At 40.7% G+C, this 143,370-nt stretch overlaps 5 protein-coding genes and 1 long non-coding RNA gene across 14 annotated transcripts; 3 read left to right on the top strand and 3 right to left on the bottom strand.

Moving 5' to 3' along the window:
• Nucleotides 1-242: 242 nt before the first annotated feature.
• Nucleotides 243-2,520, bottom strand: LOC106036536 (uncharacterized). The gene is made up of 3 exons (XR_001207377.3): nucleotides 2,408-2,520; nucleotides 1,401-1,459; nucleotides 243-1,135 (listed from the first exon to the last, which is right to left on the bottom strand). It is a non-coding gene; the product is annotated as an uncharacterized lncRNA (long non-coding RNA).
• A 9,424-nt stretch (nucleotides 2,521-11,944) lies between these two features.
• SNRNP48 (small nuclear ribonucleoprotein U11/U12 subunit 48) lies at nucleotides 11,945-18,507 on the top strand. Of its 2 annotated transcripts, none has more exons than XM_066992571.1 (9): nucleotides 11,945-12,106; nucleotides 12,254-12,367; nucleotides 12,707-12,767; nucleotides 13,601-13,675; nucleotides 15,186-15,374; nucleotides 16,300-16,421; nucleotides 16,792-16,907; nucleotides 17,925-18,086; nucleotides 18,215-18,507. In XM_066992571.1, exons 1-9 carry the CDS (start codon nucleotides 12,071-12,073, stop codon nucleotides 18,252-18,254), a joined length of 915 nt encoding a protein of 304 aa, XP_066848672.1. In that variant the 5' UTR covers nucleotides 11,945-12,070; the 3' UTR covers nucleotides 18,255-18,507. The 2 variants fall into 2 exon arrangements, with proteins under 2 accessions (XP_066848672.1, XP_047932374.1); XM_048076417.2 differs by having other exon boundaries at nucleotides 11,948-12,106; nucleotides 17,922-18,086.
• On the bottom strand, nucleotides 17,865-28,965 carry ROPN1L (rhophilin associated tail protein 1 like). 5 transcript variants are annotated; one of them, XM_048076419.2, is made up of 8 exons: nucleotides 28,866-28,965; nucleotides 28,592-28,642; nucleotides 27,535-27,692; nucleotides 24,707-24,830; nucleotides 24,358-24,519; nucleotides 21,851-22,026; nucleotides 19,297-19,383; nucleotides 17,865-17,983 (listed from the first exon to the last, which is right to left on the bottom strand). In XM_048076419.2, the coding sequence occupies exons 3-7, from the start codon at nucleotides 27,663-27,665 to the stop codon at nucleotides 19,320-19,322; spliced, it is 657 nt and encodes a 218-aa protein (XP_047932376.1). In that variant the 5' UTR covers nucleotides 27,666-27,692; nucleotides 28,592-28,642; nucleotides 28,866-28,965; the 3' UTR covers nucleotides 17,865-17,983; nucleotides 19,297-19,319. The 5 variants fall into 5 exon arrangements, with proteins under 5 accessions (XP_047932376.1, XP_066848674.1, XP_013037502.2 ...); XM_066992573.1 differs by having other exon boundaries at nucleotides 28,592-28,641; nucleotides 28,823-28,917; XM_013182048.3 differs by lacking the exon at nucleotides 28,866-28,965 and having other exon boundaries at nucleotides 17,865-19,197; nucleotides 28,592-28,848.
• Nucleotides 28,966-34,939: 5,974 nt separating this feature from the next.
• MARCHF6 (membrane associated ring-CH-type finger 6) lies at nucleotides 34,940-83,871 on the bottom strand. 3 transcript variants are annotated; one of them, XM_048076398.2, is made up of 26 exons: nucleotides 83,751-83,871; nucleotides 79,852-79,948; nucleotides 78,927-79,000; nucleotides 70,254-70,397; nucleotides 68,674-68,746; nucleotides 66,380-66,548; nucleotides 64,873-65,065; nucleotides 64,501-64,562; nucleotides 61,947-61,979; nucleotides 60,348-60,399; nucleotides 57,314-57,372; nucleotides 55,209-55,289; nucleotides 54,710-54,778; nucleotides 54,515-54,589; nucleotides 53,565-53,699; nucleotides 52,955-53,074; nucleotides 50,651-50,751; nucleotides 50,036-50,173; nucleotides 48,138-48,339; nucleotides 46,326-46,395; nucleotides 44,954-45,135; nucleotides 43,674-43,808; nucleotides 42,709-42,798; nucleotides 41,138-41,270; nucleotides 39,959-40,094; nucleotides 34,940-37,207 (listed from the first exon to the last, which is right to left on the bottom strand). In XM_048076398.2, the coding sequence occupies exons 1-26, from the start codon at nucleotides 83,767-83,769 to the stop codon at nucleotides 37,117-37,119; spliced, it is 2,733 nt and encodes a 910-aa protein (XP_047932355.1). In that variant the 5' UTR covers nucleotides 83,770-83,871; the 3' UTR covers nucleotides 34,940-37,116. The 3 variants fall into 3 exon arrangements, with proteins under 3 accessions (XP_047932355.1, XP_047932354.1, XP_066848675.1); XM_048076397.2 differs by having other exon boundaries at nucleotides 79,852-79,951; nucleotides 83,751-83,799; XM_066992574.1 differs by lacking the exon at nucleotides 83,751-83,871 and adding an exon at nucleotides 80,629-80,793.
• Nucleotides 83,872-98,188: 14,317 nt separating this feature from the next.
• Nucleotides 98,189-107,290, top strand: LOC106036526 (carboxymethylenebutenolidase homolog). Its single transcript, XM_013181972.3, has 6 exons — nucleotides 98,189-98,412; nucleotides 101,941-102,154; nucleotides 102,794-102,901; nucleotides 104,779-104,921; nucleotides 105,334-105,425; nucleotides 106,903-107,290. The coding sequence occupies exons 2-6, from the start codon at nucleotides 101,949-101,951 to the stop codon at nucleotides 107,080-107,082; spliced, it is 729 nt and encodes a 242-aa protein (XP_013037426.1). The 5' UTR covers nucleotides 98,189-98,412; nucleotides 101,941-101,948; the 3' UTR covers nucleotides 107,083-107,290.
• Nucleotides 107,291-121,902: 14,612 nt separating this feature from the next.
• Nucleotides 121,903-128,254, top strand: LOC106036539 (carboxymethylenebutenolidase homolog). 2 transcript variants are annotated; one of them, XM_013181978.3, is made up of 6 exons: nucleotides 121,903-122,056; nucleotides 124,560-124,787; nucleotides 125,555-125,662; nucleotides 126,787-126,929; nucleotides 127,614-127,705; nucleotides 128,000-128,254. In XM_013181978.3, exons 2-6 carry the CDS (start codon nucleotides 124,573-124,575, stop codon nucleotides 128,177-128,179), a joined length of 738 nt encoding a protein of 245 aa, XP_013037432.1. In that variant the 5' UTR covers nucleotides 121,903-122,056; nucleotides 124,560-124,572; the 3' UTR covers nucleotides 128,180-128,254. The 2 variants fall into 2 exon arrangements, with proteins under 2 accessions (XP_013037432.1, XP_066848676.1); XM_066992575.1 differs by lacking the exon at nucleotides 121,903-122,056 and adding an exon at nucleotides 123,391-123,539.
• Nucleotides 128,255-143,370: the final 15,116 nt, after the last annotated feature.

Consider the following 143,370-nt stretch of genomic DNA (forward strand, 5'->3'; position numbering starts at 1 on the left):
TTTCTGGCTCCCTTCTCTGTTTGTCACGTGAGATTAATTGCAATCAGATTTGCCTTCCTGCTAGCAAGATTAGAAGGGTAAAACCAAGCAAGTCTGTGAGGGACTCAGGTGGCACACTTTTAGGAAACTGGCTGGTTGGTTTTGTGGAAGTCCCTCTTCAGCAATGTGCAGTTGGGCAGGATCTGATCTCCCTGGACACCATTAGTCAAGATCCTTCTCCATTGGGGAAGCCAAGAGCACAACCTCATTACCTAGCCTGTGCTGCTGCGCCTTTGCGTTTTTCTTACATGGTATTTTTTGGAGGCACAACGAAACCTTTGTAACACTGGAACACATGAAAGACCACTGCCATCAATGCCTTTGTGGAGGAGCAGCACGGATATCTTCCTTACTGTCTGCAAAGCCTAAAGCATGAAATAGAGAAAGGAGAACAGACAGTGGCTTGCCATAGCTGGCTTTTTCTATCTAAAGGCTATTAATGTATTTAAAATGTATTTAAGCTGTAAACAAACAAGTAAACAAGCATGCCCAGGTGATTCTAGTCATTGCTTTCTTTTCCATATGACTCTTGCTGCTCTCAAGTTTCTGCAGGGAGATCGGAGATCTTTGGTGACTATACCTTTTTTCTCTATCTCGGGGTTTTTCTCTTGCAGCTAAGGATTCTCTGACCCCCTTAACATGTTCACTTATTTCACAGCAGTCTGTCATAGGTCTGTTCAGTTTATGACCCACTGCAATCCCCAGAACCTCTTCTCCAACACTTCCTAGCTATTTGGTCCCAATTTGTACTCAGGAAATTAATTATTCTTGCTCAAGTGTAGCGCTTTGCACTTCTCTTTGCAGATTTTCATCTTATTTTTTTGCAGTCTGTTTCTCCAATTTGTCAACTTTAAATTCAAATCCTGCCTCTGGCACATTTGAGGTAGGGAAGCAGAGCAGCGATGTGCAGTGCTGGTCACATTGACCCTACATCATTAGGAAACTGGAAAAAGAGACAACGAGAAGAATTTGAGACTTTTCATGTTGTGTCGTCTCTTCTACATCTGCAGTGGAAGGGAATCTTCATTCAACATCTGGAAGAGGAGCCTCCTGCACCATCAGGCGTAGCTGAGTCCTGTTCTTGCCCCAGTGCTCTCTGGAGGGAGACCAACACAGAGCTCAGAAACACAGAACTGTGCAGGCTGTACCCAGAAACACTCGAATCCAGCAAAGCACTCGAGCATGCAGTGCCAGCACGTGCCTATTCCCATTGATGGGAAGTTACTGAAACTATAAATCAAGGCCTGCTCGAAGCTAAGCATGCATTTGTGTGCTTTGTTGGGTCAGGGCCTCAATCAGTCTTTAGATGAGGTGTGAATACGGGAATAAAAGTAAGATTAACTGCAACTGCTTTTTCCTACCTCCTGGTAAGACTGGAAGGATAAAGCCATGCACATCGTGCCTTCATACCTATATTGGGCTGACAGGAGAAAGAGAAGCATGGGATGAAAATTCATTATTGGCACTTAAACAGCAATACACGCTTTTAATAACAGCACTCGCCATAAATACGCAGAATAAGGAGGTTGTACTTTTAACAGTCTTGCTTTCAGTAGAAATGTTGTCTCATTTACAGGCAGATTTGTGTGTTTGATAATGACTCCAGCATTTAGCAAGGGCTATTTTGGCCTGTTTGCTGGGAGCCTCTAACAGCTTAGTGTGGTTGAGCTCATTTCAGAGCTTCCCTTAGCTCTGGGACCATCTGTTAACCAGATCACTTTTTTTTCTTTTTTTTTTTAATTTATTTCCTTGATTGTTTTCACATAGGCCATTTAGTTTGTTTTAAATTAGGGTTGTTTGGGGAAAATTATACTCTAATCTTCAGTTGTTTTTTCCCCCAGTAAGTAGACGGAAAGCACCCCATGATAAAGTGCCCTGTTGAATTAGCCAGGCTGAGTGGAAAAAGGGTGTGTGTGTGTGGGGATTTTCTCTGAAGCTAAAAGGTACTACAGGTAAGCCTATAAAACCTGCAGAACACGGTGATGGTTACCACCAGCCTGCTGCCATCCTAGGTGACGTCCAGTGTTTCTCAAATTAAACAGAACAGCTAGAAATACCAACTCGCTTTTCTTACTCATGCTGTTGACCTTTTAGGTACAATCTTGTATGCATTCATACATACGTATGCGTATGTAAATATGCACTCATGCTGACCTTATAAATATAAATGATACATATAATTCATCAATATACATTATATATCTGTGCACATAATATTAGAAAAACATTTGCCTCATTTCCTTGGGGATTTTCTCTTTAATTTAAAAATCTCCAGCTTCCAGCTCGTACAGGTCACGAGTGAGGCTGGAGAAGTACAGGGGAGACAAAGTGATATTAGAGAACTCCTCGGAGTCTCTTGAAAAAATACCTCCAGACAGATGAACTCGGAGGCCCGTCTTATTTCTGGAAATTGTTGCCGTTGTTGTTGTTGCTTTTTTGATTTTGCACTCTGAGCAAGAGGCAGAGAACGCTGAAGTGAAGGATTGCCTCTGTGGGGAAGGTTTAGAAGTAAGGGTTCAGAAAGAGATGAGCAATGCCAGGCTGGAGGAACCTTGCCTCACTTCCATTGTGATCTTGTCATAACAAACAGAGTCCTCCAAAATCTGCTGGGCTTACAGCACTGACATTTCAAACTGAAGAGAAAATAAAGACGAAGGAATCGCTGACAAGCTCTGGTGTCCTCTGTGCAGTGTGAAATACTGTTGCAACGGGTTAAGCTGTCAACAAGCCCAGAAGTGCTCTTAATTTGAGCTGTTAATTTTCAACAGCTTCAAGAGGAGAGGGACGGAGATGGAGAAGGAGACGGGGATGGGGATGGAGACGGGGAAGGGTAGGGATGAGAATGGCGATAGGGAAGGGGATGATGATGGGTGTGGGGCTGGGGCAGTTTTCCAGGGGCCCTTGTGAAGTCGGGAAAGAAAACCCCCAAATAAAATGGGAAAAGGCAGCATGAAAGACATGCTCAAGGTTTACACTGGGAGGATCTTTACCCATGGTAATGTAAAGATGCCAGACCCCTCCAGGAAAGGGTTTGTGTGTAACTGTTTCATTACTAAATATCTCTGCGTCTGTGCTGCTATGCACAGGGATCCAGGTCTGATTTCTTCTACCGCTGCCTGCAACAGGCAGCAACGGGGAAAAGACGAGCTAGACAAGGCGGTGGGCATTTTGTCTGAGGAAGGGGAGCGCCTCGGTGTGCCGTGTAACAGCCGCGGGTGTTGCGGGGCTTTGCTTTCTTTTTGTTTGTGCGGCTCCACCTGGCGTCAGGCCCCGGCAACGAGCACAGAATCGGAAACACGGAGTGGTTTGGGTCGGGTGACCTTAAACACAATATAAATCCAGCCCCCTGCCATGGGCAGGGACACCTCCCACCAGACCAGGTTGCCCAAAGCCCCATCCAGCCTGGCCTTGAGCACCTCCAGGGATGGGGCATCCACAGCTTCTCTGGGCAGCCTGTGCCAGTGCCTCACCACCCTCTGAGTGAAGAACTTCTTCCTCATACCTAATCTAAATCTCCCCTCTTTTAGTTTAAAGCCATTCCCCCCTTGTCCTGTCACTTCACTCCCTGACAAGGAGTCCCTCCCCAGCTTCCCTGCAGGCCCCCTTTAGGCACTGGCAGGCCGCCGTAAGGTGTCCCGGGAGCCTTCTCTTCTCCAGGCTGAACAACCCCAGCTCCCTCAGCCTGTCTTAGTGGGAGAGGTGCTCCAGCCCTCTGATCGTCCTTGTGGCCCTCCTCTGGACTCGCTCCAACAGGTCCATGTCCTTCTTGTGCTGGGGGCCCCAGAGCTGAGCGCAGGGCTCCAGGTGGGGTCTCACAGGAACAGAGCAGAGGGGACAATCCCCTCCCTCGCCCTGCTGGCCACACTGCTTTTGATGCAGCCCAGGACACGGCTGGCTTTCTGGGCTGTGAGCGCACACTGCTGGCTCACGCTGAGCTATGGACATCTCCAGGGCCGCCCAGGTGGCATCTCCCCACAGCACCCAGCGGCTGCGGGCTCTGCCCAACACTGTGGCCCAGCAGCACCAGGAGCTCTGCCTCTCTTTCCAGAAGTGTTGGTGCTCCAAATACTTTGTCATTTCATGAACTGATACGACGCTGCTGTGGGCAGTGGGTTTTTCTAAGAGAGGACCGGCTGGCACTGACTCCTCTGCCAACTATCACTTACTGCGGTAACCCAATGGTGGCCTTCTTGTGTACCAGTGTGCCCAGGCTGTTCAAACCCAAACTGTACATAGCCTTTTGCCAAGCTATAACACAGATCCCGGGTGTTCAATGCTGGGGTTTATGGTCTGCAACCACAAAACACAGGCTGGCTTGTAGGACCTCAAGTTTTTCAGCAGTACACTGTAGCAGTTGCTTTTTGCTGCACTGAGTGAGGAGCTTTAACAGTGGAGACAACACCATCATATCTCGCACTAGTACCTGCTTTGAATTAGTGTTTCTACCCGCCTCCTCTTCTGGTTTCTTATGCAGCCACCCAGAGCCTAGAAAAGGCAAGGCTGAGTTTAAGCACCCTCACCTCCCTGCCTGCATCTCCCCTCCCACAAGACTCAAGCCCAGCAGCCTCACGAGCAGTTTGGGAGCTCACAGCCATGCATCCAACACCCAGCTTTATTTCATTCTGCTCGGGCATCGCCGTGCTGCGGCACGTACCGGCACAGCCTGCTGCCCACCCGCACGGACACCGAGGTGCCGGCACTGCCACAGGCACGGGGGCTGCAGGGCTGTGCCTGGACTGCAGCTACGGACCAGACCTCAGTGTGTGTGTGGCGAGTACAGCACTTCGCAAACTTGTAATGACCCCCGTGTGTGTGTGTGGAGTAAGGAGAAACTGGTCAGGACACGGAGAGTGACGCTACAACTCAGGCGGGCACCAGTGCCAAGGATTGTTTCAGACCACGGGCAAGCAGGACTTGTGCTTTATGTCCCCGCTGAGAGGACAGTCTCCCAAACGCTGGGGTGCAGCTCTTGTGCCGAGCCTGATGAAATGCCCCCAGGGATGGACCCGGCCAATATTGTGATTTTTAACTGTGAGCCCTTGTGAGAGCCAAAGCCACGCTGGTGGTTATTTGGAAGGGTCTCTGCTCCTTTCCTGTGCTCGCCCCCTCCTTCTCCTCACCCCCACGTGCATGGGAAGTCCACGATGGTGTGATCATCTGAGCGTACGCCAACCTCCTTCAAGGGCATCTGTAATCCACCCAGCTAATCCTCCTGCAAGGGGGGGATGCTGGTAGGAGCTCTTGCAAATCCACACCCAGTGTACAAGGCTTGTTATAAAACCTGCCCGACACTGTGCCTGCTGGCTCCTGATTCCACAAAACTGCTGTGGGTGAGTAAGTTTCTCCTTCCAGAGCATTTCCTTTGAAACATTGCTTCAGCTTAAAATAATGTCGCTTGTTTCGCACACCCTTCTGAAAAGAAATGGCAAAGGAAAACACCTAGGGACAGCTACCATTACTCACCGAGAGAATAATGAGAGGCCTCTGAGAGGCCACGTTTTCAGGGCGACCTCTGCAGCTGCACAAGCCTGCAGTGGCAGCAGAAGCAAGCAGCTCTGCCTGCACGTGCCCGGCCATTGACCACCAGCCCTGCGTGGCCGTGCATTTGCTGGAGGGTGGAAGGGCTCCAGCTGGCCGTGGAGCATGGCTGGGACCCAGCTGGCTCACCTCGCAGCTCCAGGTGCTTCAGAGGACGCAGGTGGCACAAAGGGAGGGATGCTCTCGCCCCCCAAGAAAACACTTTCCTGTGCCCTGCTAATAAAGAGAGGTGCGGGTGGCGAGGGAACCACGGGCTCCAGCTGATCTTTGGCAGGTGATCAGCTGGGCCAGTTCCCTGTGCTCGGGAAATAAAATCCTACTAACGCACGCCAGACATGGGCAGCAGTGACCCAGGGACAAAGGCCTGGCATAAAGCCGTGACAGCAACACTCAGAGCAGCAGCGGTCTGTGGCTGCAGCCTCAGGTACATGCACAGAGGGAGGGAAATGTACCGCACTCTTCACTCGGGTAACACCTTTCGGGCCAAATAACAAATTAACAAATATTTAATCCATTAGCCCTAGCTGCTGTTACTGTGGGAAATGAAGCAAAGAGGCAGTGACATACATTTTCAGAGGTGGCTGTGTGTTATCGGTGCCTCTGCTGTCCCCGCCCAACTGGATGTTCAGCCCCCGCTTTTTGGGGGCGTTGAGGGCTCTCGGCCCACGTTCACCAGCAGGGAGCTGTCTCGAGGGCTGACACCTCTCCTCGGCAGAGACCGAGCTCCTGGTGGGGTGTGCTACAAAGCCTCACCTCCAGCTCCAGCTGTAAAACCACCCCAAGAAGACTGGTGCATGGAAATGGCAAGCAGATGGGCAAATCATTGGGTCTCCATCTCTGTGGGAGCAGACATCAATTAGACCTCATTCGTGTGGTTTTGGAAAGACTGCACGCTCTTTCCTCATGCCCAGCATTGAGGACAAGCAACCCCGTGCCACAAGGGTCTCCACACTGAGAGTGTGTAGGGCATGATGCTTTACCATCATGGGCACTAACCAAATTAATGTGCTGAAAGCAGATGCCAGGCTCCACCACCAGGCCATGAACAATTCAGGAGGAGGAAGCAGGTGAGCAGCCTCGGCACTGAGCAGCCAGCAGGCATTGCCTTGCTGGAGAGCTCCTCGCAAAGCCGGAGCAGACAAAGGGTCAAAGATCGCTGTGCAGCAACCGTGAAGCTGCAAGGTCTTAAGTGGAAAAATCCACACAGGAGAAACACCACCCATATTAAAGCTTCAGCACACAAGAGGACGTTGGATTTACTTCCACCTGGTCTACCATGCGAGAATGCTTTCTGGCAGTATTCCTGCAGCGATACCTCTTGTCGCTGTGTGCAAGCACAGGTTAGCACGTAGGCTCCGCACAAATCTGACATGCGGGGGCAATGCCAAGCTTTCAGATTCTTTATCTTTAAAGATAAGGGTCATGCCAATCTGATGCACTGATCTAAATCTGCTGCCTCCACCAGAGATCACAGGAGACACAAGAAGAGGAATCAATAAGGCATTAGCAGGTGCTAGAGCTGCCACCTGTAAATCAATTTTGGAGTGTCCAGTGTAGTGCAGTTTGTAAAATATAGCTTGGGCTGTAATTGTGAACGGGGTAAGGTAAAAAACAGCAAGCAGTAAGATGCAGGAGCCAAGGACCCATAGTGGGCTCTGGGTGGCACACAGCCAAATGGATAAACCAGCTGGGCTCCCTTGGCAGAGGAAGTAATGAGGCCTGAGAGCAATCTCCGACTTCTCTGCTTACCATTAGCACCTGCACTGCCCCACACCAGGGTTTCGGGTGACCTGGAAGGGCAGCAAAACTGGAACTCAGACAGCAAATGATGAAAATTAAACGCTGGTAATGGATCTGGCATGAGGAATTTTGAGGATTCTGCTTATGCCATGAAGAATATTTCTATAATTTGATTCATGTGTACTGGAGAAGCTCACCTCGTGTCCCTGTAGATAACAAGGTTGATTCAGCTGAACCTGTGCTACGGATTTGGAGCGTGGCATCTTAGCTGAAGTCTAGGAGAGCAGGGAGTAATAGCAGCACTGACAAAAAATTGAAATTCAAGTGCCTGTGTGCTCTCTCTTTACAAAATCTCTGTCTAGTTCAGTAGTTTGCTGAGTGAACCCTGGGCTATCAGCCTGGGCACCACATCTTCTTCCCTGGAGAAAATAAGTTTGACACGTGGGCTCTAGGGGCAAAGCAGAAGAGGCGCTGTCACCGTGTAGGCCAGCTGGCAGAGATGAGCACAGCCAACCGTATCAGCAGGGTGCTGGGAGCCCCTGCCTCCCAATTCAACATCCCCTGTTCCTGCAGTGCAACGGGTGAGTGCCTCGGGTGGTCATGAAGAAGCAGTGGTTTCAGCCTCCTAGGGATGAGGTGGGTTTTGCACTGTGTATACCTTGGCGGAGCCCCCCAGCTTCAGGACAGGTTGGTGGCTGCCAGGAGAAGGCTGCTTACTCCAGGCCCTGTGCTAGCTTGCAACTTTGCCAGATATCTTGGGGTGGAGCCCAGAAGAAATCTATTCCAGTTTCAGGTCAAAAGATGTATTTTCTACCTGCCAAGCCAGCATGGGCTGCCTGGAGCTATAAACCAGGCTGTTTCCATTTTGGCCTTTGAGTAGTCCCAAGAAGCATCTTTTTATCTTTCAGCTTGCTTTCCCCTGTTTCTTGGACCTTTCTTTGTCCAGAAATGTGCATGTACACCATGGTAAGGCCTGAGAAGGGTATTAAAATGCTTATTTAAATTCTCTTCACCAGAAGCATGTTAAAAAGAAGGAATAGTTTGAGATGTCATAGATTTTTGTTGGTGGTGGTGGAGGGGTGGTTTTTTGTTTGTTTGTTTGTTTGTTTGTTTGTTTTTCAGAAGGAGCTTTGAACACAATACATCTCTAAGAATGTATCTAAGCAATAGATGGAACGATAAATATGAAAATTGTCTTCTCTAACATACTAGAGAAAAAAAACGTTTTATTCAAAGAGTCAGTATGCTTCTAAATACACATTTAAATGGCTGCAGAATGCCTGCAAGGTTTTGTTATCAGTGAATGAATAAAAATGTGAGCCATGAGTGAGGAATGCTCCTCCCTGTACGATCTATGTGGGGAAGGGTTTTGTCTCTCAGAATGAGACTCCCACCCCTGGTGCGTGACCATCAGATAGGTTTGGCGTGTACAAGCGGTGAGATTTCAGCATGACTTCAGCCTGGTGCTCTGGGGGAGGTAAAGTGATTTTGTTGGGCCAAGATCACTGAACCCACATTGAGGTTCCTACCCCAGGGTACAGTTCCAGGCTAGAGGTTATCAGGTGTGCGAGCAGCTGGATTTTCTAGCAGTATAAATTCTATCTGGAGGAGGAGGCGAGGTGGTACATTTACAGAGTTCCCCAGGAGTGCTGTACGGTCGTTATGCTGCCGTAATGTATGCGCTATTTCCCTGTTGTGCCTTCTGCATATCCTGCAGTTTAGGATTGTTCTGCTGCACTGTGAGGATATTTGGGGCTGGTTCCTGCAGAGACTTCCTCAGGAGATCAATATTGCCCAGAAAGAGCACCAGATTACCAGCATACTCAGCACTGCAGCACTGCAAGGGGGGCAGGCTGTGTTCACGTACCCCCTTCTGGGAGGCTGTTCTGCGTGGGGAAACGCAGCTCTGCGTTTCCTCTCTCCTCCTCAGAAGGGACCACGGAGGCAGATATGTGTTAAACTCAGTGGTGTGTTATCAGCCATGTCGTTCAACGACAGACTCACAAAGCTGTTGGCCTGCAGCCAGCATGGACCTAGCGTGCAGAGGAGGGTATGCCACAGGCTGGAATCAGCCACAAAAGGTTATGTAGCTGAACATCTGTGGTGATCTCACCTCTCATTTGATGGGAAACCAATGTAAGTGTGTTGTTGCCTGTAAGGGAAAGCAGTGCTGTGAATTTTTGTGAGCTGGGAAAGTGGCTCATGGAAGGACCTTATCCCCTCGTGCCCCTAAGTGACAAACGCAGCAAGAGCCACAGCAGCTTTCACAGCTGCCCTGAGGGCATCCCTGGTATGTACTGTGACTGCAGCCACTTCTCAAGGCACTGCTGAACCTAAAATCTTGTCCTCCGGTTTTTGGGAGCCCTACGCAAGGACCAGCTGGGGCATCCCCTCCCAGAGGGTTGTTGCCACTTCAGTTGGCACAGGGGTGCAAGGTGCTCGGTGCTGCCGCAGAGGATCCCTTTGAGGCTGCATATTGACTTGCTGTGTCATGGAGCTGCTTCACAGTATCCTGATGTACTTTTTAAAGGCCTTGGTTCACCTTTTGTCCTTGATTTTCTTGTAAACCTATTTCAGAGGCTTAATCTTAGCCCAGGCCCCACTGTGGTCTGTGCACTAGCGGCCTCATAACTGGATTTACTGTATTACAGGAATGAAGCTTCACTTGACTTTTTCTCCCAGAGCTCTAGAAAGGAGAACATTCACCCCAGCGGTTTGTTGCTCACCATTTCATCAAATCCATACAGGCCAGCGGAAAAATGATCACAGGAGATGGTATTTTTGGGGGGGGGGGGGGAAGCACTCAAAGATTATTTTGAGTCATACAAAATGTTCTGGTTTAGTAGAGCAAATTATCTATACTGATTTTGATTTTCAAATATCAACTTAGTTTGTAAGTAAAAAAAATAAAAATCATAATTTGTTTAATTCTATCAAATTATTATTATTAAAAAAAACCTGCTTTGATATTTTGTTGAACTTGACTTTTGTAATTTTGAAGACACAGCATTTTCCAGTGGAGATGGTCAGAACAATTTTGCCCAGCTGTTCTCATTACTCTTATGATAAAATGTGCTAATGTTAGCTAGCATACCCTACTACAGCATAGATAAAATTGCAAGGGCAGATGGGAAGTCTTCAGCTATAAGTATTCTTTATCGTGTGAAGTCAAAGATCCTCAGGCAAACATAGCTAGAGCCAGCAAATCTCCCAGAGGGCTAAAATCCCAGCTGAGTCTCAAATTCACTGTGCAGGAGAGAAATGGCTGTAATCTGCTAACGAAAGCAGATGTACAAGAGTCATTCTGGCAGCTACATCTGTCATGCCTCCTCCACCCCACCCCGCCTTGTTAAACTGTCTCGTCTTTCTAGTCATATGTGCTTTTCTCATAGATGACAAAAATAGGCAAGCAAAAAATGTCAGTCACACTAAATTTATTCCTTGGGACAGTTGTTCTTTCCTTGTTTTATGTCCCAGGCTTACTGAGTCCTAATGGTCCCTCAGCATCTAAGGAAAGGCTTTTGTAATGTTGGCCAAACAGTGTTTGGCCTTTGTAGGCTTTTGTAATTTTGGCCAACAGGATTCCTTGGGGCACGTTCCAGCCCTGTGGCTCTCTCCCACAGTGTCCCTTGGGCTGTGCATGTATGGGAATGGTACCAAGAAGAAATGCACATCCTGTCCCTGCACCATACGGCCCTTCTGTATCCCCTCACTTCACACGTGACAGGAGGGTGCTGGAGAAGCTGTGGTCTCGCACTGTGTTCCTAGTATTGGAAGAGGGGTGTTCAAGGAAAGGTTGGACCTGGCACTTAGGGACATGGTTTAGTGGGTGACATTGGTGGTAGGGTGACGGTTGGACCAGATGATCTTGGAGGTCTCTTCCAACCTTAATGACTCTGTGATTCTACGAGGGAAATGGCAATTAGAGGCTTAATAGCACCGAGGAGACTGATGTTCCTCCAACCCCATCACAAACAGGCATGGGCTTTGGGGTTTTGGTTCCATTCTGAAGAGCCCAAGCCAGCATGAGCTATGCTCAGAAATTAAAATTGTACTTTGCTAAAGCTGGTGAGCAATTCTGACTTGACCCTTGTGAAGAGAGAGCACGCTGCCCCAGCTTTTGCTTTGCTCCTTTGTGGCAACAAGTCTGAAAAGGGCCGGAAAGCATTGGTGCCCTCGAGGAAAAAACACTGCTGCCAGGCTTCATCCCCAGCAAGACCAAGCAGCGTGGGCCCGTGGGATGTTCCCCACAGCACGCCTCAGCCCACGGGTGCTTCTGCTGATACTGGGCGGTTCAAGACCAGACCTGTGGGGCTGATTTGCAGCCGCGGGTGCTTTTGTCAGCCTCCAAACCTATCCCAGGGCACTGAAGCCAAACAGCTCTTTCCGTGAATGCTCTTCCCACGGACAGAGAGCTGCCCGATGCCTTTCAGCATGGGGCAGACCACATCGGAGGACATTTAGGGCACCCACCGGCCGCAGCCCCCACACCTGAGGGGCTGCCCTGGGGGCTCTGCGCCATCTCCGTCCTGGCTTTGTCGCCTCCCGCCGCCAGGCGGTGCCCTGTGCCCGGCGGGGGAAGGCTGAGGAGGAGCCGGGGCGGAGCGGCGCCTCCCTCGCCCCCTTCCCTCCCTCCCCTCTGGAGCCGGGCCGAAGCCGCCTCACAAAATGGCGCCGCCCCATCTCGGGGCGCGCCCGGAGTAAAGATGGCGGCGGCGCCGCTTCATTCCTTTCCCTGTGGCCCTCGGGAGCGATGGCGGCTCGCAGCGCCGTGTGGCTGGGCGACCAGGTAACGGCGGTGCTCGCCCATCCCCGGCCCCGTGTGCCCGGCAAGGGGGGGGCGTGCGGTGGCGGTGGGCTGCCCGGGGAGGGAAGAGCCCGGCGGGGTGCGGGAGCTTGGGGTGGCTGTAGGCGCTGACCTGTGGCCGGCCGGCAGGTGGAGCGGGTGGTCTGCCCCTACGACAGCCATCACCGGGTGCCCCGGGCGTCGCTGGAGAGGCATGCGGCGTCCTGCCGCCTCCGCAAGATGGGCTACTCCGACGAGGAGCAGGTGGGCTGCTGGTTACGGGGGGCACCCGCAGTGTGGGAGGGATTGGGGGGGGTAATGGGGGCTTTTGGGGATGGGGGTGGACTGGGGAGAGTGGGGGGTAACGGGGGCTTTTTGGAGTGGGACTGCGGAGAGAGTGCGTAGTGGGGGCTTTTGGGGGTGAAATTTGGTGCTGAAAGAGGCCCGGTGGCCCCCACGCACGGATCCTGCCCCACAAGGTGTAGCTGTGTCTGTGGATCCCCTTGGGGACCCCAAATGAGGGCCACGGGATGGAGGCTCAGCGGGCGGCTTTGGTGAGCTGGGGCTGCTGTGGTGGTGTGATCGAGTTGCCGTGTCCCGCAGGCGGAGATGTACGACTCCAGCTTCTTCTACGAAAACCTGAAGGTGCCCAGTGTTGCGATGGGTAAGTGTGTGGGTGGGCAAGGGAGTGCTTTGCTGCAGGGCTGAGGTTGGAAGGGGCTGCTGGAGGTCATCTGGTCCAGCTCCCTGCTCAAGCAGGGCCACCTAGAGCTGCATGCCCAGCACCACGTCCAAATGGCTTTTGAGCCTCTCCAAGGTGAGAGCCACCACAACCCCTCCGGGCAACCCGTTAACACCATCCTTGCTCCTGCAGGGTGGGAGCATGAGCCTGTGTGGAGCACACAAGGTGTGGCAGAGCCCACGTCTTCACACCAGCTTGCAGCACTGTGTTGCCCGTAAACTGTTCAAGACATCTTAGAAAAACCAAGTGTTTTCATTGCATAGATTTGTCTTGTCACTGTGCTTTACCTTAATTTACGTTATTCGTTTAACCTGTGTCATTGTGTAATTCTGCTCTGTAGGTCACTTGGCCATTTTTATAGTAAAACCCAAATAGAATCCTTTTTCTTTTTCTTCTTTGGTTATTTTCTAGGTTCTTCCTTACATCAAGTGCAGAAAGCGCATTAAAAAGCACTTTAATAAGGCAGAAACACTGGCCCTAGAGTTTGGACATACAGTAATGATACAGGAGAGAGTTCCAATATACATACATGTCTTTCCAGATCCCTGTAACCCAGAAATCCTTTTTTTTTTTTTTTTTCCCCCCCTCCCCATAGTTTGAATATGGAATAGATTAAAATACTTTTAGTGTAGACTCCCTTATGCATCAGTAAAACTGCAGTGTTCTATAAAATACCGTAAGCCTCATAATAGAGGTTGGGGAATAAAGACTGACCCTACCGAGTACTTGATGTAAAAGTTCTTCTCTATCTGCAGATAAAGATCTTCAGTTTCATATTGTTCAGCAAGCTAAAGCTCAAAGTGTGAAAGAAGGCATAGGCTACAGCGAAGGTAAGTAGCATGCAGGTATGGAGCTGATTTCTTCAGCTCTCCTGTGGAATTGCTGTGAAGAATCTTTTTAAATTCATTTTTAATATTCCTTTTTGTCTATATTTTGGGGCATAACTACTTTCTTTATTCAGGTCAACCAGGTAAAAGAATTTGAGTCTGTTGTACTCAAACTTATAGTTCTCTTCAGATGCAAAACTCAAGATTTTCCTAAAGCATTAGTCCTTTCCTTCCCATCCCACTATATACGGTTTGTTTTCTGTCTGTATTTTCTGATACTGTGTTCTGCCCTGTGTGGCCCCAACTCTTCTCAAGCTGCCTCCAGACTTCTTGTTCATGGAATGGATGAAGAGGAAAGAAAAAAGGAGGACTGTGTTTTTAATCTTGTTTAAGGATCAGTTGCTAAACATGAACTGTATGTGCTTGTCCAACACTTAGATCAAAAACTGAGCAATATGCACATTAGTATTATGTTGGATTGTTTCAAAGCTCTAAGTAGCTGTATTATAGGTACACATCTACAAATATAATAATGTCCTTTGCCGATGCTCTCAGCTTATTAGTTTCTTTGTCTTATTTTCAGTGGGTTTTGTGACTAGTCTGTAGAGTAGGTTGACTGTGACCTATGCTTCTCTTGGAGAGTTGAGGCTAAGAGTAGAAAAGTAGGGCCACCTATAGGAACCACTGTAAAGCTGCAGTATGTAGTTTTGAAGTTACTGCAACACCTAAAAGATGCAGCATTTTGTGTCTGTACACTTTTGGTTTGGCTAGCACACGTGCAGAAAGAAAAGTGCACTTGTACTTTTCCTGACCTGACAAATACAGCAGCGCTTGCTCAGGCATAGAATTTTATGTTGTTCTTGTTTCTCTGGCATGGCAAAGCCTTCATGTGATTGGCACTGTGTTTATGGAGTGTGTTGGGTGTATTTTGCTCTGGAGAGAGGTGGTAACTCAATTTGATGCAAGTATATCCAAGTAGAGAAGAAAATAAGCTTTTTGTCACCTGGTGCATCACAAAGATATGTCAGTGAGCCCCTAGATGCCAGTGTTTGCTATGCAGTTTTCACTGCAAGTTTGCATTTCTGTGAAGATCTCATTAAAACTATATGGAGTTATTTTTATTGTGGTGTCTTGGCCTATTCTAAGATTTACTGACTTGAGATTGCTTGTTTAATTGGAAGTCTTTGTCAACAAAGACAAATGGAAAAAAATAACTGTAGCTGTATTAGGACAGGAAGGCTGGTATTGATCATAAGCTGTAGGATTCTTATAAAATCACAATCACATAACTATTAGGGCACTTATGGGCTTCTGTGACCCTGTAAGAACAGTGCATTCAAAAAATAAAATTCCTCTGTTACCCTTTCAATTTAAGAAGGACTTAACTCCTTACAGGTGTATAAGGGGAGGATGAACACAGCGTGCATGTTTATGGCATTATTGCTGACCTTTTCATTTTTTTCCTGTATAATTATGCTGTCTTACTACTAACAGTTCTTTGTTCAACTTCCAGGATCTTATTCATCACTGCCTGTAGAAGTTCCTCAAAATCACAAGCGTTTCACCTGTGACCTGACTCAAGCTGATCGCCTTGCTCTTTATGATTATGTTGTTGAGGAAACAAAGAAGCAGAGGTCTAAGTCGCAAATCACAGAAAATGACAGTGATCTGTTCGTGGATTTAGCAGCAAAGATCACCCAAGGTTTGGAAGATGGTCTACTGTTGTTTTTATTGCTCGGAGCTTTTACGTCTCATAGGTAGTTGACTTTTGGTGAAAGCCAACCTGAATTGTGCTACTTTTATTGAGGAAAAACATACTGTTCTTCAAAGCCACAATGACAACCTGGCATCAGAAAACACTGGTCTGGTAGTCTTTGTACTGACAGCTCTGAGGAAGCCTTGGTGCTCTTTGCTTGGCATAGATATTGTGTATATCTTAATGAATGAATCTTCTGTCACTGCAACTGACTTCAGGTGTCTTAATACTGACAAATTACTTGTGAAGTTTGGAACAGTATTTACTATAAGAGATGACAAGATTAAAGATCATTTAAAATTAAAAAAAAGCCTAACAAGGCAGGTTGGTGCAGTCATTCAGTTGAATTCTTGAGCATTATAGCAATGGATATAGTGGACAAGACCTCCTACCGCTATTGAGACATGCCACCGTGTAACTGTACCAAGTGAAACTTACCTCTGTGTTATCTGTGACCCTGTTCTGCCTAGAAGATAGTGTTTGTCATCTATACAGGTAACTGTTCAACAGAACTTGGCTTTCTCAGTCATTGTTTCTTACAGTAATACCAGCTTTGAAGACATGGCCTGTGTTTTGTAGTGTTTTGACCAATCTGCAACCCTATATGTTGATTTGGGTCACTGTTAGGAGACTGAGATCACGTAATAATATTTGCTTGGTGGCTTTTTAGCCTTGTGTAAGCAGTTAGTAAGAAAGCTGGAAAGGAAGCTTGTGTCAAGCCCATAACTACTACTAAGTATTGGAGAAACTTCAGAAACAATACAACATATTTTGTTTCAGACTCTTATTACTAAAGCCAGCAGACTTGCCTACTTGCAGGTGCTAATGTTGTGCTAATGGCCATTTGTTTTACGTCCATTTTTTTTGCTAGATGACGGTCAGAAAGGTCCAAAGTCCCATCTTGAAATTCTGGCTGAAATGCGAGACTACAAACGGCGACGGCAATCATACAGGGCTAAGAATGTTCACATCACAAAGAAGTCTTACACTGAGGTGAGTGTCTTAAGACAAAGATAGCGGGTTGGGTTTTTTTGTGCACTTTATATTGGTATAAACAATAATACACCCACTGAGACAAGGAAGATGTCTCTTCTTCTTGTGCCCTGCCTTATCAGAGTTGCAAACTATAGAGAAATCTTTTTGTTTTGGTTTGTTGAAGCAAATTAGAAATAACCGGAGCATTTCTGACATTAGTGGATTTTGAATGTGAAAATGCCAACCAGATATGCCAGACTGTCTGTTGCAAAATGGTGTTACTAAATTTTATGCTGAAATGCTTTCTTTTCTTTATAGGTAGTATATCATAGGCAACTACTATGGCATGCTGTTTTTCTGTGGCTTAAAATCTTTCTTTTATCTGCAGGTGATTCGGGATGTGATAGGTGTACATATGGAAGAACTCAGCAGTCAGTGGCAGGAAGAGAATAGGTTGGATAACGCAGAGATGTGTGAAGGAGGAAAGACAAAATCTTCAGGAAGGTATGTCACAGATAACAAATTCCTTGTGAATGCTGAAATGTTCTTTCTGTGTGGACAGAGCAGCCTGACAGGCTGTAACATTATCCTATACTGCGTTCTATATAGCACATACCAACCTCAGCTAAGACACATGCAGTTTATTTTATACCAATTCTGTTAAGCTCTTGCTTGAGCAGCTCTGACTACATCAAGGATGGAGAAAAAAGAATTAGTGCATTTCTTTCAGGGATGAGAAGATGAGCTGAAAGTGATCCAAGTGGATAGATAGTTTCTGATGTAGCTGGGGAACAAGTAGTGCTTCCCTGTGTCCAAACATACATACTAATAATAGCTGGGAACAGAAGGATACTTGAAAATACAAGTGCAGGACTTCTTTCCATTCTGTAGCATATTCTGTCATGTGGTACAGTAAAATGTAATGCCTCAAAGAAAAGGTTTTCCAAACTTACTAAATATTGGGTCCTTCTTAAGTTCTTAACATGGTGCATATTCTACCACGCATTTGTCGATGGAATTATTACCTGGCCTACTTCTGCTGCTTCACTGGGATGAAACAAACTGAACGGTGACACTCTAGGTGTTGTTTTCAGCACTAAAGTAAAGGTGAAGAAAAGAATTAGGTCAGGCTTGCTGGCTTCTCTAGCTGTAGTTAGCAGCTCAAGGCAGGTGAGGTGGTTGAAGACTTGGGGATTTAAAGCAAAACAGAGTGAATCCCTTCTACATTCTCCTGTTTCCTAAGTAGAGATAAGACTAAAACATTAGAGCAGCTTCGAGGAGTAAGGTTTGTAAGAAATGATAGTTGGATTAATTAGTTTGCTGAAATGTGTGCATATAAGAGTATTAACCTGGGGCCTCTTTTAGGAGGTATTGCATTTTTGGGGGAGATGGAAGAGACTTACTAAGCCTCTTACATTGTTACTAAGGCAATATATTACAAAACTGATACTGAAAACAATAGCGATTGCAAAACTTTTTATTGAATAACATTGGTACCAATCAATAACTGTTCTTCAGAAGGGAAGACAGACGGTCAGCTTCAGTGGACTCGCGGCAGTCTGGAGGAAGCTGTAAGGACGCTGAACGCACCAGACACAGGAGAGAGACCAGCAGGAGTCCAAGTAAAAGAAAAAGGAGTCGTGAACGAGGCAAAGACAGAGATTCACGGAGAAAAAGAGAGAGGTGAGCATAAATGGTGTCAGCTGACTCCTGCTTCCAAGTCAGGCAGCTGTAGCCCTTGTGTGTAAGAATTTAGTACAGTGAATAAAGTATCAATCTAACAGCGTGCACGCTTTTTTTTCTCCTTTCAGGGAAGAAGACAAATATCACAGCCATAAAAGAAGGAAGTAGAACCAAGAACATGATGATTTTGTTTGTCAGCTGTTCAAAGAATTACTTGCACAGAACATACTGCTATTGCTGTTGTGCCAGGGCCCGTAATTCTGTGAACATAATACTGATGTTGCTTCACAGCTGTGTTCTGAGACAAAATGAAATAGTGTTCAGGGGTTGTTAGGATGGAAGCAGTATATGCCAGAAAATGTGTAAATGTGTAAGACTAATGTATCTATTAATAAATTATATTGATCTCTTGTCCATTTGAGTTCAGTACAGCCTCTCTCAGATTTTATTCATCTTTGTCAGACTAATTTGCTTTCCTGGCCCACAGCTAGTAGCTAAAAGGTGGATATGGAAAATAGTGGTATGTGTGGTACTGTGCAGAGCCCTGGAAAGCAGGAACAATTACAAATGAAAAAATACAAAGCCAGCCCCCCTCTTATCTCCCACCTGACACTGCCACCTCTGCGAGCAGTGTTTCAGAAAGACAGCATTTCTGCCTCGTTGTGGCATGCATCAGAGGCAAGAGGGCAGACTTATTTCAAAGTTCTCCAACAGGCTAAGTTAAGTTATCTTCAACTGCACCTATTGGCTTTCAGCACTTGCAAAGTAATAGAAGGACATTAACAGGGTACTTCGTGTTCTTTGTGTAGTGCTTGGTAAAACTATTTAATAGAGCTTGTTCATGCAGACAAGGTAGTCAAAAGACAAGCTACGCTTGTGTCAGAGTTAAAAAAAAAAAAAAGTGCTTTACAGAAGCATAATGAGAAATTTACCACTTGTCACTGTCCAGTCTTCTCGACATGTAGTTTTGTCTTTATGAAGTACAGATAGAAAGATTCATAGTAAAATACATTTTACTGAGCATAAACAAATGAGTCGAAGTACCCATCTCAATCTGTCAGCATCTGTCTGAGAGGCAGGAACTCAGTATAACCACATGTCCAATTAACATCTAATAAAGGGTAATTTCAAAAAAAAAAAAAAAAAAAAATCCTGGAGAAAAGAATCTTCTTGTATGCTACTTACTCCTGTTTATTTTTTCCACCCTCACCTGGTCCAGAAGGGTAGGCTTGATCAAAACAGTGTTGAGGGCTGGCTCAGAAAGTTTCTGAGCTGTACCATGCCACCTTGTTGGTCACTGGAAAGGAATAAAGAACAGATGTCTTAGAACAGCACTTTAATATGGTAAATCCTAGCGTGCAAGGCAAGATACAATTGAGGGCTATATTAACTGCAAGCAAAAGTGCTATTATTAAAATATGGTTCTAAGCAAAAATCAATCTGGTATCTAATGACAAAAAAAAAATCAGTTCATGTGTGTGCCTGTGCATTTTTGGATTCTTGTGCATGAAGCTGGTTGCAATCAAGACAAAGACCAATTCCAGATAGACAGGTGACAGATGCTGACTCTTCCCACTAAGCATGCAACACTCAGAAGACAAGCCTGTTACAGCTCTTTTAAAAACTGATTAAAAACTGAGTGCATTTTACGTGGTCTATGTGTGACCATGGATAAATTAATTGGGAGTTCACTCACTGACAGCTGGATCGAAGTCTGCCATTTTCCTACATCCCTAATGCTAATTCCGTGCTAGTTCTAGCAGGAATACATGCAATATCTCGATGGATCCTTGCCACCATCTGCTCAAAAGTTAGAGGTGTGACACTGAGTTTTGCAGCCCAAGGCTTTACATAACCAATCTAAGTGTATTAGCGAGATTTTCACCTGTAGCAGTTGGCATAAATTAGCCATAGCTATCAGAGCTCTTAGTGTAAGGCTGTGGATTTTAACTAACTTTTTGCTGTAGAAGTTGACAAAAATATGTTGAAAACAATAGTGTTGGTGTGCTCAAAAAGAGATACCCAAAGTACGTAAAAAAAACCTGTTGATTATCATCAAGTGCAAACAAGCCAACTGTGCGCAACACTTGACACCAAATCAGAAAATATAGTGCAATCTGAATGGACAGGTCATCAGCTGGGTATTTTCCACCTGATTCTGTCACAAGGGCATTAAAAATATTAGAGATAATCAAAGTACCCCCTCCGGACCAACCGAAGAAGAAAAAAAAGACTCTGATGGCTGCCAGGGGGAACCTCTTGAACCTCTACCAGCATTCAGGACCATCTCTCTAGCACTAAAGGACCTGTGAGCACCAGAGAGCACCTAGGGACCCCCTGAGCCTGCACCGTGACCACGTACAACCTGGCTGGAACTGCTACACAGACCTGCCTGACTTTTCTCTTCGATTGCACTCTCTCTTCTATGGAAAAGGATAATAATGCAATTTGTAAAATTGCATGCATGAACGACTAAACTGGTTTGGTATCCAAGTCCACTTAGCCCTCGTATTACCATTTGGTCAACTTGCTGAAAGGCACACGTGACATGGAGGACAATCAAACGCTAACAACATACAGATCACCTGATATCCTGCAAGTCCTCAAGATCTCTTAGAAAGACCGCAAACACTGGGATCTTCATCTTCCATGGTGCGTACGTAGATAAACATACACACATGTACGCAGCTATTATACCAGGAAGGTGACTGATGGGAACATTCCCTTTCCATCCAGTCCCCCCAAGCCCACCTGCCCCACAGAGCACTGTATTCTCTAGCAGTAAGACGTCTGATACCACACTAAAAAGGTGCTATGAATAGTTACCTTGTCTTGGTATGAGAGTAATATCATTCACAGTCTCATCGTTTGTTAATATACTGTGCTTGATGAAGTCAAGAGTGAGAATTGGATTGTCTCTTTATTACAAAGCAATCCAAAGGTTACACGACAGCACATAAAAGCTCTGAACAAAGATACCATTTATAGCAAAGGGACAGCCAAGCAGTGAGCTTTACCTAACTTCCAATCTACACATCTCCTGCCGTGATAAACTGCATCAGTTTGTGGCTTACAGACAAAACTGACACCAAACTAAAGCCAAACCTGGAAGAAGCAGAAAAAAAACAGAAGAGACTAGACCTAACTTGGTAAGAAAACCAAAACAGGATGAATTCGGGTGGGACTATGCATAGTCTTTGTCTTTTATATCCACTGAAGGCAACCAGTGCCAAGACCATTCCGAGATTTTACTATAGCTAATACTACAAAAATTGCACAGCCAAACTATTTAAGACCAGCTATACATTAAATACTCCCCCTCAAATCACCAGAGAGAAGTGATTTGAGAGAAACACAATAGAAACTTCACAGACTTCAAGTGGGATCTCCCAGTTTCTCTCCGATTTATGATCTCAGCCACAAGAGCAGCCCATAAGACGCTGCTAGTCCCACTACTATTAACACACAGATGATACAAAGCTGTACGTAACTGCTTCCTAAAGTGAAATCTACATCACCAGGCAATTACTTCAATATTTCAAAGATGGAAAAATAACAATTTATCATTTAACAGTTCAAACCCCCCAGGTTGACCACTCAGAGAAAATAACTATTGAGACTTTTGATCTAACCTTAGTCAGCTTTTACTCATAGCATTATGGCTACACCTAAGTGAAGCTAGACCACTCATCTACAATTAAAGGTTTGCAGAGAGCCCAGAAGTGATGCTTATATTAAAACTGATGACTGAATTGATTACTTACGCTTGTTCTTTAATTCCATTGAGGAACTCTTGAATTTTCTCATCCGGTATCTCTCCATCGATACTGGCCAAATAGGAGTAAAGGTAGGAGAATGTTTCGAAGGGAACGCGAGCTGCTCCACCTTCTGGGTCCTTTGTTAAAATTTCACAGGCATGCTTCATCGAACTCAGCAAGGACTGTAGGGGGGGTCAGTCAAGATATAAGAGGAGAACTAGCAGAGCTACGAACATCCTTTGTATATCATGACAAAACACAGACTGTAAGCCACTGAAGATCAGTGTAGATGAAATGACGGCTTTATCATCGTTACCTAACTTTCAGTATGAAATTTACCAACCAGTGCAGGTTGTGAGGTGGAAACAAAACGTTCAAGTAACAGACAGAAGTAAAAAAATACCATAATCCTGTGATGCTTAAAGATCGCACAGGGTAGTCTGAGCCATATGTCCCGCTACTGTAAAAACTCAGACCTCAATGTATCCATCTATACGTACATATTATCTCAATGGGTCAATATGAGCAGTTAAGACAGATAAATCCACAAAAAAATAAATAAATAGAAATCATGCTTTGGTGATTTTTCATTATAGTATCTTTTTTTTTTTTTTAAAGGAATGATGAAATTTACTATTTTCCTACTTGTATGCAAATTCCATCTTAATAGAAAAAACGCTGAGGCCAAAAACATTTCAAGAATGTTTCGGTTAATCAAAGCCAAAAAAGGTCCAAGTTCTCTAAAGAACAAAAAACATGCCTCAAAGCGTTAGTTCAAAATATGCTTTAAAAAAGGCTTTATTCCATATAATGTCTATAATCCAGTGCCCTACCCAAACTGCGCTATATGGGGAAACATGGAAAAATTTGCCATAGCACTTCATTGAGTCAGAGACTGTTTAGACACTATTAAAACAAACAGGCTTTTGTTAACCCAGGAAGTCATATTTTTGTTATAGCATTTTCAAAGTTTATCTTTACCTCTTCATTAATAAGCCAGCAACAACTTCATATATAAGAAAATCCTTAACAGTCAAAAAAAAAAAAAAGGCATAATTTAAAATAAATGCAATGATGTCTGTTCAACGATCTAGAATACCTGCTGGAGAAGTCTTGTTTTTATAATCCTTTAACAGTTGAAGCAGTAGCAGCTTCAGTAAAACCTCTTTCTGAAGTTTTTACTTAATGTAGGTCCTCCTAAAGGAGGCCTCTCTGGGGACAGAGAAGCAGCTGCTTACACGATGTGAATCTCTGCACGGCCTTCTAGCCTCAGCACTTTGCTACCACTTTATCACCATTCCTCCTCCTGCCACACCAAGCTGCTACTCATTTCCTCACTTAATGCAGTAAATTTATTCCCACCGAATTTCCCACCTTTCAAAGACAGCCTAACAGCTACTCGTGTGGTTGTTTCTCAACAGGTAAGAGTGTAAATACAGATCAGTTTTACAGAAAAATACTTCAGATGACTGGTGTTATGAAGAAGCTCATACAATTCTAGGTTAGGACTCTACTGATCTGCTTGTGTATCTTAACTGTGACCCTACTCCAATATGAATGCTATTTACAACTGGAGGAAATGAATGTAACAGTTTGTGAGCTTCTTCCTTTCAGGTTTAGGAAACTTAAGTTTAAGTTTTGTTATGTAATCAAAAATCAAAACAACCAGAAAATCAAAACAAAATCTCTTAATATCTGAAAAGATGGACAAAGGAGGTAAATCTAGGCTGTACAGCTTCATCGGAATGAATCTGTGACTGCACTTTTTTTTATGTTGCTGTTTTTTTTTAATTGTTGCTTATTTATTTTTGTTTTGTTTTTTAACAAGGGGAAAAATGCAACATCATTTGGGAGGAGCTGGGATCAAGAAATATACAGTTCACGTGGAGAAAAGTACAAATGCATGGCCAGAGTAGGTCAAAACTTAGGACTTTCGGATATCACAACATTCTCAAAATATTTTCTTCCTAGTAGCCCTTATTCCCTATTGCAGAAGCCTTTAAATATTATCCTTCAGAAGAACATCAGCTTAGTGTAAGTACTTTATAATCTATCATTCTGTTAAAATGCTCTGCTGAGATTGCATTACTGACATTAAAAGAATTAAATGCAGATTTAGTAACATTAACTGCTTCTGTGAAAATGTAATTAGCTACACAATTAAAAACAGATGTTTTAATTTCTCCCTCCAGCTCTGCTCTGTAGGCTTCTGCACTGAAGCCATAAGCACCATGCCTCTATCGTCCTGTCTCTCACGAGCTAAGCTCCCCATGAACAGGCCTGCTATTCTACTGCCACCCTGTGAAGTGAGGACGCAGCCCGCCCTTTCTGGGTAAAAAAAGCTGCAGGGAGCAGAAGTAAATATGTGAGCTATTTAGCCAGATGCAGCTTGCAGATGCACACCAAGTGACACAAAAACACCTTTACACAGCCTAACCCCAAGGTCCATTTGCATTACTTACTCACATAGGACCATTAGGTGCTGGTCATGAAGGTTCCCGTTGTGAACATACCTCACCAAGCACGCTGCACCCCAGTGCCAGAATCTTCATCCACTCCACCTCTTCATCAAAGACGTCCAACTGCAGGATAGCTTCCAGCTGCTCCTCAGGCAAGCACAGGTGTTTCCATTTTTCCTTCAGTTCTTCAGTGCTTACCATGCCCTTAGGAGAAAGCTGCAAACAAAATCATACCACCACGCTAAGAATGCTGAAAACCAGAGTGAAAGTAAGAACACAAGTCCCTCCCCATAATACATCAAGTATTTGACAGACAGTCTCCCCAGCTGTCTACATATTTTCTCTCAGAAAACTGCATTAGCATTTGTCACAAATCGTGCATTTGCCAAAGGCCTGTTTGTACCTGTTTATGCAAGACTTTAAGGAGCCCTGGGGTCAAACCAGCATCTTCTTTCTGTTTTGCTAAAGGCGTTTCCATCCTCTCCTTCACAGGGAGGGCTTCGCCTTTTGACAGCGCTGTAAAGTACCTACGCGAATGGGAACAGCAACATACTTTAATGCGTAGGATGATTAAAAGATACACAGAAGTAAACGGTCTTGCAGTTCCATAAATGAATCTCCATGCTCCCACACATAGGCTGCAGCATTCAGTGAGCTCTCCACATGCAGGATTGCTATTCTCCCCCTGCCCAGGGGGTAATTCCACCATTCCTTTTAGTGGAAACCACAGTCTTAAGACTTTACACACTCCTTTTTATAATATTCTAATAATTCTTAAGTAATTTAACTTATTTTATGCACAATACACTCAGCCCTACTTGGCAAAGGCGGACAGCAATTTCTTAACTTCAGAATGTGCTTGCACAACCTCGCACAGACTTTTCCCATTAGATTAATGAGCATCTTACTGCTGATTTAATTAACATTCCCCCACATGCTACCCAAAAAACCCTGGCAACACTGTTAACACTGCAATGTTCACATAAGCATTCATGCTATTTCTGTCCACTCTGAAATAAAATTTAAGGATAGAGCAAAAAGAGAATTAGATGTACATCCTTTTAATTATAAGGCTACCGCAGCCTTTAGAGCTACCATCTCTGCCATGAAGCAGCCAACAATCTAAACTGTGCAAAAAAAAACCAAACCAAACCAAAACTTAGTTTTCATTCAGGCAGTGGTGGGTCTAACTCAAGCATTTCTTCATTCTTCCTCATTCATATGTGCTGGTCATTCATGTCCATGCCCTGGCTAGCCCATGCTGTGCAAATACTTGTCAAACGCACAGCAAACAGAACTGCAGAACCAAACTCGCTTAACCACACCTAAATAAATACGTTACATGTGTGTGTGTGTGTGTAACACCTGGGCTATTTTTCAGCTGGATCAGTTTTCCCATCTGACTATTCCCACGGACAAACACTACAACACAAGGTGACACAAAGCTCCTTAAGCAATGCTGGCACCACATATGAAACTATGGCATTCCTCTACTTCATTCGGTTCCCAAATCCAGGCTTTATTCCATCTCAGGTGCTCTCACATAAGAAAGTATTCCAGAAAGAGGGGTGCACACCAGAGCTGATGGAGGCTCCTGACAGCTCCAACCAAGCTGCTGCAATGTTTAACCACGGCGTCCCACAGCCCGAGCATGGAAAGCAGCACAGCAGGGGTAGTGTGGTGCTGCCCCTGCTGTAATCAGCCCCACATTTCAGCCTCCCTAAGCAACCTGGCAGCAGCTGTTTCTTCTGACTTCTGTTTTAGCAACTTCCCTACACATCCCTCACAAGGAGATACACCATGCACCATGCGTATCATATTCCTGTGATATAAAACAAGGCACTAATAGTGCACTCTTTTAAGAAGTTCCCACTGTCTTCCTCCAGCACTGCAGCTGTAGCAATTCGGCTGCATTTTTTTTTTATGAAGTAGCCAGACTTAAACCTAGCTTTGTTAACAGCTTTTCCTCCCTCATGGACACAGGTACAGACATTTTTCAGTTCCTCACAATTTAGACATTCTCACAAATATCATTCAAAGTGCTTCTCCACACAAACTGCAGGACAGGTGCCATGGTTTTGGCTGGGACAGAGTTCCTTTTCTTCACAGAGGCTCACACAATGAGGTGTTTTGGATTTTAGATGAAAAGTGGTGGTAACATGCTGATCGTTTAGTTGTCACAGAGCAGTGCTCACACAGAGTCAAGGCTTTTCCACCTCCTGGTGCTGCCCAACCAGCGAGGAGGCTGGGGGTGCCCCAGAAGCTGGGAGGGCACACAGCCAGGACAGCTGGCCCAAGGGATGCCCCACACCGTGTGGGGCCATGCTCAGCAATAACAGCTGGGGGAAAGGAGGAGAAAGAGGAGGGGGATGTTCAGAGTGATGGCGTTTGTTTCCCAAGGAGCCACTGCGTGTGACAAGCTCTGCTTTCTTCAGAGTAGCTGAACACCTGCCTGACGATGGGAAGCAGAGAACAAATTTCTTGGTTTGCTTTGCTTGTGTGCGCGGCTTCTGCTTTACCCAGTGAACTGTCCTTATCTCAGCCCATGAGCTCTCGCACTTTTACCTTTCTGATTCTCTCCCCAACCCCACCTGGGGTAAGGGAGTGAGAAGCTGGGTGATGCTGAGCTGACCGCCAGGTTAAACCACAACAAGACAAAAAGATAGTGAGCAGCTGAGGTAAAAGAAAAATAGAACTTAAAGAAGCAGAAACTTCTTAAACATCTTAAACTTTACAGTGAGAAATTTATTATATGGACTAGCACCTAAAAGTCACAACTTTGTAGGATCTTTTCCTTTTTTATTAATGTTTAAGGAGATTTTTTCCTGGAAATAAACAAAAAAGAAATCTAAGCAAGCTTAAGAATTAAATAGCTATTTCTACATTTGCTTTATATTCTGAGAATTAAATCTCACAGGAGAGAAAAAAATAGTTTGGTCTTCAGGATAGCAATTATCAATATGTTGTTGTTAAACAACAACAAAAAAGAGGCATTTATCTCTAATGAAAATCAAACTATTCCACAGATATGCCAGTCCTAGATGTCAGTGAAGCAGAAAATACATTGAGTACTATACTATTTTTAAAAGGCTAACGGGTTGCATTAATGCACAGAAGCATGTATGCAATACAGGCTGTTTAATGTACAAGTCAGCTCCTTTGTACAATAAAAAGAAGTATCAAGACTTTGTAGTTCATAGCGCTATATCATTACAAAAACACCATACTTACGCAGCTGACCACTGCAAAATATCACGAGGTTGAGTCCTGATAGCAGCTTTGGTAAACTGCTTCAAAATATCTGGTAGCTCGGGAGGGATTTTGATCTGCTCAGCACAAAACATGGTTTCTGGAAGAGGCATGGTCTTTTCAAATTCAGTTACAAGGACCTGAAAGAAATAACAACAAAACAGCAGGTCACATATGCACAATGAAAACAAAACACTGTCTGCATGCATGGGGGGAAAAGTATTACTACCAAAACTGCCTCCTTTCTTGCTGGGGCTACTAGAGAACTCATACACCTCGTAAGGGTAAGCAGACAAGAAATGGGAAATCTCTAAAAACCTTAATCTCGATGGCAACACCAAGCAAAAGGCCAGGGCTTGGTCTCCAACCATGGCTCCAGGCAAGAACTACTACTTTTAACACCTACCTTTAGATAACTCATTTTTCTCCTCACACGTATGCACTTGTAGAACAATTAGTTCATACAAATCAAACCATACACACGTGTGAAAACCAGCTATGCTGACAACTAAATACCGCTTGTCATTTCAGTATAGCAACTAGTGTGTACAGATTAACTTATTAACTTATTAAATTAAATTTGCTTCAGTCTTCACAGCTAAGGCTAGACCTCAGGAATGCCTGGTCCTGGAGACAACAGAGAAAGTCTGGAGAAAGGAGGCTTTCCCTCGGTTGAGGAGGATAGGGTTAGACATCATTTAGGCAGACCTGATACCTACACATCTGTGGGCCTGGATGGGGTGCACCCATGAGTGCTGAGGGAGCTGCAGGATGTTACTGCTAAGCCACTCTCCATCACCTCTGAAAGGCTGTGGAGGAGAGGGGAGGTGCCCGAGGACTGGAAGAAAGCAGAGAGGGGTACAGGGTACAGCCTCTTTGCCATTCCAGCACAGCAAATTTGCATCAGGGGCAGACTTTTAATTATGCCATTGGTCACGCACTTTCGCTAATGGTGCAGCTCTGGCCAAGCAGCAGGGAAAAAGTCGGGGTTTTTAGGATAAGCCAGAGACTTAGCAGGAAAACCTTCAGGAAGGAATACCTGTGTGCGCTAATGTGTCCTCGGGAACCGGCCACGGAGAAGAATCCCAACCTAATCAAAGAAAAAGCAGAAAAAAAAAAAAAAAGAAGAGCGTGACCCGCTCTGGTACAACAAGCCGTTAACCACAGGCTCACAGAACCCCTGAGGGTGGCAGGGCCCGCTGGGGGCCACCAGGTCTACCCCCGCTCCAGCAGGGCGCCCAGCGCAGCCCGCCCGGCCCTCCCTGCCTTCCCTCGCGTCCTGGCTGCCCAAAGTCTCCGCGGATGGGACGGACCCGGGGCCGGGGGGGGGCTCCGCCGCTCGCCGCCCCGGCTCAGCTCGGCCGGCGCTGCCCGGGCAACGCGGCCCGTCGGCAGGGAGGGGCCGGGGCCTGGTTACGAGCAGCAGGCGGGCCCGGTGCCTAAGGGGAGGCGGGGAGGCGGTGGGGTGCCTGCCCGGACCGGGGCGCCTTGCCCGGCTCTTCGGGAGGGCCTGGAGAGCCGCACGAAGTCACCCTCACCCCAGGCTCCGCACGCCTGAGGTGGGCGTCCAGCTGCTGGACGATAAAGGCCACGCGGGATAAGGATAAAGCAGTGGCCTCTGGCAAACAAAGAGCACGCATTTTAGGTCCTGTTTAGTCTTTTGATAAAGCCTGCATACACTGCAGAGGATGCTGCGGTGGGTTTACCTCGTTGGGCAGCTGAACACCGCAAGTGCTCTGTCACTCCCCCTAATCAAAGGGAGAGGGAGAAAAATGAGATGGGAAGGGCTCTAGGGATAAGGAGAAGGAGATCACTGACCAGTTATCGTTACGGGCAAAACAGACTCAGCATAGGGAGATTAATGCAATTTATTGCCTGTCACTAGCACACCAGAATACAGAGAGTATGAAAGTGAAGCAAACTAAAACCACCTTCTCCCCCATTCATCCTCCCACCGAGCGCTGCAGGGGAAAGGGCAATAGAGGCTGGGGTCGACCCATGACACTTTGTCTCCGCTGCTCCTTCACGGTTACCCTCTGCCCCTGCTCCACGTGGGGTCCCTCCCATGGGATGCCGTCCTTCCCGAACTGAGCCTGCAAGGGTTGCCCATAGGCAGCAGCTCTTCAAGAACTGCTCCCACATGGCTCCGTACCATGGGGTCCATCCCCCAGGAGCAAACTGCTCCAGCACGGGTCCCCCACGGGTGACATCTGCCCCAAACCCCCTGCTCTAGGTGTCTTAGGGTGTGCACTAGGTGTCTTAGGCAGGCAGGAGCTCCCCCCTGGAAATGTGCCTGAAGGCTCCCAGGCAGGAGCTACTGGTGATTCTTCCAACCAGACAGGAGACCTCTTCCTCTGAATGAGGAAGCGGAGAAGCCACAAAAACATTGAGAAGGTTTCTCCCTAACACTAGAGAAGAGAGCAAGGGTGAACCTCAGACTGACCCCCACCACCCCTCCACCTCCAGGCCCCCAGGACCTCAGCAGCCCTCCCACAGACTGCCCATGTTGTGGCAGCACAGCAGCGCAGAGACCAGGCCCTCTCCTCCCCCATGCCTTGGGACACAAGCGATGGCACCTCTTCACGCTGCGGGGGCAGGGGTAGGTGCAGGAGATGGCCCCTGAGAAGGGCTCATGGAGCACTTGATCATCAGCAGAGCTTTTATTGACTGCTGGGAGACCTGGTGGCACCTGGCCGTGCCTCCCTTGCCCATCTACAGGATGTCTGAATGCTTTGCCCCCTCTCAGCTGCTGTCAGCATGGGGGGCTGCACCACTTGCAGGCAGCCCGGTCGGTGGCAGGGGGGCAGTGGAGGCCCTGCCCCTCCGGAAACACTGCTGCCACCATCTTGTGGCACAGGGAGCCCAGGCACAGGATGAGGAGGGGGCTGGAGGCCAGGGCACAGGAGGGGAGCTGGAGGGCAGGCCCTGTGCCCGAGGGGCAGCCTGTCTCTCTGGCAGTCAAAATGGCCAGGGAGAGCCAACCCTAGGAAAGGGGCCCTCTGCCCCCTGACCCTCCTCCTCCTTCCTCGTGAGGGCGTCTTTCAGGCCACAGACACCTCTCCCAACACAGCCACGTTTGGCCATGTGTCGGCCACCATCACAGAGGCTTCCTGATGTCACAGTGGCATCTGCCCCCCGTATTGTTCCGGGCCCTATAAAATGCCCCTGCGCAGGGCCCGCCACTCGCTGAGCTTCCAGGCCCTCTGACGACAGCCATCATGGATGGGAGGAAGAGGACCTGGAGCAGAGGCTGCCCACCCTTGAGTGGGTCCAGAGAGGATTCATTCCTCAATGCAAAGAGCAGGAGGCCACTGCCTATTATAAGGAAGTGGAAGAGGTCCGGCGCCCATGGTAAAAGAGCAGTGCCCTGCACTGCAGCTAATACTGTGGAGCCCATGGAGGTGGATCCACCTCCAGATGAAGATCCAATGGAGGTGGATCCACCTCCAGATGAGCCAATGGAGGTCGATGTGCCAGGGCTCCCCGCCATCAGGACCCATCGGCGGCATCGCAGGAGCACACGACCAGCTCCATATGCACGGCCCGGCCTCCGTGCCTTGAAATAGCACAGCCATCCTGCTGGCTCGCCTGCAGGGTGGCCTTCTTTCCTGTCCCCCATCCTCCATCCCCCACCCCCACCTCGTCCAGAGGTGTCATCTCTTCTGCACGGAGTCCCGAGGAGTGGGCACGAGGGGACTTGGCTTCCTCTGGGATGCTGCACCAGGGCGGCAGAAGGAACCCCTCAGAGAGCCACAGTGGACCTTGGGACCTGGAGCCCGGCGATGTCTCCATCTGCGGACAAGAAGGCTGCCCCATGGCTGCTTGAAGGGGAAGCCGCACCTTCCGTGGCAATGCACAAAGAAGAGCAGCGGATCAGTCAAAGCTGTTAGAGAGACAGTTGCTCCTCTGAAGAAGCAGAAGACTTCAGGTCTGCCAGGAAGAAGTGCTGGGGTGCAGCGTTACTGTTCGTTCAAAGAATGAATAAGAGCTTCATTAGGAGCTCTTCCAAGACCAGACAATAAACAGGAATAAAAAAATAAAATAAAAAAGTAATAAAAAATAACAGAAAGCCACTTTCTTCTTTGGGGACAATTTAGTGACTGCGTCTGTACTGCTGCATTCCCTTCTGGTGTTCCCAGTACAGGAGAGACACTGATGTGCGGGTAGTGTGTGTAGTGCAGTGTGCCCAGCCCAGGGCATTCAGGACAGCATGGGCCTGGGGCACACGGTGTACAAGGGCAGGCTGAGGGAACTCTGGGTCAGAATTAAGGAGAGAAGACACAGGGGTGGACCCGGCTGCTGCCTACAGCTGCCTACTGGGAGCGTGTAGAGAAGATGAAGCCTGAGACTTCTCAGGGGAAAGGCAAACACCCCCCTACACTTGTAGATGGAGACATCCCAGTGGATAAAAGGAAAAGATTGTCCCAACAAGGGTGCTCAGACAGAAGAGGTGTCCAGAGAGGCTGCGCAGTCTCTATCCTGCGGGACACCTGAACTTGACTGAACAAGGTTGGATGTTCCCAGAGGTCACCTTGTCCTTGGTGTGCCGCTCAGGGATCTTCAGGCAGATGTAGCCCCTAGGCTTCCCCAGATAAGGAGGGGAGGCTGGTCAGCTGGTTGCTTCTTGGATCCTCTGATTTGCCTGTCTTGAAGATGGTCCCAATGCTTGCCTCTTTCTAGTGCTCGGGAATCTTCTGGGGTCATCCTGACCTCTCAGAGATATAAGAAAGCAGTCACTTCTGAAATAGTGAGTAAAATTAGGATCAACAGGTAAGGAAGGAATGGAGGCTTCAGCTTCATGGAGTCATGGTGCGATGACAGCTGCCAATGAAACAGGTCAATGTTAGGTTGTTTAAGGAAACTGAGGATTACAGAGCTTAGTCATTTGGCTAGTAGGTAAAATCCCTTTTGATGAAGAAGGAACGAGATCACAAAGACACATTATGAGGGACATTCATAGATCATTTTGAGAATCTTGGCCCTAAGTTATAAAGGCAGTACATAAGCCATGCAGTTTTGCGAACAAAATAAAGCTGATAAAACTGTTATGACAGAGGGAGTAAATACCCAAGTGTCATATTCTTGCCTTAGACACTGAGCACTTTTACCCCTGCACTTTACCAATTACTAATGATTTTTACAAGGAAGAGAAGTATATCTATGGACATACTTGGTTTATAGCAGGATCACCTGATTTTATCTTCTAAATTCTTCAGCTTCTTCCTGCTTCCACCACTCCTAATCACAACTAGCCAAAGTATTCTCTATTAACTCCATTTCAATGCAGCAGCATGTTTAGGTTTAGCCCAATCATACTGAACTTAACTGGGCCCTTTAACCAATTTTGCACATTTTTAACACGTAATGCCAGATATTCACTATCAAGGTTCCAATACAAATTCTATTCAACATAAATAAGTATCGAGTTTTGCAGTGTTGTATTTTTGTAAGCAACAAGGAAGCTCTTCCCTCCTGGTAAAACATATTTTCCAAGAGCAGGACCCATCCTTAAGACCAAGTGAACTAATATTCATCATGTTAGTAAGGTTAATTCCCACCTTCCAACCCGATGTCAGACGACTCCAAATACGTTTAATTTCTCCTTGTACAGAATGAAAAAAAAATAAAGCCTATGCAGCTTTGGCACTGGACACTAGTCAACAAGCGTCAACAGCAAGTAAGCATTAAGGCATCAAAACTGATGTGTACAGCTGTGAAATCTTGTCAGTGCTCCGTCCCCCTATTATACTGACTTCCAAGCATTGTTTATTTTGGAAAAATATTTGACCTTTGGAAATATCTTCTGAATATACCCATTATTAGGAAACGTTGATTTCAGCATCTCATTTCCCAACTGATGTTGACTTCTAAACAAAGAAATTAAAAGCACAAGCATAGCTTATTATTGGACTAATCCCAGACTTAATACAATTCTTGTAACTTTGCAATTCTTCAGTTCCAGTTAGTCTAATTAATAACCGAGATATCAGAGAAAGAGAGAGCTCTAACTTACCTTGACACTGTAAAAATTAATTTATCTGCTTCTGAAGACATCCTAAATTTTACTGTATTATCAAGGCTCAATTCCCTGCTTAATGTTTTTATTACAAATTCTGCCAAGAACCCCTGTCATTGCTCGGATGATACAGTGCCTATTCACAAGGCAAACGCACGAACACTGACCCTATCACGAAGAATTTACAACCTAGATAAAAACAAACAGCCAGACAGTGAAGTACAAGGCAGCAATACTGGTCAGCCTGCTGGGCAGTGAAATCAAGAAGCCACTGTCAGTTGCGTTTTGTAGGTAGTGGTGGTTTTGTAGGTAGTGGTGTGTTTTTTTTTTTTTTTTGTCCCCTCCCCCCCTCCCCCACCCCCCCGAATTCTCTGAAGAGTAACAGGGCTGCTGTGAACATTTTTATGAAGACCTTTGCTCACACACAGGGGGAAGCAAGGGACGAATGCGCTCAACTGAAAAATGATGCAAGCGCTGCAATCACTGTTGGAGCCTGCATCTCGCTGAGGAAGTAGCCGACAGAAAATAGTTACAGGTTCCAGAGGGCCCGCAGAAATGTAAACAAGTAACTTAAGCTTTACCCAGCGGAGAAGGGGTAGTCAGAGAAAAGATGCAGACTTTTTACTGTTTTTAATCAATATAAAATATTCTGTGTAAAAAGAGTCAAAGCCATGCTGCAATTAACTTCTTCATTATGCAAAAGATGGCTACAAAGCCATCTGACAAATAGCAGATAAAGGCTTGTAGATCTACCAACAGCATTAGACACTCAACACCACAAAGGGGATACAATTAAGCCAGTACACATCTCCAGCCCCTCCGTTTGAGACCCAAGGTCAGCACAAATTGTGATGAAATCGCACACAGTTTCTCTCCCACTTGAAGAGTAATGTAAAACCACTGCACGCTGTATCACTCTAGCGCAGATGGAAGCCACTGGTACAGAGCTTGTCAGCTGTCCTAGCAACAGCCAGTTCACTTGCATGCTTACTATCAAGTTTCTATCCCAGAAGAGTACACAGCACAGTAAGGCAAACTATTAAAATTTAAAGCAATAAAAAAGTTATGCCATTTAGCTCCTGTTCTACACAGCTTTCTTCCCCCAAACACGCTTAATGTAAGGAGACAGATGAGATTTTTCTTTGGAATCTTACAATGGACGGTTTCAGAAATTTCACTCCACCCATGATCTGTAATGTACTGCAAAAGCAAACAACAGTTTCATTTGAAACCAGCTCTCATTAACAACGAGCAAGTATGGATAATGTAAACCACCATAAAATAGCTACAGTTCACATTACAAGACTGGACCAAGTTATTATTTCTCATGTCATGACTTGTAAAATTAACAATAATAAGGAACAGCACAAAGGCTTTTTCTTAATAAATTTTAATGTTAAGACCAGTTTGGATAAAAACACAATGTTACAAGAACTGAAAATTCTGCATGATGCACAGTAGTGCTGGCAATATTTGAGTGATTAAGATCGGTTTGGAACTGTTTACAAAAGATTTGTCAAGGACAGAATTCTGGCATAAATAAGAATGTCATGTTACCAGTGAATGCAATCTTGTGAAAAATACTTGTCCCACAACATACGCCACTGTAAATATTCAAATGCTACATTTATGCACATCAAAAATATTTGGGGGTAAATACTCAATTTAGCCTTTAGGCAGCAAAGGTGAATTAGAGAGAAATATTTTGGCTATTTTTCTATGACTTCATTTCACTGGAAAAAATCCTAACGAATCACTCCAAAAGCTAGTATTTATGGGTTCAAAACTTTCAGGAAAATAGTAATTCTGCAAAGTAGTAGTTTCTGTCCTTATGACCGTGACAGCCCAATCCTCCTGACACCAGGTTCTGATGCATTTGGTTGGTGTGCTCACTGCCTTACAACGTGACAGTCACACACCAGGAAATGCACTACCACCATCAGAGCCTGGACCAAATTAGCGCAGAAAACATCAGATCAGAGATGCAATGTTAATAAAAGGAGATGACACACTCCAAGCACCTGCCAGATTCTCAAGTATTAATTAGATACACATACAGTTAAGTGCAGAATACTGAAGGACAACGTACCAAGTAGCAAATTTAATTGTTCCATCGATTTTCCGATTACTGCAATGGATACTTGTATTTCCCCATTTAATCTAAGAAAAGTATTGCAACCTTAGCCTTAGATTTGATGGTACTTAAAGCCTTGTGATACTGGTATGTATTTTCTTCAAAACATCTACATTAAAAATTACTGCAAAAGAACTCTATCTCTATATAGAAATAACACAAACTTGTTTTGGTGGCTCTTGTTTGTGTCCTTGCAAAGAAACCTAACTTTTCTTTGCCTGTTTAATAGCATATATAATAACATATATTCCCCTGCCCCAGAGGCAATCAATGGTATGTGATGCATGACTTCCTTAGGGTTACTCCCATAAAAAAAATCATGCCGACCAATTCTGAAAGAATATATATTTTTTAAAATGTAATTGTATAATATAAAATTCACACTGTAATTTGCAACTTAGGTAACTCACAGGAAAGGAGGAAAAAAAAAAGATTTCAAACTCTTTAATTAAAGACCAGGTCAGAATGTTGCTTATACTATGCTCTTTGTTTCTGTGCAAACACATCAGATAAGGTTCATCCCTTCTCTTGAGGTCTTGAAAAATTCTACTACTGGTAAGTGGTAAACCTATCTAATTTTTCTTGGTACCTTTAAATGCTTCCATCACCTAGCTTTAGTAAATTTTTACTTACTGCTTCAATTCAGGAAATCCTGATTCCCAAAGCCCCAGAAAACCCCCAAACAAACCGAAAACCCAGCTGAGCCTCAACAAGTACATCTGAATTCTCAGAAAAGGACATCTTTTCTTGATTTAACAGTAACTGTACAATATTACAAACTCAGACACATGAAAAACAATCAGGCAATAGAAAATGTACAACAGCTTTGGTGTTATACAAAATAATAAAAAAAAGACTTGACAGCAAGAGACATAGTTCATTATGTTCTCACCATAGCCACTTCACTGCTGACTGTAAGAACAGTTATTTACTTCTGATATTCTGTGTGGCCTTTCCATCCATGAAATATCATACGATCTTACTACAATAAGAACTGTTATGAACACCATAAAGTAAGCCCCAAATTTTATAAAAACATCTTGCCTCTTTGCACTATTGCTTTGTGGCACATTGTTTGTCAACAGAACAACAGTCCAAAATAAAGTGACAACTAGATTTAATAAATTAATATACTTTTTTTCTTTTTAAAGATGTACAATGCACATTCTTTTTAATCCAAGGTTTTAGGGTGTCAGGATACTTCTATTTACACATATACAGACCTCAGACAGCATTGATAACACCAGAACACACAGGTAAGGAACAGTGCCTTAACTGCTATCTGGATGCTACAAACAGAAGCCAAAACACTGCTGAGAGTATTATTGGGAGAGATATCCAAAAACTGAAGAAAAGTCTATGAAAAAAGGACATGTGAAGGCAAAGGGAAGGTCAAGATGTTTAATATGACCATCTATTCTTGCGAAGACTGAGGTGGAGTTGTTGATGTGCCTTGTTTACCAGACTTTCGTTCATAATTCACAAGTCGTTGCCCAACAAGGTATCTGAAATTATAATAAAAACAGCAATAATTTAACAGAAGTTACTACAATTCTGTACCATAAATCCACTCTATCTCCTTTGTTGCATAAGGAGCTTTCTCATGTCAGTAAAAGTTATCCTACACGTGACTCCCCACCCCAACAACTGCCTTCAACAATCTCCATATTTTCATCTTTTTTTCCCCTCAACTTTTAGGTATTTCACAAGGGAATATATAGCTATTACGGGGTTGTGTTTACAGCCTTAACTTTGGGAGTCATACAATTCAGAAATATACAACTCAAGCAAGATACGAAATAGATACAAAAGGAGTGTGTTTAGTATTATTTGTAAAGCCAGTCCCTTTTGCTAGATGATACTTCTATGAACACTTCTGCAGTGTTCACCCAAATGAACAAGACATCTGTAACAACTCAATACAAAACCAAATGAGTGTTAATGAGGTTCTAACTCCAGTAAAGAATCTGCCACAATGCAGAACATGCATCATGTGAGTACACGACGCTCAGCTCATATATCCAATTAAAAAAAAACCTTTGTTGGAAAAAAAAAAAGTATCGTAAACGAAGAGCTTTTACCAAAGCTCAATCCTTCTTAAAGGGAGGGAAAATGTTTTCATGCTACTTCATGTCAGGGTCAGGCCTAAGTGCTGTATGATTACTTTATTTAAATTCTGTTACCACATCACATTGCCTCATCAGCTTAGCAGATTTTATCTTTCACTTTATTCCTTACCTCCTCTATATCATTTCACACATCTACTTTTTGCCATCTAAATTCTTTTCTGTGCTTCCTACTTGTCTGCTGGTTCTGTGTGTAAAAGAACCATATGCTCCCATGAATTCTCCAACAGAAACTTACTATTTCCTTTAGAAACTTTCACCACTGCTTCTTTTCCCACTTTACCATAATCAAACCACAACATATTGTTTGCACATTTGAGAATGTCACAGAATTTGTATGTTCTTTTTAAATTTGTTAAGTAAAAGATGTAATTAAGCATATTTCTAGACTATAAACCTCTACTGGCTAGCATGACTATGTATGCTTGGCTTACTGTAATCATAATCAGATCATTAACTTATGTTACACAACCTTCTTGTCTACAAGGGTGGCTACAATACTTTCTTTGATAAGTTCATTTAATATCAAAGTAATTTACACTTAGATATTTTCACAGGTTTGTAGGCTGCAAGAAAGCAATTTACAATATTAATGCAAGCTGCAATTCAATATGCATTCTGCTTAAAAGATATTAACATTTAGCTGAGAACACATATATAAAAAAATAATATATATACACACACACACACACACAAGTAAAGGCATGTTGGGAACAAAGATTTAAAATACCTGATAAAATTAAAGGTACTAAAATATATATTGAGCAGCTTAGAGTTTAATTTTAGTAAAAACTCTATTAATAGTTATAGATTTTATTAATTGTACATTTACACCAAACACTTTTAATGTATCGGTAACTTCAGAACATTTATGGTTCAAAGAAGTGCATTTTAGATTTGACTCCTTTTGTAGGCAGTGGAAAGCAAATCTGTTCTATGGCAACTCAGGACGAACATGTAACACATTTATTCCTTTTTTATACAAAACAAAACTAAGAAAGCTAGTTTCTGGGGTTCAAAACTAATTTTCCCAAATAACCCCCAAAGCAGTGGAACTGCACACTGCACTACTCAGAAAGGGATATAAAACGTTTTAAGAAAAGGTCATATGAAGTATGTGTACTCATACTTGTAAGTATGAGAAACATGATGGAAATAAAAGTTCTAGTACTTAACTGTTAAAAGTGAGCAAGCAACATGCCTGCTGAAAAAAAATGGGACATTTAATTTCTTGTTGCTTTCAACTTCAGAAAAATGTTAAGATAAGATGCATAAAAATGTAATGTAGAAACACAGAATGGAGTAGGATAAGAACTTAAAAATGGAATTGTCTAGAACAGAAAAAAATTAAAGAATATTTTGATCAGTTAGTTGCACTCAAATCTAAAAAACTAAATTATACTTATTCCAAAAATGCTTTGGAACAGATCCTTTGTAACATCTGATGCAATACTGATCAACTTCAAGAAGAAAGGGCATGTTTTTAAATGACTGGAGAACAACAAGCATTTTGAACATGGGTAGTAAGGATAACAATAAAAGCTTAGAAACTATTCAGGCTAACCAGAAAAACAATGGGAAAATAAGTATTTTTATCATGCATCTAAGTAAAGCAGAGTAATAATTAGTAAAATCGTCAGAAAAGTGTGCAAAATTTGATAAAGACAAACAATCCATTCACCTCAACTTTAACAGGTTAATTGGACTAACAATTAGAAAGAATAAGAAAAAACATTATGCAGAAAATGTTGAAGAAATGGTTTTATAAGCAGCAGCAGGATGAAAGATTTTACTTTCAAATACGCAATAAGTTTTTACACTCACTTGCCCTTCAAGGCTTAGAGAAGAGACAGACTAGCAACCAGCATCATATGGGGTAAAAAATACCTTCAAGTTAGACATAGGGGAGTGTCTTCCGTTCATAACGAGTTTGTTTCTCTGCTTGTCTGCCTGAAGAACAGGTAAAATACTTGCCAAGAACAGTTTAGTCTAAGTCTGCTTCAGAAAGTCACTTGTCTAAAAAGCTTCTTAAAATCCCTTTTAGCCCTAAGACTCTACATTCAACCTATGGTTGTTATCATTAAAGTGGATAAATTAAAAGCCCTTAACAAAACCATACTATATACTCACTTGTCATTTTTAATATGTTCATAAAGGCGCTTGAACTGGCGGACTTGGAAGGAGAGGATTCCCATCAAAACCACCACCATGAGCAGAAAAGGATAGATTCGACGCTGAACTAGGTTTTGCATTTCAGCAGTAACTCCTACAAAAGAAAATACAACCCTCACATAATCTGACATTGCCAAAGGTAAGATGTATTCCTGCTTCTGTAGCTGATTCAGCTTTTTGTTATACTGTAACTTCAGTGGTAGGGCAGTGAAATAACATGTCCACATATCTCTGATAGCCAACCTGACAAGTGTCTATCCTGGTCATCATAAGCATTAAAGCTGAAAGCTCTCCATTAATACAGTGAAAACCCCCAGCAAACAGTGGTGCTTACCAGCTTTCCTTGCTTACTGACTTTTGTGTACCTTGTATCAACAAAAAGTTGACACTCAACTTTGCATTTTGAAGCATACTTTGAAGTATGCATTCAAATGAGAGACTGAAGAATAAAATAGGACTTCTTGAATATCCCGTTATCATCAAAACTAACCAGCAAAAAAAAAAAGTCTGTTGATGAAAAAGCACATCCTGCTTCTAATAAAACTTATTTCATTCAAGTATAAAACTTGAATTTCATTCAATTTGAATTTCATTCACATATAAAACGTATTTCATTCAAGTATAAGGGGATAAGAAAGTCTGAAAAAAAAATCCACGTTTACATTTAAAAAAAAGGAAACACCGTAATACTGAATGACAATCTCAAACCAAAACAGGTATTTTCACTATTCTAAGCTTCCTTCAAAATGTGACAAGTCAGAAAAGATGTCCTCAGCTCAGTTATAGCTCTTAAAGAAAGAATAATATTAAAGGTTGACTGTTCAAATAAACTAATAAAACATCCCTTTCCCAAGCCAGCTAGATACCTACATTTCTGCTGTTAGATATTCAATCCCATACTTTTGATGTATTCTGCATGTTAGGAAGCCAGTCAGAATAACATATTAAATTTCTCAAACAAACAAAGTCACCAGACATAAGATGACAGAAATCCTTAAGCATTTACATTTGCTGGCAGAATAGTGTTGTCTTTTTGTTTGTTTAAATAACCTAGAGCTTGATGTTTTATTTCCACGGATACGTTTACCTTGCCCTAAAGCATCAGAAGATAATCAGGTATTCAAGATGTATACATACCTAATAAAGGTACAACCCCAGAAGCTATGATGTACGGTACACACAGGGAAAGTAACAGAACAGAGATTGCGGGTGCTGCCAGTTTACAGATTATGAATTGTAAATCGATGTTACGAATCCCATTTGCATATACCTAAGAAGAACAAGATAGAAATAGAATGGATCAGTCAAAACAGCCACACCTTGTGCTTACAGTAGCAAGGTTTTACACAACTCTCCTCATGAGATGCAAACAACATTCCCAAGGTGAAGAAAACCATGACAGTCATAGTTGAAAAAAAAGAAAAAAAAAGCATGCCAATCTACATCATGAATGTCTCAGGAAATCATTTGAATAGTTCCCTGGAGAATAACTTAATCTGAAATAGTGCTGGGATTTGGTTGCAGCAGTGTAAAAGACTAGCCAAAAGATCGTTAAACAGAGCTGTGAAATGGCAGTTTTGTTTGTGACCTGGGATTGCTTTGTGCTGTTAACTGTGCTGAAAGATCCTGTGGCTGCTAGTAGAGCAAACCTATTAAATTTGGCAACAGAGGCTGAAAGATAAGAGGTCCTAAAATATTCTTGGATGTATGTACTCAGATGGGCAGACCAGAGCCTCTGCATGCGAAGACAGGGTCTCCACAATTTCTGGGTTTCTATAATTATGAGTAAGAGCTAATGTCTGAACATGACTAGACTAATCACAGGAAACAATCAATTTCAAACAGCTACCACACAGAGCTAAACAAGGGCCTCTGTCCCACAGCTTGGGTGTAACCATTTCTAAGGATGGCTCAGAAGAGCATGTGTATAAGAAACAGGCCCAGGAAGAGCATTTGAAATGGAAGGAGCTGTGCCATGCAGCAAGAGGTACTCACAGAACTAAGACTACATTCCTACAGTGTGACACCTAAAATGATCAGTAAATGGTTCAACAACTGGGACTCTGGGCTAGATCTAATGAAGACAGGAACCTTTTGTATAGAGGTCAAGACTTGCACCATGGCCGTTACATTTGATGTAACAGGGTTGAAAAGTTATTTTCCGACAAACAAGTGAGATACATTGTTGAGATAAGTGTAGAACTTAGGTTACACTCAAGGAAAAAATACTTGTGCCAAATAAAGCAACAGGCTGTACAATTCAGAACTGCTCACACCAACTTAATTAAAGGGGAAAGGCAACACTATCTTTCAGATCTTTGTGTATGCATGTGGGAATCTTTATAGCTCCAGTGACAGCAGAGATTTTGTTCTTGAGTGGTGAACATTATGTATATCCCCTATATGAACACACATGAATTCATCTGAAGAAAGAATTATGTTTCTCACTTTAACAAAAACCTGATAAACCGCATATACCTATACACAGTATTTTCTTTATTTTCAATTTCTGAGTTTTTTTTTTTATTCTTAAGTGTACCATAATGGACTTGGATACGCAATTTAAAGGAATTCTACATGACTACTTGAGTTTTACTCAATTATTCAAATTACTACAACAGTAATTTTAATTTTTTGACTCACACATTCAAAAAAACATCTGTCAAACCATACTTTACAGGTAATTCACATGGACATTTTGTTCTTACCTGTTCAATAACAGTTTTCAGCCACCACTGAGGACCCATGAGAGTTATGGCTGCGATTATTTTGGCATGCAGAACTCCAAGAGCCCAGTCCTAATTTTATCAAAACGGATTAGTTAGCATTAACAACTTTTTAAATAGCTTGATGACCGGAAGGTTTTAGAGTAACTTCTTAATATTACTTGGAAATGAAAAAAAAATATTTCCTTTCTATTTACAGAGGAATTTGTTTGAAAGAGGCATCATCTTTTGCCATCTCCTAAGAAAGACAGGACACTCACCCTCACTTAACATCTATAAAATACTCAACTCCCTTGAACTGGGAAAGTCAGCTTCTACTAGCATCTAGAAAATTAAAGTGTTACACTTACAGCAACAGACTAACATTTTGGTACAAGCTAATTAACATTGGTAACATTTACCTAGAAACAAATTATGAATTTTGTTCACTGGGCACAACTGAAAAGAGACCGGCTCCATCCTCTTGACATCCTCCCCTCAGATATTTATACCCATTGATGAGGTCTCCCCTCAGTGTCATTCATATTGCACACCATCACTGAATTAAAATTCTGTGTTTAAAAAAAAAAGCAACCGAACCTCTTGCTGCATTAACCACAGGTAGAAGGCGTTCCAAAAAGATCAGACAGAATACGTGCATCTGTGCATATATAAACATAGCTATACTAACTTCTGTATGTAACGTGGTGTCTGTTTGATCACTGAAATGCAAAGACCCTCTGAAGTCATCTCATAAAATTCATCTTCTCATACTTAAATTACTAGACCTATCTGTCTGGTTTAAGTAATCCTTGCATCCAGATTGACTATCTTCTCTCTGCTGCCTGGAAACGTATTCATGGGAAATACACTGAAGCACTGAAACAATGTGAAACAAGAACTCGGGTAACCCTTAATCTTAAGTAAAGAAATGGATCAATAGCAGCAGAAGAATGAGAGCAACTGACCTGCCAAGGATAGAAGAGAGGTGTTTGATCCAAAGGAACTCTCAACGGTGCGACAATGACCAGTTCAAACAGAAGACCAAGTAAAAGTGGAACCACACCTGCTAGCAGTATAGCCACTATTAACGTCTTCATTATCTAAAACATCCAAGACATGCAGTTAGTATGTTTGTCATGATTTGTTGTTTTTTAATTTTCAAAACGCAACCTGAACTACAAAACCAGATAAGACTGGAGAAAAAAACACTACAGACTTCTAATTCACATATACATACACACCCATAAAAGTAATTATAAACATAAACAGATCTGCAATAAAAATTTTCAGGACCGGGTCCTATTCTAAGCCCCCTCCAAAAAAAGACATGACCGTACCTATTGTTATCCATATAGTTTTAAACCACAGACTTGCATTTTACTCTTATCAGGAAGGAATACCATCCAATGGCATTATTATGTTGTACTTTTCCAACACAGTTACAAGAATGTGGAAGAATGTACACATTTTCCAAGCATTTAGAAGAATCTTTCCAAAACTACAGATTTTTCTCCAGTTAAAACCAAATCTTAAACGTTCACCCATAATGGAATATATCTAACTTAAACAAAAGAATTAGTAACAATACCATGCCTGAATATTTCTTCATTCTAGAATTCTCTTAATTTACAGGTGTCATCCAAAAATCAGATCCAAAACTAGTATGACCTAATTAAGATGTTCAGATTAAGGAACAAGTAGAATATTACACAAGAACTATATTACACAAGAACTCCTAGTAATAAAAGAGGATTTTTTCTTTAAAATTCTTAATCTGAACACCACTCTGGAAGATCAGACAGATTATAAAGATCTTTCTGAAAACATGCACCAAGTTACTTTTCAGAGACATATTCATCATCTGTTATTTTACTGTTTTTTTTTTGTTTGTTTGTTTGTTTGACAACATTGAGTTACTAATGAAGCAACAGTTAATCTTTCAGGTGTATGTGAGAATGTCAATATATTTGAGGACGCATCACATATGGGATAATATGCAACGTACTTTTACAGGAACAAAGACAGACAAATGCAAACATAAATAAACATATATGCAAATCACGTACACTGCTTAACATTTCCAAAACTTAGCCTATGCAATGGGAATGTAACCTGCACGAGCTTCAAAAAGGAAAATGTAGTACACATTACAAGGCAAAATTGTCAAGGAAAAATTGAACAATTCTGTAATCTACCTTCCCCCCTCTCCCCCCATACTTCAGTAGAAACATTTCTTAAAACTTACCATGAGAGACCACTCTTTCACCTTCTGAAAAATCACCCTACGACCCTGTGGCATCCAGGCTACCAGCACGGTCACTGCTCGGATGGTTAGCCAGCAGACATAAAGACCACAAGCAGCTGTGTACAGTTCGTGGATTTTGGCGGTGCCCGTCCAAAATGACATTAACCATCGGCCAGCAAATACTGAAAACACAAACACTTTTAAGTACTTTTGATATATTAAAGAAGGATGCCTATAAAAATACTTATCAAATTCATTGCTAATTATCAATCCACAGATAGTTTTTAGCATTAAACAGTATTTTGGTACTATACCCATAAGGCACAAATGTGCAAAGCCCTACATAAATAATAATGTAGATGATGTCAAATATATACATACAACATTTTCTTCCAAAATTTCATTACCCCAGTGACGTCACCTGACCCAGCACAAAACAAAGCACTGAATGTTGTGCTATTCAGAGCCTAAATAGTAATCTTCAGAACTTCAAAGGCAATTATGGATTACTGCACAAGCTTGAACTAAAATCTTATGGGTGATGTTTAAGTTATTTCACTGCCTCACATTATTTATTTTTAAGGTTTACTAATCGGGTTTCTGAAGCACTCCAATGAAACGGCAAGGCGTATTTGCTGTTTCATTTTTTAAATAGGGTTTCTATTCACTAATATTACCACGGAATTATTTTTGTGTAATGTTATTCAAATCACTACGAAATTCAGAATTCACACCTCAATATATTATTGACTTTAGGATCATTATTAAAAGGAGGTAAAAGTGACATGGTACGATGGTAGCCAGATTTAAAAATTCCAACAACTTTACACGTCTTAATTTGTTCCAAATTATTCATAACAACTCCGAAATGCTTTTGACTTGGTTAAAACTGCCTCTTCATACACATTTGGAAGCAGCACATATATTACTGAAGTCTCCTAGTGACCTGTCATGGCAACACTTTCAGAAATATTTAATTAAGATACTGTAGGAATCCAGGTAACCGCCTATTTATTTTCCTTCTCTAAATGGCAAAGCAAACACACGGGGTATCAATTCTGTTTTTCCCACAATTTTACTACAGAGAGCCTCAACACTTGGAGCCCTCCCCTTAAAAAACAAACAAAACAAAAAGAAATAAAACTGAACAAAGAAAATGTTGAACTTTTCTCTATTGAGTTGTCATTTACATAAAGGTACTAACTCCATCATTCAAATTCTAGGCTACTACAATTTTATTATGTACTTTTCAAAATGAGACATCGTTTCTCCATATTTTCTTCTTTTAACTTTACGCTGTGATTTGGAAATATCTGCTATTATTGAGCATTAGTCTGCATTTTTAATCACAGTTTTACAATAATAGACTTACCTGGTAAGGTAAGGCAGATAAGACTAGCAATCAGTAATGTTATGCACATGAAAACAATCAAAAGAAATATCTGAAAGAAGAAAGAGAAAAACTGTAAGAAAGAAGTCCGCAAAGAACAACTTAAAATGTTAGGCATAGGAAAGCAGACCAGAAAAAACAGAAAAATCTTTGACAGCTGAATAAGTAACTGCTTAGTTACCACCACTAGTTCAACGTCAGCACCCCAAATTACTGAAAACTTATACTCTGCAATGATTTAAAAGGGGTGATGATTTCAGCCCATATGTTTTATCCAGAAGCATCCACAAAAACAAAGCAAAACAAAAAACTCAAGGGCATTTATAGAAAGGAGGACTTTACAAGCCTCTGGTTTAACACACCTGTTCCCCTTGAAAGTAGCATATCCACACTACAGCTGTTCTATACGAGCAGGTCACAACAGATAAGACTGCACTCTAATTGCCTCCTTAGCAGCCAAACTAAATTCAATTAACCTGTCCATCATCCCAGCAACTTCAGATGAACTTGACTCAGTCCAACTCAAAATGTTACAAGTAACATATTTTCTTTAAAAAGAACATCATAGTTTTATCTGAATCTTCAAATGTGTCTAAGCAACACCTTGTGTGTATACACCAGTTTTCATCTGGACCACTTTACTGATCAGCATATTAAGAAGGGAAGAAAGGAGCAGTTGCCATAGAAATAAGACTAGGACCACTCCTTTCAGTAAGAACAACATATTTATGCTAGATTAAATTGGTCTGAGTCAAAAGCATGCCTTTACTTCCTGGTAGGACTAAACAGGTATAGCAACATCTGCTATGTGGGGGGCAAATTCATTCTGTTTCCTTAGTCCTTTCATCCCTGAGTTACTGCCTCCCACTGTTCTTTCTGCAACAGTGTTGTAGCTACACACTCCTGCAGAGAGCCATTTCAAAGAGTAAAAATAGCAGTGGTGGGAATTAAAAAAAAAAAAAGCCCCAACTTAGAACATGCACAAACTTAATTGTTGTTAAGTCCTCAAATCCTTTCAGATTTGCATTCAGTTCTACTTAGTTGAGTTTTACAGGAAAAAAAAAAAGCTTTCCTTTGTACACTGTTGTGAGATTTCTTTTAGCTTAAGCATCTTAAGGAAACTTCAGAGGCCAATAGTGGCTCTAACTTCAGCCACTATTTCCCTCCTTGAGCTGTATATGTGAAGCCATGGTAAATGAGCTCTCCTGAAATTTACATTTGATTAACTCAGTCAGAGTTCTGGTAAAACCAAAACAATTTATCTAGTTTGACTTGCATATTGTTTTAGAATGTTAAGTATTTGCAAAGAAGCATCTCCTTCCTAATAGCAGGCATTTAGAACTTTAAAGTACTTTAACACTTTTCTGTTTTCCATTTAACTTTATAATAAAGGAAAGGAGTTTAGAACACACTCCAGCTATTAGACTGAAGTACACCCTCTTGAAAGCTATGCCTTGTTACAGGTCTTCCTGAAGTACCTGTTTGCTGGAGTGTATTACACTTCTCTCCGTTACTAATCATGAGGAAAATAAGACATGAACTTCAATAAAATACACAACAGCAAGAGTAGCATCTATAAATAAAATAGTAATTGAAGGTCAAGTTACAAAGCTGAAAAAAGCTACATGTGAGAATATAATGATAACTCTAAAAGTCAAGAAGTTGCAAACTGTGCAGTACAGGAAATGTGACCCACCACCTGACTTCTGATAACGTGTGGGCCAAATCTTTAAAAAATAAAAATCCACAGCTATTTCTCAAATTCCCTTCTCTTAATCTGTTAGATATACCTACCCTGAGTGGGAATTTTAAAGGCCTACGATAAGGCTGGAAACCCACGGGTCCTCCTTGCTGAAGTATGGCTTGATGAGCTGCATGAAGACCTTCTCCCACAACTGGAATGGCATTGTTATTGCGAGCATGCTGGTTGTTAGGCTGCTGGTTCGCATTGTTTTCATTCTCTTCCTGGTCTCCAAGTAGGTAAGAATGGAGGTCTCTGCAACAACCAAAATTTCAGTTTTGTTCTGTTTGATATCAATGAAAATCTTACAGATGCATAGATGCTAAATATGTACTCAGAATGAGTACAGAACTTATACAAGAGTACAGGCACAATCTTGAAAACGTAAAATAAACCATCTTCTGATAAACTCTTCCATATCTTAAACACAGACTTTAGAAGAAAAAATCCAGTGTGGATATAGGTTAGAACCGTGCAAACACAGAGATCACTTCTGTTTGCTTTATAACATCATCTGGTATTAAACTTGTGCATATAAAAGGGAAATTGCATCAATATTCCTGTTCACGTAAGCAGACAGTTCAACTAACATTGTATTTTACTGTTACTAAGCTCTACTGGAAACAATTGTCTTCAAATCTAAACTGTACAGGGACAATTCTGCTTTGCCACAGACACTTTTACACTAGAATCTTTCAAGAAGATTCTAAATCACTCAAAACCTGTTCACAACTTTCTCAGAACATCAACCCCAGAACCAGTCAATCTATTTGAAAAACATTCCATTCATATTCCCTGCATACCTCGTTAGCAAATAGATCTTGAATGTTTAGAAGTTAACTTCCCTCTGCTGTAGCAGAATTTTTATAGCAGTGAGATGCATGTAGATATTCTAATGCCAGACAATGAAAGTATTTTGACAACACTGCTTGCTTTTTAATAAAACCCGAGTAAAAGACTTTAATCTTTGCTCAACTGTAATTGCTACAGAAGTATTTTGCAGGTGTTCTTAGCAACTGTGATAGTGGAGAGAGCAAAGCCATTTCTATCATATCTGCGTTTCTCTTCTTCCATCATGTTTAAATACTATAAAAACACTGAAAAACGCATTACAAGAAAAACTCCAAAATGCAAACTAAGAATGGGGTGGTGACAGTTTCAGGTCCTTATGAGAAGCTGAAAAAATACACTGGATTACAATGGAGTTAAAAGTCTCTCTCATTGATTTTCTTAGAGTCTCAGACAGCTTAGACTCGGTAAGAGAATGCCAATCTACTTTGAAGTTAAATTAAAAAAAATAGCAACAAAATCAACTTTTTCTTTCTCGACTGATGTGGCAAACAACATGAACTCAAAAATCACTTCAGGTACACAAAGTCTGGCTTGCAGTCAAAATTAAAGAACGTCATTTTGTGCAACCATTTACTTTGGGTTACCAAGACACACTTTTAATTGTCTTTTGAGAGATTGATATCTAAGTTTAAAACACCTAATTTTAAGGTATCAGCGTCTTCAGCTTAATATTCTAGATCATTGTCTTTTATTTCACCCCCTCTTGTACCATAAACAAGAAATGTACGATGTGTGCATGAATTTTACTTCATTGACAGAAATGCTCTGCTGACATGTATTTCTCACTTTTACATTTAACAGAGAGTTAGCAAGCTGTTTAGTCAGACTTTTATAAAATTTTTTACTAACCAAATGCTCTAATAATGTACCAAAGAATTACTGGACTAGTCCAGAGCTACAACACAGAAGGAAGTACTTACATAGGAAATTACTATACAGTTTTTTTTGTTTGTTTGTTTGTTAAATCAGGTATCTATCTATAAAACAACTGTTAAAGCTACTTATTGCGATATTTCTCCTGAAAGCATGCTGCCTTCATTTTAAAAAAAGGCTAAGCTGGACACAAGGCTTGTAGTTGATTTTGGCTTTCTGCACTTACAGCAAGTATCCAGCAGTAACAGTCCATGCTCGTACGAGACCTTTCAACCACTGTCTTGTGTGCCCTTGTTCTAGCAAAGCTGGGAGCACCACCTGAAGCAAAAGGAGCTCTAGGGAAAGTTCACTTACTGGAGCATCACTAGAAACAACAGGAAGAGCAGGAAATCAAACATAAGCAAGATTCTGTTAGCAATCTGTTACACTGAATCATACGAACAATAATATAACAATAACCTTGTAATTAAAAATAAATGCAGTTACACACATTCTTTTGTTGATAATCAGGTATGAACGTGAAAAACAAACACAATAACTTCCCTATGAAAAAGTTTCAGAGAAAGCTGTTTTGAAGGAATACAGAAAGTAAACAGTTATCACTATGGAGCTATCACAAAATGCCTGCTATTTTTCTTAGCAGCTTTTTGGTTATTTGACAAATTATACTGTGTATCCACATGCTTTGACATTTTACTTTTCTAGAACAGTTTGATTTAATTGTGAAAAAAAAAAAAAATAACATACTACACAATGTCACATTAATGCTCAAAGAGCTCAAATGCATTTTTTCTAGTTACATGGACATTGAGAAAACTTCTTTCTGAAATGAAATACATACCTGTAGAGCATAACATTATATGGAAGAAAGTTAGGCAGAAGATACTTAATAATGCGTATAGGAAGCCAGAGCATGAGCAGTACAATTGATCCAAAGACAATCTGCAACAAGGAAGTTAACCAGTTAGTTTGAATAGCAGATTCAACCAACCCTAGCTGCCCACCCACTCCTCTGACTTGCTTTGTGTGAGTGGTGGGTTAGCCTGGGCTAACTGCCAATCATCCACCCAGCCACTTGTTCATTCCCCTCTCTTGCTGGATGGGCAGAAAACAGAAGGAAGGAAAGAAGGTTCATGGATTGAGATAACCACAATAATACAGAGAGCAGAAGCTGCATGTGCAAGCCAAATAAAAAGAAGAATCCATTCACCACTTCCCATCAGCAGGCACATGTTTAGCCACCTCTTGGAAAGCAGGGCACATGCTCAGGAAGACAAATGCCTAACCATGAACTCTGCCTTTCTTCCTCCTCTCCCTGAGCTTTTATTGCTGAGCACGATGCCCTACAGCATGGAATACCATCCCTTTGTCAGTGTGGGTCAGCTGTTCCAGGTTTATCTCCCCTCCTAAACCCCTACCCACACTCAGCTTACTTGCTGGAAGGATAAGGGAACAGGACAGAGCAGGAAAAAGAAAACCCTGACTCTGTGCAAGCAGTGTTCAAGCACAGCCATAAACACTGTTTCAACACTTTCAGCCACAAATCCAAACTGCAGGAGGACATGAACTGCTCTGAAGAAAATCAACTCCATCCCAGACAGACCAAATACACTGCATTTCGTGCTGAATGCCTTCGAGCACCAAACAGGATTTTGGCTCAACAAGCACTGACAGAACAATGTTGAACGGTTCTAGTTTCTTTCCCCTTCAAAACCAGGACTATAGATTTTGGATTTCTCTCTTTTCCTAGCAGATAGGTTTTCAAGCAACTTGTAGAAACCTCAAAAGATGTTTCCATTTTTATTTCCTCAACTAGATGAAAGATCAAAGCCGGGGCGGGGGGGGGGGGGGGGGAAGAGAAGTATAGAAACCATATACTTTTATAAATTCCACTTCCTTAAGGAACCAGATTAAAAATTGATTATATTTTAAATACATTCTTATGCAGTATACAAAAATGCCACTAGAGAATAAAAATACAGAAAGTGTTGCATACTTAATATGTGAGGAAGAAATCAAATCCCGTTCTTCTTGAAACTTAATAGTTCATGTTCTACACAAAAACTTCCTTAAAAACATTGAGAAAGAAACAACTTGGAAGGTCTGATGTTTTTTGAAATGGCAACCTGTAAATGATCACCATTATGAGCCTCATATTTCAGCATGAGGCCAGTAAAAGTTCTTGAAATAATTAGCTAAGCAAACCATAAGCTGAAGTTCAAGTAACAGCCAGTTCCAATGCAGTCACAGAACTTATGTTTAAGACCGCTGGGAACAAGCAGATGCCTGCCAGTATTTGTGCCACTTGCTGTGACACAATGTTTAATGGAACTAAAACATTGTGATTATCTACAAAGAAAGTATTTTTAAAGGCAAACAGGTCAACTCCTCTAATGTTCTGACAGGCTCTCTCATAGAGGGTGCTAAGATCTCTCCAAGAGCTTTCACTGCTCAAAGCACTTCAGGTGTATGTAATGCTGTGTGTTAAATAACTGTTTCCAGTACACTGGTTTTCACAGTTCATAGGACATTATTTCAAAGACAGCAGGGCAATAAAGGGAAGTGTCTCAGGCTAAGCAAACCTCACACAAACAAATCTAAAGGAAATCACAAGAAATTTCATTGGTTCCAGTATCATAGAATGATATCTGGAAACAGACACCACTGGCTATATCAGCGCAATTCAACACAAAACTTAACCAGAAAGTTACTCTACCCTTTCTGCACTGCTTTAGCTGAATCAGACCAAAAATGTTTACTGCAGTTACTGAGAGCATCATAAAGCAGTTAAGTGATTTACAATATCCATAATAATAAACACTTGTTGGCTGAATACACAAACATTTGCTGCAATTTTGTGTAAAGAGAAGACACTCAAGAATCATTTGTTTTGGAAGCAACCTCTAAAGTAAACTAGTCTGACCCTCTGCTCAGAGCAAACCCAACTGCATCAAGATGCTCAGATCCTTGTCCAGATGAGTTTTCGTTATCTCAAAAGCTGCGGATTCTGTTGGCAACCAGTTTGAGTTTGATCACCTTCATGGTGAAAATGTCTTTCCTTAAATATGTAGTACTGTATATGGGAGTTAAAGTAACAGATGAAGTTTTCTTTCTAAGTACAGAAATTTGTAAGAAAAGTCCTTACCACTGATAATATAAACCTCCTGAGATGTCTATAAATAGGCAAGTGAATCATTTCCTGCACAGGATTGAAGTCTGGATCATTCAAATTCCTGAGAAACCATAAGACACCAGGTCTCAGTACCTAAAGTGGGAAACAGAAAACAGTCATCAAGGGAAAATTATCTTTGTATTTCATGTCATTCATGTTACATTCTATGTAACCCTGCTACATCTTTTTTTTTTTTTAAAAAAAAACACATAACGGGTATAAACATAACATGGTTCAACAAAATGATACAGAAAAAGAATAAGGAAAGCATTTTCATAGAGGACTAGAGAAGCAATAATTAATTACAAGCTTAGCCTTCACGTGTTAATATTTAACAATTGAAAATGCATTCAGATTCACTGCAGCTCCCATTTTTGAAGACTCTGTAAACTGAAAATGTTGAAGTAAAATAACTCATAATTTTCCACTGCAGTAGGTACCAGTGTGGCCCTTTTCAAACAAAACTGAAATCCACGCAGAACACAGTAGCAGCAATAGCTGGTTGCAAAAGACCTAACTAACAGCTCAACATGCAAGCTTCTCTAATTAATGTTGCCTAACAATTTTGTCCTTATAGACTTACCTCTCTCAGTAAAAGAATGAAGGATGCAAAATAGAAGACGTAAACCATTCCAACTAACCAGTGCAGAAACATCGTGGTACCTGGCGCAGACTGAAAGCTCAATTCTCTGTCTTTCAGAGTGGCATCAAACATTTCCTAAAAGTTAAGTAATAAGCAAATATAAATAAAATTTGGGAAACTTCTACAATTAGTTATTTTGTTTATCCTAGTGCATATACACTACTTGACATTTAAATTATATGTCTGAATCATGCATCCATAAATTATAGCATTTAAATAAATAAAAAAGAATACTTATGAACATTTACATTAGGAACAGCAACTGAAGATCAATTTCTGATCCATGACATACAGAGAGAAGAAAGAAGCCAGCTCAACCGTTTACATACACTGCATATGTTATAAATCAGTTCAAACAGAGTAGCACTGTGATGGAAGAAAACAAGTAAAATTACAGTTCTATGAAGGCTAGAAGAAATTAATTTTCTCCATTTAGAATTAATCTTTTCTTTTCCAGAAAATCTTCTTTAATTTTACGCAGCTGTCCTTTTTAATTCCAAGCAAACACAGCAAGAATCTTTTTCAAAAGAGATCATGCAACTATTAAAACATGAAGTCATTAGCATCTCATGCAAGACAGCTGCCATAAACAAATTTATTCAGTGCACCAATTTGCCTGCAAATTTATTATCACAGTGGTCTTGTAAATGCAGTAAAAAGGGTTACAATCTTATTAGCTTAGTTCTAGTAGGTTAACTTTTGAGTCATATAAAGGAAAACAAAATTAACATTAAGTGCCTGAAAGAAACCCAACCCTCTCACTCTAGAAACATTATGTTTACAAGAACAGTAAATGTGTCATCCAACTCATATCAACAGTTCTCGTTAGAACTTTCTTCCTTTAAATATAAACACTTAAAAAAGATTTTATCCTGTATTTCTATACCTACCAAAGAGCATATATCCAACCACCAGCCACAGATGAGAGGAAACACACCAATTTCTACCACCACTAACAAGGAAACCTTAGGGGTGGGAAAAAAAAGTAAAGAACATCTCAGTAGATTGACAGAAATTATTAAGAAAATTATAATGTAACTTTAAATTCAAAGAAGTTTGTTTTGCTACACAAAAAAAGGGATTACCTTGACAACAATGTAGCAAACTCCTAATAAACGACGTGATCGCTGGAACTTAACAAGCGCTGCCAAACCCTAAAGGGTTCTGTCAAGAAAATACTGAAAAACACTTAATAACAAGTCCAGCATTTCATAGTTTAATATAAAATACTATGTTATGTGGCTTTTACCAAAGGGGAGAAGAGGGGGGGGAAGGCTTCTTCACTAGTCTTCTTGGACAGACCTTCAAAATTTACCCAGAGGCATTCAAGTATGCCTTTAGACCCCCCATAATATCCTAAGATTTTGTTTCATTAAAGATGTAGAGGGGTTCTGAAGAATGCAGTTCCACTCACAACCTGAAAAAGGTCCAGGAAAACTGAAAGCTTTTCTTCTAATTTCACAGAAAAAGCAGAACAAAACGGTGAATCAGTTGCATCTGCAACACCTCTGAGCATCCCCAAAATATCTCCAGAAAGATGACTCATGTAAAATCTGAAGCAGGTAACTGATGACAAAAGGATACATGACAAACAATTAGAGTCACTGCCAGCAGAACATATCCAACTATAGTTGTAATCAGCCCTTCAAAGTGAGATGCTTGAACCTGGAGGGGGGGAAAAAAAAAGGGAAGATTTATCAGTCTCTTTGAAGATTACTTCTCTTTTTCACATAATTAAGACAGAGTCCAAATCTCAACTCTTTAAGAAGAATGACAAGTTAAATTAGTTTTTACATATTTTAATCTGCTAGTTTTTTGGTAGCTCCAGCAAGAGTAGAAAATGTTCTATTTACTGGAAGTCACACAATACTTTTCTTCATTCATGTAACAACCTTTTTGCTGTCCTAATTTTCAAGAAAGGCAGAAAGAAGACCACAGTAATTACAGACCTGTCAGTCTCACTGGTAAATTTTGCAAGTACCTGGTAAACTTAAGGAGAAGCTTATTCTAGGACTTACTGAAAAACACCTGAAAGACAACTATTCATTGGTAACAGCCAAGACAGAAAGGAAAGCCAACACAAGGGAAACTCCTGTTTAACAAATGTCATTTCCTTTTATAACAACGTCACCCAACTAGTTGACCAAGGGAAGCCAGCTGATGTAATCTTTCTGGGTTTCAGCAAAGCTTCTGATACTGTTTCTCACAGTATCCTCCTGGACAAAAGGTCCAGCATACATCCAAACCAACACCTAATATGATGCGTGAACAATTTGCTGACAGGTCAGACTCCAAGGCTTTTAGTAAATAGGCTTATATTACGCTGGCAGCCAGTCACTAGTGGGGTTCCTCAAGGCCCCATTTTAGGGCCATATCTCTTTAATGTTTTTATAAATTATCTGGATGCAGGACTCAGATGTACACTAAGCAGTTTGCAGACAACACTAAACTACGAGGAGCTGTTGACTCCCTTGAGTGCAGACAGGCCTCGCAGGGAGATACTGACAAATTAGAGAGCTGAGCAATCATCAACATGAAGTGTAACGAGAGCAAGTGCTGGATTCTGCACCAGGGAAGGGGCAACCATGGATATACATACTGGGGGACAAGAGGCTGGACAGCTGCCCTGTGGAAAGGAATCTGGGGGTTCCAGTTGACAGCAAGTTGAACATGAGCCAGCAGTGCGCCCTGGCAGCCAAAAGGGCCAGCCGTGTCCAGGGTTGCATCAAACACAGCACTGCTAGCTAGTCAAGGAAAGAGATTGTCCTGCACTAGTCTGTGCTGCTGCAGCCTCACCTTGAGCACTGTGTGCAGTTTTGGGTGCCACAGTATAAAAAGGACAAAAAACTATTAGACAGCATCCAAAGGAAGGCAACAAAGATGGTGCAGGGTGTAGAGGACAAGACATAGGAGCAGCAGCTGAGGTCCCTTGGTTTGTTCAGCCCAGAGCAGAGCAGGCTGAGGGGAGGCCTCGTGGCGGCCTGCAGCTCCCTCACGAGGGGAGCGGAGGGGCAGGCGCTGAGCTCTGCTCTCTGGGGACAGCGACAGGACCCGAGGGAACGGCATGGAGCTGGGACAGGGGAGGGTCAGGCTGGGGTGTGAGGGAAAGGTTCTGCACCCAGAGGGTGGTCGGGCACTGGGACAGGCCCCACAGGGCAGTGGTCACAGCACTGAGCCTGACGGAGTTCAGGAAGCGTTAGGGCAATGCTCTCAGACATAGGGTTTGATTTTTGGGTAGTGCTGTGTGGAGCCAGGAGTTGGACTCATTGACCCCTGTGGGTCCCTTCCAACTCAGTATATTCTATCATTAACCTCCACATATGAAACAAAGTGTTATCTTACACCACCACCTAGCCTTCACTACCTACCATCACCAAATCTAAAAGTTTCCCACTACACACTAAAACTGTACATGAACAAGACGCTGTTAACAAAAACACAAAGAATACCATACATGCATTTTTTGTAAAAGGAAGAAACCTCACTTGAAACTTAAATAATGGAAGAAGTGTGAAAGAGTGAGAGAATATTTTTAAATAGATTACAAAAAGTTTTTTTTTTTTTTAAAAAAACAGACTTCCAGGTTATTATTCATATCACAAATAAAAGTGTAAAGATTCTACAAAAATACTGCGATTACAATAAACAGTGGCAGCTTTTACATTTTGAAAGTATAAAACAGTACTTACATATTCCTCAAAGCCCAGGCCAACAATGGAGAAGTGACCAATGTGGTATGGACAAAATGCTGTATAATGTAAGCAAAAAGGAAAAGAAAAGGCCATCAGAACTGCTAATCAGAGTCCTATTTACAGTATGTATAGTACAACACAGTAATTATTATACTTCTCATCAATTTTGATGAAAAACTCAAAAAACTTTATGCAAATATTTGTGCTATACTTCCACCATTTTATGAAGTCAAGTTAGAACTCACACTGAAAGACTAAACAATATAAACCTGCACAAACTAAGATGAGAGTCTTCCCCTTAGCTCGTATTGCAGTGTGTAAATTAATTCCATTTCCTAGTCTTACATACTAGATTGATATCATTCTCATACATACACTGCTGCAGGAACCTGTCTGAATACTTACTTTCCCACACTTACGATTCACACTTTTACTGTTCTCACTTTTAGGATTATGAAAAATGAAAGCTCTGAAGATAACAAGGAGAGACAACAGTCCAGTGATGGGATATGGAGAAACTGAGGAGGCTTTTACTTCTACCCTGAATGACCGTATTAAGAACTATCACCATTCCTGACAACTCACTCTTGCCAGTTCTGAGGTCTCAGGAGGAATGAATTTAAACACACTGTACTTTTGCCACTTCCTGATATCTCAGCATTCGTAACAAGATCAAACAGTCATTTTAACTCACTCTGTGGTCTGACTAAGCTCCAAAGGACTAAAGAGTTCAAAGCTTGCATCCCTCTAGTCCCATAGGAAAGTAACAAGAAAGTAAAAGAGAAGCAATGACTTTTGGCTATTTTGCCTTCATTTTTGCCTATAACCTTCATTTTTGCCTATACAGCCTTCAGTGGTGACCTTAGAGGTCTTTTCCAACCTAAATGATTCTATGATAACCCACTCTGGGTACTACTGTAGACCAAACGTACCCCCAAACAAGAAGCATAAAGATTTTCTCTCTCGTCCTCATCTCTATACAAACCAACATATCAAAAAAATGCAAAAAAGATTTATCAGGACATGCACTACCCTGAACAACGATCAGAAAATCTTAATTCTAAGGCCCTTTCAAAAAAAAAAAAAAAAAAAACAAAAACACAAAACCTTAGCAGTTACTGGGAAGGGCAAAAATATGAAAGATAGGTGGAGGTCTCAAGTCCTTCATGCCCAGTGAGAACAAGAGAAAAGTCAGATGAAAAAAACACAACCACAACTCCTACAGACAGCAAATTCATGACTTAAAAGCCATATGTTTTTTATTTTGAATGCTTTATGAGATTATAGTACACAGTTTATCAAGTTTTCTAAAACAACGTTCTTTAAAAGAGATTTTTTAATAGACCCTTTTCAATAGGGAGCATGAAGGAGCATAAATCCCTCTGAGTACTATAATGAGCTACAGCACTTATGAATTAACTCAGAACATAATCAACTTGAAGAGAACAACACAGGAGAACATTTGGACCAGTAATGTTCTTTCCAAAGATCCAAACTCTTTCCCTCTGTTTTATCTACTAGTAAGTACTTCCTGTGACATTTGAACTCACCATGACTGGGAAACTAACAACTAGAGATTTGGCAACCCCAAGTTAGGCAGCATTACTTAGCAGGGAAGATACTGAAAATAGGTTTGAGACAAATTAAATTCCCAGATCTCCGTCTCACTTGCTCTGGAAAGTCATTCACCTTCTATTCTGTTAGTTTCCCATCCGGAAAACACATTCAGAGCTACTGAAAAACCATCTAAATGACAACTTCGGTGATTATTCTTGTTAGTCAGCTGTTCTTAAATCTAAATAAAAGATGTAGGTATTTCAGAGTTATCAGCTATGTAAAAGCCTAAATTTTATAGCAATTAAAAGCCTGCCAATTAATCTCTGATAATTAATTTTAATCTGTAGTTGTCAGAAAGAAAAAAACTCAAGTATATTCCTACACTCTTATTAGAAAAGTTACAGTTTCTGGTGAATTAAAATTTACATTATGATTCTTTTTACTTTATTTTGATCTCATTTGTTTCAGGAACTAAATGCTCAAATCACTTGTTTGGTATTGTGAGCTTTACTTTGCAAGGGAAAATATGCTATCTACAGTATGGCTTCAGTTTTTAAGGCTCTAAGGCACTCAAAAAAAAAAGGCATCATAACCAAATCTATTTTTATGATGGCAATTAAGAGCAAGTGAAATTTTATGTCCAGTGTCTCTTCAAGACTATAAAATGATCTACCTTGCATGTAAAATAATGCTGCTTCTGCACAAACTTGTGTCAAATTAACAGCACAAATGAGCCTGACCACTGTATTCAGAAAGGTAGTAGCAGAGGTGAAACAGGCAAAATTAAGGCACAGTGAAGGACTGTTATTCTCCAATGTCACTCGAGGTACAAGGTACAAACAGAACTGAAACTGAACCACAATCTAATGCCTCTCAGGAGGATCTCGAAAAATACACGTTTCTAAATTTGTTAGTGCCACCTCCCTCCCTATTTTTTTTCTAAAAAGTAAGTCAGACTAATTTAGTTGTATGAACTAAGGAAAGCTGTTTGGTATTTGTCTAGGACACAAAATGGAATTATATTTGACAACTTTACAGAGTCAGCTACATTCTTGTCTTGCCTTCTCCCCCCCAGTTTTGAGCTCATAAATGGATTCTTGATCTAAGAAGTAATGTGACTATATCTAAGGAAAACTATAAAAAGAAGCGTACCCAACTCATTCCTATAGGTACTGCAATTGCTCACAAATGAAATTCCATGAGGCTCCTCCTTTAATTTAACAGTATTCTGAAAATACTATTTCCTGTGATCTAGCTGACATCATTAAGTTTTTGCTAGATTTCCTATTTCAAACTAAACACTTAGAGGAATTAAATGATAATGCTAAAAGCAATAAAGATTTATTATTTGTATTCTGAGTGCATTTGTGGTTCTATTTTTAGAAGTTACAACATCTATTTAGCTTTAAAATTAATCTGAATTATTACTGTACAAAGAAATAACTTTTTTAAACTAAGAGCAAATGATACTTACCAAACACAAGTATGAACAATGTATTTAAAGATACCACCCAAAACACATGTTCCTGTGAGGAGTACGGGGGAGGGGGAGGAAGAAAACAGTACATAAATGTCAGTCATTTAAATAAGTGACTTTTTTTTTTTTTTATCTAAACTTATTTCAGCTGTCTCTTATTACCAGAACTTGCATGTCTCATGTTAGGGCAGATTATGAAAACATCTGTTTATTCATGGATACCTACCTGGATAAGAACATTAGTATTCGGCTTTAACATTTTTATTTTTACAGAATAAGCTTTGATTTAAAAATCAGTATCAATAGTTCCCTTTAAAAGCAGTTATACAAAGTGTATATGAATATTTGTTTTATAAATAAGAAAAGTTTCTTTTGAATTTTAACAATTAGTTTGTAAAAGAAACCTATAAACAAAACTGATAGCATTAACTCTAGAACTGACAGCACTATTAATACTTTTAGCTAAGATGTGAACTCAGCTGTAAGTACACTGGAATTTTAATTATTATTGAGATCAATTACTAATGATGTAAGCTACTTTATTTCAAACATGACACGTTTATCCACTAAACTATCTAGTGAACAAGTTAATATATAAGAATTCTATTTCTTTCACACACAAAATAAAGCAAAAATTATACTGCTGGAAGACAGCAAAACTTATTGTTCCCTTTAAAATATAGAAGGCTTCTATTCTTAAAATAAGAGATCTATCAGATGATACCTGATGAATGTAACTGTGATGAGTTAGTTTGTTGCCATTGACTCTGCACTCCCTTCCCTCTGAACTCAAAGTTTGGTATCCCCCACAATCAGGTGGGATGGGCAGCAGAGAGAATCTTACAAGTAAACTGTAAGAAACTGCCCACTAGATGATAGGCATTATACATAAGAGTTTGTCAGGGAGATAATCAACATGGGCTCACCAACAGACAAGTGTTAAAAAGCAGATTTTTAAGGAATGCTTTGGTCAATTTTCTTAACCAGAAAAAAAATTTGAATCAATTTAAAAAGATGTAACTTTCACTAGGCTAACTACTGTGAAGATCTTAAAAAAGATTTAATACTGATATCAATTAAAATAACATGCAACGGGGAAAAAATTCTAGGGGGTAATAAAAAAAGCCAGCGAAGTCAAGAAACATAACTAAAGATTTTACATTCTAAAATCTAGTGTATGCTAAAAAAAAAAAATAATCACTGTTGCCATTTTGTTGGTATTAAGGCAAACTAGAGAAGGTGTAATGAGGGCACTATTTTAACAATAACATAAAGAGTAAAACTTAAAACTAGAACAGGTATATATATCCAGTGTATGCTTATAAAAACTGTCTCATTTTTATTTACAACAAAGCACATGATCCAAAGTCTTTTAAGAATTTCAACTTTTATGCCACTAACAGCACTCCACTTTATGAAACTCCTAAAAATATACAATTTGCTTGGTCATGATATCATATGAAAATCTCTCTAAAGAATTTATATCAAATGAAAATAAGGACTTCAAATAGAATGATTACATTAAAAAAAAAGTTGTTTTTTTTTTTTTAAGACAAGCCTGTTATAGAAATTCTTGAAATGCAAGATTTCACTTACTAAAAAAACCAGAGATCCATCAAGCCCAAGCATCTGTGAAGATAAAGTTAGTTTTATTCATCAGAAAAATGCAAGTAACATGTCTAATATTGGCATCACAGAAGCCTTTTACACTCTGATTTTCATGTCCAATAGTCACGAGTTTTTCCTATTGCTCAGTCAACAGAATCCAGAGACAAATTCTTAATGATAAAGGTAGAAACTAAGTTCTCATTAAATACAGTATACTTAGTTGATGAAAGGCAGTGATATCCATATAAAATATCTAAATATATATATATCTATATATGACAAACCACCCATGTTAACTGCCTAATTTATAAGGCTACTTCTATCCAAGATCTTAAAGAATTTAACAAAGATTTTGTATTTATAAGAAATTTTAGTGTTTGAACTGCTATTTAAAAATCATTTAAACAATGCAGTATTAAAACAAGGAGCAATTTTTTTTTGCTTCCTAGTTTCAACATATGACCTTATGTATGAGAGAAGTGGAAGAGTATTATTTTTACCTTCAATGCAAAAAAGTAACTAGTAACCAGATAATGTTGCTATGTCATATGCTACTAAATTTAGAACAGAATTGGTTTACAGCTAGGGAAGACAGGAAACATATCCACCATCATTCTGCACAGCTCTTACAAGAAGCATCCACAGAACTGCCAAAAATAGGATGTCTATTTCTCCACACTTCAAGGATTTTCTACTATTTTAGTCCTGACACTCATATGATTACTGCTATAAAGTTCCAGGCTCAAAGCTAATTTCTTCCAGGGTTTTGTGCTACAAGTTGTACATACTGTACAAAGTAAATGAAGATGCAAAGATATTTTTGAAAATTCAGAAAGCTTGCATGTTATTTTCACAAGATGAAACAGCAGAGAAGCCTTCCCCCCTTTTGATATTAAATGTTAACTAGAGATCTATTGCCTATGCCAGCAATAGGATTAGAAATGGTTATGTGACTTTCCTAAAATTTATTTCTATATTCATGGAGAGACATTAAAATATTTCCCATTAGGAATATATCAACATTTCCTAGAACATAAGTTAAGTTCAAAAATAAGACTTCCCTCTTGATGTACACAATAAAAGGGTTCAGAAACCTGAGTGTATGTATGCTCTTTGTCATTGAATACCCTTCAAAACAAACTAAGCATCTTTCCATTAGACACAGGCAAAGATCACGACCTGTCCCTGACATGATTTTGGCTGGGATAGAGTTAGTTTTCTTCATACGGGCTTATATGATGCTGTGTTTTGGATTTTTGATGAAACTAGGGGTGATAGTACACTGATGGTTTTAGCTGATGCAGAGCAGTGCTTACAGAGTAATTTTCTGCTTCTCGTACTGCCCTGCCAGCAGGGAGGCTGGGGGTGCACATGAAGCTGGGGGGGATGTAACCAGCGTAGCTGACTCAAACTGATCAAACGGATAGATCCATACCATATGCCATGCCCTGCAGTAACAGCTGGGGGGGAAAAAGGTGGAAGGTGGGGACATTCGGAGTGATGATGTTTGTCTTCTCAAGAAGACATCACGCATTAATGATGAGCCTTGCTTTCCTGGGAGTGGCTGAACACCTGCCTGCTGATGGGAAACAGCAACAAACTCCTTGGTTTGCTCTGCTTGTGTGCATGGCTTTTGCTTTACCTAGTAAGCTGTCTTTATCTCAGCCCATCAGTTCTTGCACTTTAACCTTCCCTATTCTGTCCCCCACTCCACCTGGGGCTTGTGAGTGAGTGGCTGTTTGGTACTTAGCTGCTTGTTCCTCGTGATGAAACTTGAATTTCTTGACCTTGTTCAAGGCAACAACTGTAACAAACAACTGTCTGCCTTGGGCACTAGTGGTAATGGTAAATGAAATGAAGCTGTTTCATCTACCTTCAGGTAGATTTTGTTGTATGGAGTGAGCTTTGAACTCAGATGTTGATCTAAACCAGCCACAAAAAATAGTTCTTGAGCTCTGATAGTTCTCTATCTGATTATAGAGTACATCTCATGTCTAACTATGGAACCTGTGATCCATAAACAAAACAGAAGCAGTACTGCATTAAAACGCTCCATCATTTTTTATGAAGTATATTTGTTTTTTTTTTCAAATACGTAAAGTACCTAACTAAAATTTCAGGTTTCTTTAGTAGTTTTGATGTTATCGATGCTTTCATGAATATAAAAGTAAGTATTAAACTATAATCAACAACACAACGCGCTGTTCCTATGACCTAGCATCCTTAATGCAAACTGTAATTGATTTCTAAACCTGACCAAACTGAAGACTTCAGAAAGGTCTCTGCTAATAGATTTTAAGCTGTTACTGAACTACACATCAATGAAATGACTTTTTGATGTTTAAGGAGTATAATCATATTTTATTTCTAATATGGTGACCTTTTCGGGATTGTAAAGGACTCTTACTACCAGTTTTCACACTAGACAACAATATCCAAATATATCCCTGATGGATTTTATTACAGAAATGCTGAGAATCATTTCAAGTATAAATCAGAGAGAAATAAGTAGAAATAAGTCACGGAAGTTATTCTTACTCACTCGCTCCCAAGTAAGCTCTTCTGCTGCTCGATCCCATTCCAAAGCGTTCCAGTTCATGTCATCTGAGGAGACAAGAGCCATTTTTACAGCTGTCAGACTCACCCCAAACCAGATTCAACTACTCCATACTATGCTTTAAATAAACAAAAGGGCTTATGTGCGTAACATTCAACTCATGAATGCTGACAGCTTTTCAGCAAGCAAATGCTTTAATACTCAAAAGAAATACATGAAATTTGCAAAACCAGAAAGATAAATAATCTGAAGTGGGAAGTTATACAATTAGCTTCGTTGAGTTATGACAGCTCGATTTTCAAGTTTCACTTACATTTTAAAAAAATTAGAACATTACTGTTTTGAGTCACCTGTTACCTTGTGCTCCATTGTTTGCATCTGCTGCATCTTCTACTACAGCATCTTCTTCATCTTCGTTATCCTCCTCTTCTTCATCTACTTGTTCTTCTTGAATTTCAGGGTTCTCGCCTACAACTACATTCTCAGCAGCTGGGTTAGCAGGTTGATCAAGCACAGCATTTTCAACACCGCCATTTGCAACAGCCTGAGCCTGCAGAAACAGGTTACTAGCACTCAGTTAAATTGATTATACTCTTTGTGCTTTTATCTTGTATCCAGGAAAAAACAAGAAGTGTATCAAATAATATTTATTTATTTAGGTAAGCATTGAGAAGCAACAATTTCTCTCTTAAAAGAAAGAGAGAGACATTCAAGACTTCTTCACAGAACAGCTGAGGTTGGGAGTGGCCTCTAAAGGTCATCTAGTCATCCCACCTACTCAGAGTCAGCTACAGCAGATTGCTCAGCACTGTTTCCAGATGTTTTTCAGTAACTCCTCCACCTCTCTAGGCAACCTGTTTCAGCAGCAGATTGCCCTCACAGTAAAAAAGGCGTTATGTAATTTCTATTTTGATTTGTGCCTATTACTTTTCATTCTGTCACTCCATACTACCAAGACGACTCTGCTTCTGTCTTTTACACCCTCCAATCCAGCATTCATACACACTCATGAGGTCCACCCTGAGCATGTTTTCTCCAGGCTGAATGGTTCCATCTCTCTCAGCTTCTCGTTGTATGTCAGATGTTCCAGTCCTTTAATCATTCCTGTTGGATCTTTGTTGTACTCACTCAACTATATCCCTGCCCCTATTGGACTGGGAAGCCCAGAACTGAACACAGCACTCCAAGTGTGGTCTCACCAGTGTTCAACAGAGAACCCCTCCTGAACCTACAAAAACTGTCATTATATTAGAAAGATGATAATTCAGAGACAATCCAAGTGAGTCATAAAACTTAAGATTTGTATCTTGCTCTTTAAAAAGTTGATATTTATCACAAGAAAATAAAATTCTGATCAAGTATTCTCCCCCATGCATGTACCACCTTTATCATCTTTTCTTCCACCTAAGAGTCTTGTGTAAGCACTAAAAGCATACATGCGAATTAAGGTGGCGGGGAGGGCAGAGAATCTCCAACTTCAAAGGTTTCACAAAACCTCCAACTACTTATACAACAGTGAACTGAAATACTTGTGAAAAAGAGAAATGTGGCATCTTCATTTACTATGGCTGACAATTCAGCTTTATATGTACAAAATTCTCTTCAAAAAATGCAACAGATATGGACGTAGTCGTATGAATCCAAACAATTTTAAAGTTACAAAAATTATACTGAAACAAATTCATTATCATTCCATTCAATAGAACTTCAAGAACAGAACAGTGATGAGTTTATATAGAAGCACATGTTCAGTCTCTTAATGTACAAATCAAATACACTGCACTAAGATGGGTTCTGATAATGTAGTTATTCACACCAACATATTTCCTAAATTTATTATGAACTATTGGGCAGTTAAGTTTACCTCATTTTGTTGACCAACACCATTGAGTGGCTGCTGCTGATTTTGTTCCAACCACTGTGGTGCTCCTCCATGGACAATCTGTTCACGTAACCAAACAAGGCTGATAAATGCACACAGAGTGCATGTCACCACAAAACAACCCTGCAAACAGTCAGCCAGTAAGTTCTCCCTGAAAAAGAGAGAAAAACATTAATTATAAATCTATTTTGCATATTAAGACTACACTTAGTCATTGTTAACTTCCACAAACAGACAGACACTCTTAGTTCAAATCAACAGAAACATACATTTGTGTGAAAAGTTGAATTTATTCATTTACCTAGGTAAAGAAACTATGTAGATGTAATTTTATTTAGTTTTTAAAAATCCATTCCAAGGAGGTTTCATTTAGGAAGGTTTTAAGTACCTGTATAAAAATGATTTTAAGTGCCAAGATAAACACTGATTTGGAAAACGCTGTATTTCCCTCTGGTTTGGCTTTCAAAATTAAATTACTGTTTAAACAGAAATATTCCTCAGAAACAGGTGCTGACTCAAGACGAAGAGAAGCTTCAAGTGTAGTTCAGGAAAAACTATTTCCAAGAAATGCAAATGAAATACAATAGTCACTAAGTAAATTATATTGCTATATCAAAGTTATTTCTTCTAGATATAGAATTTGGATTCAATACGGTAGAAGATCTGTCTAATGGCAAGATGCGTAATTTCATCCACTGAAACATTTTATCTGCTGAGCTACCCTAACCAAATGGAACCGCTGGGTTTGCCTTTGACTCTATTTTTCAGGTAGTCTTTTACCCCAGACATTTACTGTTCCACACTGCACTTTAAAAATCCTAATCTATCAAGTCGTATCTAACTGTAAAGAAGGAGCAAAACAAAGTTCAGTTAGCTAGCTGAAACCAGGGTTTCAAATAACGCAATAGGTACTTAAATTGACTTAAATAACCCTCACGCCTATTCTGGGTATCCCTTCCCACTTGTTTCCACCTTTGCATTACTCTTTAGCCACAGTGAATTTGCTCAGGAAACAGACTGACTACACTAAGTCATTTAAAATAAGGAAGAAATACGCTGTCACAGTACTTTGCCATTCCCCTGTGAAGTATCAGCCTGACTCTCCAGGCAGCCACACAAACACTTGTGCCTGCACAACATGGTGAATACGACAAGGACCAGAAATGAAAAGATGACACAAGGTGCTATTGAAATAGACTCTGTCAAAAAAATAGATGTCAAAGTTTCACACACTATTAAGAGTTGACACATACTTGAATCCTTTATTTTCCCTAACTATAGATTCCATAGGCTGTAAAGAGACATCAAAAAATGTGCTCCAAGTTCAGTTGTAAAACTGCAGATCCTTCTCAGTCAAGTCAGAATGAAACTTATGTTTAATGAGAGATCACAGGAAAAATACTGTTCTTAATCTCAAGTGAGTATCTCTCCCTGCTATCAAAAATTAATGAAATGTAACATGCCCCGGTGCCTAAAAATCAAATAGCTCAACAGCAGGTAATTTAAAGAAAAAATTGAGATGACTTATCTAAACAAGACAGGACATTCATTCAGAATCTGCTGAACTTGCAAGTGATTCTAATCAAACTGAGTTTCACTTCCTCAGGTTTAAGAGAATGAAAAAAAAAAAAAAACAGATCTAAGAAAAAAACTGAAATCCTGTTGTATTGGTAATTTACTAATTCTTTATATGATATTGATTTTAAAAAGACTAAAAGGGACAGTACTCAATAATGTACAGTGACTGAAGCATTAAAATATAAATGCTAACTAAAATGCGAACAGAAAAAAATCTATCGCATGAGAAATTCAGGATGAATAAAATTAAGTCAGAATATAAAAATGGAGCAAAGCAAACAATATACCACTATTATATATAATAATATATACTAATATTCTACTATGTGGCATCAGGTTTAAACTGTTCTAAAATCTTGTAGAAGTACTTAAAGGATATTATTATTATTTTTAAATAATTAAAGAATTTTGAAGCATAAGTTCTCTTGACATCACATATAAATCTTCAAGCCACTAACCAGGGCCCATTTTATAAACTCAGCTTTCCATCTCCAAAGAAATCAAGTAACAGAACTTCGAAGTGAAATGATTTCTGTTGTAAAACAAAGGGCCAAACATCCCACTATGCAAAGGGAAATGGACAGTTCCTAGCGTAAGACAATGGAAGATAAAAAGCTGGAAGAAAAGGACACTGAGGGACCATTTTCACCATTATCTGATGAGGAAGGCAATTTGTAACAAACTGGTTAAGTACTTACGTTGACAGAATATCTAATGGCAGTGTCAGTAGTGAGCTCACAGAGCCAGTAAACAAGCACTTGTAGATACGACCTGCATAACAGAAACACAAGCATAGTATAAAGTTGTTTTTGGTTATGACCTCATTTGGGAAGGATCACAGGTACCTTCTTTTCACCTGACTTTCTAAATAACTTTTATCACAAGCAAAAAATCTTAACTTTCAGTGTGTCAACAGAACTCAAGACCACATACGACACGTGGAACAAAGCTGTACTTGATGAGGTAGACATTAAAAGAACTGCCATACTGTTAGACCCAATATTCAACTAGACCTGTCTCCAACACTGGTCACAACAACAAACGCCTAAGGAAGAGTACAGAAACAGGTTAAAGGTACTTGCAGCAAAACTTCCTCAGTACATTCTCACGTGTTTCACTGCCAAAATAACTGTGCTAATTAATCCTTGATGGATTTCTTTCCTATTGATTTGTTTAATCATATTTTGAACCTGCATACACATTCTGTATCATGATAGCCAAGAGTTCCACCATTTCATCATGTGTTTCAAATCACTGCTTTATGGCTTAATATTTAATACTAGTTAATGTTAGCTTTTTACTGCCATTTTTCAGTCACAATCTTAAAACTAGTTTATCCATATGTATAGCCTACTTCAGAATCAGCCACGGAAAGAATTTAAAATACTTTTAGTTTTAGTCTAGGGCAGTTTGTAATCTTGTTTACTCCATGTCCAGAAAAGTTCTTTTTCTTGCACAGAAAGGACAGGCTGTGGAAACGGGATCACCTTTTTACAGCTGACCTCGGTACTGTGCTACTTTCAAACTAAGCCAGCATCATCTACTACTAAAAGCACAGAACATACTGAGAAACTGTCTAGAGAGGTTCATTTCATTTACCGGCTTCCTGCTCTTTTGTTCAAGGGGTACTCTACTGTTTGTCGAGATGCCATTCCAATCATTTTCTTCATTGAATGCTATATTCCTTTCCCTTCTTTTTCATCCTCTTGGTATTTCTACCTTGTTGAAACTTTTACCTTGTTGAAATGTTTGTATTTGAAAAGTAAATTTCAAACTAGATACTGCAGCAATTTAAATGTCCTCCCTTTTCCTGCCAGATTTTTTATTATTTATAGGCCTTTAGTTAATTTTTCTATGCAGAGTTTCACTGCTCACCTTATGTATGACTGTAAAGAATTATGACGTTCATACTAACAGAAAATTTGCACGTTCATTTTTAATTGTTAGAAAAAATAAGACAATTCTTCTAGCCAAATGTTAATAAAGAATATCAAATCAAAACTTCTATGCAGATTTAAGAGATGATAATTGAAGATGCATTTCACTGAAACAAGAAGTTTAAAAGCCCTTTTATGCATTTTGTCCTATCTCAACATCATAAAAGCATTGCAGTACTGGCTCAAGAGTCAAATAGCTAGAATTTCTGAGTGAAAGTAAGTTGGATGTGTCTTTGAACTAGTAGGTGGTTGGTTTTTTTTGGCCACACAAAACGTTGCTGCAGCAAGCAACATGTTCTTCTGTGTATACGAGTGTTACAATACAAGAAATTTATACTTACATGCAGTAAGAGGTACTACTCCCAACCACGCAAAGGCCACAAGTGTATAATGAAACCAGTATCGTATTGCTGTGCCAATACTCGTAACCAGTCCAGCAAAGATATCTTGGATTGGAAGCCGTGAAGGCATATCTGGGGAATAAACTGTAGAAAAGGCACTTATGAAACAGCTTTTCCTTTAAAGAAGCATTTTTGTGAAAGTCCTGCCAACTACAAAATGTTTGTACTTGACAAAAAGCCTACTGTAAGAAAAAGCATATTCTATAGATTCCCAACAGATCACTCCAAGTAACAAAAAAGTCATGACACATTTGTTACATTGTGTACTGAGTTCAATAGGAAAATTAATAGGTTCCATGCTAGTTTTTAACTAAGTTTTCTTCATAGCTTTATTACATCAATTGCAGAGTCTAATTATCTCAAAATAAGCTCATGCCTGCAAGAAAAAGCAGATGCTGAATTCAGTAGTCCTCCAACTCAATATTACCTGAAAGAGATGTTAATTACAAATCTAGTTCAACAAAAGAGCAGATGGAACAAGATAAATTACAAATTTTGCATTCTGTCAATTTATTTGTGCTAGATAATTTAGGTTCCACTTGCCATCCAACAGCACAAAATCTAGCAAAGTGAAAGCACAGAAAAAACAGGAAAAATTCAAGGCAACCTATTAAGTATCTAAAGATGCTGAAATTTATGTAGAAAGGCTTTTACTTTCAATGGATATAAATTTCTACTAAGGTCACACCTATTAAGGAACATGAAACAAGTCTCTTAGTCTACACAGACATTTTTATAATAGCAAACTTTCTCAACTTTTTTAAGTCAACACATACGTATTACATAAACCCCACCATATTCAAAAGCCAAGAACAAGAGTGACAAGGTTTTTTCTTTTGCTTTCACTTTTATTACCATAGTCAGTACATAAAAAGCTGCCTGATAGGTCATTAATGTTGACCATATCTTCACTTTTATCAAATTACCTCTGATATCTCTACATGTAACCTATCCTTCCCCAAATGGTATGAAAATATGAAACCATATTTTTCAGATTACAGATGCTGATTACCTAAAGTTTTCATTATGCATTAAACAATTAGCAGAAATCTATTTCTAATAATTTCATTACATTTAAATAGCTCCTACACACTTATATGGATGCCAAGAAGTCTTAATGTACAGTATTGATACCGGACTTGAACAAAGAAGACAAACTACAGTTAACTGTACAGACACTGATGTTTAACGGTTATGTTGAGAACAGCTGAACTTGGAGACTTCAATACATTTAACCACTAGACTTTTTTTTTTTGCTTAAAAAACGAACAAACAAACAAAAAACAACCATGACATACTTTTAACCACATAAATGATGTCGATTTTTTTAAGAACTAGAAGGGAATTTTTTCCTTCCTTCTCATACAATCCTTTGACTTATAAGTCTGAGAAACACTGCTTCATGAAATCCACCTGCATCTCCCTTTTCTCTAATGAACATCCCTGCTACTTCTACCTGCATTCTTAATCACCCTTTTACTAATCTCAGAGAGAAAGCCCCTACGTGAGAAGACCTTTTTTCTCTCTAGGGATATTCCCCCAAGTTTCTGTATTGTAAAGAGAAGAAGGAAACACAGTAGAGCAGTATCAATATGCCAAAGAATGTGGAGTTTGGTGCATTCCAACAATGTGTGGATTGTATTTGACTGAAGTAACAGCAAAACAGTAAGACAAATGTTAATGGGTTTTAATTTTCAAAGGTTCTGGTAAAGAAATAGAAGACTAAAATATAATGCTAGGGAAGCACAGGTCTGAGAACACAGAGCAGCAATTCAAAAGCAGGGCATGTGTTTTGATGTCTACCAATTTACAATTTGGTAGTACCATAGAAAATACTAATTAAAGACTTACTAACGATCACTCAGCTCATAGTGAACCAACATTCTTGATACTTTAAAAAGCGGATGAGCAGACATTTGTTAAGGGTACTGAAAGAACAGTTACCTGATGTTCATGTGTCACAGATTTATTATGTCACTTGGACAAAACTGAACTCAGCAGATACTCTGAAGCTTACTTTTATAATTTTCAAAAAACATACTTGGATCAATTCTCTGGAACGCCAAAAGAGGCCACAATGAAAATATTAACTATGCATTGATGATGTAATTGTTAGAGAGAAGTTACAATGGCTAAAAAACAAAAACGTGTTTTAGGAATTACTGAAAACTCATACATTACAGTCCCCTCTGTGAGTGAAGATGCCCATCCTCAGTAAAGTTCAGTAAAGCTGCAGTAGCTATAAATGCTAATAATTCTATATGCTAATTTTGCTAAAGGCTTTAGAATTATTACTCAGCATTCAGATAAATGCAGAATTTAGCTCCTACTCAGAGGAGTTAAGCTACATCCCCCAAATCTTAACAGTTTGGTGATTCTTGATGATGCCAGGAGCTGGGTGGGTGGGTGCACAGAGCAGTGTTGTATTTCTCTACTTTGCCACACCTCAGAATATGTAAAGCTTCTACTGCTATTTCTAGCTCCTTTCAACTTCTCTTCCCCTTTGAACCATCCAAACAGAAAGGTAAAACAAACAGTCCAGGAAGCTAACAAACTAAAGGGTGCTCAGTTACTTCCCTATTTACATATACATTTGTTGAAATGATCCCTATCTAGTATTTTCATTCCTGTTTTACTGAGATCTGTCCAAATCATGCCCACCTAATGAAACCAGAGAAAAAGCCTACTTTCATTATTGCCCCCTATTATCAACTCCTGCAACACATTCAGGAGTTTCCCAATTTTGTACCTCATGTTTGGTGTGTGTGTGTAAATCTCAGATGAATTTGGGTTAATCATAATTCACAGAGCAGAGAGAAAAAGAACGTGGGCGGCTGCTGAGTGACTACCACTCGATTCCACCACTTCAAAAGGACGCAAGAACCATGATGAGAAGATAGAACTCTTCCTACACCACTCAGGTAGGTGAAATGTAAAAATTCCTAGCACAACAGGAACCCCTAGTGTGCAAACATCTGTAGCACTGAAGTTTTCTACCAACGATTTTCACAGGCAATCCCCCCGCTTGTGTCTGTCATTTGTATCTGTTTTTCTCTCCACATTCCATTTCCCACCACCAGTGCACGGCCCAAGACTTTGCCCTATTTACATCCTCCTCAATTTCTTTCTCATACTTGTCCTCCCATTCCTTCCTCCATCCCATAATTCCCATCCTAATATCTTTCCTAAAACTGTTTGAGAAGTCAATCTTCTGAGTTATTTTACCACAGTTCCTCCAAACAAAGATTTCTGCACTAGAGAACATTGAAGCAATATTTTTTTCTTACATTTCTAGCGTGAAATTCAGATTTTGGCTGAGCATGAGTTTTCACAGCTTTAGCTCAGCTTTTTTGAGCTGTCAATGCCATGGGAGCACAACCAGAAGCTTCTTGGACTCTCAGGTCACACTTGTGCACTATAACGGCTATTTTACTTGCAGAGTACTAGATTTGTAGATTTAGTTTTTTTTTATTTTTATTTTTTCCTGCAATCCTAATGTCTTCAGGAACATAAATATTAATTTTCCTTCTCCAAAGCAGACGGCTCATGCCAGTAATCTTGTAACGGGTACTAGACTGACATCAATAAAGTAGGAAAAATACAAGGCAGTCTTTAGAAATTTTCCTTCTCCCAGGTAAAAAAAAAAAAAAAAAAAAGTAAGAAAGCAGACAATGATTAGAAAATGACTTTTCAGGGAAGCAGGCTATCAATAAATTTCAGCTGACAAAAAATCCACAACACAAAAGTGGAAAAGAATTCCCAATGCTCTAGCTTACCAAAGTGACTGATACTTTCAGATTTATTGCAGGAAGCATTCTTAGCATTCCCATTTCCTCTGAGGCTATTTGGCAGAAGCACCACACAACTGTGTTTTGACAAACACAATAGGGGTAATCTGCTGAATCTGAATAATTCCCAGTAAACTTAACAAGAAATAAAACAAACTAACACTTTCCATTTAACCTCTCCTTCCCAGCCTGTTCCAAGTACCAGAAGTTAATCCAAAAGAAAACTGTACTGCACACACAATTTTCCTTCCAAGGAGATAAAAAGGGTGGGGGAAGCAGCAGCAGTACAATCCCTGTACAAACCTACCTCCACAAAGAATCATCAGCAATTTTAAACTGATACCAAAGCAACTGTCCAAGAATCTCCCTGCGTCCTAAGGGCTTACTCCCAGTGAATGAGAAAATGAGAACAGGTTGTGCAGGTTTAAGCATGCTACAAGCTTGTTCATCTCCCCCACTTATGGCTAGTTCTGACACAAGGTAGTAAGTGGCTGATTTGTGAAGCACTCAAAACAGTTCCAGAGAACTCAGATATACGATCATTATGAGCTAACAAAATACAACGGAAAGTTATCTGTGGCTTTCATGCTGTTGGCCAGCAGCGTTCTGAAAATGCAAATCTTTCCCTAGAAGGAATTAATGATCCTGAATGTTTTTTTGCCAGTTTATATTATACCTACGGATTTCATGCCTCCTACGAGTTTCTTCCTACAACACATCATCTTACTTTTCACTGAGGGAAGCAGAGCTGCATAAAGAAAAGCAACACTCCTCAGACATATGCTGTATCAAAAAAAAAAAACCACTACTATTTATTATGAAGGCTCAAATGGTTTTAATAGTTTTATTTTTCCTCACAGCTGTCACAATGCAATTGTATCCTATTTCATTTCTCACACTTCTCCCATCTGAGTCAGCCTATTTATCTGCCCATAACCTAAACAGATGCGTGCCCAGCATGGAAGAAAGCAGAACACCTTACTTTGCTTAGATAAAACTGTCATTTAGCGTATTTCATAAAATCTCCACACTTAAACAGCCCTCTTACGCACAGATTTCCCAACTACCATTTCTTCTGTAAGTCATTTGTATACCACCTCAATCATCCTTGTGCCCTGACTGTGAAAGTCTATATAAATCATAGTGTAAAAAAGGCATGTTTTACGTTCTTGAGATGTACACAGACTTTGCTCCAGACTCCCAATGCAAAGTGAGAAAAACGTCACCCCTTCTCGTGCAAGCCACAACCCTAACAAAATGTCTGAAATTAAGAATCTCATGAATTTCAACTGTATGTTCATTGTGCACCCTGGAACTGCCAGCGGATACGCTGAATTCCGTATCCACTTGTAGTATTTTGTGTTTCAGAAATTTGTATTTCCAAACTAGACTTTCTAGACAGGTTGAGGATATGGGCTACTGTGTTAGTCTGCCCAAACGACCAGGTAAAAGAATTGTTCCATTATATCCTTCCATGAAATCTTAATTACTGTAGATAACGAGCCCAAGAAAACGGGTCACTCACTTCAGTATTATCATATAACTCTTCACAGATCATTTTGTACAAAGATACAAAAGCGAATACAAAGATCCAACAGTTTGGAGCTTAATAAATTAAGTACTACAACTAACAACATGCAATTACTAAGCAATGCTCTTGCATAAGCTACTTAAGAACATGAATATACAATCACGTTTTAACAATTTTGCAGTGATACCTATTTTTCTTTGCCATAGTCTATGAACCTTGAATTCTTTCACATTATGCTAGACATGCTAGTCACATCCAGAAGGTTTTAAGACAATCTAAACAAGTATAAAGGCTAATGGATTAATTAGAAAAACAAGCAAACAACCTTATATATTCAATGTGGAGAATCTCAGTCTGCTACAGGACCACTCAGGAGCCCAATCTAAATGATTCACAGGAATAAATAGTTCCCGAGCCAGCAAACTTTTATACTAACATTTACATGTGTTTGTAACTGTTTTCTGTTTAAATGGCTTTAAAATGGCTTTTTTAGTTTAAATGATTTTAAACTAAAAGAGGATATATTTAGATTAGATATAGGCAGAAGTTCTTTACTACAAGGGTGGTGAGGCACTGGCACAGGCTGCCCAGAGAAGCTGTGGATGCCCCATCCCTGGAGATGTTCAAGGCCAGGCTGGATGGGGCTTTGGGCAACCTGGTCTGGTGGGAGATGTCCCTGCCCATGGCAGGGGGTTGGAACTGGGTGATCTTTAAGGTCCCTTCCAACCCAAACCATTCTGGGATTCTCACATATGAACAAAGGCGGGAAGCAAGAAAGAGAAAGAACAGTAACAAATTAGGATTACAACAATACAAAAAACAAACTCCAAGTGTATGCAAACCTTGAATTAGTAACTTTCCATGCATAAATCAAAAGCTTATTTCAGATTATGATTTATAAACTGAAGAACATCTTCCGCACATAGCTTCCTTCCATTTTGCAGCATTCGTATTTACTAAGCTTGCAGTGTCACATCCACCATTTATCAGCAATGCAGCTGTGTAGAAAGCAAAGGGATCAACCCATCCAGATCTGTAGCCGAGTATCAGACTAGTCTACCTCTGTATTTGTATTTCTGAAGATATTTATGTTAATGTTACGTTCTACAGAAAAGAAACTGTCTCCTCATGGGAAATAGAGCTTCACTTTTCATGGATCAGTGCATATGAATATTTAGTGTGACATCAAGAGAAGTGCATCCCAGCACATCACAAAGAAGAAATTATGTATGTGGGGAGGAAAAGAATATAGAATAGCTGCTTTTCAAAATCTCAGGAAGAAAACGTACAAGTTAAAAATGAACAAACTCGTTGGCATCATTCAAAAATAATACAACTCTTAAAAAAAGATAGCTTTGGACAAACTCATAATTTGAAGAACAGCAAAAAATGAATGAATTTTAAAATATATAAACTTTAGCTTCAAAGTGTGCGTTTGAAAATCAGGCCATTTGCCTACATGGCCAAACACTTTAGAGAATGACGCTATTATTCAAAAGAAAAATCAGTTCTTTGTGCCCCTTCCAAGATGCAGGCTAAACCTCCTACTCTCTTCTTCCTTCCTTATGAAGGCTAACAAACCCAGCAGTCCAGGTGCTAAAGAAGTCCCAAGATGTTACAGAATGTAAAGATAGTGAAGGACTTAAAGAATATACACACCGGGAATATTTTATGAATACCCCACACACTCTCTTATATAGCAAAGGGTCATTTTTGCCAGAATGACAGCAACAGCCTCAATAAGCAAATCAAGCTAAAATAAAAGAGGAGTTGCTGGTATTACTGCACAATTAAATTTCCTCAACTTAGTGCCTGCCAGCTGAAGCACGGATACTGATTACACGTGTTCATTCCACCACATGCCACGGTGAATTAACTGCTAAGTGTTTTAAACCTGGCACAGTTATAGGCCAGATCCATCTGCATTTTGGATGACAGGCGTATACATCAACCACAACTCCAATTCCATCTCTGCCTTGCCGTTCTCCCTCCAGAATCTGTGACTATTTTCCAGATCCCACAAGCAGATCCAGTTTCCAAACTGCACATCCAGATTATCCTCCAAATGCAGAGGGATAAGAGAGACTAAGGAACGTGTAATTGCATTAATTTTATGTGCGAGGGAAATGATGGAACAAGACATGCTGTGTAGAGGAGCAGAGAAATCTGTGCTAGGTACCTGACATGTGCTACCACTGTGTGCAGTCTGGTAGGAAAAAAAAAAAATTTTTTTGTTTTTGGTAATTTGTGCAATGTGGGATGCCAAGAAGTAAACGTTACCCACTGAGGGTGCTAAGTCTGGGGAGCAACCAGTGCGTGACACAGGAAGATAAATAAACCCTTGCTATAGGCTGAATGACGAGGATCTTTTTAACTGGGACCAGCCGCACTGAAAGGGAGCTTTTATTTTGATTGTACCAAATGCCTAAAATACTCAAACCTCAACATCTTTCCCAGCTCAAGACTGCTTTTACAGTGCAGATACTGGTCAGTCAAAAAAAAAATAATTATACATCTGCACTGTGAAGAGCCAAGTTCAGCAGTTATAAAGAATAAAATGGCACAAATGAGCTTGATGAGAAAAATATGTAGCATACGCAAAAATCACTTTACCTGTTCAACAGTTAATAAGTTGGCAATACCAAATAATGAGCCTAGCCTGTCACAAGGCTAAAAGGCCCTGCTGAGTTCTACTATTGTTGGTCAAAATATAATTAAGAATCCTATTGGGAACTATTTAGAGATGTAGTCATTTTGATGACTAACGTATTCAGCTGAATCTAACATAACAGGTGATGTAACACTGGGTAAATACTGCACCTTGAGTGCAATGCAAGTGGAGTAATTATTGTTTACATTATCTGTCAAAACCATTTGAAGTGAAACTGACAGAAGTCATGAAGCAGTATTCCAGGCAGACAGTTCAAAGGTAACTGAAAGCTGTGTTTCAAATCGGAATTTTGCTGTGATTTCACCTCAATATTCAGAGGTCCAAACACTCAAATTTATCAATAAAGCTGAAAACACACCATACACTGTAATGCTGACTACAGAAGAATGGGACTGAGGCAGTCAGGAAAGGTACGAAAAAAAGACTTCTATTATGGCTCACGTAACATTATGAAAGCACCATATTACTTAAACAGTCTGCAATAATAAGAGCTGCAATTCAAACAAGAATTCAGAAATTAAACAATTACTTTGGATCTAGCATGCTGAATGAAAAGACTTCACAAATACTAAGAGAAAAAGAAATGAAGTTCCGAAAAAACAGAACCAGTCAAACATACTTACTTGGTGTGAAAGCAAATCTGTGCTTACATAATTCACAGTACTCTTTTCTGCTGTGTTTAAGCCACTGAACTAAGCTGCAACAAAAAGTGATCCCATTAATACATGCTATTGCATCTCTTCGCTTTCCCCTCCATTACAAAACCCACACCAATTCTCTACTTTCAAACATAAAGAATATTGGTATTATCAAGGAGGACTTAAACTAGCATGGTTATTAAGTCCATTTAGGCCACAGAAGTTTCAAAAGTGAAAAAGATGAGCTGACTATGAGAAACAATGACATGTCTTCAATTACATAACTTACACAAAGAACTTACATTGTCAGTAATGTATGTCATTGAAAAGGCTGACAACTCAGAGCATGTATCCTCACACGGACACCAATCCTTAAATATTTCAAGATATGACACACATACACATGATGAAGATTTTACACCACTGTATTTGTGAAAGAATGACTAGTAAAATACAATCAAAAAGAGAGTGTGCATATACGTGTGTGTTATAGACCAGAATTAGTTTTTATTTTAGCATTTCCCTAACTGAACGTATACCTCAAAATTTTGTTCATTTTATTTTTTGGTATGAGGTCAGGTATTCTTTTTCATTCAGAATTATAAGCAGATAGAAAAAAAACAGCATACTGATTTGCCTGCTTTTAGTTTTCTGCGGGTGTGTGAGCACAACTGTAGTCTGAAACACATGTAACTATTAGTACTTCCTTTTTGCATACAATTACTAAATTCTTTGTGAACTATAGTGAACCATCATGTTAAAAAACAAAAACACCACACTTTAATATGCTTTTTCTCTGAAAATTGGCTTTTCTTACTAGTTAACATGAAGGCTTAGGAAGTACCGTTTTTAGAAATATGTTAATACATTTCATTAAAAAAATGAGCAAACAAAAAAAGACAGAACTTACCATTCCTGATGAATAAATTTAATACTGCCAGTACACACACATGGATGATACAGGGGTTTCTCAGGTGTTCCTTCAGACCGACAGACTCTGCATATATCTGCTGAGCAGGACATAAAGCTTATTATTCTTCTGCTTAAAGAATTCACATTTACATAACAAATTATACACTACAGAAACGTTGCCATGTAGCAAGATGAAGCCAAAGTAACTTAAAGTGAAAAAGGCTGGAAGATAGATTTCATCTGGTAGAAGACATGAAGACTCAGACCACCAGAAAAAAAAAAAAAAACACACACACAAAACAGGAACATTATCTCCCTGATCATTTCATTAAAACAAAACAAAACAAACAAAAACATGTAATAAGGCAGTGTGTTTTTAAGATTTCTAGCATATACACACCAATATGTAGATATGTAGGGGTACTCTGCATAAAAACAGAAATTAATAATAAAACATCTGAAACAACGTCTAGACTGGTAAGGATAATCCTCCTGCAAGCGGCTATAAACTTCAAAATGGAATAATTCCATCTGAGTTTTGAACAAGTTAAACAGAGGCTGAGCAGAAGAGATTTACCAATGACTAACAATTACTTAAGACATTTACCACTATTGAACCTCTTTGATGAAAGAGAAAGAAAACCAAACATAATGAACGTGAATAGCTATTTTGTAAGTTTGTTACTTAAGTTGAGTAAGGCCACCACAAGCACATTCAGCACCACATTGGTGCTGCTACAAGCAGGCACAAGGAGTACTTCCACCAGAGCCATACCAAGCAATGTCATGCTGCTGCAAACACCACGAGCCCCCAGTTTCCCCAAGAAGCGAAGGATTCCTTTTTCTCGCAGAGGGTGCTTCCAGGTGACTGCCCACGGCAGCTCTCTCCAGCTTACGGCCAGGGTAGAACCTCTAGCTGCTGCAGACCCACCTTCCTCCAGCACTCTTTAACAGGGCTACTTCCCCACGGCAGGTTGACAACTCACAGGTTGAGCAGCCTTGTAAAGGGTCAGGCCAGCACTAGGGCCAGCACCCTACACACGACGGGGCAGATGGAAAACGTGAGAACCAGCAGCTACACTGGTTTAAACTGGCGTGAAATTGGTGCCTTAAGGATGCTCTTTGACAGCACAGAAAGCAATTTAAAGCATATTGCCTGACAGACCCCCAGAGCTCTCTGAACCCACCCATTAATGGTCCATTGGCTTTCTCAGCAGAAACTGCTGGGAAGAACAGAGCTTTCTTTACTGAAAATAGATGAATTCTTTATTAGGGAAAGGATTTCCTTCTTCTGTTAGCTTACTAAAGTAAGTTAAGACTATATTTTAGGTTTTCAAAGGATACGAGAACTTCTAGATATTCCCACTTGTTTCATAAATCCAAATAAGCACAAAAGTAACAATCTGGACTGTTAAGCAACACAACTTCAAATCAACAAACCCTGCTGAGGGTCAATGTGTAAAACTACACCTTACAACCCCTGTACTGTCACTTTCAGAGAAATTTCCAGTGTGTAACAGACGCTGTTTTTCTACTTGCACACACACTTGGCATCCTGTTAGTCATGTGTGCGTTCAGGAAATAATGATCTTGGGTAATACACTTCTTTTTTGAAAACATTTCTCTGCCCATCACATTTCTCTAATGAAATGCTCACCGCTGTAATACCCAAAACTGAAGATCAGGCTATTTAGCAAAAAAATGATTTAGCTAGAAGGAACAAGGGGTACCTGTTATCAGCAGACACTGCTATCTGGTGCTGTCAGGCGCTACAGAGGATCAGCTCCCACATCAAGCCCAAAGCAAAGAAGCTGCCCTTTAGGTCTGCCCATTACTATCCTCAACTGCCTCTTTTTTCTGAACTCTTACCATCCACTTAGTTTTCTACTAACTCTACAATACAGCTCAGTCAACCATCAATCCTACCAGAAACCCAAGGGCCATCATCAATGGACCAATATAATCATTAACAGGTTACCAACAGTTACTTAAAGTCCACTGGAAACATACAGCAGAAGTTGGGGCTCTGCCACACAATAAAGAGCCTGACTTTCCTTTTCCTTAAGTCACAAAGTCTTTTCGGCTGCTAGTGTTTAAAGCTTTCTAATTTTGGGAAGTCTCTCTGGTGTTTTGGCAAGTGCTATGAAATTCTAATAGTGGGAAATGAAGTTTGAAACTCCAGCAGAAGTCACCATGTTCTAGCAGTATTTATGGACAGTGAGTGTGAAGCCTATGTACTTTCTATACTACTATTTTTGAGCTTTTAAGGGTAACACTGACAAGAGTATAATATAAAACTTAAGGTGTTATATACAGTAATAATAAGTGCATATACTAAATATATTAAAAAAAAAAAAAAAAAAGTCTAAACTCCAAGTGCAGGGCACAGCACTAAGGTTTGATTACTGAAGACAATGCCCTAAAATGTAACTAACAACCCCGCTCTGTTCTCTCTTCCTGGTCTCACCGCCGGTCACCAGATTATGTCCTGTAGAAGTACGTGCGATCAAAGGCTACCACATTTAACAGCCTGTTACAAATAATCAACTACCTTTTTTGGCTTAAGTCCACCGAGACACATTTACAAACTACTGGAACGGTGGGAACTCAACTCGTCCTTTCTGAGAATCCACTTCACAGTTTGCTACAAACCAAGTTTTCTGGATGACTAGATGCCAAATACACAAAATCTCAACAGTCACTTTGTTAATTTAATCAGTTCATGTAACTGTGGGACTACAGAGGCTCAAGAGTTGCAGCAGTGTTAGAAGTTGTTAGATTTTAAGCACACAAATATTTTGATAAACCACCCGTTTCCACAAGTACTAAGTTTGTCTACAGCGTGACCCAATGGACATTCTGCAAAGGCATTGACTTACTTCATCCACTGTGTTTTCCCAGCTGTTTACCTTTCAATTCTCTCAAGTTGGAAAACCAAGCGACGCTAAGTAAAAAGCTACATTGAAAATGGTGCCTCATCAACTGAAACCAAGACGCTAATTTTTCCCTTGGAACTGTCCGGCCACCACAACGCGTATTTGTAGTTATTGCTTGAGATGGCAAGCAGAGCTCACGCGCTGCTAAGAAGCATAGCGCAGATCCTTTATTTGTTTTGGTTTATTATGAAAGTTCTGCACTGCCAGCTCCAACCGCACAGTTCCTCAACATCAGCTGGGCTGAAGGAACGTAACAATTGATTTCAAGTCAAGCAATGCCCCCAAAACGGGAACTATGCATTAAAAACACGTCACTGCAATCTCTCTGACAACTTTTTCAGCGTGATGTACTCATCTCTTGTAAAAGAGACAGGGAACCACCTGGGATCCTGCATCGCTTTATATTTTGGGTTTTCCGAGCAGGTTTTTGAGCAGTTAACTAGCTAACAGCTGCGTTAAGCTTGGCAGAAACGAGTAACAAAATAATAAAGGCACGGCAGCGAGGGGCTGCTGACAGGATTCCGACCGGGGCAGTAACTCACACACCCGCCAAGCTGCGGGGCCAGCTCCGGCGGGGCCCGGCGCATGTTTCGGGTCATCCCGTGCCCCGAGGCCCCTCACGGCCCCGGTGCCGAGCCGTGCCGAGCCGAGCCGCTCCCGCAGCGCCCCCCGGCCCCGCACCGGCGGCGGATACAGTTACAGTTACATAAGGGCAGCACGCCGCTCCCCCCCCCCCCCCCCGCCCGCCGCCATTTCGCGTCGCGCCCCCCGCAGCCACCGGGCACGGGCACGGAGCGGGGGGGGGGGGGGGGGGAGCCCCGTCAGCACCCCCGCGCTCGCTGCCGATCCCGGGGCCGGGCCGCCTGCCCTCCTCCCGATCCCCTTCACCCCCTTGGCTGTGCCCGGCTGGCGGTGCGGGCGGCGGGGAGCGCTGCGGAGAAGGCGGCGGGGATCGCGGTACCTTCCTCGGCGGTCTCCATCTTGCGCGGCTGACGCAGCGCCGGCCGGCCGGGTGGCGTGACCCGCGGCGGGCGGGGCGCCGTAGTGGGGCGGCGCGGGTAGAGCGCCGCGCTGAGCCGGGCCGTGCCGTGCCGCCTAGGCGGGCTGGAGGACTCGAGGGCGGAAGGCCTGCGCCGCTCCCGGAGTGCTAAGATGGACAAAAATTCACAAAAAGCCCCCCAAATTCAGGGGAATGTGACGGAGCGGGGTGGCTCTCCGGTAGTGAATAATTAAAGCACTTCAGCGTAACACACGTGTCCAATTTAGGTCTTCCTTCTGTCGTCCCTCTGGGAAAGGCAGGGGGAAAAACTCCCACTCAAAACTGAAAATCACTTTATTTTAAAAGCTCATTTTCATCCTCTCCTACTTATAACTGAAAATCAGGTTATTTTAAAAGCTCATTTTCATCCCAACAACTCATCCTAGCATATTAAAAAAGCGTCACTTCGGTACCAAAGAAACAACAGCATATTCAAATTGTCTGTACAGGAACACTTGATGAAAAAAACACAGAAAAAAACCAAACCAAAACCAAACCACACCAAGACACAGGGCAGTCCAGTTTCCACCTTCACTTGTGATTCCAACTGTATGGCTTCCAAACGTGCAACCTTTGTTGTTACTCACTTGCAATAAATACAAATTAAATGTCATTTACAAGTCCCTGAATTACCATTCACATTTAAAGACCATGGCAAAATATGTGTGTGTAATTCTCCATAATTAACACATGTAATTCTCCATAATTAATGCACATAGTTCTCCCAGTTTCAGTCTTCTAAGGTAGAGTGTTTTAAAATCAGATAAAAACTTTTGAAATGAGTAGCTAGCTACATGGTGCCAGGGAATAATTTCATTCCTGTCTTTATCTATCTATTCAGCCTTTTAAACTACTTAGCATCACATTTATACCATCTGCTCAGCAGTTGGAAAGAATTAATCCCCCAAATTTGTTCTTACCATGTGGTTCAGTATGGGCTACAAAATAGTTTACTGGTAAACATGAGTTGAAGGCAGCCCATTATAATTTAAACAGAAGAAAAATAAGTATTTTATTGTAAATTAAACTAAATCTCTCTGAACCTACTGTGTGTTTTTGATGAACATATTATTAATATGTGTCTATCCGGTAATATGTTGCCTGTTCTTCACCTGAGAAATACATACAGGTTACCTAATTTTTAATTTTTCATACAGAGGGGGATGTTAGGAGACTGTTATTTGTTTTTTAGTGTCATCAAGGTCAAGAATTAGTGTCAACAGGCTCTGAACAAACATACTGAAAAAAAATAAAATATCTGCTTCAAATAAGTTATAATCTGAGTAACAGAGGAAATGGGGAAATTTTATAGGTGGAAACCTAAGATAGTGATAGTTGTAATCCTGAATCACAGAAGGTCATGGCAAAAGGAAAGACATATTTAGAATGAGTGGGAGGAGTGGAAAAAGAAGTATTTTGAACATGGTCCTATTTTGGCAAAGCACTTATGTTTTGTGACATTTAAATGCTTAGAAAATATATTGTCTATTTTCAAATGCTCTCTGAAGAAAATACAAAATGAAAATTGAAAAATTGAAACCACACAGCATTTGTACTATAACATTTCCATCTTTTCTCCAATTTTAAAATAACTTCATGGAAATGATTCCCTTACGTTTTTAGAGTTGTTTTGAAAGTCTGCAGTATTGAAAAAGCCGAACAGCAAAAGCTAATGCTTTTCAGTTTGCTTCAGCTGAACATTTCAAAACCCATTTATTTTCTTAATCAGCTTTAAAAAAAAAATTGAAATCTTGTCCACTATTTCTATTTTAAATCACAGCTCCAGTCACTGAAGGTTCTCATTTGGAGGTGGCAGCAGCTTAACTTCCAGTGTGCTGTCCTAGTTCTTTTCCACAGGTGTCCACCCAACTCACCACAAAAATGGCTCAGTGTGATATAAACAGCAAGTTACAAAAATGTGGAAAACATGATGGATTATTTTAAAGAAAACCGAGTGGATTCTAGTCTATCTTAATAAATCAGGCAGCATCTGAGGTGAATAGGTATCTGGTTCCTGAGCACCTTACCAACCACCATGAGGGAGATCTAGAAAGAGTCCCCATGGCAGGGGAGAAGCTGTTAAGTTAAAAGTAGAGCAACCACTCTGATATACAGCATAAAGTACGTCCTACAGAAAGTTGCCATGACAAAATCAGAGAGTAAAAAGTTCTGTGAACTACTAAGACACTTGGTAAAAATAATTGCCACCACAGATCTTCCTGGTACACTGCAGAGTCTTTTGAAGGACACATGTCCTGATGACTGGCCATTTGGCCACAGTAACTCATAAAACTGCATCTACTAAGCAGGTATCTGCTGTGCCAGAGGATTCCTGACAGGGAAATGGAGAGAAGTAGTCTTACATGTACCGCACATGCAATAGCGTTTACTGCTACGTCAGGAGGATTGCTCAGGTTGTTGGATTAGCGTTTGAAGCTGGTTCTGAAGCCTCTGTATGGACCAATTTGCTTCCCTTCAGCTGGTGCTTGCTTCATGCTGAACCCAGGCTATAAGTAGTAGCTACCTGAGGTAGCAAACTTCCTGCATGAAAATGTGACTTTAGTTTCATGTTTTGCTTATATTCTATAAAATGCATAACAGAAATGCACCCAACATAAATTTAGGGATGAACATACTGGCCTAACACCATCAGACACAGCTGTGATATAGGCTCCAGATCTGCTTATTTAAGAAAATATTTCCGAGGGGACACTTGGCTGTGAGGTTTGTTTTATGGATTATTAAAAATAAAACCAAGAAAGAAATGATGCTAACTACTGTTTTCAGTGAGAGATGATGATTTTCTAGGGTGTAAAAAAACTGACCTAAAATGATGTTACAGGGTAAATCTCTGTTGAACAGATCTGACTGAGAGAAAACTCAAGGCTGTTCATCTATGTCTGGGTTTCAAGGAGCTAGATAATACTTGGATGACTGACAGATATCCATTTCCACGTATTAAAGAGGTATTCGCAGAACTTGATTCTTCTGAAAATGTGCAGAATGCACATCACCAAATTGCGTAGCTGAAGTGCAGAAGAGATCTTTTCACATGTATTTGTTACAGTGGATTTTCCGTGTAAAACAGGCCCTATCAACTTGATTGGGACCTCACTGTCGTGCCTAGTGTGGAGCCAATGGCTATTATTAATCTACCTAGGATTCAGAGTTCTGCGGGTGTTGTTGTTCTGCAAAGGACTCTCAACTTCAAAAAATCGCCTGCATTTGTCTTCCAGAATATCCCTTTCTTATCAACAGGAGTATCATTTAAGGCATATGCTTCTATACCTTACACACTCACATCAGTCTTATGTGAACCTTTTAGATAGTTCGATATGTGTGTCATTAGATTAGAACAATGATTTTTATTTTTTATTTTTGTATACTTCTCCTTGTTCCCCTTGATAATAGGGGTGTTGTGTGAAATGTGTTACATGTCAAGTGATTGCTTAAAAGTCCTTCTGAGGATGTTGGTTGTTCTATCTTTAAAAATCTGTGAAGATATCATTACAGATGACATCAGGTAGGGTTTATCCTCAGAATTTAGCAGGAGCAATCTTATTTTGGCAGTGACCTCTTTCTTGACCATCTGGTGTGGATATTTTCAGAGGTTAGGCCTACCAGCCAACTTAAATTGAAGTTAAAACCACATTTAAAGCTGTGAATGTTGCCAAAACAAGAATGTGTCTATTATGGAGAACGACCTTCATTCTACCCACATAGTCACTATAGATAGTTTTTACAAAGACACCTGTGTTACTGCCTCTGCTTCTCCTGCACTGAGTAGGAGGGAAATATGGAAGGGCTTAGATTTCTAATGACTTGTCATTACTTTTTCTCAAACATATGTAGCAACAAGAAACAGGGTGAGGGTTGTCTTGGCCAGGGAAAAGTGAACTGTAGTCCAAAGGTCAGAGTTATTACAGGTTGATCAGTCAATGACCTCTGTTTTATGAGGTCATCTGATTTCTGTATCTTTCCTTTCACTGTAGTTTCCACACTGAGAATTTGGACATAATAGCTAGCTTTGGTTTCTTTCCTTAAGGCAATAACACATTTATTGTGTATATTGCCTTTCCTGTAGGATTGGCAAACATAGTGAAGAAACCTCTTAATGTTTTTGATGTCTAAACAGGAGAACAAAGTGCTTGTCTCAGTGAGGTAGATTTTCAGTTGGATGACTGATATGGAAAATCAAACATTCAAAACTAAATTTTCTTGGCTCTTTGTGGATCAGTCAAATATTTTGATTTACGAGTTTTTGAATGCAGTCATGATGTAGATGGGCCTCTGCCAGGACCTCAGCCTAAAGGAGGAGTCATCTCACAAAGATGCTGATACACACAGAAATGGCAGTGCTTGGTATTTCTTTCTCACAGACTTGTCCTCAGATGATCTGACGAATTGAGAAGTTCAGCCCAGCATCCTTGTTCAGCTCCTGAGAACAAGCCTATTTGGAAACTATCCTTTTCAAAACAGGAAAGCTCCCTACTTTAGTGTCTAGTTTATCCCTACATTAAAAGTAGGAGTCTTTTGAAAGCCTGTATTTTTCTGTTTCATTATTACGTGAGGCCTGAGTACACAAACAGCTGTCAGAAACCTGTACAAGATTTTTCTAGTTGATATTCTTATATTCAGGGTGGGTATGGGGTTTTCCTTCTCTTTCATGTCTTTCCTGGATCCTCAAGATTGATTCCCTTCCCTCGTTATTTTCTCTATCACTGATCTTCTTCCAGGAAGAAAGAAAATATACCAGGGTCCTACAATGCAGCAGTGTGAGAACAGTCAGCAGCTATAGAGATGCAAAATATGGTAGAAAGGATTACAATGAAGAGCATGGCCAAGATGAGTGTAGAGAGTGGGGAGATGTGTGTGTACAGGGAACTGGGAGATGAGAGGCTAGGAGAGAGTCTGGAAGAAGTCCAGAATTGTTTTTAGGGGGAGGTCCTTGATGAATAGAAAAAGGCAAGTGTCACAGACATCTTCAAGGCCAAGAAGTAGAGTTGAGGGAACTGCAGGTCAGTCAACCTAACTTCAGTCCACAGGAAGGCTATGGAACAAATTTCCCTGCAAACCACTTCCAAGTATGTGAATGACAAGACGTTGCTTGGGCCAGTGTGGATTTATCAAGGGTAAATCAAGTTTGACCACCCTGATTTCTTTCTGCAATGAGATAACTGGACAATTGGCTCTGAGGATGAGAGGGGAGCAGTGGAGCATGTTTGCCTTGCAATTAGGAAGGGCTTCAACATGGCCTCCAATAACATCTTTGTAGCCAAACTGGGGAGAGATGTAAAGAAGGGTGACTACAAGGTGGCTGAAAAAAAGGCTGGACTACTGGGCTGTAAGGGTTGTGACGGTGGTACAGCATTCAGCAAGCAACCAGTTGGTAGTGGTGTCTCTCAGAGATTCATTCTGAGCCACACAGCAGAGCACTGTGGGCACCAGGACAAACAGTGCCTGTGCCCAGCTATGTGAATGCCCCCTTTCTGGGTCCCAGGGGGAGCTGTGATGAGCTGTTCAGAGGGCTTGGCTTGTCTGGGATTCAAATCCAGCTCCTCGAGCTTTCTAGAAGAGCCAAGAAAGACCCTTGTCTTCCTTGGGAGCTAGACTGTCCTATGCTCTGCTTTTGTTCAGGCCCCCTGTGAGGACAGAAGAGCAAGCAGTCAGCCTGAGACAAGTGCTTACCTCGTGCCAGGAGAGCAAGATGAATGGCAAAGCCTGGGGAATGTTGTGAGGGACATCAGAAGAAAGCACGAAGCAGAAGGGTACCATGCCCTGTACGAAATGCTCTGTCCGGCCCACTTTTAATAGGTACATGAGTATCTTTGGCCATTGCTTTACTTCTGCAGGCTGAGGGTTAGGGGCATATTGGAATTTCTTCTTTTAACAGGAGGCCAGAGCCCAGGATGTTAATGGTTATGATTCCCAGAGGGATGGTCGGAGCAGCCTTGTATGCACAAGCAGTGGGAGGGAGCCAAACTGTTGCTTCGGGATGCGCAGGGCCCAGCCCACTGCAAAGCCAGCACAACACAAATGGCTCTGGAGAAGATGATAGTATGGGCATATGCTCTGCTGTTGATCTCGGCATGGCGAAAATGTGGTGGAAGCCTCACGGCTACTGGGGCCTGCAGCCCAAGGGCAGGATGGTGGGCAGAGCCAGTGAGGTGAAGGTGCTGTGTGGGTGCCACAAGAGGGCACCTCTGTGTCAGCCCAAGGAGGTGGCTTAGGGACTTCGAGTAGAAGTTTACCAGGGAGACAGGAACCCCTCTGGGGCCCACAATGGGCCAGCCAGGCGGGGAGCCTGGGAGCACGGTGATATGAACCAGAAAGACCTGAGGAGTCAGGGCTTCCTCCATGAGCACCTGGGCTGAGGCCTCCGCCTCTGCTCAGCTGTGGGAAGTGTCCCTTGTCACTCCGCTCTGGGTGACGTGGGGACAACCTGCCTGTAGTTTCTGTCCTTGCCCAAGGTTTCTAACCTTGATGAGGGCTCAGGTAGGAGTGAGTCACTGTCATGCCAATGCCAGATTTTCCACTTCTCAGTGGATTTCTGGTTTAAATCTAGGAAATTCCATGCAAAATGCTACCTGGTGAAGTGCTGTCTCAGCAGTGTCAAGCAGTCAAAAGTCAGGAGGAGGGCTTTCGTTGCCCATAGGCAAAGAGGCATGGGACAGAGACAGGCAAGTGCAGGCACTCCAGCACTGACACAGCAAATGCTTTCATGCCAAGAGCCTGTTGTGTGGATCTGGTTGTAATGAATGAGATCTTGTCTGGCAGCACGTCTGCACAGTCCTACTTTTCAGCATGCATGTGTGGACTGATGTGTCCTCACTAGCAGCCTTTACCTTGCCATTACAGGAGGAAATCCAAGTAGGTCAAGGGAGAAGGGATCCAGGGCTATCTATTTTGTCTGAGCAATGAGGATCTCTAAATGTATCTGAATTGGAAGTCTGTGCAGCAAAGAGAGCTTGCAATTGGCTTTCTGCTTTAGATTTTGTCACTGTAGTCAAAATATGGATTTTGATAATGTATGCTTATGTTACGTATGTTGAAGTATTTATGTTAATATATCTTCCATGATTAAATCAGCAATGTTCTTGGACCTGCAGTATACTTTGGATTGGCTTGTAAATTTTAAATGTAAGATCCGTACTAGGTCATTCATCATGACCAAAAAAGGGTTGAATTTACTTTGTCACTGAAAGAAACAAGAAAGACTTCAAAGAGATCTTTCTGGTTTTGAAAACCCATATTTATAATATGCAGAACAACAAACCATTTCCTAAAACATAACTACAGGTCAACGACTTTTCCATCTATTTTTCCATCACAGTTCCCCTGTGTACTATATTCCAGTTGCTATATTAATCTCTGTCAACTTCTCAAAGGTATTTACTAATCTTCTGCACTTTATTATCACATGTAATCACAGACACTCTATAAGATTCTTTGCCTACTCATTCTCACTTAATTAAGATGACCATTCTTTAATGAAAGTTGGAAGCTGACACCTGCATGTCCATCCTAAACACTGTGTACTTACAAAATTGCCATATGTATCTAGTGTTATGCTCCATAGACAAATCAAACTCCTCCATGGAGCCCAGGAAGTAAAGTGAGTTGGGCCTCAAGAAAATGCAGTGCATTGTAAGATGGGGGCCAAAACCGGCTTGGCTCTTCAGAGTTTGGTTTGAGCTTGGCTTCTTCTTCAGCATCTCAGTCATGTTCTTTTTAAAACCTGGATACAAGCTGGAAAACAAAACAAATGAACAACCAAAACAACAACAACAACAACAACAACTTTTTTGTTTGTTTCCAAATTATCTCCGAAAAAAAAAAGTATTTTTTCCTCTTTTTAAATTCACATTTAATTTAAATGGAGAGGCATTTAGTACAAGAGAAAAGAAAGGTATGGTTGTGGTGAGGAGATTAGAATTGTTGGCTTTCATTTGCTTTTGGCAGATCACAAAAAGAAGAGTTCCTCAAAAAGATACCCTATCTAAAGAATATGAAAAATTCCTAACAGCCTTTGAAGCATGCAGATTCTCTGGGAGGTTTCCAGGAGTAAGCAGCATGACTGCCAATAGTTCAGCTGACTAGAAAATGAACATAAACACATCAAAAATTACTCTGAACTGTACCCAGGTGAAATGTGCAGAATCTAGTTTGCATTTAGGGAAATCATTTTTTTTCCCAGACTTCACAAAACCTTTTTACCCCATCAAAGCAGAAAACTTAAAACAGGCTTTTTAACAAACGTATTATAAGAGTATCTTGTGTGCTAATGAAGAGTCTTAATTACAAATGCCAAGGCAGGATGCTTGTTTAATTTCTGACTTTCTATTTGCATAATTGAGAAGTTCACTGAGGAATGTGCAATTTCATTGCTGTTCTTCTGAGTCATGCCATGCTTACTGTTTGCTCTCAGCTCACATAATTTGTAGTTGTGCCTGGGAGTTTGTTTAGGTCTCAAAGCTCCTAAGTTTAAAAATACTGGCATTTATGTCTTTTCTTAGAAGAAAGAACTTGTTGTGATTTTCACATAATATATAAACTATATGTTGTTGTTGTTGTTGTTGTTGTTGTTGTTTTTAATGCTGAGGAGTAGAAATGAGCTGGCTATAATCTTTTTTTTAGGATAAATGTATATTGTCATAAGAATCCACATGACCAAAATCAGTTTTGATCCCACTTTTGAAGAAATTTTCAGGGAAGAGATCAGCACCAGACACTGATTTCTGCTTAAAACCAGAGAGGGAGTGTTGGAATAGCTAATAGTATACGTACATCGGACTGGAACAAAAGGAATGAGGCTTGTGGTTCCCACTCACATGAATATATATAAAAATGTATATATACATATATATATGTATATGTATAGGGAAGATATCTCGGAGAAGATAGAGGGTAACAAATAGCCGTGTGGGTATGGCAGTCCACACGTGAATGAACATAGAAGAAAGAGTAGCTTACACAAGAATCTCTGACCTAGTATATTTATGTAAATCTTCAGGGCCAGATTGTGAGCGTATGTCTTATATAGAAAGTCCTGGGTCCTTTTTTCAGAATGGTTCTACACAAGACTTCCTCCCACAAAGTTATTCCCATCTCCTTTATATCCAAGTTTCATTTCTTGAATGGACATTCAGGAAAATACTATCTCATTAATGTTAATCTGTTTCTCTCTCATGAGAGAGAGTACATGATCCAGAGATACACAAGGAATTCCTTCTGGGGAGAATATGGCTAATTTCCCTTTTTTCCCCTCCCCCGGAGGGGAAACTAGCCCGGAGATCATCCACACCCTGGAGAACTCATTCATTGTTTATATCCAGGCTGGTGGGAAGGTTTGCACCAGCATGAGAAGAAAGCCACTGTGGTCTGTGGCAAGCTGTGATTTCACTCAAAAACATGTATCTCAGCTCCCCAGGCAAGCCTCCAAGCAAGCCAAGAGATCAGGGGAAGCTAATACGTTGTGATGCATACTGTTGGTCTCTTTGAAGACAAGCAGGTGACTGGAAATTTGATGCCAGCTTGGTGGGGATGGGTTTCAGGTTGGTTATTTTTTTTTTCTTCCTACTGAACCAGGAGAACAGGCTGTAATGAACAGACGAGCTTGGCCTGATGTCTGAGCTGCAGCCCAAGACCAGGCTCTGGAAGGGGCCTGATGTATTGTAGCTGCTCTGTCAGGTACAGGCAAGCCACTGTGGGAAGAAAAGGAAAATCAAAAGGCCTGAGACAGGAATCTTGCAAAGGATTAAGGTGGACCTAAGCATTTTGCTTCTCAGCTTTTTGAAATCTTTTTATAGGTCTATCAGGCACCTGAGGTCCTTTTGTTTCAGTCCTTTTTGCCGACGTGTGGTGGCATAAAGCATGCAGTGGGCTAGCTCCTCCACTGCCTGGGACCTTTCTTCTGAGACCTTCCATTCAGTATTTACTTCAGCATATGCTAAGGGACTTTAAGAAATTTATTATGTTGAACTTGCACAGACTGTCAAACAGGTCTACTCCCAGCACAAACTCAACAGTTTACAGGCCTGCACTGAAATGTAAGTTTTTAATACTAGTCCAAAGTTCATTATTTTGCTTAAAAGGAAAAAAAGTAAGAATAGGTGCTCTCTGCAAATGTATTTATTAAAGTACCTTGGTTACTCTGAATTGATTTATGTATGGTAATTAGCTTGTAATGTAATTAGAAGGCCTCATACTTGCTTTCCTTTAACTTGCTGCTTTGATGGTGCATATGGGCGTCTATATTGCTGTGTGGGATACAGTCCAAAGCTGTATGGATTCTGGCCAAGATTACTAATGTGGAGACAAGTTTGGAAAACAGAAGTTTAACGACAAGCAGACACGAGAAGAAGTTTTTTTTTCCTGTCATTCTGTTTTAATTTTGGAGTTTAAAACACTGATTTAGTATAGTAGTGTTTTTTTTTTTATTTATTTTATTTTTTCCCAGAATTTATTGCTACCAGTGATGGTAGCGAACATTTCCCCTTTTTTGAGTTAGGAAAAAAACTCTGAATCTCTGAATGTTCATCTAGAAGAAAGATAGTTTATGGGGGGTCATATGTAAGCAGAAATTTTGGGAACTTCTACATTTCAAAAAGGATCTGGAAAATCTCTCTCAATCCAGTCAAACTGTTCAAGTGCACAATGGGAGTTTACAGAGAAACCAGATTTCTACTCATGATAGTTCCCTCTTCTGAAAAGTGCAGTAAAATCTACTGGCACAAGGTGCAGCTTTTAATCCAAGGCACTTTGTTTATATTGAAGACCAAAATTGTGTTTGTATCTCAGTGCAAACACAGCCACAATTACAGGCAAACAAAACGACCCCCTTCCAGCTGATTAACCCCAGAAAGTTCCTGAAATATAAAATGAACAGTAGACGAGTTTTGTTTAAGGAGAGAACTCGTACCAAGAAATTTTAAAAAGGAAAAGGAAAAGGAAAAGGAAAAGGAAAAGGAAAAGGAAAAGGAAAAGGAAAAGGAAAAGGAAAAGGAAAAGGAAAAGGAAAAGGAAAAGGAAAAGGAAAAGGAAAAGGAAAAGGAAAAGGAAAAGGAAAAGGACTCATGCCCCGGACAAAACTAGACCAAATATAAGCATTTTTAAATCACCGTTTTATGGGGATGATTCTACATAAAAAATCCAGCTTCCAATAATTAAATACGTGGCATTAATTCATCCTTGAACGTAATAGTCCTAAAGCAGGATAACTGAAAGAAAAAGAACTTTTCAGTCATTTCTGGATTCTGATTTTTTTGCAGTTTTAGAGAAGAAGACAAAATGTTTGGTAAGAAAAAATAATGGACATATTCTTATGTCATGCAAAAAACAGATGTTTAGGTTTTAGAGAGGGAAATGATCCTGTAATCCATTCAATTATCCATGTAATTTTAATTCTCTTGTCTAGCTCATGTACCTATTTATAGCATTCCATGCAATAATGCTTCTGCTTCTGATCATGGGTACCAATTTTGGAGTAATTGCTCCAAAATTTGCTATTTTTCCTATATCTTTCTATTAATATTCATTATTATTAACATTTAGAATTATGTGCCTTGCACTGAAATTCCATTAGAAGTGTTTTTTAATAAAATGATGAGCTGTTGAATAACCTAGAAACACCTGGACAGCATTAGGTAATTTTGATACACCTCCGCGCATGTCATCCTCAACATTAAATTAGTTTTCTTTTTATTGCTTTGGCAAAATTAAACTTAACACTCCACCTTTTTTTCTGTAAAGCTCACAAAATATACCCTCCGCGATCCCACAAGCTCTTTCCTCAAGAGCTAAATATTCACCCCCGCCATCCCCCCTTCCCTTGCCTGCAGCTTCTGCGGGCTGAGGCTGCGAGCAGAACATCACTCATCGCAGGCACTTTGAACAGGGCTTTCACATCGTAAATATAGCGTTTGTGATGATTTCAGCTTTCTGACAACTCTGTTGCTACCAGCAGCACTCCAAATACTGCGCCAGGTGAAGGTAAACGGGGCATGTTTAAGCCTGTACATTGGTCTCTCCACTGGACTCTTTCACTTCTGCACTAGATACCAGCAGAGTACTTGCCTTTCTGTGTTTTTATGTATCACTAGTTATCTGTGAGAGCGTATCTGTCTACTTTGCCTCAGGACAGCAGGCTTGCATGTCCTAGGATCTTGTTTCTTATGTTAACATACAGCTAAAAATGCAGCTGACAGCTGTGAGGTTTTGCTTTGGGGTTTTATTCCACACCCATTTCTGTAAAACCAGGAGGAGCATTAGTGCAAACCTTCAGGATAAAACCAAACCAAACCAAACCAAACCAAACCAAGCAGCAAAAGAAGACAAGCATTGTGTGCTTCAGGTGAAGGAGAAATTTGACCGCTCCAACCCTCAAAGATCTCTCTCTTTTTTTTTTTTCCTTTTTTTTCTTTTTTTTTTCTTTTTTTTTGTTTTTTTTTCTTTTTTTTCTTTTTTTTTTTTTCCTTGGAAATCCCTAAAAACAGAGTTATTTACAGCAGGTTTAAAAAATAAATTTGTTAGTTGCTTGAGACTATAGGAAATGCATCTGTACAATGAACTCCACAATCCCGAGCCTATTACAGAGATGATTCCATCCTGTGGGGAAAGAGATGGTTTCTGCAAGTCTGGGAGTGTTACATCAGAGCTAGTCCTTTGGTCTCCTTTCAGCCTAGCCACCCTCAAAGAGATGCTGGGCAGAAAGACAGGATTTACAATTGTTGCAATGGTTGTTGGATCAGACGCCTGGTTATGCTGGTCTGTTCCTTGCACAGGGGCCTGCAGCTTGGATGGACCCAAATCCTTGGGGAAGCAAGGTAGGAAGACAGTGCTTCAGTCTTGTGGATCAGACTACAGGATGCCTACAGCAGGGGTTAGACAAACTCAAGCCAGATGTCATTAATATCAAAGTACAAAGTACAAACCAGGTCTTTTCAGTGAAGTCTCCCCACTCCCTCCCTTGCAACACCAGCAATCTTTTTAATGGTTTCTTAAACAATCTTGATGTGCAAATCTAATGACAGGTATGACAGGACAGAGAAAAACACCCTCTCTTTGGTCATGACAAACCCTAATTTTGAGTTGCATGTAGCTCCCACAGCACACAGAGGTGGGACTCACCTTGCCTGACTGGTGATGTTCATGGCGCAGCAACCTACACCTGCGCTAGGCCATTAAACTTGGTGACAATCAGATCAGCACATCTGGCGACATCTCGGGGGCCATCCATTTCGTTCTAAAGACACCCAGAGAGTGTGAATCATACCCTAGGTCGCAACGGCAACTGTGGGGGTGTAGACACCTTGCTGACATAGCCATCCTAATTGCAGATGTCTGAAGTTTGGGTGAACTGAACCCAACCACCACCAGTTCTCAGATTACACTGTGGTCACGACTACACAGAGTACGGCCCAGGATCTACAGAGCAATCGTGGGACTTGTTTGTCCCACAGTTTATCCCACAGTTGGGATCAACATTTGTTTATTGACCTTTATATGGCCATTTTTGCTTAGCTCTTTTGTCTCTTTCGTTTCTCCCCCCCACTCCAACACGCTCGCACACATAAATCACGTGCACACACAGAGAAAATTAAACCTATAGTAGACATCAGCCCGAGGGCTGAACTAATGTTCCTTGCATACATAGCCATTATGGAAATAGGAATGGAAAATTTCAGCGAGTCACCATCAATAACAACCGGTTCAGACTCAAATGTTTCAAACTTGTTGAAAGCAAGTCCGATCAAAAATAACCTGGAACACTTTTAGACTTGTTGGGAATACTTGTGGGTGTGGTTGTAATATGTTTCGTCTGTGTGCTGGGGAGACTTCCATTAATTTTTATGCTGTAAGTTTGCCAGGACATATTCAGCTTCATGTGGCACAAATTCCATTAAAGGCATTTGTTGTGGACAACAAAAGTGCACGAATATACTATAAGAAAATGCATCTTTGAACTTAACAATGCCTTAGCAGAGGCACCACTAGATGCTAGATGTGTCACTTGAAAACGCTGAGGTCCAAAGGTTCTGCAGGCTTAAATGGCTGCACCACACATACCAGTTGCTTTGTAGTGTACAGGTCTGGAAGGGAAATCTTACTAGAAAACGGAAGTCTGTTAGTAAGAAGACTCCGTAGTCCTTCTTTCAACCTCTCCGTGCTATTCTGTTAGGAATTAAACATTTTTAGAAATGGAAAAATAAGTGCAGTTTAGCATCGGTGTGCACCTTGCTTTCTAAACTCCTTAAATAATAATAATAAAAAAAATGAAAGGTGGAGTAAAAGGCAATTGATTTGGAGCCTACTGAATCCACCAAACCCTGCCTCTCTGCATGATCTGTCTCCACCCCTTCCGGTCAGGATGATTTGTGTGCTGAGCGTCTCCTCCTCATCTCCCAATCCCCAGGGCTGCAGAAGAGTTGAAAAGCACCTGGAAACTGGATGGGCAGCAGAAGCAGCAGCCGGAGCAAAACTGCCAGCAGAACTGGTTTTCTTCTTTTTGTGTTTAGAGAAGTCTAGCTGGTATCTCACTGAACAGAGGACCCGAGCTGGGATAACGCAGGATCCTGTACTCCAGGTATGTCATGGCAAACTGGTCCACAAAGACTGAGCTGGCAGCGGAGGGAGGCTAACTGCTTTTAACTGAGTTGAGTGGGAGAAATCTGAAATTGCTAAGCAGCCAGAAACAGCTCTTTGAAAATGCACAAAACATTCAGCACAAACCACTCCTTTAAAGAAAGACTTTTATTTTGTCTTCATTAAAAAAAAAAAAAAAAAGGTTGAAAGAAAGAAAAAACCTGCATGAAGACAAGTATTAAGGAGAAGGTAAGGTAAAGATAGAGGATATCAACTTTGGGAAAAACTGGATTTTGAGTGTCTGCAGCTGCGGTGTAGCAGTAGTTCTGAGGACAACCCAAACGCTTTTCCCTCTAAATGTCATCATACATTGGCACAAATAGGTAAGGGAGGCAGTACGTTCACTTGAAGCTTTTAACTCTAGACTGCCTGACTTTGTGGGAGGCATCCTACTTCAGCCACAGTCTGGGGGCTTTCTTTAGGAATTACTAGTCACTATTTTGCATCCAGCGGTAGCAAGATCATGCTAGAGGACCATAATTTCTTTCGCCCTTATGATAATGAATTCCTATTCCTTCCCTTGTTTGGTCCACTGGAGCATTTAGCATTGAAATAAATTACCGCTGGAGTTTAAAATGTTATCCCTGGACCCAGGAAAAAGGCAGACATGTCATATCTTGGCATCATTAGTGCAAGGTCCTGGGAAAAAGCAAAGCACTTTGAGATCACGTGCTCCTAACCACTTTACGAGAAGTGGGGATTATCCTTAGGACTATCTTTTCCTCAGTTTTACCTGATTGTTTTTGAAAGAATATTAGCCTCCCCTATCAAGTATATATATATATATATATTTATTTAATGAAAATTAGGACTTGATAGGTTATAATCATGTTATTTGCTGCACCCTACAAATGAATTAGTTTGGGTCTGTCCTGCCATCCAAGGGAGCCTACCTTTGTCTTGTGATAATACTAAATGATTCTCCTCAGTGTTTTTGTTACTTGCACAAAAGCTGGGTGGCACTGAGGAACTCAGGGAACCAAGGAAGCGTAGACCCACTTGTGAGACGAAGAAGCTTTAAGAAGGCTTTCTCTAAACCAGCAAAAGGATGCCCTGAAACTCATGGATGTCTCTGCTTGTTCCCTGTTAGCAGTAGTTTCCCCTGCTCCTTGCTTTGTGCTAGTCCCTGTGTCTTATCTGTGTCAGAGCTCAGTGATAAGAAGCGGGCTGTAGAGGTGAGGTTCTGCCTGCCTGGAACTGGGCCGTGGGGAAAGCAGGAAGAGGAAAAGTGTAATGGATGAAATCGGTGGCAAGAGGGAATGAGGTGAGACAGGACAGGTAGGAAATATCCTGGGTTGTTGCTTCACCACACCGTGTTGCATGGATCAAAGTGGGAGGGAACAAATAAAGCTTCTGACTAAACAGGATCCCATCAAAGACTTCTAAGCAGTTCAGGCGTGGCTGGCTATTTACTAAGGTCTTCGCAGCCGGGTGCCTGGAGAAGAGCCAGCTGGCTGGGAATCAATCAAGATAGGCCAAAGAAATGATTTCTGGGAAGCTACCAGAAGATAGACAGGAGGCTCTTTCACAACTATTGCAAAGCTTAATGCCTCCTAAACACTATTTCCTTGAAGGGGACACCACAGGTTGTGCCCTTCTGAACGAAAGGTGCTAATGGGCTAAGGCTGTGGCTGCCATCTCAGAAGCCAGTGCTGTTAGCTGACTTTGAGAATGCCTGTCAGTTCTTCAAGCAGTCTCTTGCACTTCAACAACCTCATTCATCTTAGGTTAAAAAAAAAAAAAAAAGGAAAGAAAAGAAAAAAAAAAAGATAGAAGTATTTTTGCAAAAACAGACATCATTCAAGCATTTTCAGGCCTGTTATGGGGGACATGAGCTAGGAGACACTCTCCCACATGTTACAACTTCTACTTGCATGTAATGCCAAAGCAATGGAGGTTTTGGTCCTGAAGATCAGGATAATTCATGCTTCCTAATACCAACCCAGACATTCAGACGTTGAAAAAGGTGGGAGAACAATTAACAAGTGTAATCAGCTCTCAGTTATCAGCAGAGGGAATTACTCACCGTGTAAGATCACCCATCCCATAGCTATCTGTAAAGCAGCTTGATTCTAGCAGTAGTGTCACATCCGCCCAGTTCCTGTACCTCTGCAGCAAACTCTAACAGCCGGAGCTGCTGTTGTGATAAAGTATATTTAGTCAAAGTCAATGCTCTACCCGCCAGACCTGATGACACCATCCCCAAGGCTGGGAGAGGATTACTGGTGGAAGAATGGTGTCCCTAGATGATACTTTGGGAAGACCGATTATCTTGGGTATAAAGCAGCCTAAATGCATCCAAAAAAAGTGATGCTGTTATTGAGCCTGTTTTAATTGTGCAAACTGGGAAGTGCTGTGTAGGTGCAAGAAACCGCTGAGTCTCTGCAGCTCAACTCTGCCCTTCAGTCCACCATAGCTCCAAATGTGTCTATATTATCTAGGCAAAATTTCCTGTTAGTTCATGAAACCTAGTTCTCTGCTGCTGTGGTTAATGGAGAGCTGAGGAAGGCTAACATTTTTAACAGAATTTGGTCTCTTATATGATATCTGGACAGTTTTTTGAAGTACATGTTACAATCCAAGTGGAGGTACTAGGCTGATTCTGCAATGATGCTGCTGAGAAGTATATGCAGGTGTGTGTACAAATCCCCAAGGACAGTTGGAAAAACGGTACGTGGTTAGGAAATGCTACTATTCATGCTGCTCCTGAAGACCTAATAGGGTTCCTTGTAGAGATGGATTATAATACTGCTTTTAATTCCAAGATAATATTCTACTTTTTTGCACAGAGTCCATTCCATGCTCCAGACACAAAGTCAGAACAACTTCTGACTCTAACTTCTCTGGCATTTGCTTGCTTTCTTGCAATCCCTTTCAAAGGCGTATGGGCCCAAGGCCTTGCAACCTAGTTTAGAAATCAGTACTGCAGCCAGTTGCCAGCTGTGCCCAATACACTGGGTGCCGTGCGCTGCAAGAAGCGCTGAATGCTATCCTTTTCTGTAGCAGCTGAGTGCTGTGCTTACCCCTCACATAATTCAGAGAAACCAGCTTGTGATTCCAGCTGAAGACACACGTGTCTGCTGCAACTGGTCACTTTCTCCTACGTATGGGGAGAGCATGACATCTGAAGCTGTACCGCTTCACACCAGTGCTGACGGAGTTGCATGGGAGCAAAACGAAAGTGACATGAGACTCAGGACATCCATGAACCTATTGTTTGCCATTTTGTAGCTTTTTGTCTCTTTTTCTTCTCAGCTTAATAACTTAAAGACTAAGAACAATTCTGCACTGGAACATTGCTTTTGCATTTTGCTGCTTTCTCCTTTCAGACAAGGAGAAAGGTGTCAATATTATTTACAGAAATTATTGAACTACTTTCTGCAGATTGTATTTGCCCTTATTTGTCTTAATCTTCTATTAGTAAATTAGACTTTCTCACTCTTATTTTTTCTTTCATTTCCCCCTCCAGGTTTCCAAATGGCGGATCCTTTCCTATATAACACTGGAGAAAGATCTGGATATGGGTGCCTTGGACATGAAGTACAAGTTGAGCACATCAAGGCATATGTCTGTAGACCATCTTTTTTCACAGACAAAGCTGTGATTGTGATTCATGACATATTTGGATGGCAGTTCCCAGACATTAGATATATAGTTGATTTGATTGCAGGTCATGGATACATGTAAGCACACATCTTTATTATTTTTCTCTTAAGAAATACACTGATAGATCACCAGGCCCAAAGCTAAGCATGGTATACGTTTTCCACACACATAGGGCAGCCATACCACGTTACTCTGTGTGAACAGAAATGTTCCCCTGTGGCCACCAAAGCTACTGAAATTGACCAAACAGAAATGTCTACCAGAGCAAAAAGCTAGAAGGAGGGTTGTGAATTGCCAGTGTTTGTGCTTATGTGGCAGTGTAGGTGATTAAAAGATAAGCAATAACAATGTTGGTGTGCACTTTTTAAGTTGTGTAAGTTTTTCATACCAAGCCTTTTGGAGTCCAAACAACAGGAAGGGTTGCTTTAGCTTTTAGTAGCAAAGAGATAAATATTTGTTTATATATAATCAGGAGGGTTGCTCTATCCCTTTACTTTTGTATTGTGTGTCTTTTTTTTTTTTTTTTTCTAATTTCCATTGCAAGACATATACTTTTAGCTTTGCTGATTGCCAGAACAGGATGAGTAGAATATGATTCAGATGATAACCATGTAGGTGTGTACTCTGGAGTAGAAAAGACGTTAGAAAACATTTAGACATCCACAGATTCTCCCCACCTGGATGTGAAAGTTGACTTGTTTCCATGTCTCACACAGAACCATCTGCCCAGACTTTTTCAAGGGGAAAGACCCCTGGAAAACTACTGATCACTGGCATGACTTTGCTGACTGGATGAAAGAACATGATCCTGTGAAAGTAGACAGGTAAGATGCATAACTGTGCTTGAATTTTAAAAAGCATTCAGCAAACAAGGGGAATTTATATGTATCTGAAATGTTTAACGTGGCACCACACAGTGGGGCAAGATGACTGCATGCACACAGTCATTTATTCTGGATGGTTCTTCTGTGGTCCTAAGCACTGCCTTGAGATTTGGAACAGATCATCTGCTCCATCCGTCACTCTACTTACTGTCCCCATCTTGTTTCCATGGGCCCTTTTCTAACTATGTCATGCTGCCTGCACAGGCCCATAACTGGTGTTACACAGCCCTCCCGCTCACCAGTGCAGAGACTGCCTCCAGTTCCCCAGGATAAGGAGGAAAGCTCTTCCACAAGTGCTCAAGCTATCTGCTACTTGTCACTTGCTCACCTTGCTTTCTCCCTTGTGAATGATAGTAGGTGAGATAATTTCCCGAGCAGCACTAGACCAAAATTTGCAAGACTGACCCAAAACTATGAGACATCTGATCAGCTGCACTGGTTTTCTCAATATGTGAAGTAAAGGGACCACTTTCTGTAGATCCAAGAAGTGCCTGTAACAAAGCTTCCCTGTTTCTTCAGCATCTATTACCACAGCCTAAAACTTGAGATAATGATAGCGAGACAGTGACACCCTATTACTCAGCTATCATCTCGTACAGCACAAAGTGTTTTTCTGGCCCCTTCAAGAGGTTCCAGTGCTCGCAGCCTAATTTCAACGTCCCTCAGCAAAGCTTTTGACAGTAGAGTCGCAGAAGCTGAGACTGAATTTTTGGAAAAAACAAACGACTAATACCTATAAAAATTCCTGTTCTGAAGATTCACTGTGGATAGGTAGGCACTATCTTAACCAGTTAAGACCTCAAGGACATGCCAATGCTATCTGCTGAGGGTTGACTTGTAGCTGCCCTCAAGATCCAATCTGCTGCTCTGAGAGCACCAGGAATCCTACGTACCCGTAACTTACCTTGTACCATTTCAAATAAACTAGCTCTGAAAGAGCCCATCCATTCACAATGTGCTCCTCATGCAGGCCTAGAACATGATCTTCTGATCATATCACTCTCATACTGCTTTTTTGTCAGCCTAAGCAAACCTGTGATGACCATACTAATATGCCTAAAGCTTGAAAATATAGTTATTAGTATATGTGGTCTGCATTTAAAATTAATGTAAAATTCTTTAGATAATCAGAAATATAAACTATTGACACTTATGAAGTTAGTAATAAAAAATTAATTAAAAATGTGACCTGCTCTGGTCTACACTAAAAACAATTTTTATACTTTATGCATTGTATACAATACCTCACACGTTTTTTTTTTAAACATTATAGCTGCTGACAGTTTAATTTGGAGGAGTTGTGAATTTGATATAGTATTTTTGCATGTGGGCTTGTTAGGATATTATTAATATTAACTCATGCAACAGGAATGACACACTTAAGATAAAACTTTATCTAAATAGGTGAACCCTGTAGAGATAGCACAGTGAAGCTTATCTATTCCCACATTCCATAAAGTAAGGTGTTGTTCTTCTTGCAGTTATGTCTTGGTTTTTGTTCTGTACTAAACAAAGTGATTCAATTAAAAAAAAATGCTTCTTTTGAAAACAAAGGAGCAGGTCACGATTCAGGTAAGTATTTAAGTACCTACAACTGTTTATGGCTACTAAATGAGGACCACAGATGTTAATTCTCATTCAAGAGTAGAAGCCACTGCTTTAGTTTGCAATTTGCCTTTTTTTTAATGTATTCTCTGTTTTAAATAATTGGGGGTGCAGATGGAAAAAAAAAAGTATCTCTTTTAATTTACTTCTTAAATTGTCAAATATTGATTCTGCTATAGATTCCTTAGTTCCCTTTTGTTTATATGTCTTAGGGAAGCTGATGTTGTCTTGAAGTATCTAAAGGAACAATGCGGTGCAAAGAAGATTGGTATCGTTGGGTTTTCCTGGGGTGGAATGGCAGTACATCACTTGATGCTGAAAAATCCTCAATTAGACGCTGGGGTGTCCCTCTATGGTAGTGTAGAATACATGAAAACTTACTTGGGCTGACATCACTATATGTAGTTTCTAAGTATAGTTATTGTTTTGTAATGATTTCTGTAAATACTAAACTCAAAGGTGAGTTGCAGATTTTAATTATGGTTATTTCAGCAATATGCTATATTGATATCAATATTTAAGAATGGTGTAAAGTTAAAAAAAAATGTTTCCTTTGGCACATAAATTTTCTAATTTTTTTTTAGTGTGTAGAGAGTGGGAACAATATTTTCCAAATTTTTTTTTTTCATCCATCAGAATAGAAGCTGTCCTGAAGTAAAAAACATATTTAACAAATAAACCTAAATAGAAATTTTGTCTTTGAATTTTTCATTAATCTTGCAAGAATGTTAACCTCACTAACAGACTGTTTCTCAAATACATTATAGGAATAATTAGGGACTCTGAAGAAAGATACAACTTACTAAATCCCACATTTTTCATTTTTGGTGAGAAAGACCACACTATTTCTCATGACCAGGTAAGTTGTACTGGAAATGATTTTTATTTTCCCTTTGTTTTTCTATCCTACACAGAAACCATAGCTTGTTAGAAACTATTTTCAGATACAAAAAACCAGACAGGCTAGATCGTTTTGTTTCTATTTCAACTTCCCCCAAATCTTGCTTAGGTTTTTCAAAGCTTCCTTTTGGGGCTGAAAAATGCAGTAAAGACCAGTGATTGGTCTCTCAGTGGCTAGACAAACAGAGTGTGAAATTGAGCAGGAAGATCCAACTGGTATGAATCAAACACCTTAAAAACGTGGATATTACTGCCACGGATGAGAGAACGGGTAGTAAACCTAATGAACTTGGACCCAGAATGGAAAAAAAAAATAATTCAGCTCAGTAACAGAACTTTCAGATGATGAAGATCAATGATTAATTGCTTTTGGTACAACAAGGCAAAATGAACTCTGTCAAAAGAGTGGTTGTGAATTTTTAAAAGGAAGATCAGAACTTATGGACCCTGTTTTGAATCCTGGATGCCAACTATATTCCTAAATAACCCCTATCATAAGCTCATCTGAAAGGTTGGATAAATACACAGATAGAAACTGGAGCACTCTTCTGTGCATACATTTTTTCTCTTTAGTGACAATGATAACATACTACCTCTAGTGTAGTTACAAATTCTTCATTCACCATCCGTTTTTCTGGTTAAAGTTTCCCCCCTCCCCCCCCAGCGAACACAGTTTTCATGAATACATGCATTACACCTTGAAACCATACCTTTTCCTCCTGAGATTTTCTCTCTCAGAGTTACCTGTGCAGTTTTGTATGAAAAAATCCTGAGTTTAATAAAAAACATCCTCAAATGGATTGTTTTCTGCACTAAGTAATAAAGGGTTGCGTGAAAAAAAGAAACAACATAAACAAGAAATAAATTACTTCAGATGAAATGCACAATGGGTAGAATTAAGCTTGCAGGGGTGATCATTCTTTTTATTTTCTGAGTTTCTCATGGAAATAAGCACAAAAATATGTATATATATGTATGCTGGAAAATAATCATTAATACTGTATGTATACTTAACATCAGCAGATTGTACAAGAGCTTTTTGTTGTAAAGTAACAATAAGAAGCAGTGTTTTCTTAACTATCAAAATATTTTGGACTGAGAATCACTGGGATTTAGAGAATATGTTTTCTCAAGATCAGAGTTTAAAATCAGGTTACAAGCCATATTAATATATGAATATAATTGCACCTGTTCATTTACAGCAACAAGATTTACCAAACTCTTTGCAGTAACTGTTGAGGGTTCTTAGATGCACCCATACTTTTGAAAACCATTTCAGTCTTACATTCCAAAGATGGGTTTTCTCATCTATTGATCAACAAAACCTGCTTCAAACATAACAGTGGAGAAAAGGCAAAGGTGTAGGAATATGAGCAATGGCAAGTTTGGCAAACTTGCAAAACCACAACCTAACAGAAAAATGTTTTCTTTTACAGATTACCTTACTGGAGGAGAAGTTGAAACAGTACTGTAAAGTTGCATATAAAATTAAAGTTTATCCTGGGCAGGTTCATGGGTTTGCACAACTGAAGCCAGAAGATATGAAACCTGATGATAAACCTTATATTGAAGAAGCTAGAAAGGATATGATTGACTGGATCAAAATGTTTATTTGACAAAAACCATGAAGTAACACTAGGCTTCAAGATTAGAGTTCAATTTAATTAATTTATAGAGAAGAAAACAGTCAAAGGGAAGATATCGTATTGTGAAAACTAGGAACATTTTAACTTATAGTTCTTTATTTTTTACAAGTCTTACAGAAGATTGTGACTCAAAGTTGGACTAAAGGACTATTAGGCATAAAAAAGTCGTTTGAATTTATCTTGCGTCACATTTGCTTCATTATTCTGCATCAAGACATCAATAGTAATGAAATTGCTTATCCATTCTTCTGTCCTTGTGGGTGTGACTTTTCATTTTGGCATTATTTGAGTTACAGTTTTTATTTTGGTATGAGAAGTCACAGGTGTTGGCATGAAGACACCCTGTTTTTGCGTGAAGACAATGCTTTTATTATCTGAGACATATTCGTTTCAGATATACTGCTGTACTGAACAGAATTTCCCACGCATGAAACGAACATTTGGCTGTGTTAAGGAGTTAAGAAGGAGTGATGTTGTTAGGTGACACCCTTCAGGTATGCTGTTTGTAATGTTAAGAGGACTTCCAGTATTCCTTCATCACCATCAAGGAAAAATATAACCAGTCCCTCCTGACTGTGGAAGTAACTCAGGCATTGTGCTAACAGTGGGTTTATTGTCCTGCTCCGAACTGTGGTGATCAGGTACAGGGCTGACCAACAGGTACCCGCAATCAGTCCTCATTATATCATTTGCTTTCCCTTATATTCCTTTTTCCCCTCTCAAGATCTTAATCTAAAGGAAAGGAAAGGAAAGGAAAGGAAAGGAAAGGAAAGGAAAGGAAAGGAAAGGAAAGGAAAGGAAAGGAAAGGAAAGGAAAGGAAAGGAAAGGAAAGGAAAGGAAAGGAAAGGAAAGGAAAGGAAAGGAAAGGAAAGGAAAGGAAAGGAAAGGAAAGGAAAGGAAAGGAAAGGAAAGGAAAGGAAAGGAAAGGAAAGGAAAGGAAAGGAAAGGAAAGGAAAGGAAAGGAAAGGATAAACAATAATAAACATCCCTGTTATGTTAAACATTCCTGTTTTACCCCACTGGCTCCAGTTTTGCTGACTGGATGACTTTTTTTTTTTTGATATTTTTAATTTTGTTGCCTTGGTAATGACTAGGAAATTTGTTCTTACTTAGAGATCCTCTGAACCTTTACTCATGTCCCTTTTTATTTTCTACAACATCTGCTGGTTTCTCACATGGCCACCCCATCAATGTAGCCAGACATCAAGGCTAGCCATCCCCATAGATATTGCTTTCCCTTTGACAGCAGCTCACGCATCACCATGCTCTCCATCTGTAGGGCATGGCGCACCCTTTCTCTGCAAACCTCAGCGGGCTGAGTGTGTTCAACAACACCGCTGCAAGGCAAACGCCGTGCTCGGCCCCAACCCAGAGAGGCTCTGGGGCCCTTCTGTTCTCCCCACCCCAAATACCTGCAGCCGTACCAAGTCACCAGCTTTGTCTTGCTCAGCTGAAAGTCTTGGTCCTGGTCCTGCAGCATTCACACTTCCCAGGGGAGAGCTCCGGGCTTTGGTGCTGCTGTCACCATGTTCTTTGGTAGCCTCAGAAAAATCCTCCAAATATTGCAGGCTGGTGAAGACAGCGCCACACGTAACATGCTTTTCGTAAGAAATGAGTGTGTGGGGGAGCATGATAAGACTTTTTGCTTATCAGGAAAACAAAAAAACTGAGGGAGCTGGGAAAGCAAAATACACATTCTCCGGGGGGGCCCCTCAGCTGGAGCTGATGAGATGGGTTTTGTAGCGGTAGATTAGCATGTGTGAGACAGAGCTGCAGGTTGTGCAAGCAGCTTTTACAGAAGAGACGTGGAAACCTCCCAGTACTTTTCCCCAAACGTGCTCAGCCTGAGAAGTTGGGGCCAGCCCAGGGTGTCTCCAGCCCTGCTGAGGAGCCGGGCTCTCCTGCCGTTCACATGGCCATGGGTGCCGTGGCTTCTGGCACCTGGGGTAAATTGTTGCCAGGCTTGGTTGGTCCACCTTGGTGGTGGTGATGGGTGCCCTGATCTTATCCCCATTCGTTCCCATTTGCCCTCATCCATCTTTCCCCAGTGCATGAGTACGGAGCTTGCAGGCAGTGTGTAAACTCCTCCAGGTCTTCAAAACCCTTAATTTAGGCAGGGTTCCCCACACCTGCAGAAAAGGGAGGACGGTTTGCCTCGAGAGAAAGAAGGAGCTTTCTGCATGTAAATCCTAGCTGCCCAGCCCAGACATAAATCTCTATTTTAGGCAAGATCTGATGCTGATCCTTATCAGAGCTAGCTTTTCAGCACTGCATTAAAAGTGCTGTGGTTAGCAGCTGTCACAGCCCTACTCACTCCAGGAAATGTCCACAAGATGGGGCCCTGCTCCGTGACTGTCATCGAGAAAACTTGGTGGAGGTTCGGCTCCAACTACAATAATCAAGGCTCTGAATGGTCCCTGCCAAACTCTGCAGTAATGGTGTACTACTCCCAGAGGAAACCTGGATTACTAGTCAGCAGAAAGCTGCTAAATATTGTCTCTGTATGCAGCAAGGCAATGTAGCCTGATGGATTTTGATAAAATGTGGAATTTCACCTCCTTAGGACTCTCTAGGTTATGAGAGGGAGCTCTGGTTGTGATACACTATCTTTACACCTTGTATTTTATTTTGCATGACTGAATATTTATTATTTGAAAGGTCATTTGAAAGATCAGTTTGTCTTCATTACACAGCAAAATCAGGTTGTCTTTGGGTATCATAAAAGCCTGATAAGCCGATGAGCTGTAAGAAGCGTGATTTAAGTTGTACCCAGAGTGTGCTCTGTTTATGCTTGCTCATCGTGAGTACGATCTTTCTTCTCGTACAAACAAATGTAAATAAGAGATATACTGAGCTTCTTAGGGAGATTTTAATCATGACAAACCGCACTAGTTCCCACCGATAGGTTAATCTTGTAATTCTCTGTTATTTAAACTTGCTTGGCCAAATAGCTCAGTCACGTTAAGATGACTCAGCAAACTGAAACACAACTGAAGGAGGACAAACCTTAGGCAACCTACATAAATATTTGATGAAATAGCATCCAAAGAACAGCAGCTAGTAGGTCTGAACCTCTGCCATACAAGCACCACCAGTGCTCTGAAAGGCAGGAGGAACCTCTGCTATAGCAGACTCCTATGGAGACCGCTTTTTTTCCATCTTTTTCTCTGGCACTCTTAGCACTAGAGGGTCAGGGCTTGCTGGATGAGAAGATGGGGAGTTGCCACCTTGGTGGCGTGCCAAAGAGGAAGCAGGGAAAGGGCTGATGAGGTGCTTTTGAGCAGTGGCAAAAACAAAGCAAGCGATGAGGGAGAAGGCACGGAGGTGTTTAAAACTAGAGCTGTTTTCAGTCTATTTCTGTATTGATACTGGAGCCCCAGGCTCACCTCTGTGGGTGGGATAACAGCATAGATGCTGTTGTGCCATGACCTCAAAATTCACAGATCAGACTGACTGCCTAAACTGGGTCTTACAAAAATTGTTTTACTGTTCGGTTTTATTTTTATAGGAGGCCTAAATGCATCTGATTTCTTAGGTGGAGATCAAGTCTGAGTACTTCATATGTAAAGAAGTGTACATATGTCTGAGGCTTTAGACACATTTAATCCGTGTTTCATGTGCAGTTTCACGAAGAACTGATCTCAACTACAAGTACAAAGAGCTGATCTGAACTGCAAATGCAGTCAGATCCCTAAACCAACAAACTCCTTCTCATTAGCTTTGTGGTGGTTGAATTGCACATGGGTGAAAATTATAATTCAATTAATAAATAACTTCAATAATCCTGGTTTTCTCCAATTTTTTTTTAATATGTTTTTCTTAGCAGTACCAGATAAATTCTACATCGAGAGTGGGTTGAGGAAACTTTTTTTTTTTTAATGGTCTAATCAGCATCTCTATTAATCTCTTTTGTGAACTATTTTATGTAGCTTTTATAATCTACGTCAGCTTAATTAACATTTTATAGCAGGCATTCACTGCTGTTCAAAGGTTATGCAGTGAACACTGGCATGTTTCTAGCTGTAACCTCAGTAGTACAAGATGATTTTCTCCTTTCTATACATAATTCATCAACATTCTTCAAGTCATTACATGACAAAAATCATACTTGTCAATATAGCATTTTTGCTTACTAAACTTCTGTTTACTAAGCCTTGGAAATGCCACTGTATTTGTTTAAACACAACTTGTATTTTGACATGTAATATTAGGCTACTTTTAAAAGAAATGGGACTTCTACTTAAATATAAATGGATTTTTGCCAGCTTACTGCTCACATGAACTGTGCAAAGTGAGGGAAAACATCAAACACAGTGGTAGGGGAGTTGTTCTAGGTCTGATCAGTTTTACAGCGTGCATTTGAAATCCCTACTCATTGCTTTGCCTGAGGTTTGAGAAAGGTGCTGGAAAAGCTGCAGTTAGTCTAGTTAAACTGCACTGCAACTTCTGGAGGGGTTTTGCTGATTGGTTTGGAAGGTCAGGAGAGTAGCTCTGTTCAGAAACAGCGCTGTGGAGGGCCTACCCTAAGAGGGCCAATTCTCGGTGCTGGGAACCTCTGCATGTGTCACCCCAAAGCGTGTTGCCCTGTGAAGACAGCACAACTGATGTAAAGGGGCAGGATTTGGGGTAATTTGTGGTGCTGTTCACTGTGTTTTCCTGTTTTGGTTTTAACACCATTTACCATGTTATGTGCATTTGTAGTAGAGGAATTGAAGAGGGGAGAGAGTACTGGAGATATATTGAAGGTCTTAGCTGACATCTGCTAGAATTAATTAGAAAATCCAGAAGGGGATAAATGATTAAGATACATTCCTAGCAAACATAGTTAATGTTGAAGAGCACATTTGATTTTTATTGCCAGCACACTGGATTTCACTTTAGCAATGAGACCAGCCAGACCAAGGAATATTATTCCAGTAGATTCATTTACATGGGAAGAGAGACTATCCCTTGTTAATAAGCAACCATTGCCATTTTGATTTGTTAAGAGTGGCAACAGTATCAGGTTAAACAGCTTCTCAATATGGGCTAAAAAAAAGGCTGTGTATAACCACCTACTGCGTGGTGGAAGGAGGAGAGTAGAGAGCACCAGAAGTTAGCTGGGTTTTTTAAACACAAGATCCTACAGTGGTCTATCTCCTGTTGAAAGGAATAAGACATTAAAATGAGCTTGAGGGATTCTTCTGAGAAAACCTCTGAGGCTATAAACTGTTTGGAAACCTCTCTTCACTTGAGGAGAAATAAAGTAGCTTCCATTTTGTCCTTTAAAATGTACACCTCTAGAAAAGTTAGGTATCTATGATGTACTCATAAACAACCCTGGTGTACATCCCTATATTCCTCTTACCATTCTAGTTCAGATTACAGAGTGTGCAGAGAAACCCCTGCTGATTTACCTTCTCTGAGTTGGATTTTGGGAGCTTGTAGAGACGCCATTTAACGATGAGTTCTCTGGGAAAGGGCTGTGCTCAACAGGTGATACTAAGGGACCAGCAGAGTGCATGTAAGCAGCTGCAGTCTTGGATTCCCCATAAAGGAAGAGAAAGGGGACGCACAATGAAAACTGCAAGGGAGAAGTAGTCAGAAGAGCGGCTTGCTGACAGTGGAGTTTCACAGGAGTAACAGCAAAAGATGACCAGGTGCCAGACTGTCAGGAGGAGGTGGGAGACCACAAGAGAGGGATGGTTTGTTGGGAGCTCACGTGGAAATGTAGCTAGCACAAATTGGATTGCTCCAAGCAGAAAGCTAGGAATGATGGATTGACATGGATTGACATGAGCCCTTCTTCTGAGCTTATTGCACACCACGGTTACGCTGACTGACTGGGATTCATGAATGGCAACCAAAGAGGGCCGATGCCAGGAGCTGCTTTACAAGCTGCCTCGAGCTTTCACTTCTAACCTTGTGGTACAAAGTGCTTTTTACTAGGGGTATGTGGGGACTGCATGAAGATTATGACTTATCATCATAGTTACTGATGCAAATAAATGACATTACTGTTTGTCCTGCTTGCTTTCCTGCAGATTTCCAGATGGCTAATGAATTGAAGCCCTTCCCATGTGATATTGGAGACAGATTTGACTATGAGTGTTGTGGGCAAGAAGTACAAGTTGAGCACATCAAGGCATATGCCTGCAAACCCCTTGCCAGCATGGACAAAGCTGTGATTGTGATTCAAGACGTATTTGGATGGCAACTCCCAAACATGAGACACATGGCTGATATAGTTGCAGCTAATGGATACATGTAAGAAATGTTTTCTGCAAGAAATCCCACTCTTTATTTTCTACCATTAGAAGACAAAGGAGACAAAGGCATTTAATAAGTGAAAGATAACTGGTTTCCCAGGGATCCCATTGCTGCCCTGTGGGCTGGGCTGGGGAGAGCACACAGCAGTATCTAAGGGTGACCCAATGATGGCAGCCTGAGGAGTCCCTGTTTGTTTCCTTCTAGTGAATGCATGGCCCTGACTCTTCTGCTGGTCATGCGGCACATCCCAGGTCATCGTGAGCCAGGGTTTAGCTACTCTTGTGATGCAGGAGCTCTTCAGTACTGAGTGGGATCTTACTCTATGTCTCTTTTTCCAGTCACTAAATGATGTCTGCAGTAAAGCACTCAGTCCATCATTTTTTTCTAGCTCATAAGCAAGCCTCATGATGTGCTCTGTAGTAAATAACTATTTTCTGTAGCTGCCTTTGTTTAATTTGAATGCATTAATGATGGATTTATGTTAAATGGTATAAATGAACGCTGTATGCAAAATCAAAAATTGTAATCAGGACCCTGTTTGATCATTTCACAATGAAACATTGAAAAAATCTTATATATATACTTAGAAATGTTTTGTAAAGCATATAGGCATTTTTGTAGAGCAGTTAACAATAGTATTTAAAAACATGACTTTCTTGGGGAAAAGAAATAAAAACTATATTTTGCTTGGGTAGAAGCTTTTTGTTGTATAAAGGGCCAGAAAGTCTCAGGGTTGATGAATTTATTTAATTTTGATTTTGTTTATGTGTGTCTGCATGTGCAGAGCCATCTGCCCAGACATTTTTGCAGGAAAAGAAGCTTGGAAGCCTTCCTATGACTGGTCCAACCTTGATGATTGTCTGAAAGCTCAAGATCCCAGAAAAATAAACAAGTAAGGTGTCAGGGAACTGCATATCACATTGGCTAGAATCTTTAAACATTTAAACACAGGGAGGGATAGTAGGGATAGTACCCCACAGCCATTTAGCTGTTCTTATGACAGACAACTCTCATGTCACCTCTGTGAAGAAATTCACACTGGGACCACTGTGAAACAGAAGCTAGTGCTTAACACCTGTAGCAGTCCTCGAGGAACGCTGCTTAAACAGCGATCTGTGACCTGCCCTGGCTTCCAGTTAGCCTGGAATTAACCTGGTGTTTGATTTCAATTTGTTAATATTAGGGTGTAAAGTGTGCTGCCCCTGAAGAGATCATGTCCATTCCTTGCACATGTGCAACGCTGCTCAAGCATTTATCATCAAAGACCTTCTGTCTCTATCAGAGGTGCCGTACTGCCTTAGTAACACAGAAGGCAGCTGTTGGCAAGACAATACTGTGAAGGGGCCAGACTAATTAGAAATCAAACTAATTAACTTACTCGGAGAGCAAATCTCTTTCTTGGTCTGTGGGGAGTAGCTACATTAAAGGTTGCTGGGCTTAGGTATTTGGTGAGAAGGTTATGGGAGACATAATTGAATCACATCCAGAGAGCTCCTGTCTCAGTTGTTGTGGAAACTTCTTAGTTTGGAATCTGTCCCCTCTCTGCTGGAACGGGAAGGAAGGGTTGGGCTCTGCCTGGCATTTCTTACAGGCAATTCACATGTTTTAAATGTCAGCTACAGTGAAGAAAAATTTTTGGCACTTAATTTGCGTATGTGTATGTGGTGACGGTGGGACGACAGATAAGGTAGTATATGTGGGGCTGAAAATATAGTTCTTGAGGTGATATAAAACACTTAACTGTTACCTCTCTCCCACCGATACTTTCTCTTTAGTGCCTCTGCATGGTGACAGGGGTCTTCGGGGTTCTTCAGGGGTAAATGGATGCTTCCAGAATACAGCATCTGGGCCAGGTGAATTTCAACTGACACTATAAATCCTTGAAACATCTTCCATGTTTGTTATGTTGACTTTCCTGCAGCAAGTGTCTCAGAGGCTAACTTACAGTTATTGTCAACATATTGACTGTCTAATGAATAGTGTTCTCTGGAGAGGTTGTTATTACTTCTTTGTGTCTACATTTACAAAACAAAAAATCATCCAACTTTTCAGAGAGCTTTAAGCATTTTTACCTCTTAGGTAGGTGTTTAAACAATCATCTGCTTTCCATCCCTTTAGCTTTCCTTTGATGTATGTTATCCATGTTGTGGTTTTATTTGATTCCATTTGTTTTTCCTATCTTTGATGATTTCAGATTAGCAAGCCATAATACTTGCCTGGAATAATGGTTTATTTAAAGTTTATGAAAAAAATAAATATAGTAGCAACACAGTAGAGGGACACATATGCATACTTATATTTTCTTTTCATATTTTCCAATATTGATTTTACTATGTGTGCTTAATTTGCATTTGTTTATATGTTCCAGAGAAGCTGATGCTATTCTGAAATATCTAAAGGAACAGTGTGGTGCTAAGAGATTAGGGGTCATCGGTTTTTGCTGGGGTGGTGTTGCTGTACATCACATGATGCTGACATACCCCAAATTAAGGGCTGGTGTATCTCTCTACGGTAGGTAAATTCAAGGATGTAATACAAGCAGGTACACATGCGTATGTGTATTGTATAGCTTAGGTACTTGATCTAGCATTATTTCTTCAAATTAGGTTTTCAGTTGATGATGACAGATATTTTGAGCAAAGTAGGAAGGATATTATGCAAGGAAGATGGTAGTGAGGAAATTTGTTCCTAGTTTCATAATGAATCGTAGGAGCTGCATCTTTACTTCAGGTTTAGACAGACATACATGTCCTTGGGTCCCCTTCCCAATTCAGTTCCCTTTTCCTGTTTACTACTGCTTTGCAACTGCATGCTGCAGAGCTAGGACTTCACCCACATACAGAAAGTGTTGTTTTTGATTTAGCTACTCTGTGTAGTTAGATTGTGGTTATTTTAGCATCAGTTGTCCTTTTATGCTCCGCTCAAGAAGCTGGGTTAGCTAAACTGCTCTTTGCTAGTGTTCCTAGAATGTAAATTTTGGACTACTTATTAAAGCCATGACTTTCCCCGTCAGTTCAGAGTAACTCTACGTTGTACACACAGAAAACATCTTTCAAGTCATATGAATTCAGATATTCAATCTGTAGCTCAAGAAACTAAAATAAAGCTTTAATCTAGAAGGGTGTTCTTCTAGAAGCCATGTTTACAGTAGCTTGTTAAAAAGCTCCTGACATAATGACATTTACGGGTACACGTTGCGTAAGACAGGAGAACTTTTCACTGCATAAACAGAGTGCTGAATCTGAATTTCAACTTAAAAATCAATTGAAGGTTTGTTTGTTTGTTTATTTTTAATGTTTTCTAGGTCTAATCAAGGATTCTGATGTGTCCAATCTGCTGAACCCTACATTTTTCATTTTTGCTGAAAAGATGACTTCATTCCCCTTCATCAAGTACGCTAATAACCTCTGTCTTCTTTCATTTCTGCATTTAATTTTTCCTCCTGAATTATAAGCCAAAACTCAGCCTTATTAAAAAAAAATCAACAAATAAGCAGAAGAATGGAGGCAGACATAGAAGGAATTACATAACTTAGAAAAAAGAATTAGAACTATATATATACATATATTTTTTTTTTCCTGAAGTCTCTTTCTTTTGTGAAGGTATTTCCAATAACCCAGGTAAAAAAGTTTTATAAAAATCCTCTTGCAGTTTTGGAGTATTCAGGGAGCAATCCTTTGCTGAATGTCTTTTTTTTTTTCTTTTTTTTTTCTTTATTTTTCTTTTTTTTTTTTCTATTGGTTCTGGGTAATTTAGACATGATCATTTTATCAGACCTCACAGTGAAGAAAATACATAAAAGTGTAAAGTTAGTGGAATAAATAAAGTCGAGGATATGATGAGGAACAGTAATTTAGAAGACCGTTTTTTCTTTTTAGCTGCATTTGATAATTTATTTTTAAGTTAGTGTAAAGCAAATGGAACAAGGTAAACCCATGAGCAATTACTTTCTATATAAAGGTGCACTTAAACTGCACAGAAAAACACCTGTACTGAGAATTATTAATTTTTTGTTGCACTTGCAACATAAGCTCTTCTCCCTTGTGTGCAAATATATGTGCCTAAATGCAATTTTTGATAAAAGGATCAATTTTTCTTGCTGCACACTCTACTCTAGCCAGTATGCTAGGGAGATCATACTTATGAAATTAAATATATGTTTAATATTAATCAATTTTCTAGTACTGTAATGAAGGAGATTTTTTTCTGTGATTCTTTGTCTCATCCAGCGTTCAAAAATTCTGTTCACTTTACAAATTTTCTTAGTCAAATTTGTGTGCTAAATAGAATGATGGACTTTAAAATGAAAACATACCCACACCCTAGAAGTAACATTATGAAATATAACACAAAGGATAGAATTAGGGCAGCTGAGGAAACATTCAGTCTGGGATTTACGAGCACTTGGTCATTCCACTTCCCAGCATTACTGGCAACTATTTTCTGTGAAACCTTAATGAGTGTCTGCACTGTGATAGTTAATAAGCCTTACGTGTAGATATCTCCACATATCCTGTGAAGTGAGGCCATCATGCAGGATGATGTGCTTGTTCCCATGCATACGTGTCCATAAAAGGATATCTTATATCAGCTGCACAAGTCCAGGTTTATAACTGGAGAACTGGTCTGCAGGAATTTCCACTTGGATTTTTCACATTTGCACGCGTAGTCTGAAGTATAGAAAGAAAGATTTGTTAGGTAAACTGTCATGCTCATGACTGATTAGCCATAAAACAAAACACATTTTAAAAGTCTTAGTGAGGTAAAAGAGCACATGGTTTTCAAAGCGCTACTTGAAGTCGTCAGTGACAGAGAAATAGGTGGGAATAAAGAAGATGGAGGCAGACTTTTTTCATTGGTATTCAGTGAAAGGAGTAGAGGCAACAGGGACAAAGTGCAAAACAGGAAATTCCACTTAAACATAAGAAAAAAAGAATTCCTCTGAAGGTGCTTTAATATTTGAATCCGAGAGAGGCTGTGAAGTTTTCATTCTTGGAAGTATTAAAAACCTAGCTGGACAAGGCCCTGAGCTGTAGTTGACAGTAAGGGTCGGACTACATATTCCCTAGAGGTCCCTCAAAAATTTGGTGTTTATATAACATTTGGAAGTGACATTGATGTGACACAAGTTCCTAAAACTTGAAAAAAGGGATATCTTGCCCTCATTTATGTCATTCTAAACAATACATACAAATGTTTTTCAAGCTTTTCAGACACATACACTAATAAACCATGTATGATAAGCCAAATTGCATCCATTGGTGTCTGACTGAGGCTTGTTACTCAGTTTTAGTTTATTTAGTATTTTCATATGTTGTGTATGTAGGAAGTACTTTTATTGTATCTATATCTTTGCAGGTTGTTGTACCTATCTTTATATTCTAACAGGTTTTCTAGACCCTTATTGCAACTGTATTTTTTCTTTATATAATTTTACTTTTTGTTTTGCCCATAGGGAGCTTGGTTATTAGTGTCTAGCCTGCGTGATAAATCAGGGCGTTGAATGATGAATAAACTAAGGACTGGCAGCATGGAATATATCTATATTAATGTAACTGTGACTATGCTCTATATTACAGGTCACCCTACTGGAGCAGAAGTTAAAGCAAAATTCTCAAGCTGATTATCAGGTTAAAATTTATCCTGGACAAACTCATGGTTTTGTATATCACAGAAGAGAAGATATCAATCCTAAGGATAAGCCTTATATTGAGGAAGAAAGAAAGGATATGATCAACTGGCTGAATAAATATATTTAATAGAAAAGCAAACAATTAATTTATAACATAATCATGTAACATACTGTGGAGATTTTTGATAGCACATTTTAGAAAATTAGGAGGGAGAGCTTGTTGAAATTAAAAAAAAAGCAAACAATATTTATATATATATATATTTTTTGTCAGTAGATTTTAACTCATAAGTTCATGCTGTATTCTTTTGAGGCGGTTTCAGATGTCACTTAGCAGTGTCATGTCTTAATATGCTGTGAAATGGTTTACAATTCCTTGGGTTTTAGCTTAATACTTGAAATAATTTATACTAATGGTGGAATAATGTTTGCATATTATGGCCACTGTTCATCTAAATACCATACAAATCACAGGCCCAAAATTTAGGGACACAAATGGATTGTCTGATGGAACTACTTCTGAGACACTAGGCTTCTTTGACTGGTACCCTGGTGGCAGGTATTTATTTAACAAGTGACTTTATTGTGCATGTCTTTTTTCAAAATTTGGAGTCTGAGGTTATTCAGATGGAGTACTGCTTTCTCACATTACCTTTGGTCCTGTGATACTCTATAGATAATTTCCTAATCAGCTTCAGAAATCAAAAGTATAATACAAACGGCAAACAGGGCATTATTGTGTGGTTTAGAAACCATGGTTACGGCTTGAAGAAGAAATATTAAATGTTTTTGCGCAATGTATCTTGTTACGTAATTTTTCCATTGATGATACAGTAAAAATCTCTGTGTTGCATCAGCTCAAGATTGCATCTACCTCAGCACCCAGCCTTCATTGGTGGCCAGCAGTGGCTGCTTAGGGAATTCTCCTCTCATTCCACATCCTGGCAGGCAGCAGTTTAGGGTCTTTCTGTGCTGGATGTTCCTGATGGGGCATTGTGTTGAATAGCCACTGATGGACCCATCTTCTGTGAATTTGCCAGGAGAACTCTAATTCTGGTCTGTGACTGCTGCTGAAGTGTTGCTTTTGATAAGATACCATCTGTACCTAATGTATTAATCTACCTGTTGCCTGGGTGATACAGCTCTTATAACACATACTTCTTCTTTTTTTTTTTTCCAGGAGAAGAATGTAGAGATCTGGAAGTCTAGTGTGTCTTAATTACCTCAGTGTAAAACCTAGGCAACCCTAAATTCAGTGGAGTTCCCTTAGCATTAGAAAGTAAGCTGTTGTGTAAGAGGATGATCAGGTCATATATTTAGAGAATGGCTGTCATTCATAAATATTTAAATGGCATGCGTACTCTAAAACTAATATTGTGACTAAGCAAAAGGAAATAAAAAACAACTGAGATGCTGCATTTGTTAGAAGTTGAAAGGATAAATGCAAGTTACTACAAGTGCAGTCAAGTCTTCACAATAAAACTGCAACTCACCGTGTAAGATCTGGCATTTGGAGTTTATAGTACAAAGTGCAAGCAATTGCACATACGGAGATTGTGAATGTTTTGAATTAAATTTTGACTTCTAATTAAAAGTTATAAGGGGAAAATCTGAATGGATTATCAAGGAACACAGAACCAACAAGAAATCAAAATAAAACCCGTTTAATTTATAAAGTTTAATGTTAATATTAAGGTCATGGAAAATAGTCTTACGTATAAAGGAAAGTTTCCACAGGCACAGTACAGTCACTCAAGGAAGTGAGCGTGGGGCGAAGCAATCCTGGTGAAGAGAAGTTTCTGGAAGAATTGCTGTAGTGTCTCTTTTCTATGAATGATTTCAACTGCCGGTTTTCGTCATTTATTTTACTACTGATCTTTGAAGTTGTGGAGAATCTAACCCTATGTGCTATAATTTTTGTAATTTGTAATTTATGTAGTTTGTAATATACAAAAAAAAAAAGCCCCTCCTCTAATAAAAAAAAGACTACCAAAAGAATTGGGTTTTGAACCTTATGACTTCACTCTGGGATTCTTTGGTAGGCTTTTTTAATTCATTTGACTTCAATTTAGGAATTGTAAACAAATCATAGTGATAAAATTATTTAGAATATGGACAAACAGCTTATACGTGAGGACTAAATTGCAAAACGGGTCACTTTGTCAACACGGGACAAAAGTGCATTTAGTGCTATTTTTCAGATGTGCCTCTGAAGAAACAGTGAACTTTCACTGCTATTTTTACATAAAGCTCTCTAAAGAATAAACCCGATTATGCAACAAAAAGAAGATCAGAAAGCCAAATGGGAGGGATACAAGGATCAGGCAGTCACTTTAATTCAAAAGGGAAAAAATATATAACATGTCCTGATAGGATAAAAATGTATCAGCATTTAAAACATTTATTATAATTATATGTAGAGCAATCTACACAACTGTTACTTTTTCAGATTTTATTTGTTCTCATGCTGAAAGAGAAAATATTTTTCCTATGCTATGCTCTGTCTTGTATAGGGCTTTGAAACGATGTCTCTGTGTCACTACCTCACCCTGCTGATGACTTCAGATTTCTCTATTACCAATGTATAGGTAGTCTAAGGAAATAAAAATGCCAGCATAATGTTTGAAAGTGATACTACCCCAACCTTTGAAAACAAAGGAACACCCTTAAAAAAAAAAAAAAAAGATTAAATGAATTGCTCAGCTAAGTAAACATGTTTCGTAAGTTACGAAGAACTCCCAATATTAATACCATTTTGTATAAGCTACAGGGAACATTTTTTATTCAGATACAGCATGACTTGTCACAGTAGCACACCCTGCTTATACTTACAAGAAAATTAAAGGCTTAAAAAAAAAGTGAAATTCTAGCTTTGTGACTCTGTGATATGTACAGATAAAGGCAGTAAATTACGCAACTCTTATTTGAAGAAACTTGATCCTTGCACTCACCCCTTCCATTTTATGAGTTAGCACTTTCTTCGTGATCCCATTCAGTGCTCGCTGTCCTCGCTGCACACTTGTGGCTTGGCTCTGCTGTCTCACACATTGGCTGTGCTACAGGTATGTGTGGTTTTTTGTTCGTTTGTTTTTGGTTTTGGTTTTAACTTTCACAGCTTTTCCTCACAAGAAACATACAGCAAGTGCCTGCTGAGGCTGAACTCGGTGTTGCACATTATCTGCGTGCCTTTCTGAAGAGTTCATGTTCATTTAAATGGTACCAGAGTGCTACTTTCTTCCCAAATTATTCCAGGTGGCAGTTCGGAAATCTGTTGGTTTCCTTCTCAAGATGGGGAAGACATCTCAAGAGGAGACTCAGGAGAACCTCTTGAAAGTGAAAGAGCCACAGAGCACATCTTCATATTCTTCTAGTTGTAGGTTCAGGTTGCTGAAAGCTAAAGTTATTGTTTGGCCTTCAAATACGCAAGTGCTTGCAGGTGGAGATGGTAGAGCAGAAAGAGTGCAGTAATGGATGTGGGCTTACAGCTCCTCCTAGAACAATATCTTTTCTATATAAGGGAGGGGGAGATAAAGCTTTAAGAAATAGTTCAGTAGAATTTCAGAAATTGGAAATATAACTTGCATATAGTGCATACTACAGCAAATGTAGAAACAGTGGTACACTTTGATTACATTACAAAGCCTGTAAGTCTATATGGCTGATACACCATATGAGCCTCCACATTGCCTCATAGGCTTGAGTTTGGTGCTTGCTTCCTGAGCTGCTATATCCGTGTCTCTAAATATTCAATATTTTAGATTTTACTTTAAATTTTACCAGACAGCTTAATACAAAATATTTGCAATTAAATCCTTTAAGCATATGCTGACCTGTGGGGCATAGCATTTGTGCTTCTGGGGTCTTAAAACATGTTTCTTTAATATTCAATTGATCTACTTGTTATATATTCTGATTTTAGTCTAATAAAAAAAAAATTTTGAAGGAAAAGCAGTTATCAACTCTTTTTGACTATACATTTAAACTGCATTTTGGCTTAAATTCTGTCTATTAATTCATTTTTCCCTGTAGACTTATTTTAAATTAGGAGTCCTTTATATGAGACTACAGCATATGAAAAAAACATAGGTGGGTGTGGCTTATTAAAAAAAAGAAAAAAGTTGAGGATTTGTATATATGTGTGCCTAAAGTTAATACAGCTTTCAAATAAGATACAGCTTGTTTTGAAATTTTCATCTGTGAAAACCTAACCTTGTAAATCTGGAACATCTTGGTCCCTGGAAATCTGTGCAAATCTCCTGGCTGTAAGGTTGTTTGTTGGTTGGTTCTCCTGCAGCTGTCCCTTTAGTGCTGCAACTATTGAAGTCATGCCAGTTCAGGGACCGTTTAGTACCTGTTTTTCCCGTTTCTCTCTGTGAGCACAATTGGTGCAGTCAATATTGAACATCCCTGCTTCTGTACTAGGCAGAGTTTTCTTAGACAGTGCTCACAGGCCTTTGCAGTTTGTCTGGAGAAAGTTTAGGCGAAGCTTTACCTAAATTCTCCCCACATTCTTGAATAACTTGGAGATGCCCTATGCATATTCAGGTAAGTTATTTGAGTCTTTTTGCAGTAATATGAAGTCAGTCCACCCAGTTGGTTAATCTAAGGTCAGTGGCATAAAATCATTAACTTGAGAGTGTAAGGATCTACACCAACCTGTATTAGTCTCTGTTGGTGGTTTTTGACCTTTGTGAATAACTTGTTTATTTTCACCTAAGCAATCGTTTGTAATAATTTAACCGTACCCTACTGTTACCTTGTTCATAAAACATTTGGCTTAACTCATGGATTTTTCCTTGCATTCATTTTTCTTGTTTTTCTATCTTGGAGTTTGAATGTATTTTTTTTTTTTTAATATTAAGAATTTTATACTCTGGCTTCCACTGATCAGTACATTTTTCTGACAACTTCTTTAAGCATCCTCCTTCAAAATCTGCCATATCTGAGGCTAATGCTGGTTTAGAAAAAGGATTTCTTGACACTGAAAATGTCTGCTATAGGAAATTTAATCCTCAAGGAAAATGCCACAATTAATCAAGGTGTAATTATGTCTTCCTACACAAGTGTGTTTTTTTTTTGCTTGATTATTATTATTATTATTATTATTATTATTATTATTATTATTATTTCCAAAATGCAAAGTCCTGTATTAAGCCTTTACAGTCTATAACAAAGAATGCATTCCTGGCAGGGACATATACATGATGAAAAGAGCTGGCTTCATCACTATTTAATTAATTTATGATGGTTGCATGGCTGGTTGTTCTTTACTTTTCCTGTATTATTGTAGGGCACACAAGCCCTAGTTATGTGCCAGGTCCCCGCAGAAGAGTTTATAAGATAAGCAACTTTATAAGATAAGATAAGAGTTTATAAGACAACCAACAAGGTTGTTATAAAAAATGTCCCAATGTGCTGATTGACTGATGTTGCATTTTTGATCTATCAATGATCGGTAAGTGTACTGATTCAAAAATTCAACAGTCTATGATACCTCTGTGTTTCGATCTTTTCCAGTGTGGTGTGCTGTGATATTCACACCTGAATGTTTTCTGTTCTTCCCAGGGCGATATCACACATGGCTAACGAATTGAGGCCCTGCCCGTGTGACATTGGAGACAGGTTTGACTACGGCGGCCGTGGGCAGGAAGTACAAATTGAGCACATCAGGGCTTATGTTTCCAAACCCTCTGCCAGCACAGACAAAGCTGTGATCGTGATTCATGATATATTTGGATGGCAACTCCCAAACACGAGATACATGGCTGATATGCTAACAGCCAATGGATACATGTAAGAAATCCTACTCTTTTGCAAATGTCTTCCGTTTCCTTTTTTTTTTTTTTTTGTAAACCATACAAACATGAACAATTTCATAGGCTTCATTTACAGGCTTCTATAAAGAGTTTCCTGTTGTTAAAGCATCATTGTCGAGCAGTCCCACCATAACGAGGTAGTAGACAAGTAAAGAAGGCAAGGGGGAAATGGAGAAAGTCTTATTCTGCATCTTTAGTTGGGTTTCTGTAATGGCTCTGTGAGCATGAAACAGCTGCATCCTCCTCCCTTACATAGCACGTTCGCAAGTTCACTGCTATGGCAAAAATTCCAGGCAAGCTGAAAGTAATTCTGTGGAAGTGAACCGTACCAGCTTGTGCCAGAGAAAGAAATAAGGTCTCAGATATGTGAAAGGAGTATTGTATATCCACTTCCCTGTATTACTGGGCTAGCATTCCTTCTTGCCCAAATGTATGGACTGTGTAAATTGTAGGTTTTCTTTTATTTCTAATTTGGTAGGAAACCACTAAGGTTTTTCAATTGCAATTAAAAAAAAAAAAAGACAGATTAATTAATGAATTTTAAAAAGGAAAAAATATCTGGAAGTTAGCTAACTGTATTTATCAGACACGGAAAAATAATGAGGTTGCATGTAAAATGCTTTGAAGGAGATTAAATTCTATGTGTACTCAACAAAATGAATTTTTTGTAATACACACAGACTTCCCTTCAATCCTTTCTCACTGTTATTTCTTGGGCATAAAATGTTTTTATTTTTCTTACAGAGCCATCTGCCCGGATTTTTTTGTGGGACAAGAAGGGTGGAAACCTTCAAATGACTGGGCTTCTTTCGATGATTGGCTGAAAACTCGACAGGCCAGCAAAATAGACAAGTACAACTGTTGTTCATGGTCCAGCTTGTGGATGTGCTTCTTTAGTAGGAATTTTTGCGTCAGTAAAGATGCAGGATTAGGTCCTAAATTATTAATGGATCAAATACAGATGGATGTCCAGAAACAAAAAATTTGTGCAGTTCAAGTGTTAAGCTTGAAGGTTATGTGAGGAATGATTTTTGGAGAAGATTTTGAACAAGAGTAAAAGTGACCACTATTTTCCTGTGCAGAGAGTAAAAGGGGGATCAATGACTCAAAAGAAAAGAACCAACAAAGGCTAGGGGATACAGCAGGCTTATTCCATTTCGGTTTGATTCAGTTCCTGTGGGCAGGCACATCTTCTATGAGTTTCTGTTAAGGTGCAAACACAGTCACCAAATGTGATTTAACTGGGGAACATTTGTTCTGCTCCCCATCAGATCCCAGCAACTTTAAACAATACTACTTTGCCATTTTTCTAGCTATATTTTTAACCATTTTTATCTGACCTGGCTTAATTATGTAATACTGCTGTTGATTTTGAATCAACAGTTTTAAACTTGCTGCCACAATTCCATGAAGTATTTGTGTCCCCTGGGAACACTTTACCTCTAGTCACATTTGTGATAATGGGATGTTGTGATAATGGGATGTTCTTGAGTGGATGTGCCTCTTTTAAACTTTTTTTTTTTTTTGTTAGCCTATAGGACAAATATTGCCACTTGTGACATTAATTTTGTTGCTGTTTATAAAATCACTTAAGGTTCTAACTACGGTGATGTGGGAAGAGTGACTTTACATGTTTTTTTCTGTCTTCTCACCTGCAGTTTGCCCTATAATTTAGAAATGAATAATTGTAAGCGAGTGTTGTGGGTTGTGGGTTGACCCCAGCCAGCAGCCAAGCACACACACAGCCACTCTCTCACTCCCTGCAAGCAGGACAGGCGGAGAATATGAGCAACAAAAGGGAGAAAACTTGTGGGTTGAGATAGAGACAGTTTAATAAGTGAAGGAAAGAGAAAAAACACAAATGATACAAAAGCTCACTACCTTCCACAAGCAGACCAATGCCCAGTCAGCCTCTGAGCCACAGCCACTGTAGAATCAGGCTCCAGCTTTAATTCACTTTTATTTACCTTTTTTAGAGAAGTTGATGTTGTCCTGAAGTATCTAAAGGAGCAATGTGGCGCGAAGGAGATTGGTGCCATTGGGTTCTGCTGGGGTGGAGCAGCAGTACAACATCTGATGCTGAAAAATCCTCATTTAAAGACGGGGGTGTCCCTCTATGGTAAGTGTCAAAGGTCTGTTATGTTGTGAGAGAACATGATCAGAGCAGGAGCTATTCTGGAGGAGCATTACTGTAACGAATCTTAACGTGACATCTTATGGGAGAAGGTGATATGATTTCAAAAAATCTTTGCACAATTTGTCTTTATGCACCCACATTCTTGCACAGAAACAATCCTGAACAGCAGGATTCGAGTGGCACGGCCAGGATTGCTTCTGTGCACCACAGAGTACAAGGAACACTAAGGGCCTCACCATGTCTCAGATTCCTCTTGGCTGGTGACAACAAAATAGTTTCTGTACATATCTTTCATACCTGTTAGGATCCAGCAGCTACTGTGAGGTGGGTCTTTGCCTCAGGATCTTGCCTACCTCCGTTTCCATAAGTCTTCAGGCAGGATGCTGCCCACTGTCTGCTTTTCAATATTTGGAAAATCTGTTTGAAATACGTGTCTGTACTCTATTCTGCTGTTGGGCTCACAGGAAAAGAATAGTGATATTCTGCAATGTTTTGCTATCCTTCTGCCAGAGTACAGGGACCTTCACTGATGAGTCAGCTGTGCTGGGGTCTACACGGGCAGCAGGCCACCAGGTCATGGCATTCACTGTGATTGTATGTCTTTAATAGTGGTTTAACCACTTTAACTAACATGAATCATTTCATATGCCTCTGCTTTTTCCATAGGAGTGATCAGGTTCTTTGACAACGGATCCAATTTGCTTCACCCCACCTTCTTCATTTTTGCTGAAAATGATGATTTCATCCCACTAGAGCAAGTGAGTTTCCCATCAGAGATATTTATCTTTGTATGCTTTCCATCCTTGTTTTGTAATCTGGTATTTACTTAGGAGAAACTAGAAAATGAATTTCACTTTTCTTCCTCTTTACTGTAGTTCTATGTAAATTTGTGTTGTTTATCCCCAAAGTTTTACAGTGACACTAAAAAATGTTTTCTGTTTCTGTTGCAAAATACAGTTGTTCTATATGTGGGAGTTGCTAGGAGGAGAGAGGCAAGAGGGAAAAAAAACGTTAATTTGAGATCTGTAAAGATGATATGTTCTGTGTTACAGGTCACCGATCTGGAGCAGAAGCTTAAACAAAACTGTAAAGTTGATTATGAAGTTAAAATTTACCCTGGACAGACTCATGGTTTTGTACACCGTAAAAAAGAAAATATCAATCCTCAGGATAAACCTTATATTGAGGAAGGAAGAAAGGATATGATCAACTGGCTGAATAAATACATGTAGAAGACATAAAATGTCCATAAAGTAAATGAATTTTTTTAGGAAATCAGAAAATAATAAAGATTATATTGATTAAAATGTTCTTAAAACCAAAATATTTTGTAAAACCCTTTTGCAATAACACTACTTACATACACTTGTTTTCTAAGGAGATACATAAACCTTTTCAATCACTGAAAGCCTTAACTGTAAAAAAGATTTTTAAATTTGCACTCCCAGGCCCTGCAACTGGGCTGGGTTCATGTCGTTCCCCTGTGATGGACGGGCAGAGGGAAGGGCTGGACAGGCATTTCTGTGCTTTCTGACAGTCCTGACATGGTCCTGGACTCAGCACATATAGAACCACTGAATTATTTGGGTTGGAAAGGGCCTTAAAGATCACCCAGTGCCAACCCCCTGCCATGGGCAGGGACACCTCCCACCAGACCAGGTTGCCCAAAGCCCCATCCAGCCTGGCCTTGAGCACCTCCAGGGATGGGGCATCCACAGCTTCTCTGGGCAGCCTGTTCCAGTGCCTCACCACCCTCTGAGTGAAGAATTTCTTCCTTATATCTAATCTAAATCTCCTTTCTTTTAGTTTAAAGCCATTCCTCCTTGTCCTGTCACTACACTCCCTGACACAGAGTCCCTCCCCAGCTTTCCTGTAGGCCCCCTTTAGGCACTGGCAGGCCGCTGTAAGATCTCCCTGAAGCCTTCCCTTCTTCATGCCGAACAACCCCAACTCCCTCAGCCTGTCTTCAAAAGAGAGGTGCTCCAGCCCTTTGATCATCTTTGTGGCCCTCCTCTGGACTTGCCCTAATATATCCGTGTCCTTTCTCCTGCCCACGTACAGGAGAAACTGGTGCATGGGAGAGACTTGCAGACACCTTCGCACACTGGCACAGCCACATCCCATGCACGTGCCTATGTAGCTCTGCTGCGATGCGAGGGTAGCAATGTGTAAACCTTCCCAGAAGGCGGCAACTCGGGTATGTGGTTCAGAAAGCCTGTGAAGTGTGAATTTAGTTCCCAGATATGGATTCCTGCCCAATTTGCTGGGGTTACTATGAGAACAGACAGGGATGATGAAATCAAACACCCTACAACTATTGCCTCACATGGATTTTATATAAAAGGATCTTGATGTCTGTCCTTAATGCTCACCACTTCGCTTCATGGGAGACAATCAGTAATATCTTGGCTGGCAAACCATTCCAGATTGGACAGATTGGAGTTATGTTTCTTTTAATTTATTTATTTTTTAAATGTGAACAGACAGATGTCTCTGGGAACTGAGCTAAGCTTTTCTAAATTTCTTCTGAGACAAGGGAATAGCGAAGCTGTGAATAGTATTGTGAGTAGTATTTTGTCAAAATTAATCATCCTTGGAGAATTCAGAGTGGCTTGCTATAGGGCAGGTGTTGCATTTCATCATTTATTCATATTTGCCATCACTGGGACCGTCGAAATATGGGACCTGACGTAGAAAATTCAGAATTTTGCCAGTGTTAACATTTTCTTTACTAAAAATCACACACATGCTAACAAAACTGGCACCTGAGAATGTTATTTGTGTCTAGAAAGCACTGACATATAAGTTACAGAAATCCTTCTGCCAGCAAGGTATTTTTACAGGCCTATCCAATTCAAACAGTCTGTGCCTTTCCAATTGAATCATTTTCAGGAGGGATTCCCTGTTGACACTGTGTATTATGTGGAAGAAGAAATGTTAATCTGCTGTAATTTTTTTTCAGCAAAACACCTCATATGCATTTCTACCTTCTGAGACTGCAGCATGTGATGAGAAATTTGAATAGCAATGCTGCCAGCTCCTGCTTTCCTTGGGAGAGGGCAACCCAGGAACCTCAGAAGCTTTTTGCTTTCTGTAAATAATATGGTAGGCAAAGTTGTTTGTTAACAGCCTTGAATAAACAATATTACAGGAAAACTTGCCAAACCCTTCCTTGTGGGGAACCTGCAGTTGCTGTTTTTCAACTTTGCGTTACAAGAAGAGAGAACCTAGAAGAATCCTACTCCCACCTTTTCTAGACTGAGAGGGATTTTGGACACTGAGAAAGTGTTAAACTAAGGAAGGAAACTGTACGGACTAAAGTGAAAGAGATCTTCTGGTGGAAAACCACGGGGATTGGGAAAAGATAGGAAAACAGAGCAAGGTGGATGGAGATCAGCATCCTGAAGAACAAGAGCACTTATCCTGTACACTGCTGATCATCTCCTGTTCTCCAGAAGGCTGAGGTCCTTTAAGTTAAAGAAAATATTAAAACACAACTTGAATCTGATTCACTGGATCTTTTGTCTTCTTGGAAGTTGAATTTGCTGTCTGACACAAATATTTTGATAGCATCCGATATTTTTAATTAATTTCATGTTACCCAGACTTCTAGTTCTTCATTTGCTTCTGCTTCTACATACTGAGTGGTAAGTCTTGTATGGGTTTTCAGTATAATCTTTATGGCAACAATTTTTAATCAGCTTGATGACTCTTCAACCCTACTATATTTTCTGCATTCCTCTCTATTAAGCTAGCCATTACTGTTTCTTTTTGCTCTAGTGCCTAAAATGGATAGTCAGTATTTTATCTTAACCACTATTCTCAGCTTTTTTGGCTTCCAGGTTCTAAACAGCTGTGGGCTTTCAGTGTGCAGGTTGAACTCAGATAGGACAAAGAAATGCACTCCCCCAACACATGCACACACACAGCAGTGCCAAAATTCCCATAAAATAATGTGCACTTACTTAGTATAAAAAATACATCTTCTGGCCTTCTGGCTCTCCTTCCCCAGGCTGTATTTGCATTACTCAGCAGCAACATCTGGCTCTAGGGAACTCTGCTGCTGGGTCTCTGAGGGTTTTTTTGGCTTTGCTTTCTTCAGAGTAGGCCCTAGGGAAGAAGCTAAGTGATTGCTGTGCTGGATTAGAGATGTTTCAGGGCTAAGAGGAGCGGCCAGAAGTTGAACGTGATGGAACATGGGGAATTGATGGAAGAAGTGGCAGAGGTGACCACACCAGTAGACTTAGCTCCAGCCCACCTGAGGACCTCATTGTAATTCATTTTGGCCGCATCCACAGGCATACTAAACTTCTTATTTAGGACTGTAGTTGCCTATCTAGCATAGCTCTTAATCAAACCGTACTTTGCTCCTTTAACTATTGACTTTTCAGTGTGTGTCACTGCAGGCAGTGAGTAGTAGCTTAGCCTCTAGAAATCTGTAGCGAGGAGACCATTTTTCAGGGAAGTATGCTTGTCACAGAGACACAAAACAATCTGGCTTAATTTCATTTAAGGTAAGAAAAAATAAAGGTAGAGTACTTTGTTGAAGAGCTACCTGAGAAGAGTGATGGGAGTCTGGTGCCTGTCTCCTCTTTATGCCCCTAGAAATCTCCCTCGGCACGCTTTGCTTATTTGCCTGTTTCTGGTCTTTGGCACTGAAGTATATCAAAGCCCAGCAAATACTAGAGCACGTAACTTCAGAAAGCAGGGAGTGGAATGGGCTAATAAAGCTCCAAAACAAAGTTCTCCTTTCAGACCACAGAGCAGATGGTGACACCTGTGGCAATACGTTTCCTTTCCTTCCTGCCACAGCTAGATTGAGAGCTGATGAGGAAATTTTGCATCTGGGCTGGTAGTTTGCCATGAACTTCAGCAAAGCTATGATAATGTTATTTGTTAAGGGGATTGGAAATTATCCCAGCTGCACTATTAACCTTTCTTCTTTCTTTCTTTCTTTTTCCTTCTTTCTTTCTTTCTTTCTTTCTTTCTTTCTTTCTTTCTTTCTTTCTTTCTTTCTTTCTTTCTTTCTTTCTTTCTTTCTTTCTTTCTTTTTCTTTCTTTCTTTCTTTCTTTCTTTCTTTCTTTCTTTCTTTCTTTCTTTCTTTCTTTCTTTCTTTCTTTCTTTCTTTCTTTCTTTCTTTCTTTCTTTCTTTCTTTCTTTCTTTCTTTCTTTCTTTCTTTCTTTCTTTCTTTCTTTCTTTCTTTCTTTCTTTCTTTCTTTCTTTCTTTCTTTCTTTCTTTCTTTCTTTCTTTCTTTTTTCTTTCCTTCCTTCCTTCCTTCCTTCCTTCCTTCCTTCCTTCCTTCCTTCCTTCCTTCCTTTCTTTCTCTGTCTTTCTCTCTTTCTCTCTCTCTTCTTCGCTCTCTTCTTTCTCTCTTTCTCTCTCCTTCCTTCCTTCCTTCCTTCCTTCCTTCCTTCCTTCCTTCCTTCCTTCCTTCCTTCCTTCCTTCCTTCCTTCCTTCCTTCCTTCCTTCCTTCCTTCCTTCCTTCCTTCCTTCCTTCCTTCCTTCCTTCCTTCCTTCCTTCCTTCCCCAGGCGTTGAGCTTGCAAACTGTTGAAGATTTCTTTAAGGTTCATTCTTTTTTTCCAGAATCTTTTGAAAAATTAGAAAATTGCCAAAATACCTCAGCTGGGTGACTGCTTACCACAAGTAAGAAAACAATTGCTTTCACTAAAATAAAATAAAATAAAATAAAATAAAATAAAATAAAATAAAATAAAATAAAATAAAATAAAAGAGGTGGGACTAAACATTATAGCTTCTTCTGACTTTTGAGGAAGGAAATGGGAAAGAGATGCAAGGGGAAAGAGATGCAGGGGGAATGGGAATGGGTAGTTCATATGTTGTTTATATTTGCAAACACTGTACTTTGCAGTGCTCAATGATGCTGCTTTAGAGAGTAGTGAGTGGTTACAGATCAGTCACTGTCGCTGTCTGTGATGGTAGCTGTGTGCAGCACCCAGAAGCCCAGGGTGGGTTAGCAGTTCCTGCTGGTTTCAGCAGAACGAGTGCTTGCTGTTGCCCTAGGTTGTTTCTGTTTTGCTCACCCAGCGGGCTCAGCTCTGCCTTCACTCAGATTTTTTCTTCCTGAGAGACACAGATAACCTGGGTTGAAATTAAAGGAATGGACTCACACTCACTCATTTCTTTTACACACTACAGGTGAAATCCCCACAGAGCAGGGTTAGGCAGAGCTCACTTCTTATCCAGCTGTATTCCTGTACAAAGATCTTCTCTGTAAGTCAGGATACTTTAAGAGCCCGAGTCTGGTTTTGCACCCTTGTGGCGAGCAAATGCAGAAATCACTGCCAAGAGGACACAGGGGCTTCATGAGGCTTGAGACGGACATGCTGTGGGCTCAGCAGCTCTACCTGGCTCCGGGCATCTTCAGCTACTGACAGGGGCAGGCCGTGGAGAAAAAAAGCTGAGGGGCAGCAAAAAAGAGCTGCAGCATGGGAAACCGAGTGGTTATAAGGGAATTGATTTTCACTTTGAGAGCAGCCAGCACTGGAACAGGTGCCCATGGAGGTGGTGGGGATGTCCAAAGCTCACCCAAATGAGGCCCTGAGGAAGTAGTAACTTTAGTGGTGCTCTGAGTGAGGGCTTGGGTCCAGCTTTTTATTCTGTGATTCTACAAATTGCGGGGAGAATTCAGCATCTAGGAGGTGAGATGAAAGCTTTTCTATGGTGGTTTCTGTACTTTATAGGTTGTATCTGCTTGTGTCTGTGGCACAAAAATCTAGGATGTTAAAATTAAAGGGGTCAAGGTCATCTGAGGGTACTTAAAAGGACTCAATAAATATTTCTCCTCAATAATTGAAAAGCTATCAAGGAGAAAATAACTGTTACTGGGGTTCCTAGCATGTAAAGTGTAAGGTGTAAGGTGCAGAGCACTGGTGTAAGGACCAGTGCAAGGTGGACCTTCTGGTCCCATTTTTGGCTGTGCCACTGCTCTGCTGTGTGACTCAGGAAAAGGTCTGTTCTCTTTGTCTGTTACTGGCTTTTCTCGCCATCACAAAATACTTGGAGGTCTCATCAGGACCTGCTAAAGAACTAAAGATTATACTGAACCTAACTATGGGAAAATGGGACGATTTCATTGTTACCCTGTATATTTTCAGATATGATAAATAGATTTATGATAAATGGTAGAATAGGGGCACGATATAGATTTATAGAGGAATATAGTAAATGGTAGAATAAACATAAAACATGATAGGGGCACCCTCTGAGCTAATGCAGCTATAAATTCACATCATTAAAATCAATTGAGGCCAGAAGATTGAAAGTAATGATGCCCTGCAGCAATGTTATTTCTTGCTCCTCGTTCCAGCCCACGCGCGCTGGTGTTGCTTTGCTACGTAACATTGAGGCAGAGAGCAACATGTTGTGTTTGGCTTTGTCGAGGTTGTTGCAAGCAGCCACGAACTTGTTCCCTTTGTAGCCTGAGCCAGGCTAAAGCTGTGCAGCCTTGTTAGCAGGGAGCTTTGCTTAGAAGGTTATGTCAGCTCAAAACCATTATTTGTAGCCAAAGAGCTTCCAGGTAGGACTGGGCTTGTACTACTGGGGCTGGCAACATGGCTAGAGCTGACTTAATCCTGTTTCTTGCCTCTACAAAATACTGCTGAGGCCCATCCCTAGTTATCTGTCTGTATAATATCTCACTCTCTCATTTTTCTACTTTTGCAGACTAAATATCTGCAAGCAGCTACCTGTGGCAGGTGGCTACAGGTGGAGCAGCAGAGGCCAGAGCATAAGCAGAGATGGCACAGCTTCAGGCTCTTTCTGGTAGGACAGGGAAGAAGAAGGCATGAGGACTCTGATGAATCTGGAACAGGCAATGAGAGAGGAACTGCCAGGTGGGACAAAGGGAGTACATGGCTGCCCAGGAAGGGATTCAGGCACTGAAGAGAGCAGAGTGGTGTTGGCTGCTGAAAATCAGGGTTATGCAAAAATGAGAGGGTTCATGCCTCTCAGATAGAAGGAAGGAGAAAGATAGGAGCACAGGAGGTAGAAGAGGAACATGTTATGATGTTTTGAAAAAAAAGACAAGGAGCTGGAAAATAATTCAAAGGAGAAGGAAATAAAACATGAAAGAATAAAGTGGAACACATTTTAAATGTTAATTTCTCTCTCCCAAGCAAGATGAGTAATGGTAGATTTGAAGGAGGGAATAGACATGGGAGAGAAAGGAGAAGAAAGATCTACTGTATCATGTTATACTGCTAGGAGGAAGGCAGGGAGAGTCCGGCAGAGACCCCTGCAGGCTGGTGGGGTGGGGACGAGACCTTCCCATATCTTGTTTTCCAGCTGGCTCACTGTAAACTGGTGACTGCTATTCCCATGATATCTTTGATATAATGTCTGAAGTACTGACGATGAGAAGCTCAATTCACCACTCGAAAGAGGGATTAGGACTTGCATCACCATTCCAGCTTGTCACTCACCAAGTAATTAAAATCTTCTTTGAATGTAGAATTTACTGACCCCACGGGAGAGCCTCAGGCTAAGGAAATGGTGCTTTGAACATGAGATCACTGAAAGAAAATAATGCATTAGCTAGAGAGCTTTCAGCTTTCCAAGCTGTGGCAGAAAGCCACTAGGCAACGTTGCACAGAGGCACCTAATTAGTGCTCCAGCCAGATCATCACAAATACCCTAGCTGTTTCTTCTTCTGAAGAAATAGTGAAGTATAGTGCAGAGGCTCCAAGAAATTAACAGTTTTTAAAGAGGTTGTATGTCCAGTATGGAGGAGGTTTTGCCGTACATCTTTCCTAATGGAGGAAAATATCTACTTAATGTCCTGGTTTTATCATTGACAGCTGGCCATGCTGACCAGTCTGAAACAGTGGCTGTGGGGAAAAACACCTGGAGCCTCATCTGAGCAAAAGGCTAATGCTGCTAGCAATGACATAAGTGAAAAAGTGAAGACTTGTTTGGAAATGGCCACGTGCCCACATGGGAAGACCAGCGTTCTTCAGCGCTAGCCCATGATCTCTGCTAGCTCAGCCATACTGCAAGGTTTTTCAGCAGAAGCTGGCTGGTGCTGGACTAAACATGCACTACGGTAAGAAGCAGCAATGTCACTTATCCCAGGAAACCAGATGCTTGGGCAATAATACACAGTCTCTTTGGGTACTCTGTTTTCCTCCAGTAATTTGGACATTTTTGTTTTTAGAATGACTGGAAAAAAAAAAAATGTCTCTAGAAGATTCCAGGAAATAAAATACTTTTAAAAATGCACCATGAATTCCAGCTCTTACTATATTTTTTAAAAATTGTAATTTTATTTCAAAGCTTATCTTCTTTGGAATATTAAAGTAATTTGAGCCAAAATGTGCTGCAGAATGAAGAAAGTCTATTGTAGCTGGTGAAGTTACACTGGATCTATGGAGGTGCAAAAGAATAAGATGTGAAACAAGACCAAAAAGTCTTTTTATCTTCCCTTTTTTATATGGTTTGGATAATACATTTTGGTTTAGCATCTTAGTATGTCCGCTCCTACTAGCCAAGCCTACTCAGGAGTTTTCCAAACCCGTTAAGTACATCCAATCACTGCTGTGTGTTTGCATTGCCATATGTCAGGACTAATAATATGTTACATGTACTTGTTTCACATGACAGCTTTGGTGTTCAGACCTGTACACACAAAACCAGTTTGGGGGTCCAACTAGAAGCAACCAGAGCCTGAATCTCTGGGAAGTTTTGAGCACTGTTTGCTCTCTTCACTTCTAGTGGGCACACTGCCTTGCTAGCAGCTTTGATGATTAGATCTGGGCTGTCCAACTCAAGGAGACAGAACTACAAATTTCTTTGAAAAAATAATTTTAATATCTGATATTCCTCATAAGTAAGGGAAAAATCTTGCAGAAGAACCTTCCATTGCATGGTAACACCAACAAGATGATGACCTGCACATTTCACGCTGCAATAGGACAGATATGTTTATCCTGGACATGTCCTTTCTGCCTGTTTTTGTGATTAGAAACTGAGGCTTAGAAGAGAAAAGCTTCTCTACAAAGTGGGGGATTTTTTTACCAGGTGTGTGAAGTTGCTGAGAGCTGTTGGAGCCACCGGTTGTGACAGGGTATAAACAGGAGGTAAATCAGGGTTATCCTGGAGGACTGGTTCCTTTCACCTCTGGAACAATCCCTGCTGACATCTCCGCAGCAGCAGTTTTCTCCAGCTCGCTCAAGAGGGAGGACTCTGAGCCTCCCAGGAGTGAAGCATCCATTTTCACATGGCCACAGAGGCTGATGAAATCTCCTCCCCGGAAGGCTCAAATTGCATCTGAGCTTCCCTAAGGATGGAGTACCATTAGGCATCCTATAGCTTATGTCATGCCTTCAGATTGTCCCTCAGAGGGCAGTTCTCTGGAGGCACCATGCATCACCAGGCACCACTGTAGAAGAGAGCACCTACATGAAGGCAAACCCAAGCTAGCAGGGATGAGGTGCTGATGAAAATGGCCAAGGCTGTTTTGCCTCATTTTTCTGTGGAGACAGACGAACTGTGGTAGCAAGGTTGCTGAAGCTGAGTTCCTTACCCTTGCATGCTATCCATGCAATAACATCTCAACAGGACAAGTAATTTTTTCTGCCTGTTTTGATTCTGCTTGGATGGATGTTTGCATGTCTTTCCCCTATTCACTTTTGTTGCAGGTCTTCAGCCATCTGTGTATCTAGGTATTTGTGTCATCTCATACCAGAGATGGATCACTGGACCACAGTGACAAGAAAAGCTGAGATTTGGGCCCTGGGAGGTCACCAGTTCAGAAATATGAATGCTTGAAGTGTTTAGATGTAACATATCACATTTGTGGCACTGAATGTCAAAGCAGCTAAGTGAATCTATACAGCTAATGAACTTTTCCATAGTTTAATATCACCCTCTAGTGTCACATGGGTCCAGTTTCCACATATATTTTTCCATACTAATCCTGGTTTCTTGCCTCTACCCCTTAATAGTATGACCTTGCAGGTGCAGCAGCAGCCACGCTAGTGGTCGTGCTTCTGGGAAGGAGACAAGAGAAGCCAGCTTTTTAGACATCAAACTTTGAATGTTTCTCCCAGGGAGTTTAGGCAACTTTCACCCTCTTTCCTTTTATGCATGTCTGGGTGAGAAGTCTTGGAATACAGTTGCTGCTTTCACCCAAGAGCAGGAAGTGCCATGTTTGTCAGGGAGATTTCCACTGCTGTTGCCATATTTGCAGTAAATTGATCAGAAGAGACAGCTTATTTTGAAGTAAGACCAGATAGATACTTTGAATGTTAATAAGTCACCACGACTGGATGACATTCACTTGAAAGTCCTGAAGGAATTCAAATGTGAAATTGTGGACTGCTGGCCAAGCTGTATAAACTGTCTTTAATGTCTCTGTGCCAGAGCCCTGATGGATTGCCAGTGTAACCCCCATGATAAAATATGACCAGTGAGTCTGACGTCCATCTGTGACAAGACAGTGGTGTCTATAATAAAGAGTAAGTTTGATGAGTATGTGAAAAACAGTCTGTTGAGAAAGAGTCAGTATGACTCCTGTAAAGGAAAATTCTGCATTACTGTCATGCTGGGTTCTGGAAGGGTGTTGATAAGCATGTGGATAGAGGGGATCCAGGATAAATAATACACTTGGACTTCCAGAATGTCCTTGACAAGTTTCCTCATCAAAAGTTATTAACGGAACTAAGTTGCTACAGGGTTGGAGAAAAGGTCTTTTTATGGAATGAAAGATGAGCAAAGGACAAGAAGCAAAGAGTAGGGCTCATTGGGCACTTTTCTGTATGGAGAAGAATGAGCAGAGAGGATAGCCCAAGGGTTGCTGCCAGGACTAGTTTTATTATTATATATATAATATATATTATTATACTAGGATTTAGACTAGGATTTAGACAAGGAACTAAACAGTGAAATCAAGTCTGAGGATGATACTAACTTCTTTTGGGTGGTGAAATACTGTTCTAACGGCAAGGAACTTTAGAAGAAGCCCACAAAACAGAGTGGTTCGGCAGTAAACCCTCAGATGACCTTCATTATAGATAGATGTAAGGTAGTACATTTAGAGAAAATAATCTAACCCATGCCTACATGATGCTGATACTCAGAACTCAAATCTACAGTTGCAAATCATGAAGAAGATCTCAGACCTGTCATTTATTACCCTCTAAAATTGGCTTATGCAGCAGCAGCCAAAAGAAATGTTGGGAAACTTTGGGTAATTAGAATTAGACAGAGGGTGCCGTTTTAGTCCTGGATAAAACCTCCATGCATCCCAATCTTGAGCAGTGTGGGCTGTTCTGGTCTCCTTCAAGAAAGATGACGGAGTTAGAAAAGATAAAGAGAAGGGCAACTACAGAGATCACGGGGATGGAATAGTTGTCTGGTGAGGAATCACTGGAGAGTCTGCAGCTCTTCAGTTTGGAGTTGGTAAGGCTGAGAGAAGATATGACTGAGGTTTATAAAATCATGAAGATGGTGGATAAAGTGAATGCAGATCTGTCCTTCGTGAAATTTTGCAACATGATAACTAGATGTTACACAGGGAAGTTAGTAAAAAAGGAATTAAAACAAACAAGAAAAATAATTTCTTTACACGGCACTGAGTAAACTTGTGGAACTTGATGTCACAGAAGGTTGTAGAGGCCAAAGAGATCAGTGGATTCAAAAAGGGATGAAACACATTTATGATACTACAAGAATTGGGCAGGGTTGCACCCTCTAGCTTCCATAACACAAGACTTCTAGATGGTGGATCAGGGAAATAGACTGCAAAAAGTGGCTAGGCCTGTGCTCTTAAGCATCATCTCTTACTCCTGCTATTGGAGGTAAAACACTGGGTTAGGTGGACCATTGGTCTAATAAGGCATTTCTTACATTCTTAATTACTTTCAATCCTGAGATATCCAAGGTCGATTCACTGTGGCTACAGTTCTTGGGAGATAATTTTTTCCTAAGACAGCAAGGTGGACCAGACTGCCTTTGTCAGAGAAGTAATCACTTTCCCTCAACAGGTCGAGAAAAGTTGGAGAAATTCCTTAGTTTCCCTCAGTTACTGAAGAATTGTTTTCTGAAAGATTGGCTTGCTGCCCACTGCTCTGACACCATCCTGCAGACAAAGCATTCCCAGGTGTCCCTTTCAGAGAAACGACAAACAAACCAGGATGTTACAGTTTAGGGCTGGTCTCCTTTCCATCTCTGGAAATGTGTCCCGTAAAATCTCTTATCCACCTAGCAGACAAGCTCCCTCCTATCTCGCTTCCTTGACCCTTCTGAAAGCTGTCACCCCAGCAGTGATAGATTGCAAAGGTGACAGCCTAGCCCAGGATAAAGAGTCACTCACCAGCTATTTGAATAGGAGTTACGGGAATTTTGGGGGAGAAATGGTTGCAGATCGGGGCCACAGAACTTACTGCCTTGCTAGCTTTGCCCAAGGGGTGCTGCAACATATTAATGTCACCAAAGCATTTCATTAGTGGAATGAATGAGAACAGCTGAGACAGATCAGAATAAAAGACCATTTAATTCTATAGCCTGGCTGTGAGACTATCCAGTGGCAAATTCCTTGTGGGAGATATAAGCATGGAAGTATGTAGTAAATCCCTCAAATATTCTCCTAGCCTCCAGCAGTCTGAGACAGATGTTGAATCTCTGTTTTTAATTCTGCTTTTCCTCTGCAGTGTCTCTGTCCAGTTATTTTATGAAACCACATAAACGTTTATTACCCACCCTCTCCTGAGGCAAGGTGTCCACAGCTGAAGGCATGCTGCCTGAGGAAGCCTTGTGCTTGTTTTTGTCCTGCCTCTAGTGCTTGTGTCTTGTCCTTTGAAGAGACAGTAAGCGGTATTATCCTTTCATCTTATTTATTCCTCAAGGAATAACCTCAAAGTTTTATTATACCTATTTATTATGTCTATTACAGCTTCTCTCCCCTGTCATCTTTTCTCCAGAGAAGAAGGCGCTGTTACAGGCAATCAGGAGCCTGTGTCACTTGATGTCTTTCAGAGCAAATTGAACGAAAATGAAGGAGGCCTGGTGTGGGCACTGGTAAGCATCAACTAGCCTCGAGAGGGACCTCCCCACACTACGATGCTGTGTTGCTTCAGCCAGCACCAGAGCCTAGGTGACATGTGTGTCCCAAATGTGCAGCTGTGAGTGCTCCCCATGCCCCTGCCACCCAAATAGAAAGCAAGTGCTCGCTGCTGACACCCCACAGGGGCCATCTCTCTCCCTCCCTCCTGATTTTGAGGACAGCCTCAGGAGAAGCCCAGGCAGTTGCTTGGCATTAGATGAGACACTGACACCATGGATGGTGTCCCATCAGCAGGTCTCCAAGGGGTGTCAGATGGTTTGCTGCTCCATGCAAACAAAGGTGTAGAAGTGGGGTGACGTAGCACAGCAGGGATGAGCCTTTCTCAGGGAGATACAGCATCTGTTGGTTGGCAGTCATGGCTAAAGGCAGACATGAGGGCATCGAAAATTTGAAAGGCAGGCAGGAACCATCATTTTCCCTTTCTTCAAAAATGTCATCACCCTGAGGGTGCTAATTGGCATTGGTGGCCCTGCCCTGCCTCACCTGGGGCTCAGCTCACACCCTCACCCTGAGGGCCGAGGTGCTCCAGGAGAGCTCGGGCCTGGGCTTTTAGTCCCTGCCTGATCTCAGACCTGCCTGGCAGTCACCAGATTGTGTCTGACATGGGTTACCAGCACTGGGACTGTCCCTAGCTTGTAGATAAGATTCTCAGCTGGACCTTGGACCTGCTTGTCACCACAAACTTGCCTGAGTTCTTGCCTCAGCAGAACTTGGCTTCCATCTCTGGGCCTGTCCCACTTGCCTTGCAGGGACACTGTGGTGGGACAGGCCCTGGTTGGTGAGCCCCTGTCCTGCCAGCTTTGTTATCTCACTCGTCTCCTGGCTCCATGATGTTTAGGGACCATCTGCCCCTCCCTGTGCCCTGACAGATGGAAGCTTTCCCAGCAAAGCATTGTGTCTCTGCACCACCATCCAAGTCCCACTCTTCTCCTGCAAGCCCTTTCTCCTGTGAAGCCCCACCATAACCTTTCCTTTCCAAGGATATCTCTAAACTGTCCAGACCCAGCCAACTCATCCTGCTGCGATGCCACTGTCTCACCAGGTAGGGAAGGGTGCTGCAAACTGAGCTGCCAACTGGGCAGTCCCTAGGCCTCTACCTATGGTGACAGATAAGTCACTGAGCCTCAGGGAGAATGTTGATATGCACCCTGGTTGCTGGATATTGTATATTATTTTAAGCCCTGGAGGAGTGGCTGGGAGACATCCCAATGAAAAAAGTTAAAAATACACCTTTTGTGTGTCCTCGTCCCTGTGGTGAGGTTGAACAGCACCGTCTGAGCATTGCCCTACCCCAACACTGCACTGAGGCCTTGGGGTCAGCGATCACCGAAGGGAGCAACACCACCTCTTACAACCACCCTGCACCCAATGCACCCAACAGTGCAGTCCCCTGCTTTACAGCACTGAGCATAGTGCTGTCTCTGAGGGGAGTGTGTCTGCTGGTGGACTATCTTTCTTCCCTCCTCTGTGTGTGCACGCAGGCGAGGTGGGACATTGCACCGCGCTGCCAGGAAGGCGGCCAGCAGATTCCTCAGCGATGGGGTAGCACTGAATGACCTCAGAGCACAAATGGTCTGTGCAGCTGGTGGACTCCTCCGAGCACCCTGCCTGTGCCGAGAAGAGCTCAGGGCCCCAGCTCCCTGTCCAGGAGGCAGCCCCCACCTTGTAGCACCCTGCAGATTGGTTTGTCTGCCTGCCTGCTGGGGCTGGAGGGCAGTGAAGTGTCTGTAGCTCAGACATTTATTAATAGAAGAAGATGTGGGAAGGCAATGGGGAAAATCAAAGAGCTATTCCCACTCCAGCATCAGGCACTAAGCTGGTTCTGAAAAGGTCTGAACAAAACTCAAGTACTGGTATTCTAAAGTCCATAGCAGGGACAAACTTTCGGAAAGACAAAGGCATTCTTGGTTACATTATATTTACAGCTCTGTCTCTGTTGACTTTGTCCTATATCTTGGTGGCCAGTGGGACAAAATGTGTGCAGCATAGGTGGGATAGGTGTAGGAGTAAAATTAACAGAGATCCTGAAATGCCCAAGTACTAACTTCATTAGTAAGACAGCAGGCCCTAGGACCTCCAACAGCTGCTCTGTGCCCAGTCCTCAGGAACAGAGAGCCGGGAGTGTCACACAGGTTGTACACCGTATGTGATATTTTCCATGTTGTGGGAATGCATGACAAGTCCTGCAGATGTACAAATGTCAGAGGAACTGCAGGTAAGGGCCAAGCCCTCAAACAAATTGCTGCACAGCGAGTGAGCTCCAGGTAAGTCTGTGAAAGAGGTCTCTTCTACGAGCCAAACCACTCAGCAGCTCCTAATCTCAGTAGGAATGAAATA

Source organism: Anser cygnoides, chromosome 2 (genome assembly GCF_040182565.1).
Source record: "Anser cygnoides isolate HZ-2024a breed goose chromosome 2, Taihu_goose_T2T_genome, whole genome shotgun sequence".
Classification (NCBI taxonomy): Eukaryota; Metazoa; Chordata; class Aves; order Anseriformes; family Anatidae; genus Anser; species Anser cygnoides.

Excerpts from the sequence above, each read along its gene's own strand:
- LOC106036539 (XM_013181978.3), top strand. The coding sequence starts at position 124,573 with ATGGCTAACGAATTGAGGCCCTGCCCGTGTGACATTGGAGACAGGTTT. Across the intron at positions 126,930-127,613 it reads GACGGGGGTGTCCCTCTATG|GAGTGATCAGGTTCTTTGAC; the intron begins GTAAGTGTCAAA and ends CTTTTTCCATAG. Across the intron at positions 127,706-127,999 it reads ATTTCATCCCACTAGAGCAA|GTCACCGATCTGGAGCAGAA; the intron begins GTGAGTTTCCCA and ends TCTGTGTTACAG.
- SNRNP48 (XM_048076417.2), top strand. The coding sequence starts at position 12,071 with ATGGCGGCTCGCAGCGCCGTGTGGCTGGGCGACCAG. Across the intron at positions 12,368-12,706 it reads GCTACTCCGACGAGGAGCAG|GCGGAGATGTACGACTCCAG; the intron begins GTGGGCTGCTGG and ends CGTGTCCCGCAG. Across the intron at positions 13,676-15,185 it reads AGGCATAGGCTACAGCGAAG|GATCTTATTCATCACTGCCT; the intron begins GTAAGTAGCATG and ends TTCAACTTCCAG.
- LOC106036526 (XM_013181972.3), top strand. The coding sequence starts at position 101,949 with ATGGCGGATCCTTTCCTATATAACACTGGAGAAAGATCTGGATATGGG. Across the intron at positions 102,155-102,793 it reads ATTGCAGGTCATGGATACAT|AACCATCTGCCCAGACTTTT; the intron begins GTAAGCACACAT and ends TGTCTCACACAG. Across the intron at positions 102,902-104,778 it reads GATCCTGTGAAAGTAGACAG|GGAAGCTGATGTTGTCTTGA; the intron begins GTAAGATGCATA and ends TATATGTCTTAG.
- ROPN1L (XM_048076419.2), bottom strand. The coding sequence starts at position 27,665 with ATGCCTCTTCCAGAAACCATGTTTTGTGCTGAGCAGATCAAAATCCCT. Across the intron at positions 24,520-24,706 it reads TTAAAGTCTTGCATAAACAG|CTTTCTCCTAAGGGCATGGT; the intron begins GTACAAACAGGC and ends TTTTGTTTGCAG. Across the intron at positions 19,384-21,850 it reads AATGGAATTAAAGAACAAGC|TGACCAACAAGGTGGCATGG; the intron begins GTAAGTAATCAA and ends ATTCCTTTCCAG.
- MARCHF6 (XM_048076397.2), bottom strand. Across the intron at positions 46,396-48,137 it reads CTTTAAAATTCCCACTCAGG|ATATTTCTTTTGATTGTTTT; the intron begins GTAGGTATATCT and ends TTCTTCTTTCAG. Across the intron at positions 43,809-44,953 it reads TGAAAGAGTGGTCTCTCATG|ATAATGAAGACGTTAATAGT; the intron begins GTAAGTTTTAAG and ends TGGATGTTTTAG.